Source organism: Gymnoscopelus microlampas (assembly GCF_963454915.1).
Source record: "Gymnoscopelus microlampas genome assembly, chromosome: 21".
NCBI lineage: Eukaryota > Metazoa > Chordata > Actinopteri > Myctophiformes > Myctophidae > Gymnoscopelus > Gymnoscopelus microlampas.
This window is the reverse complement of record NC_139958.1, coordinates 37,654,857-37,766,858: the sequence shown is the minus strand read 5'-3', so window position 1 is coordinate 37,766,858 and position 112,002 is coordinate 37,654,857. Positions and strand designations below refer to the sequence as shown.

The 112,002-nt window shown below is 41.0% G+C and overlaps 4 protein-coding genes across 5 annotated transcripts; 3 read left to right on the top strand and 1 right to left on the bottom strand.

The window, feature by feature from the left end:
* The first annotated feature begins 2,427 nt into the window (after window positions 1–2,427).
* LOC311038290 (uncharacterized protein) lies at window positions 2,428–7,540 on the top strand. Of its 2 annotated transcripts, none has more exons than XM_084047714.1 (3): window positions 2,428–3,676; window positions 5,104–5,162; window positions 5,537–7,540. In XM_084047714.1, exon 3 carries the CDS (start codon window positions 5,574–5,576, stop codon window positions 6,768–6,770), a length of 1,197 nt encoding a protein of 398 aa, XP_083903840.1. In that variant the 5' UTR covers window positions 2,428–3,676; window positions 5,104–5,162; window positions 5,537–5,573; the 3' UTR covers window positions 6,771–7,540. The 2 variants fall into 2 exon arrangements, with proteins under 2 accessions (XP_083903840.1, XP_083903839.1); XM_084047713.1 differs by having other exon boundaries at window positions 2,429–3,676; window positions 5,104–5,182.
* Window positions 7,541–10,786: 3,246 nt separating this feature from the next.
* On the top strand, window positions 10,787–17,376 carry LOC311037398 (phospholipase A and acyltransferase 4-like). Its single transcript, XM_084046534.1, has 4 exons — window positions 10,787–10,972; window positions 11,145–11,244; window positions 13,153–13,409; window positions 16,972–17,376. Exons 1-4 carry the CDS (start codon window positions 10,958–10,960, stop codon window positions 16,999–17,001), a joined length of 402 nt encoding a protein of 133 aa, XP_083902660.1. The 5' UTR covers window positions 10,787–10,957; the 3' UTR covers window positions 17,002–17,376.
* Window positions 17,377–19,564: 2,188 nt separating this feature from the next.
* Window positions 19,565–91,515, bottom strand: pitpnm2 (phosphatidylinositol transfer protein, membrane-associated 2). Its single transcript, XM_084047712.1, has 28 exons — window positions 91,397–91,515; window positions 90,122–90,373; window positions 82,536–82,645; window positions 78,116–78,406; window positions 68,613–68,827; window positions 67,349–67,470; window positions 64,911–65,144; window positions 59,281–59,625; window positions 57,427–57,522; window positions 56,932–57,036; window positions 55,567–55,631; window positions 54,399–54,489; window positions 52,906–53,059; window positions 51,873–52,062; window positions 50,477–50,596; window positions 45,773–45,993; window positions 38,161–38,336; window positions 36,622–36,792; window positions 34,539–34,676; window positions 32,518–32,700; window positions 30,278–30,426; window positions 28,978–29,094; window positions 28,672–28,788; window positions 27,713–27,861; window positions 25,916–26,065; window positions 25,244–25,427; window positions 24,332–24,460; window positions 19,565–23,564 (listed from the first exon to the last, which is right to left on the bottom strand). The coding sequence occupies exons 4-28, from the start codon at window positions 78,191–78,193 to the stop codon at window positions 23,169–23,171; spliced, it is 4,095 nt and encodes a 1,364-aa protein (XP_083903838.1). The 5' UTR covers window positions 78,194–78,406; window positions 82,536–82,645; window positions 90,122–90,373; window positions 91,397–91,515; the 3' UTR covers window positions 19,565–23,168.
* A 14,089-nt stretch (window positions 91,516–105,604) lies between these two features.
* LOC311037951 (P2Y purinoceptor 1-like) lies at window positions 105,605–106,600 on the top strand (the record flags this gene model as incomplete). The annotated part of the gene is made up of 1 exon (XM_084047246.1): window positions 105,605–106,600. The coding sequence occupies one exon, from the start codon at window positions 105,605–105,607 to the stop codon at window positions 106,598–106,600; it is 996 nt and encodes a 331-aa protein (XP_083903372.1).
* Window positions 106,601–112,002: the final 5,402 nt, after the last annotated feature.

Below are 112,002 nucleotides of genomic sequence, written 5' to 3'. Positions count from 1 at the left end.
TATCATGCAGAATGTCCCTTTTCATACATTTCAAATGTATAAAAACCTTTTCAAAATAGCAGATCTACAAGCTCACAATGCGTCGCATCGTGATGCATTGTGAGCTTGTAGATCAGCTATTTTAAAATGGCCAAAATGTATATAGGGCTGAAGTGGGTAATGTATGTTTTGTAATCAAAATCTACAAAGTAACTAAAGCTTTCAAATAATTGTAGTGGAATAAAAGTATAATATTTGGCTCTGAGATGTAGAGGAGTAAAAGTACAGAATATTAGAAATACTCCAGTAAAGTAAACAAATACCTCAAAATTGTACTTAAGTACAGTACTTGAGTAAATTTACACCACTGCCCCCTGAGCCTCTGCCACTGAGTATTATTGAAACACTGTCCCAGCACCAGTATCAATCAGGTAATTGGAAAGATTTGTACCTATTTGTATTTAGAATAAGATTTGTTGAATCATCTACATTCACTGGCACTTTATGCTGTGTCTGTATGGCTGACACTACTGGACCAACCTAAGCGACAGTTATTTACCACTGCAAAGCACATATTGGAGTGTGTACTGGTAGTTTGGTGGGCTAAGATGTGTGTTAAGGCAACGCGTCATGATGCAACGTGTTGTGAGCTTGTAGATCAGCTATTTTCACTATTTTTGAAATAGGGCTTAAGTGGTTAATTCATAATGTAGCCTATTTTTGTAAGTTTGGGTCAAGGGGAGACCCCAAATGTATCTTGCTAAAACGGTTTGGGAACCCCTGCAATAGACAACATTCAGCCACTAGATGTCACGCTTGGGCTGCCTTCCAATCATTAGGGGAAGAGAATACCATTCCAAACAAAAACATGGATAATGGCTTGCCTCACAAGACAATAAGCCAGGGCTGCCACCCTCCTTGATTCTGCAGGAGTCAACCACATCTCCTTGAGGACTGTTCCCTTGATTTCTCCTTGATTTGGTACCAAACTCGCAACATTTACCAGAACACAGGAACATTACCTATATCCCATAATAATAAATATAACTAAATATACTGTTTAATCGACTGTACTATGTTAGCTGGCATCAACACTGACAATGATATTTGACTCAAAAAATGAGTCCAATACAGAATTTCAATACAAGGCATAATTCTAGCTTTGGAATTATGACAAGCTGACCAAGATACCATGGCATTGATGTTGATGTAGGCCTACAGCCTCAGTGGCCAATGGGGCATCCTTATGTATGTGAGTTTGTTCAGATGCTGCTAAATGTTTTCAGATCATTTATCAGCTTCAATTTCATAGTGTTCCAGGTCCAGTTTCACTTGTTTATCCTGTATCCTGTATGAGTTCTCTCCCCTGACTGGATAACATTGGTACAGTATACCACCTTGAAAATGTATTTTCTGTTTACGAAAAAAGGCGGAGAGAATATAGGAGACCCCTATACTGAAATAAACATGCTATGATTACCGGAATAACGGAATATGGCTATTTAGCACTGATTATAAATGATGAATGAATAAATAAGTAAACAAACACTATGTATTTTCGATGAATTGAGTAAAAAAAGACCCCAATGGAAACAAGCCATAGTGAAATATTGAAACAATGGCCGCTGAAGAAGCGGTAAAAACGTGAAACACGTCCGCAGCACTTGCTGGGGAAGCGAAAATGTTCAACAAGAAAACAAAAAGAGAAAAAGAAAGAAAAAACACATATGGTTACATCCTATTCTTAATATACAAACAAACCATGCACAGAGAGTTTCATAAGGTTTTCCAGGAGCTGAAGCTGGATGAAGTCAAGTTTCAGGCATATTTTCAGCTGCTGAATCTTCGTCAATTCAGCCACAATTCAGCTCTCTCTGATTGCTCCACATCTCCAGAAGATGTACATCAATTGTAAGATGTACAAAGATGTACATCAATTGATGTGTACATCAATTTCAGGACACCTGTCAGTCCAGAAGAGAGGCTGTCCATCTTTCTCAGGTAAGCTATTCATGTAAGAAAGTAACCTAATCTTACTTACTTCTGACTGGTGTGTAGGATAAACCCCTATCAACAAGGGTGCATTACTGAACGGGACTACTGGGCCGAGGCCCAGGGGCCCCAGGGCCAGGAGCTCAGGGGCCCCAAGAGCTCAGGGGCGGATCCCGAATCTACAGGCCCCTGGACCTGAGACCGATCACCCCCCCCCCCAAGCACCCTGATTAAAAACGGTAACTCCATCTGCAAAATACTTAAGCCAATAAAACTATTAACTAGCAGACAGTCACAATTAAAGAATACTAAACAGAAAATGTAACAAATATATAATGCACATTTCCATGTAAATGACTTGTGTCACAGCTTGCTGTAAAAGAAGGGTGTGGAAAGCAGACTCTTTTGTAATCTCAGTGGTGATTTGATTTGATTTGATTGATTTCATTGCAACCAACAAACAAGGTTAAAAAGACAATCAAGGATCAACGTTAGGCGCCTACGCATACAACTATTGTGACACTGCATTCAATAAAAGTCCTGTCATGCCCTTCATTAATCACTCATCATGTACTGGTATGTGGGGCATACCTTAGACTTTCTCAACAACATAGAAACCTGTTCACCTGAATGGAAACCACAATTATTTAAGGTACCGTGCAAAACAAAAAAATTGCATCACTGGTAGAACTTGATCTCCTCCTGTCGTAACACTGTCCTTTGACAAGCCAATCTCTATAAACCTGGCATCCCACTTTTAGTGCATGCCATTATAGGCAAAAACAGAGTCACATACAAAAGAAGAAATCAAGATAAATGAATATAACATTTTTGACTATCACTGACAATGAACCTGCTTTTACTACAGATACATATGACTTAGACAACAATAAGATAAGAGTGGTATAGAATACTGATCAAAAGTGAGTAACAAAAAAACAAACAAAAGAAAAGGAGATAAAAATGAGACATTAAAGAAGTCTCATTAGTACAGACAGTGCTTCCATCGCAAAAGGGCCACTTAGCTGCAAAGGTGAGTCTACAGTATTATAGAGATTGCTGGCTTTTCAGGGTTACTTGAGAAGTTACAGAAGGAGATCAAGTTCTACCAGCTAAACCATTGGTTTGGTTTGGTTTGGCAAGGTACGGTAAATAGTTGTGGTTTACATTAAGGTGATCGTGTATTCTCTGTTGATGAGAAAGTCCAAGGCATGCAAATGTTACAAGACACACTACAAGCTACACTTGTTGATTTATATTCTCACGGAAACGTCAAGGATGAAATGCCAATGGAACACTAGAACAAGGAAACTTGTGAGACAAAAAAGTACATGAGTGATGACAGAGAGGATGGTTGTGTTCCCATAGCTACCAGGCAAACAGCTGCACACTTTTACTTATATTTCTGAGAAATGGCATGATCTGCTGTGATGCGCGCGCACGCGCGCACGCACGCACGCACGCACGCACGCACGCACGCACACACACACACACACACACACACACACACACACACACACACACACACACACACACACACACACACACACACACACACACACACACACACACACACACACACACACACACACACACACACACACACACACACACACATTTTCTCTCTTCCTCTTTAAGAGGCTGCACAGAGAAGCACAGCTCACAATCTGTCCTGTTGTTTGGTAGCAGCAACAAACTCAACACGGTAAGTCACATACAGGACTTCTAATCCATTCTAACTTCTAATCCACTGCTTTAGTGGCTTTTTATTTTTAAGGACCTCCAGAGAGTTAAGGAGGTCCATTTGACTCCTCCAGAAACCCTGAATTGTGAAAACTGTACTGCAAGACGTTGATATAAAAAAATAATGACTTTCGAAAGCAAGTACTCCCTGAACTTTAACTCAAGTCACAATGTGACTGAGCAACTTTCACTTGTAGTGGAGTAATAGGCTTAGGTATAATAGGCTGCTATTTGTCACCAGGTGTATGTACTGTATGCTTTGAGTCAAGTAATGAGTGTGTTATTTGTGCACCAGTGATTATGTTGTGTATTTCGTGCACCTGTGATTATGTTTGTACTTTGTGCACCAGTGATTAATGGTCCAAAGAACATTTTGCATCCAACTTTATTGTATGGGTGATATTTGCTCAGCCTCAAAAGAGTTCTCGTTTAAAGGTGCTGTAGGTGTGTGATATGCTTTTATGTTTTTCTTTTCTTTTCTATTTTGTTAAAAAGTTAAAGCTCTGTACCTATAGCCTTCCTTTTAATATAAGAGCCTCTCAGTCCATAGACATTTTTAAATCACTACTAAAGACCTACTTCTTTTCTCTGGCTTTTGAACATACTTAAATAACTACACCACAACTATGGTCCCTACCTCACTATCTTGTTATGCTTTTTAATTAGCGCTTGTATTTTGTATTTTTATATTGTATTTTTGCACCGTATGTTTTGTAACATTGTTGTTTGATGTATTGTATAGCACTTTGGTTGGCCTCGGTCATTGTAATGTGCTCTATAAATAAAATTTGAGTTGAGTTGTACCTAGCTCTAGATATTTAGAACAAAATAATATATTTCTAATAGTCAATAACAATATCTTAAGTGTCCTGTGCTTCCATATGGAAGCGAATAGATGCCATAATTCAAATGAAATGGCAAATTCAAAAATTCTATTGAAATAAGAGAAATTCTATTTAATCTTCAGGATGTCAAGGGATTTTTGTGACGTTATTGAAATGAAAATGTAATAGAATTTTTAATGAATCTCCCAAGCATGCTCATTCTATGACAGATTTCAATTGATAAATAATAGATCATTTGATTTTTTATTTTAAAAAATGCCCTGCTAAATAGTGGACAATATTAAAATCAAAAGGCTAATTTAAAAAATGTAAATTAAATAAGAGAACTGCTTTTTAATCTTTAATCTTAATTAAATTTAATCTTTAATCTGATTACTCTTATTTCAATTGAATTTTTTCGAATTTGCCATTTCATTTGAATTATGGCATCTATTCACTTACTGCTTCTAATGTGACGCTGCCAGCGTGATCTACCCGGAAATACATATTTGGTTGTGGTGATGTCATGGTGATTTGATCTATTGTATCTCGTCTCTGACTCAAGGTGTGAATTAAAAACAACCTGAATTGGAGGTGAAAGCCACATTTGACTGCAACACTGAGGTACTTCCCCTTTGTAACAGGTACAGCTTGGCTTATTATTATGGCATGCATTCATGTAATACTGAATTATTTATCAAGAGATCCTGGGTCTCTGTAGTTAGTTGGTACACAAAACAACAACAGGAGAGCTACATGAGAGGCCTGTATTGTTGCATCAAACCTCTTATGCATGGTTACATGTTCCCTGTGTCCATTGTTTTTTTTTTACAGACTATGGTTGTGAACTTGCAGATCTGCTATTTTTGCAATCAAAATAAATTAAAAAGTGAAAGTGAAAAGACGATAGACGATCACAAAAAAACTATTTCAAGTGGTTGTACTCAGACTTTTCAACCCCACCGTATTATATTTAACTTTTCTTTTCTCCTACCAAGGTGTTCTTCCTCTTTGCTTGGGCGACACGTGAACTAAATGGGGAACGTGGTCTCTGACAGCTTGGACAGCATCCCGGTCGTGGGGCACGTCAAAGGTGTCTTTCACAATATCGCCGGAGATCATGAAGGGGCGAAGAAAGCCTACATGGCCTCCAGCAGGAGTACGGTGCTCCTGGCTAGTGCAGTGGTGGCCGGCCCGGCAGGGGCCACTATAGCGGGGGTGTTGACAGACTCGCTGGTGTCCGCCGTGACCAACGAAGCGGTTGGATTCATCAAAAATGTTGAGCGAGTCGGTGAGGCGAACGGTCTGGGAGAAGCACTCGTTGGGGTGGGGAAAATGGGGTTGGGCATGGGGTTGGACGCTTCCAGTGGCACGGCGGCTGGGGGAACGACCCGGTCAGTCGGAAAACAGGCAACAAAACAAGTGCTGAAATCTACCTCGAAAACGGTAGCAAAACAAGTTGTGAATAAGGTTGCGGTAAACCAAATGGTGAAATCTGTCACTGACTCAGCTCTGGATCATTCTCGTAAAAGGTCCAAACAGTTCAGTGACACAGAATCAGAATTAAAATCATACCAGCACACTTTCAAAATCAGAATCATACCAACAGATATTCAGACAGATTCAGCTATAAGGCGTAGACCTAACAGTGGCAACACTTCTAGTCAGGCAGGTTCAGGTAAAAGAGAAAGGTATACATCTCCCAGTCAGTCAGACAGTGCATCCTCTCATCTATCATCTGCACAATCATCAGATACAACCACAAGTGAATACAGGGAGAGCGAAAGTGATGATGAGGACTCGTCATCTGAGGAGTCTGATGATGATGAAACAGGTTCAACAGATGTAAAAAAGGGATACATCTATTATTTCCTTTGCGCAAGTGGTAGAGAATACAAAGTTGGCATGACCAAGCGGGAAGTCAAATACAGGCTTAAAGAACACAGCAGAAACGAAAATGTACACCAAAGACCAAAACAAGACAAAATCATTACAGTCTATGCCTGTGATGATGCGAGGCAAGCTGAGACAAGTATCTTGAAGAACGAGACGGCTGCCAAATCAAGAAAAAAGAATGATGGGCATAATCGGACTGAATATTTCCAAAAGTGTATTAAAAGTGTTATCGAAGAGGTTGTTAAAGAAGTCAACTCAAAGAAAGAATTGGAAATATCAGAATACATTTTAACTCATGATAAAAAAAAAAAAAAGATTATAATACGGAAACTATAAAGTGGAACTACATAGTCAGGATGCAAACTAGAGAGGTGCGCTCACACTCGTGTGGCCAGACTATATCACAAATCACCAAGGGCATTTTTTGTTGCACTGGCACATTCGTCTGGTCCCAGGCTACGCTCACACAACACAAATCTCCACCAGGAGGCATGCCATGCATGTATTCTATAGTGATGTATGTACCACCATGTTACCATCATGACATTTTTGTTGACGATTAATTGTCATACCATGAATTGTGATTAATGATTTAATTGTGTTTTTGAACATTGAACATGGGAACAAATTACATTTCTGTAATGGAAATGGAAATGAAATAATGATCAAATATGACATTTACTTTTAATTTCATCCAGTTGAGTTATAAAAGTTAATGGAAAACTATTCTAACAATTATGCAAAAGATTATTGTGATTACCTTAAATATTATGAGATATGTTAATATCAGGTGATATGTTATAATTGTGTAAGTCTTACTACTAATGTGAATTAGTAGTAAGTGAATCATGCAAAAGTAAATTGTGATATTTCTACAGCCATGATATACTGTAGCACAGTATGTGATTACCAGTTCTACATTGTCTACTGCCTCCCTCTTCACATTTGTATTAGCATGCATCCGAATATATATGCTTTATTCTACTGATATCACTATTGATTTAAGGTGGTAGTACATAATAAAAATAGCTTATTCTGCTATAATTACTGTAAATGTTTAGATGTTCATTACTGTCCCAAATAAAAAAAATTAAAAAATGAAGAATTATGTTCCTAATGGTTTAAAAATAAACTTTATAGGAGGCAGTTGTCTTGTTTGGCTACATTTACAATATAATACATAGTTTAAGATATCTCTACTCTTTGCATAGTCTGATCAAAATCAAGTGTGATTAAAGCATCACTACCAACACACATTTTTTCCAGTAACAAACTGTTATTGTAATGGGGCAGTATAGCAAACTAATTGTGCATTTTAAGAAAGAAGCATGAAACATTCAGCATATCATCTACATACCCCAAGGTTTGATTTCAGACGTGGAAGCACTTTCAGATTGACCTCTGGTGACGTTGAGCGGTCATTGACCTCAGAATTGCATTTTTGCCACTTTTTGCCCCATTATTCTCCATTATAATAATAATATATATGCCTGTTAAAATGACAGTTTTGTTCTAAGAAATGAAAAATGAAACCTAATAGTCACTCTACAGAAATGGCGATTATTACTATTATGATAGTTCTGTTATGATAGTTCTGTGACATTGTTATGACATTAAAAAACATCTAGGAGAGAGGAGAGAGAGAGCAGCAGTAAAATAAAGAAAAACAACATAGGAAAGAAAGTGCTAATGCATTCAAAATGCAATATAGGTACAATACTATTCAAAGGTGCTATTCATCTCATGTTGGTTTTGGTTTTGGGGGCAGTATATGGTGAGCGTTCAGGGTTCTAGTGGGCAGATAAGCTCATATATGGAAGGTATTGTGCATTTTATTAAAGAAGCATGACACTTCCTACAGTGTTTCTATATATCATGAAGTTTGTTTTCAAGCATTTCTGAATTGACCTCTGAAACTTGTCCGAGGCTGTACACATTTCGGGCTGTCAAACCATGTTGGAAACCCCATAGGGCCCATGTTAAACCCAGAAATGTTGTTTCCTGTAAACCTTTATGATTAGAATGTCATCTATAGGCTTAGCAGATGAGTTTAAGCTTGATTCCTAAAAGTTGCATATTGGGCAATTTAAGTAATAGCATAATCAGCAAATGAATTGCTTAATGAGCAAATTACCTGGAAATGGCTAACATTTTGCGTCCAGTGACTTATGAGTCAAAGTCCATGTTTGTGATGTCCAGAAATTAATCTATCACCATGGTGAAATCATGCAACCTTTCCTCATTTGCACAATTTGCAATTTGTAATAATTAGGCCCTAAAGCCAATTTAGAAAGGTGCTCTTTTGAATGTCCAGAAATTAATCTCTCACCTGGATCCTGTGCTCACAACCCTTGTTCACCTTGAAAAATCACTATTTCATGACATGTATAATCCATTTGAGTGACTGGAAGTGCGATATAAGTCTGTCATCATGCGGGGTAGCAGTGGCTCATGAGGTATAGAGCGGCCGTCTTGGAATCTGAAGGTTCCAGGTTCCATCCCTGGCTCCTCCTGTCTTTGAGCAAGACACTGAACCCCTCCCTGCTCCCAATGAGCAGGTAGCGATATTGTATGTTTAATCTATCATCGATGTGTGAATGTATGGTTGAATGTGAAGTACATTGTAAAGTGCTTTGAAGAGTCAGGAAGACTAGTGTAGTACAGTATATTGAAATAGCATAGTTCTAGCAATATCTAAGATGAACACCCATAAGGACTCACATGGCCTGACTTGAACCACACAAAGAACAGATCTAGAAACACACATCCCCCACAGGATGCCACACACTGGATGCTCCTATGGTCAATGAATAACAGTGATCTAGGGCAACACATGGTTTTGTACTTACATACATGTATCCATACATAATATCATATACCAGTATACTAATATACCAGTACCCATATTGTAATGCACCTACACTACAATGTAACCATGCACATTATTAATGAAGGCCTACTCTGGTCAGCCTGATAACTGATACTAGAGAGATTCTAGATTAGGCGCAGGAACCTTAAAGCCTTTTCACAGGGAATAAAGGACACATTCCATGGGGTGTCCATGGGGTCCAGCTCTCATGGACCTTCTGACCTTTGTTGACCACTACATTGTCTTATCTAACTTATGTACAATGGACTCACACACACCCACCTAAAGCACACACACATTTACACACCGTTTTAGTATTTGTAAGACACGCACCTACGTGCACAATGAAGTGCATCCTTGCATGCCCATACACACACATAGGATACACACTGTTTGGACATCTAGCTCTCAACACACACGCCTCGTGCACAATTCTATAGAAAACAGGGTATAAATATCAATGCTGTGTTAACTCTGTCTCTTTCCTGCCGAAGCTGCCATGTGATGTTACCTCCTTATTTTCCTTAATAAAGTAACCAAGTAGAAGCCATGCCTGGACTCTTTCATTCATCTCAATAGGGGCAAATAGTCTCACAGATTAAATGCACTTTACCACACTAGTAAGGTGCTATTTAAATGGAGTCCATTTACTATCATCCATCCCGGCATAATGCCCACTGGCACTCTGATGTCATTCCTTGGTTGCAGTGGAACATTGATGAACATTTCTGGGATAAAAGATCAAGACGCCAATATACACTGTGCTTATCGGATGCTTGTGGTTGTCCTCCTCCAAGAACCTGTTAGGATGTAAAACTATGCCTAACCTCCTGTGGTTACGTTTATGAATAAGGTTAGGTTTAGGCATAGTTAACGGAAGTTACGTTTAGGAATACCAGGTGAATACCGCCGGATTTGCCCCGGGGCAACTGTGTTTTGGGGCGAGTGTTTGCTATTTGTCTGTAGTGGGCAACTGCACATGCGTCCGCAATAACACTATCAGGATCAGATTATTAGATATTATCAGATATTAAAAGTATATTGGGTTTAGTATCAAAGAAGTTTTACTCTGGGAATTGAGTACGTGAGGAACCCAATTGAAACAAGCCAGTAGGCTTTTCAATCCTATTTAGTTTGAACTTGTATTGTGAACTGTACTTCCATGTGCTCTTTTCTATGCAAACGTCTAAATAAAGTATTCAATCAATGGGAAGGTTGATTGAATATATCAATATATATACTTGTATCTCAAAACACACACACACACACACACACACACACACACACACACACACACACACACACACACACACACACACACACACACACACACACACACACACACACACACACACACACACACACACACACACACACACACACACACACACACACACACACACACACACACACACACACACACCCACACCTAGGTGTGCCGGCTATGCCAGGTGTGGGCATAGCCGGCAAAAAGGTTGGGAAACACTGCTCTAGACCAAAGGTCGTAACAGTAATGGAAAGTAGTATCTGATTATAATATGGGAAGTGAAAGCAGCTAGGTGAAGGATAATAAAAAGCCTGACCACAGAGCTGAGAGTGAGTAATCCAAAAAGACATCACATCACTTGTCTGAAAGAAACAAAACTACTGTACCATGTCTACAACTCAGGTTAGTGAACTGACAATATCTCATATAATTGGTCAAACTGGGACATTTTTGTGTTATCCTTTTGACATAACCTTTTACTGTACTACCTGTACTGTTAACAAACTTGTTAATAAAGTATTGAATCAATCAATCAGAACCTTCCATTTTGTTTTCCATACACTTTATTTTCCAGGAAAAGCCAAAGGCAGGAGACATGATACACGTATTCCGAGGACGCTACTGGCACTGGGCTATTTACGTTGGAAATGGCGATGTCGTTCATGTGCAAGTTGGTGAGTCTGTCATGTACACTGTCAGGGCAGTCTTCCTCAACTCAAATACTGATGAAAGTCAATGCTGGACAGAAAATAACATTTATTTGAGATCCAGGAGTTTAGTGGTTGCCCAAAAGGGCAGCTACACTATAGCGGCACACACTCGAGCCATATGTCAAATTGACCGGTTTCATTGGGAATCGTGTGCGTGTAATTTGCTAAGAGACAAGTTGTATAGTTGAATTGATATTAATTCATTCTCCCCTTTGACTTATAATGGGAAAATGCAAAGACTCCCATTCAAGTATTTTTCTCTCGGAAACCATAAGGGCTACAGTTACAACACTTGGAGGGGAGGTTCATAGTCCAGTGCCCAAATTATGAAAAAAATAATTACACCAATTACACCATGTTGGCGCTATAACAGCCCACTTTACGTTTCGGCCTATAACTCTTGAACCGTAGGTCGTAGAATCAAAATGTATTTTCCCCTGGATACCATGGGTCATGACGCTACTGACGCAAAATGGCGGCAAGATTTTCCGCCATTTTGAATTTTCTTCAAAACACACTTTTTGCTCCTCCTCCTACAGATTTTGTCCTGATCTCACAAACATCAGTACACATAATATCTGGACCCATGCCATAAACATATATAAGAAAAAAATGTATAGTCTAAACCGTTCGTCTGTAATAAGGATAATTCCTTTAACGGGTCCGTTCATGAAAGTCCTTGCGGTCTTGTTTCCAATGAGGGCCTGTGAGCAATTAGGGGTTAAGAGTCTTGCTCAGGGACAAATTTAATTTCATCCACACATTTGTTGGTCTGGCTTGGAATCGTACCTGGGGCAATCAGGGCCTCTGGCTCCCTACGCGGGCTCACTAACCACTCAGCTATGGCCGCCCCCAATAGGCTTCCAAAGTTAGTGGGAGGGGCCTATTTACAAAAAATGCCAAAAGTCACGAAAGAAACATCCAATCAAACCCAAATTTGAATAACAAGTCGAGGGTCTCGTACTTAACGAATCAAGTCATTTCACTTTGACCCATAGGGGGCACCACAAATGTGCAAAATGTAACCATTTGATGCAAAAACATGATTTTTGGGGGGAACAAGCCTCTCAAAATGAAATACAGGTGATCTCAGGAGTGACGTGACACATTGACAATGCAATTGGCTTGCAAATTTTGTAGGAGGGGCCTATTTAAAAAAATCAAGACGCCATATATCACGAACGCAGGATCCGATCAGCATCAAATTTTAATCGCACGTCGCGCAGCCTCCAATGCCGCTCCACCCAGTGTTTTCCTTGGGTCCAGGCGGCCACAACCCGTGACTCGCGTAGGTGCAACCACACTTGCAATTTCCCAGAATTGCGCCTTTCTAGTTGTTATTAGTTTTTAGTTTTTTTAAGATATTTTTAGGGGCTTTTATGCCTTTATTTGACAGGACAGTAGGCTGACAGGAAACGGGGAGAGAGATGGGGGGGGGGGGGGGGTGACTCACAGCTAAGGTCATCGGGATCGGGAGTTGAACCCACGACACGCTGTCAAGCCGGATTACCATTGTACGTGGTATGCGCCTGGACCGTTAGGCCAGCGTGCGCCCTGGTTGTTATTTGTTGTTCTGCACAAAGGCATTTTGTAATTCAATTGTATTCTTTAATCTGGGCCATAAATTGAATTTTGACCTTCAGGCAGTACTGCTTGTCAACAAGTCGTGTCAAACGAGGCACAGGATTTAAATGTCTCAATAAAAGAACAGGGAGGGAGATAGAACATTGTAATCACAAGAAAAAAAGTTTCTTAGTACAGCTTTAACTAATGGCACTCAATGGTATTTTAAAAGTTTTTGTTTCAAAACATGTTGCAGAATTCAAACACAAATGTCTCTGTAACCCCTTGTCTCTTTATCTGTACTTATAGAGGATGGAAAAAGCAGCAAAGGGTTAGCTGACAGCAGCAGGGCTGTGGTAAAGAAAAAGAAGCTTATGGACGTGGTCGGGGATGACCAGTGGCAAGTCAACAATTACTGGGACAAAAAACATAAGCCACGACCAGTCGATGTCATAGTCAAAGAGGCCCTTGCACAGGTGGGGAAGAAGGTTGACTACAGTCTTCTCACTAAGAATTGTGAGCACTTCACCACTAAGCTGCGCTATGGTGAGGCACACTCTTGGCAGGTAGGTGTCATTTCAGCTTCTTCCATAAAAACTCAGTGAACTTCCATACCTAAACTACTGTGTGGAGGAATGGAGGAACACATACGGGGCTCTATTTTCGGCCTAAGTTCCTATACCCGCCATTTGGGGATTTAGCATTGCGCAAGGGGCGTTCCCGCGCAAAAGTTGCTATCTTGGGCAGGGGTCATGAACATGTCCGTGTATGGACAAACATGTCCGTGGCAAGACTTGTCTATGTCTGTGGCACTTTCTTTTTTTTTCTCCTTTTTTTTAATGAAAAATACTGTTGATAATTTTTCATTATAATGTAAAAATATATCCTATATATTCACAATCTAATATAAAACAAAATTTTGAATAATTTTGGTGACTCTTTAGTGTCGGGATACTCATTAACATGTTGCAGGAGATTTGTTGTAAGTGGTACCCGTACATGATTGCATCAGGACAACAAGACAGCAAGAAGTAATGTTTGCTAATAGCTGCCGTAATTCCCTGAAAATGTCAAAATGTGCATTCAATCCTTCGTGGGATTGTATTTTTTTGACGTGTCAGACAATGAGTCAGACAAAGTCAACGGTATGCGAGTGACCACAGTGAAAAATGTATGAAAAAGGAAAAGAGCAAAAACAGATGACATGTCATCTGTTGAGAGGGAGCACCAAGGCAAAGGAGGGCAGAACTGGACAAGTAAAGCTGATTTTCGTCAGTTGAGATAGTGTTTCAAAGCGTCCAATAATAACAATAACAACTATAACAACATCATAATAACCCTTGATTCACAGCCTCACTATCAGACCTCCCCCTCACCTCTGATCAAAATTAGGCACCTTTGCATCAAACTATTGTGACACTGCATTCCTTTCAATCTCAAGTCTTTTCCCATTGTTGGCACACCTTAGACTTTCACGTCAACATAGACTATGTTGAACCTGTTCACCTTCATGGAATCCACAACTATTGAAGCTACCTTGACAAACTAGTTAAGTTGGTAGAACTTCCCGTCTCTTCCTGTTCTCAAGAAACACGGTCCTCTGAAAAGCCACCTATAAAAATAACCATATACGCACCCACTCACCTTTGCAGCTAAGTGGCCGTTTTGCTCCTGCACTGTAAGATGGAAGCACTGCCTGTACTGGTAATACCCAATTATGGAAATCCCAAACATGGAATGTACTGTACTTGGACCATGCCACATTTAATGCCCGTTTCAGGACTGCCCCCTAGCTGCCAGTATACAGAGGATGACTTCACAGTCTCCAGGTTTTCTAAAGTATAGCTAATCACTTTAACCCTGCCATTTAGCCATTATAGGCAAAAAAAAGAAAAGAAAATAGCTGATCTTCAAGCTCACAAAATGCCCTGATGGCTTGTGAGCTTGTAGATTGGCCTTTCCCACACAATAAGATTGTATTTTTATTAGATTGTTTTGATAAGTGGCTCGTTTTGAAATGTGTAGAAGAATAGGGTAGACACTATGTGTTCCTGGTTAGATAGATATATTTATGAATATTATGTATGTGCTTATCATGTTGTGTGTGTATGTACCGTATGTATGTGTATATGTGTGTAAGCATGGTATAGGTCAGACATGGGCAACGTACGGCCCGGGGGCCGGACCTGGCCCTTTGACCATCTTAATACGGCCCACCAAGTCCTCAAAGAAAAACAAAATGACCCCCACCAAAAATGTACATTCTAAAAGGCTGCCGTATGTTAATTGTTTTTAGAAATGATTATTTAGCTACACCAATTAATAGCCATTTGAGTACTATACCTACCTGCATTCCTCCATCCGTACAGTATGTACTCAAATGTTTTATGTTCATAATGTTCCAATGAATCAGTTGACCTTGAGTCCATATTTATAACATAATGCAATGTGTTTGATCAGTGACCTATGGAGTGGTGCATATCAGATAAGATGCTTTATAGGCTCATTTAAAAGTTGACGGCATTGACGTGGATTGTTTTATGCAAGTCATCTTTTTATTGTAAGGCCAGAGTACACCTGAGTGATACAGTACAGCTGTTCAGTTACATTTTGTAACTGAAAATTATTGTTTTGAAAGCAAGTACCTTATTATAAAAAGGCATGTCTACCAAATCCATGCAGTTTTAACATAATTCAGCACTATGGGTTTCACGTTTCAATTCAATTGTACAATGTGTGGCCCCTCACTCACTTCATGGAAGTCAGTATGGGAAAAGAAATCTTGCCCACCCCTGGTGTAGGTGTATGTGCTTAGGTGTGTATGTACAGTATGTGTATGTATATCTGTGTGTAGAACTAGAACCTATACTGCGGTCAGAAAGCTACAGATTATGGTGAAGCATTGTAACAAATTGTAATTAGTCAAACTCATTTAATTTCCTTTTGCTCTCTGTTCTAAGACAGTGTCTCGCTTAGATTTATCCTTTGTTTTCAGTTCCGTTAAATCAATGTTTGAAACTGTGTTATTTTGTTTTGTTTTGAACCTTTTCAAATAGGATAGCCAAAATAAATAAGCCTCTGCTTCAGCCTACGCCTTTTCGGGCCACTAACGAACTACAGTAGTAGAAACTGAATGCATCAATATTCTGTTAAATAGATCGAAATAACTACAGTAACTAACTAAGAGTAGGCCTATAATGTGCATGCTACACTTCCCTCATTTGCACACAATATAGAAAGAAACTGATAATGTTGTGATACATTTAATTTAATGCTACAAACAGTGCTGCACACTAGAGCTCTTCACAGGTCTAAAATGATGGACCTGAACCCTAGCTAATGAACCCATTACATTTGTTACATATATTACAGAACTGATCCTGACCGTTTGGTCTTGTTGGTACAGTATGGTACTGCTATCCCTGTTGGTATGGACCTGACAAACCTAATAATTACAATTGCTATTAAAATGCTGCTCTAGTCTAGATGCCAGTTATAAGCTACTCCATAATTGAATCTAGTAGCTATGTGGGAGCCCACAATAAGGGACAATGCCATTAAAGGTTTTCACCTCAATTAAAGAAATTCATGGTTGCTCACCTTGTGTACGCTCTCAAATCACTGAAACTCAGTTAGCAGCCTGGCACTCATGCACAGCTAAACTTGTTCCCTCCTTACTTACGCCACAATAATCTAATCATAGGTCAGCCTAAATCATCAGAGGAGTTACACAACACTTCATGCATTTCTCTCCTGATCAGTGCTGAGTGCAGATCTTCCCGGATCCACTTATCCTACCCATAATGATAAACAGACCCAGTTCTGAACCAACCCAGACCCAAATGACCATAATAAAACATGGACTCAAAACATCCGGGTCTCGGACATTGTCAGTTATTTTCGGTTCAGGTACACCCATGAAGACCTCTAATACATACAGTACTCACTATCAGTCCTATGGAGCTATAGTATAGTGAGTGTGTGTCTATGTTGTTGATAGTACTAGACCACCATATTTGTTTTCATACTTTGTTATTGTAATTTCATTTTACTGCTATCCCACATTACAATACATTTCTACCAACTACATAAAGATCTTGTTTTTGTTTGTGTGTCAACTTCCTGCAGGGAGACATGGAATGGCTGTTGGCATGCTAACATTGGATAAAGGCAAAGTTGTGGAAGAGGCTACCGAACAGCTCGAGGCTCAGGATGCCATCTGCCAAAAGAAGTCAACTTCATCGCGATGCATTTGTTTATCCTGTACCTTCTCTCGGAATACCAAGAATTATCTCCCCTCCTGATTGGATAAAATTGGTATCCAAACCTGAAAATGCCTCTTCTGTTTTCTAAAGAGGTGGAGAGCAGGGGAGACCGCGTCACTGAACAAACACTCCATACTGTACTGTAGCTATGATTACTATCTGAATATAGAGCCGCTGTATTTAACACTTATTTTAACAAAATCATATCACTTACCCTACCTTTGAAGTTTTCATACTATATACTGCATGCACTAGATGTGAACAGTTTCTCATGTAATCTTCTTTGTTCACACCATTACTACTACTACTGTACTACTACTAATCGTTGATGATCATCATAATCGTCAATAAAGAGGTTGTCAAAGTCTCTTTGTCCTCCTTAACTGAAATTGTTGTGCTGTACATGGGGAATGAATGAGACAGACTTTGGGGGGAGGTGTTCCAGGTCTTTTTTTAAAGTTTGAGTCCAGCACTTTATCAGCGTGCACCATTTATTGAAATATCCAGGCCCGCACAGCATCGACTGACTTCATCTGAGCATGGCCATAAATAACACATGTGAAGGACTCCATCTCCTGTTGGTGCTCTTTTATCACCAGCCACAATGTGCAAATCTCACAAAAAAAGCCTTCTGGTAGTTGGGGTTCTTTTGCGGTTTCTTCAAGGGGTTCACTTTCCCTTGCCTTTGATAGTGCTAGTACACATCCCCATAAATAACATACAGTACTGTAGTATCCCTGCAGGGGGCTGCAGTACTCAGGGCTCAGAGAGTAATGTTGGACATTATTGTTAGTTTGCAATGCATGCCAATGGTTTGATTTAATTTAGCACAATTAAAAGACAATACAAAAGGATTGTATATTGTATTCTAATGTATTTATTTCACAGTAAAGACAATGATAGAGCAAGCTGTTGCCCAGACTGGGAATACTTTAGATAACCAGCCTGAACAGAACATGAAGCAAAGAAGAAACTAATGAACATTAGTACACAGTAAAAATCCTCAGTGTTCATTAACTCTGAGAGTTAAACGGGTCCATTTGGTTACATTTGTACACTCTCAGAGTTACAAATGGATAAATCAACACTGAGGATTTTACTGGCGTTTGTTTCAATAACACACAGTGATTTTCTAATGGTATATGATTGAACTTTTTTTTTTAAATCCGACCACTTACATGAATAAAAACAGAAAACGGAAACAAGAGATACGGATAACTACTTTTAGTCAGACCCATTAAATAAGTATCGTCTTAAACACACTGCATACCGTATATCCAAAATATATGAATTATTGCCACCATATACAGTTTTACATGTTAATTTATGTTACAGATCTATTACAATAATTGTGTTTGTAGCTACTTTTGTAATGTTATATACTCGAATTGTATGTACTGAGTATATTACTAGGTGTACCAAATCCTTTATTGTATACTGTAGTTGGAAATTGCCAGGCAGCCATGTGGTGAAATATATAATTTGCTGTGCAGTACATCCCTATTATATTCTCAGATTAACGTAGTAAAAAACAAGATTGTACTCAATAATATTATTGTGAGAAATACTACTAATAGTAATACTGGACTGGGCAAGGTAAAACAGTAGAGAAGATAAAATGGAGGCCTGTGAGTGTATCATTTCTGTTATTTCTGTCATTTCTGTTTCATTGATATTAAGGGAAATGTAATTAATAGCATGGTTTTGCTGAAATTAATGTATCCATTTGTAACTCTGAGATGTACAAATGTAATCAAATCATTTGATTACATTTGTAAATTTCAGAGTAAAATTAACACTCAGGATTACACATTGTAGTATTTCATAAAACATTTATGGCATGGTGATTAAAACCACTTGAACCCATACTTAGTAGACTGGAGTCCCCCAGGTGTCAATACTAGACCTCCTCCATTTTTCCCACTACAATATCTCTTAGCTGAAAATAACCCATGTACAAGGTCTTGTAGATCTGCAATTTTAGCCGAATGCTCAGTCCGAGATTAGGGACGCTAGGGTTCATGCGGTTAACATAATTGTTTTATATTTGTAAAGAAAGACAAGTCAAGTAGGTCCAATCTGTGTGGATGATGACGCAAGCAACAGCTTGTTGAAAGATAGCAGCTTTTGTTTGGGTGGGGGCTTCACTTCCCTGTGCACTCCATTAGGCCTACTGATTGAAAATGTGCCAACGGTAATTGGTCAAAGGCTTTTGTAAAATACTCCCAATTTGAAAAATAGTTTAGTCTGCGATATAAAATGTGTATAGTTGAACACTTTGTAACGAAACTGCAGAATAGGTCAACAGTGGCTAGAATATAAATCCATTTTAAAAGGTGACATTCTCCTAACTATACTGTAGGTACAGTAGTGTGTGTGTGTGTGTGTGTGTGTGTGTGTGTGTGTGTGTGTGTGTGTGTGTGTGTGTGTGTGTGTGTGTGTGTGTTTTTTTCATACTTGGAATTCCCTGTGGCTGTACACAGCAGAGAACACCCCTGCAGTGATCTCTACTTATGGAGGTTATGCCTCACTATGATTGGGACAATAATATTGCACTGGTTAGAACTGACTGGTAGAATCATAAAAAGAAAATAACAAAAATATTCAGTTGGTCCTAGAACATTCAAACAAAATGACTGACAAATTGACAAAATGCTACATATTTCGAATGTAATTCACCTGAAAATTCCACCTTTACCTTTTATGATTTGTATTATGCAAATAAATAACCATTGAAGTACTACATACGCACATATAATACATATACAGTATGTACATTGACACATCCATGGCTCATCAACAGTCCGGACAACTAGAGGTCCAAACAGGCATACATTCAACTCATCGACAGCCAGTAGTCCTAAAGCTGGCAACAGGGATGTATCCAAAAGCCTGATTTATAGGCTACTTCGTCGTATGACGGAAATAGCAGAAAATAGTCAATCTAGAGGCTCACAACGCCTCTAGATTGGCAGTTTTCTCAGCATGATACCGTCCTACGACGAAGTATAAAACCACGGTTACAACTACAGTCGCTAGGATAATGCCAACTACAGCATAACATCTATGGTATAGCTACGGTGATAAGTTCTTTACAACTGTACTACTTGCAAGCATAATTGTGGCATAGTCTAAGAGTTACAGCGACATGCTTCACCTATAATGCTCTGAATTCATAAATGGACATCGATATACTTTGTTGAACTGACATACAGTACATTCATTGTTGATGCGGACAACGGATTAAAAATATTACAGTCATCAGATCATATTAGCGGCACATTTAAAATTGAGTAAAAAAAACAAAAGATCTATCCATTTGTTTCAGAAAATCATGCTCTCGTTACAAATGGCCATGGCTTCTCCCAAGACTAGCCTACTATAAGGAAAGGTTGGATATGACCGAAACACTGGCTTCTCAACCTGAAGCTGTCCACGTTTGTTTAGTTTTGGCACGTTACTTAGATGTCATGTTGTCCTGACAAATCGTACAGAAAGAAGTGTGTATACCAGCACTTATGCCTGGAAATAAATAAAAGGTTAGGCATGCTCTACAAACGTCACATAACATGTAGAAACATGAGATGGTAACTATTTTCGACCGTAAAACTAGTGCAAAACAACAATGAGGCTACACAGTTGAATAAATACAAGTATTTGAGAATGATTTCGGCTTTTGTGTTTGGGTTTGCAGATAGGTAATGTTAATTACACACAGGAGCACAAACTTAGGCACTCTCTCCTACTGTACAATGTACCTGCTCATAGCTCATAAAAACATGGCCATAAAATAGCAGTAGGTAGACTATAATACATTGTGAAGTACAAGCAGCAGCTGTAGCCTAGTAAAACCACTGATAAGCCTGATTTATACTTCGTTGAAGACGACAGTGTATAAATTAAGCAACAGGTCGCTAATGACCGATGGTGGCTTCACCAGATAGGCTACACATCTGATTTTGAAGTATAGGAATATGAGGTGTAGGCTACTGTACAACTCTCTCATCTCCCTTTCCACACACCCATGTATTAAAATGTACAACAAAATGCAAGCAGACACGTTTGCTCCCGTCAGGATTCCACATAGTGAAGAAGAGAAAACCAGTTACAGTTTTTCTCCTCGCTGGCCTTCGCCACAAAGAGAAAAAGGGGGAATTTCTGCGACCTTTCCCGCCAATATTCACGGATATACTTCGCCTGCTTCACCCCCACTTCTTGGTCGGTTTGTTTTTACAGTTTGGACAACTTCCTGCCAAGTAGACCCCACACAGGCCTTGTGTGGCCTTTCCCAATGTATGGTCGTACGACATAAAATATTGTTTTATTAAAATCATATCATAAGTATAAGTTGAGCTTTACTGGGTGCTGTGCAATGTGAAAGTAAGAACAAAAATAAATAGCTTAAAAAAGCTAAAAGAAAACAGCAAGGGTGCACATCACGATGAAATGTCTCTTAGCAGCAACATTTTGTGGAGAGCAGAGAACACCACCAGCAGGGGGCTCGGAGGTACTGCAAGCAGATGACCAGATAAAGGGATTGTTGCTGTGGACTGTACAGAATTAAAAATGTCACCGTGTCACTGCATGCCCTCTTTTCTGCCTTAATTTCTGTCTGTGGATTACTGTAAATCTGTCATTGGATATTAAGGCCTTGAATGGCCCGTAGACCATGCTTAAATAACTGATAGTCCAGTGTCTTGTAAAGGGTGGAGCTGCAGCAAGGTTGCAACTTCATTTTGGACGCAACATTCTTAAAATAGAACACTAGTAAAATGTTCTCTGTGAAAGAGACGAGCACAGGGTACGTCTCTGTAACAGCCCCAGTCACAGCAGGATTCACAACTCTTTTCTTGTCTCCTTTCTCCTTTTGGGACACATGATGTCTCTCTTGTGAAAAGTGAAATGTTTTCTGCTACTTATTGCCAGGCAGTTGGAGGGTCACACACATAACTCATAACTCGGCTGAAATAGTCAGAGAAATAGAGTTGAAAATAGCTGGCCTAGCTGTTGCCATGGCTACCAAAATGACTGTCCTGACATTCATGTTTATGAGCGTGTCCGGCTACTTTGTCCTGAGCTTGTGTGTCTGTGAGTTTGGCCCGTAAAATGTGTTCACTGAGGGGTATCTGTGACAGGAGATTTGATTAAGGCTTACAATATTTCATTTATTTCGTCGTCTTTGTCTTCGTTTTTGGCCAGTGATGATGTACTGTGTTTCTATAAAAGTTTACTGTGTCGTTCGTGCTACAGAAGAATTGTCCATTGTTCAAAGGATCTTGGTTGTCTCTTCCATTACAATCAAACGTGTCCTTCGTGCTATATTCCAAAGCTGTCATGCTTCTTCTACATCTGTATTCTTCTCTCGTAGCCAGACGACCCGAGATCTCCACCAACTGATACGTGCGGAGACATCTAAATTCAATGTGGTGGATAGAACAGCTGGAAAAAACGTCTGCCAACAAACCTACGCACATTGCTTTGAAAACAAATATCACGGTCCCAATGTTAAGGGGCGCCCTAAACTTTGCATTGGTTCAGCGCTGTAGTTATTCTTCTTCTATTTCTGAATAGTTTCCACCCAGTTCTAGCCACTACATTGAGTTTAGATGTCCCCAGAAGTCTCCGATCGTCTGTCTACGTGAGCCATTCATGTACAGTATGCATCCCTGACCATTATCGGTTGTTTCTTTTGCTATGTTTCCTTTCTTAACCCATCCTCTTCCTCTGCCTCTCTTCAAGTAGTAATCCAGAGATCATTGTGGTCTAATTTCTATAGGTACCAGGGCTTTTCACATGGAAAGCGGCACTACACCTGCCTTCTAGCTTGGATCTGTGGGGATCCACTGCTCGCCTCATGTGAACAGATGCATTTCTTTGAAAAAAAACGTCAACATATTTCAACTCTTGACAAAGTGTGCGCAAGTCGAGCATGAACGCGACACGAACGTCCCGTCCCGTCCCCCCCACCACCTGAACGCTCACATCTCATTGAAAATGAATTACTAGCCGCGTCAGTCTTCCCGTGTGAAAAGCCCATATTAAGTCTACAGTATGTGAATTTTATTTGGGACTCAGTAACCCTCCGCTGCCCTCCTTTTGGCTCCCGCTACGGCCCCAGCACCCCGTCGCTATGCTCATGCTCCTCTGGGTCGCCGTCGCCGCGATCCCTCGCTCCCGCTCGATGTCGCATTGGCTCAGCGTGCGTTCCGTCCGTCCTCCGGGGTGGCAGGGAGAGCCGGTGGCGGCAGTGCCGCCGCCCGTCGCCACTCCTCCGCCGGGCTGAGAGGATATTGTGCGAAAGACGTGGTTGCGCTTTCGGAGGTAGTCTCCTCCGGCGGCTCCCAGTCCGAAGCTCCCCTTGCGGAGGATCATGCGGGCGCCGCTCGACTTGGCGGGGCGGGACCTCTGGCAGAGCTCCAGCTGGGACAGGTGGTTGGCGTAGCCGTCAGGGATGAACTGGGACCAGATTGAATTGATTCGGTCATTCAGAACATTTCACGGTTAATGCACTTAATTAGAGCAAAGCCACTAAAAGACATATATTCGATAGCCCAACAGGGGCATTAGCGCAAGCAACCAGAGGGGATTGTGAGGTGCAGTTCAGACGCACAGCATTTGCATGAAATACACTATTCAGTTCAGGGAAGCATTAGCGGGAACAATCTAATGGATGATGGACAAACAAACCTGTGAACATTTCAAAATAGGCTAAAATGACGTTCTCCTACTGTTTACTGTTTTCCTCCATTTGTACTTTACTGTGTTTCTTGTAGTGTACTATGTTATTGTTGCCTGTTTTTATGTAGGGGACTACGGATGGAAATTTGCATTCTTGCTTAATTTTTTCACCAGCACAAAGCATTCTTCCTGATACTGATTGTGACTGATGTTTTGTGTTTCTGTCTTAGCTTTTAATTGTCCACATACTGTATAATATTTTTTATTTATTTTTATTTTAATATTCACAATATGGAAACTTATTTTTTTTGTATTGACAGGTGGCTGCCGTATATTGACTATTGATCGCATTGACAGTATGGCATACAGCATAAAATATTTTTCAAACGTGTATGTCAGTTTCCAGATTTATCTGATTTCATGAACATGGGCTAAATTGGTCATAACCAATAACCATTATGAGAGTAAATGTAACCGTAGGAGTACCACAAATTACCACAAGGTGTAGTAGTACCCCATTTGAGGAACACTGCACTATAGCATACCTGACACTGATGCAGCATCTTTTTGGTGGGTCTTCCAACTATGTAGATGTGTGATGGTGGTAGGCCAATAGACGTGTACACAGAGATGTCCTTAGTGGAGCCATATGCAGCAAATATCTTCATATGGGCCTAAAAAAAAAGAACACATTTGGTTTAATAAATCATATATTGCTCTGAATAGTGGTGGACAGTAACAAAGTACATTTACCCGACTACTGTACTTTACTTCAGTATTAGTTTTTTGTTTAGTTGTATAAGACTTTATATTAAGGTTGGGTCTATAATGCGTTATAAACACATGTATAATGCATTATAATGCACTTACAGTATAAGGCATTATAACACTTGTTATAAATGTTTATAATTGTCTCCGCCAGGCCCAAAGGCATGGCGAGAGAGTATGTTTTGCACCCTGTCCGTCCGTCCGTCCGTCCGTCCGTCCGTCCGAGGCCACAATAACCTACCTGACCTGGCGGAGACCTGTGCTCCGAGGAGCACTTTTTCTAGTTATCCATTATTCAATACTTATAACAAAGTTAAACTAGAATTATGTAACAATATAATACTTCATAAACCTTGTTATAAGTTGTCATTCATGATGACATTTAAACGAGTGTTATAATGCCTTATAAGTGCATTATAATGCATTATAAATGTGATTATAATGCATTATAGACCCGACCTTGAAGTAAAGTGTTACCCAAATGGTAAGCTTTATTGCTTTTGACTCCTCTACATTTCGAGGAAGGGACCCCAGAGAACCAATCTTACAAAAATACATGAACACATGAATAAACCACTATTTCAGAAAATTGTGAAGATAGCAGTTCTGTTGATCTACTATTTTCACAGTTAAAATGTGTGATTTTGTATTGTCAATGCTTTGGAAATGACCTAGCCTTCCATACATACCTCACAGATGAGGGATTTGAGGAAGGAAGCCTTGTGTCTGAGTGGATCGTGGACCAGACGGTCACAGAAAGAGACGATCCCATGTGGAAAGTTGTGTTGAGACAGCCAGGCCACCACACGCTGCTTCTGCATGTCAGGCCGACCTGTCACATACACTATCAGATAGCCCAGGTCCTGCCAGTGTCTGCCAGGGAAGAAGAAAAACAAGCCGGATTTACGCTAACCTCAATGTGTGCCAATGTCACACTCAAAACGTGTCTGTAGATTGGTTATTTGTAGATTGGTTATTTTCAGTTGGTGACAATGTTGTATGATGGAAATGATGCATTACTCAAAGCCTAATACAAGACTCTAGGCGAGATGAATTGGCATTGATACACTATACATGGGGAAATATTTATCATACAAATGATACCTTTCTCGGTTTTTGGTAATAAAATTAAGATTTTGTACCAGATTAGAAAGCCCTTATATACTGTATTTCTCCATTTATGCTATAAGAGAGTAACATTTTTAGAAACCAATGTAATACAAATAAAATGAGCAAGAAGCAAATAATCTGTATCTGACATTTACCGCCATGGGCTGTGTGTGTACTGTATATTTATCTAGCAAAGTTACTCCTAACCCACAGTAGAGTAGACAGACAGTATAAAATGATATATGTGTTACCTGACGACATCCACAGCTCCTGCTCGGACCTTGGGGTCACTGCCCATTATAGATACACTGGCAGCAAAGGACCCATCAATACTGAAGACCACGAACTCTGTTCCCCGTGGCAACACGGTCAGAAAGCTGTCACCAAACGTATGGTCACCTCTGTGACAGAACAACAAAGGGAAGGAAAGGGACATGGATGATAAGTATAACTTTGAGAAAAAAATCAAAGTCCAATACAAGGAAGCAGTCTCTTTATTCATAGACTACTCACATCATTCATGGGCAACAGCACTGTATGTACTGTATACTAACGTTGCTGTGATGTGCAAAACTGTTTTTTTTAAATTACTATTTAAAAATATATATAAAATAGTGTAACACTCTTGTATGATGAAGTAGGGCATCAATTTACAAAAATAATCTACGTTGAAATACGGAGATACAATGTTTCTGCCCGACAGCGACGATATACTGTACAGCTTCAGGGACCGTATCCACAGAAAGCGTTTGATAACAGTGAATCACAGTTTTCCACATTGGTCCCGCCTCTCCCCGATTTGAAGTGGTCGTTCGGAATAAGTGACATTGTTGAGCGGCGCTCCTCTCCAAAGATGGAATTATTTTCTACTTGAGGCGCCCAGAGCTCTGGTAAAAAAAAACGCTGGACGCTGAGAGTGCTCGAACCAAACGCGATGCTCGGCGCTGGGAAGAGGAGCGTTACTAGAATGTCTTTACCCTAGAAATGCATGGCAGAAAGAAGCTTGAAGCTCAAAAAACACTGTCTCAGAACACACAGCCCCTAACACTGCCTAAGGAAGACTTGTATAGGTTGAAAAGTGTTCTTAATCAATTGATTCTCTTTCCGTTTTTGGGCCCCATCTCTCCTGTTTTTGCATTCAAGAGGTTTAGTGTAAAGAGAAAAAATAGACTAGTATAGACTCCTGGGGGACTCGGGTAAATGGTTTTAAAAACTCAATTATAAGTATAACACATTTACTTCTGACCTCACACTGAGAGACACCCTAAAGACATCCAATATGTCCTGATAACAGCATTCAGACTGCATAATAATAAAGTATCAGTCCACCTTATTTATTTTATTATACCTGTAACATAGCAACAGCTGCAGAGCTGTCAGAAACGACTTTGACAAATCCACTGAGCTTCGAGGAAATTCACTTACCGGTACATGTAACGTTTGATGACAACGAACCTAAAACTGATGACCAGCCTGTGTCTAAAAATAGCCAAGATAGGGGCTGAATCAGTGGTTTATCCCACTTATAAATGAAGACCTGGGTGCAGTCGAAAGGGAATCTACAGCACAGAACTCAGCCTCGTTCAGCCTCGTGCCTGGGACAGCAGCACACCAGTGCCAATAGGCTCTATGCACAGCAGTCATATTGTGAAGAAATTCACAGGTGTTACCAATGATACTAATGAAGGCTCTGTTCCATTTAGTGTAGCACAGTGGTTCTCAGACTAATTTCCACGACCACCATAACTCTGAGAGTGTACAAATGGAACCAAATGGACCCGTAAGGGTCTATTTGGTTCCATTTGTACACTCTCAGAGTTATACACCTGTAAGAGGCCATTTGGAACCCCCCCCATGGAACCATGAGCACCCTGACTCTGTTGGACAGAATGGAACAGAGCCTTCATTAGTATCATTGGTAACACCTGTGAATTTCTTCACAATATGGCTGCTGTGCATAGAGCCTACATCTCAGGGTATAGCATGATCGCGAGTGTATTATTGCTTAACAGGCATTTGTCATTATGAAAAACCATAACGAAGCCTACCTGACCACCATTTTCACGGGATATACGCCAATACCCAGTTTTTTATTCCCAGGAATGATGTAGGAGACGCGTCCACTGCTGTTGGTGAGCTCTGTGTCAAAGTACACCCACTCTCCAGATGGCGGTTGAGTCATGATATGGATGTCAATCTGGCACAAACAACAACAATACAAAAAAAAACTTTCAGTGAGATGAAAACAAACACACACACACACACACACACACACACACACACACACACACACACACACACACACACACACACACACACACACACACACACACACACACACACACACACACACACACACACACACACACACACTGCTTAGGGCTGTCCCCGCATAATCAATTAATCAGTCTTTTTAATGCTTTTTTCATGGCGGCCATATAGTAGCTGAATGGGTAGATAGACCATCTGGGAAACAGAAGGTCACCAGTTCACCTCCCGGCCCGGCTATGTGTCGAAGTGTCCCTGAGCAAGACACTTAACCCCTAACAGCTCCTCCCGAACGCTCATCATAACCATCTGAGCAGCCATCAGCTGGGTGTAGCTGAAACTGAATGTCCCCCCTTGTAGTAATGAAGGTTTCCCTCTCCCGTTTTCATGCTAAATGAATTATTTCTTCAGAAATGATGAGCACACCGTCTTGTAAATGACAGATTCCCTTAGTTCTGCCTAGTTCTGCCTAGTCTATAACTTTCAATAGTCAGTAGCCATTGTGAAATTAGAATGTTCAGTTGTCAACCTCACCGACCTGAAAAGGCTCGACTCAAACAAACATGAACAACACATTTGTTGATTAAATCAACTAATAGATTGGTCAACAAATTCTTATGAATATTAGTCAACCAAGAATTAAATTAGTTGAGGATAATTTCCTAATTCTATACTTTAACAATTACAAACATGTATCATCATAACATTGTTTAACCCATATCTTTCAGTATATCATTACCTTCTCCCCAGTCAGGGTGACCATATCGAGCGGACCGTACATAAAGCGTCCCGTCACCATTTGAACCCCGTCCTCGGTGAAGACAACATCATTCACTCTGTGGTTCGCCGTCACATTCTGATACACACAATCATGGAAAACGTCAATATTCTAATATAATACAGGCAAAACTGCACTAATTCCCACATAAGTTCAAATGCATGACCAATGAGAGAAGGTGACACGAATTACAGCACAGTGTCCAAATTCAGTTCAGATGATTATTCTGATCTGCCAATATAAATATCTTTATTTATGAGGCCTCACCCTGATCTTAACATGCGTCCTCTTGCGGATCCATTTCTCGCGGGGCTTGGATGGAGTGAATTCAGAAACCTCTCTCCCGTCCAGCTCCAGAATGCTGGAGCTCTCATGTCTCATCACCTAAAACAAAGACCATTTTAGACCTTGTAGAACTTAAAGAAATATTTCACCTTTTTCAACATTATCTCCGTATAATGGGTACTCACTAATGGGGCATGCCATTTCTCTTTACATGATCAGGGTCTCAAAAGTGGACTGTGGATAGTTTGGATGACATCATATTTCAGTGAGCCAACTCTCCAGGAGGAGAAAGGTTGTAGTTCTTCTATTAGCTTGGAATCCCCACCAATGATATCATTGGTAAGCAGGTTTCTTAACTGTCCACAGCCCACCTCTGAGACACAGATTGAGTATAGACAGAAATATTACCATCTTATAAATGAGCATTAGTTAGGAGAGGACTAATTATATGACGATTCGGTTGAAAAAAGGTGAAACGTGCATTATTGTGTCAGTAAGTTCAAAGTTTATGACAACTACACAGTAAAATCCTCAGGGTTCATTTAACCATGTGTACCATCTCAGAGTTAAATGATCTCAGGATTTCACAGTGTACAGTATTTAATGTATATGGTCTCGTGAGAAAAGTGAGACCATGTAATGTAACTTAGCTGCGCTCCATTGGCTCCCTGTCCATTTCAGAATAGATTTTAAGGTCCGCTTATTTGTTTTCAAATCTTTACATGGGCTGGCACCTCCTTATCTCGCTGAACTTGTGGAACCATACGCCCCAGTCAGGGCTCTGAGGTCTGCTGACAAATTGCCCCTGGAGGTTCCCAAAACTAGACTAAAAACCAGGGGTGACCGTGCCTTTGCAGCTGCTGCCCCCAGGCTCTGGAACAGCCTATCCCTTCCCATTAGAAGTGCTCAGTCTATTAGGGTTTTTAAATCTCTCCTTAAGACTTTTCTCTAGCTTTTAATGTTGCTTGAGTCCATGTCTTTTATCTTGTTTCATATGTTTTTATTTTTGCATGTCCTCTGTCCTGTGACTATGTCGTTGCTCAGGTCTGTTCTGTTGATGCCTTCTATGCACAGCACTTGTGCTATATAAATAAGTTGATTTTTTTCAAGTACTGTACTTCTACTCCACTACATCTCAAAGGCATAAAAAAATATTTTTTACTCCACTACAATTATTTGAAAACTTTAGTTACTAGTTAAGAATGTGAGTATTCTTTCCTCCACCACTGATTGTTGGCCATCAGTCATGGGTGGGGTTTTCAACGTGGAATGACGGGGTCACCTGTCTGAGTATGAAGGAGACGACGTCAGTGGACTCCCAGTAAGACGCGTGGAAGAGGTGAGGCAGAGCCACGGTGGGGAAGGCTGTGAGGGCGTCAGGGCAGTACAGGGCAAAGTCCATCCTCTTACTGCCCCACCAGCACGATGCGACTACAACACAGAGTGGAGGGTAGGTTTGTTAGTGGTTGATCAATCTATAGCCCCTACGTTTAATTTAGATTTCATTTCCCCAGTTGCGTTGCGACAAGTTGTGTGCTTGTAGAGCGGCTATTTTCGCATAATGTTCAGCCCAGAATAGGGAAGCTAGGGTTCATGTGGTTAAAAAGGAAGTACAAAAGTAATGGACTTTTGGTTACACTTGTACACTCTCTGAGTTACAGATGGGTATAATTTACATTGAGGATTTGACTGTGTACTGTAGCTCAGGTTTGAGAAAGGCTGAAAGAGGTACAGAAAATAAACACAGTTTCAGAGGTTTCTTCACTACAAACTGTATAATGTGTTTTCTAATGTATTTAAAGCAGCACTAGGAGCACTATTCATACCAATAGAGAGAAGGTAGTTCTAAAGAGGTTTATTAGCAGCTTCCACACTGGGAAACAAAAACACAAACATACAGTATAAGGACTTTGTTCAAGTTGAAGAGTCGTCTACTGAAGCAGAGGAGAGGAGGAGGACAAGGGAGGTCGTTGATAGTAACGTGGGAAGTGTGCTGAGTCAGACTCATTACAGATAGGAGGAAACTAGAAAGGCGCGCTCAGTGAGGCGCTTATCTCCGCCAGGCTGGGTGGAACTCCATAATTGGGCAAGACATGACTTGGGGTACTCTGATCTGATCCCATAGCCGAGAGAGGGACAGTCAGTGGGTTAGAAGGCTACAGATTCACACGTACGTACGCGCGCGCGCGCACGTTGAAGGATTTGAAAAATATTCAGGAATTGAGTTCCTTGACCTGCTGGCAGCGTGCCCAAGAAATTTGACGCTGATGCTGACAGACACACAGAGACAGAGGGGAGAACGTAATCTCCCCCTATCTTCGGCCTGGCGGAGATAATAGGGAAGGTGAGGAAAGTGTACGCGGCTACTACAGTAGCGTCTTTCCTTTACTGTACATCCTCTCTACTACCAGGTTCCAGGGGTACCTTGCTCTATGCACTCCAGCGCCCCTGGTGGTGGCGGCGGGGGAGCAGCAGCGTCGGTGTCAGTGACGACAGAGGAGATATCAGTGTGGTCAACGGCTAGGTCAGAGCCCTGCTCAGACTCCACGCCATTCGCCCTCAGGATCACAGTGCGGCGGACTTTCTTAAGCGACTGAGGGGATGGGCTCCCGAAGCCAAGTTTATTGTAGTTTATTGCCAGCTGAGACAACAGGCTGACCCCTTTAGACGGGCTACCTTCACGTGTGAGTGCCGGGGAGGGCCGTCGGCGATGGGGGAAATGAAAATATGACAGTTATGAACACCAAACATCAATTTGTGTGACACAATAGTTGTGGATAACATGCGTTGATGTCAGTTGCTGAAGGTATTCTTGTTTCATACAACCAAGAGCCTGATTTATACTTATTCAATCAAGAGAGAGAACCCATTTATCAGCTTCAATTATATAGTGTACCAGTTCCACATTTTTTAGGTTTCATCACTTCCAGTTTCACTTCCTGTATCCTGAGCTCTCTCTCCTGACTGGATAGAATTTGTGAGCCGAAAATATTTTCTGCTTACTAAAGCGCCAGAGACACAGGGGAGACCCCCAATTACTGAACAAACACTATATCACAATGATTGAAATATCACTTACAGCAGTGGTTCTCAAAGTGGGGTCCGGGGACCCCCAGGGGTCCTTGAGGGAGTTCCAGGAGGTCCCCAGCTAAATGATAGATAGTTATGAACCAAATGGACCCTTATGGGTCTGCAACTCTGTTAAATTAACATAGATTTTACAATATAAAATTGGGGTCCCAGAGATAGAGATGCCATTAAATGGGGGTCCGTAGCCTAATGCATGTCAAAATGGGGGGTCCTTAAAATTTAAATGCTTGAAAATCACTGCTAGAGCCGTAAACATCTTCTCTTATGGGGGTCCTTGGCATATCTTTTCAAATGGGGGTGCACGGGCTAATAAGTGTTAATTTGGGGGTCCTGGACATGAACCACTTGAGAACCACTGACTGACTTACAGCACGATATATATATGAACGACAACCTCACACAATAAGCGGACGGAGGAAAAGAGACACTCACTGTTGGTGATGCTGGAGGCGGTGTACTGAGTGTAGGTGTAGGAGTCGGCCATGCCCGACACCTGGCTGGCGATGCTGGCCTCGCTGGCCCTGCGGAGGCCCCTGAGGAGAGGGACCCCCGGCAGTGGCGAGGACGGGGACTGGCCCTCCACGAACACGCCACAGTGCGAGTGGAGCACGTCCGCTGCGGAGGTAATAATCAACAGTGGCGGAGAAAGTACAGAATTGTATTATTGATTTATTATCAATACTGCAATGTATAAATACTCTGTTACGTATACGTAAGTATAAGTCCGGAATAAAAATGTACTTGAGTAAAAGTAAAAAAGTATTGGTATCAAAATGTACCAAAAGACTGGCCTCCCTAGACTGGTGGGGGGGGGTGTAGTGCCCAGGATCACTTAGCAAATTGGCACCGGGTGTAAAAAGGGTTACAAAATCGTGGAATAAAAATTATGAGAAAAAAAAAAAAAAGTACCAAAAGTAGAAAGTACTCATTTTGCAGAATGTCCCGTTTCACAAGTTTTAAAATGCATAAAAAATCTTTTGAAAATAGCAGATCTACAAGCTTGCATTGTGAGCTTGTAGATCGTCTATTTTCAAATGGCCCGAAATGTACAGCTGAAGTGGGTAATGTACGTTTTGTAATAATCTACAAAGTAACTAGTAACTCAAGTTTTAAAAAAATGTTTTGGGAGTAAAAGAATAATATTTGCATCTGAGATGTATAGTAGAAGTAAAAGTATTGAAAATTGGAAATACTCCAGTAAAGTAAAAATACCTCAGAATACAGTACTTGAGTAAATGTACTTTACACCACTGATAAAATCAACAGATGCAGGGGACAGTGTTGCCGAACGTTACTTTCAAAATGTGACATGGTACACGTTACTTAACTTTCAATGTAAAGTATGACAAAAATATCATTCTCTGTGCCGACTAATGCATTGAAGCTCTTCACTTAATTATGATTATTACCATTATTACCAATTACATTATTAATGCTATTAGCAGCTACACAGTAAACTCCCCAGTGATAATTTATCCAATTATAACCCTGAGAGTGTACAAAATGTCACCAAATGGACCCGTGGGGGTAGATTTGGTTACAGTTGTACGCTCTCGGAGTTAAAGCTTATTATTATTATTATTATATTATAATTTTTATTATGAGCTGCAATCCGGAACTTATTTGAATTTTTGTAACCTTATCTTAATCAATCTATATGGTAGAGTATGTTAATACAAAACAACTGGTACATCTGCAGTGGGTGACATTGAGACATTTGACCCTATGGTGCCGGGGTAGGACACCCACTGGTTGCCAATTAGTACTGCCTGAAGCTCATAAGGTATAGTAAATATGGACAAGTGGGGGGATTGCACCTTGGAAGAGCGGCAGAAATGTGGTCTCTCTTGCGGGAGGGAGACCCGGGGTTCGAATCCGCGGGTTAGGACATAAGAGTTATGGATTGCAGCTTTAAAATCCGTGGTTCTCAAAGAGGGGTCCTGGGACCGCCAGGGGGTCCATGAGGGGGTGACAGGGAGGTCCCCAGACAAATTAGTTAATATAGCATCAAAAAACATTTAAACCCTTAATACTGTACATCGGCTGTTTGAAAATAGCCGATTTTTTTTATAACAAAAATGTGAATATTTTTTATACTTTTTAACAACACAAATCTTGTATGGGGGGTCCTTGGCACAAAATATTTTCAGATGGGGGTCCGTGGCCAAATACATCAAGAGTCACTGAACTTCAGTACAGTATGTCCTACATGTATAAAAGACCTTGCGGACATCAGTCCACATGCCTTTTTTGGCGTCTATGAACTGGCCAATCACCACTAAAGACCCTCTATCTATCTACCTTTGCCGAAAATAACGAAAAATAGCTCCCAAATAATTTGGGGTTCCTTGATATGAAACCGTTTGAGAACCAGTGTTTTAAAAAGGAACACTGAGGTGTTTGACTGACACACGAGAAGCAGACAACGTTAAAACAAATGGGTGGGTACACACTCTCTGCGGGGGGCTGCAGCGCCTGCCAGTTGAGGACGGGGACAGGGATGGAGGTCTCACTGACACCACCCTCCTGGCAGCGGTGGGGGGCTACACCCCCACAGTCCAGCAGGTGGGGGTTACTCTGCATGGTCTCCACTATAGGAGGAGGGTGGATGGCGGCAGGGAGAGACAGACAGACATGGAAGACACAAGTAGGTGTGCAACAGTTAATCCAATGAATCCATTTCATTGATCATTTGAAAAATAAATCTAATAAAATAATTGATTTTGGAGGTAAAATGTTTTTTGTTTTTTTCATTCTCATTATATGGTGGAAAAAAATAGCAAAAGAATAATAGATCTGATGTGACAGATTGTTTGCTATTTTTGCAACACAGCGTTGTACAACAAAGTATAAAACTGGGCTTAGATGTTAATTAGACTAAAACTATTTAGTTTGTTCTGAAGGGGAATTAGATTTTTTTGTGTCAATTGGTTGCAAAAACAAAACAAAAACATTATTATTACTCGATTGATCTAAAAAAGGAATCAGTAAAAGAATTGCTAAGAAACGAATCCATCGTTGCAGCCCTAGACAAAAGACATGAGCCGACTAACATACAGTACTGGACAATATAGGAATTTGAAGTGATTTAGCAAGACTGGCAACAATTACAACATATAGACTACATAGATGCATACAGTAGTACAAAGAATCTGAACACATGAATAAAGAACAGCTCTGTATCCGTGTGTGTGTGTGTGTGTGTGTGTGTGTGTGTGTGTGTGTGTGTGTGGGTGGGTGGGTGGGTGGGTGTGTGTGTGTGTGTGTGTGTGTGTGTGTGTGTGTGTGTGTGCTTGAACATGTCTTGATTGTCAGGCAGTGCACGCTGCATGTTTAAAAAGCTGCAATCCATACAACTACAGTTAGTTTTATGTCCTACTCGGATGTCATACAATATACAATATTGTATTGCATGGTTGTTGTTTTCTTTTGGCTAAGAAATAAAAACACAAAAGAAGCAGCAGCCAGCAATGAGTCCCTACTAAAAGCAGTGGGAACTGGACACATCAAATTGACCACAAAGGGCGAGGGAAATCCTACAGTGAGAGACTTTCAGATTTTTTTTACTTGATGGCATGGTTTTTCCAGGCCTAAATGAAGACATTGATTTCAGGCCATTCCTCTAATCTTAGTGAAACGGACGTGAGTTACAACTGTAATCGGACAGCTTTTTTCCGTCTACTCGGACAGCTTTGTTCCCCCCAGAATAGGTATGCTGGGGTTCAAGTGGTTAAACACTAGCCTGGCATGGCCAGACTAATATCACTGCGTAGATATTAGTCTGGAATCTCTGTGTGGAACCTGCATTTCCGAGGGGCAAATTAAAAAAATGCCTCTGGTGATAAACCCACCGCACATTTGCATACTGGGCTCTGATTGGTCCCTCACAACTTTGGAGGGAGAGAAATAAAATCTCTATTGAGAGGGGCCAGACCTAATCTGCCAAGGGCAATTTCTTTTTGCAATATGGCAGATTTGTCTGGAAACAGGCTAGTTAAACACTGAAACTCTTCATATTTTCCAAATGGAAGCTCCTACCCTGATAACTTGACAGCACAGCTGCTGTGCAAACAGATTCTGCCTTGATGAAGGCCGCTTGGCCGAAACGCGTCGGCAACTATTCTCCTCTAGATTCTTTTATCTATTTTCTCTACCATAACAATAAGTGGCCTTTGGCACTACATCATTTACACAAAAGAAGTTGTTGGGTGGGAACAAGATGACAGTATTGCCTACACACAGTGCACTTTTGGTGTACCCAAAATCAACACCAGGTCAATTGGCTGTGTGTGTGTGTGTGTGTGTGTGTGTGTGTGTGTGTGTGTGTGTGTGTGCGCGCGTGCGTGCGTGCGTGCGTGCGTGCGTGCGTGCGTGTGTACTACTGTGTGTGTACTACTGTGTGTGTGTGTACTGTGTGCATGTGTGCGTGCGTTCATTAATTTAGAACAAAGACTGAGCACTAGAACCTTAGAACAAAAGAGAAAAAAACACACTGGTCTGAATGAACCCGTAAAAGACACCACGGAGTCACTGTACCTAGAAGAGCAGAGTTTCCGTCCCCTAGAGGGAAGCGCTGGTAACGCGGCACACTGAAGGGAGGCAGGACGTGGAACCTCTTCTCCAGGAGGGGCTCCAGGCGAGAGGCCGAGGGGTCCGCCGGATGGAACAGGTTGTACACCTGCTGACATGCTGGTCGTAGTGCAGGAACTGGGGGAGAGAGACATTACAACACACATTTAATGATCAAACGTTGCTGTCCGGCAGAAACCAGCTAACTCCATTTTTCCGCTTTGGCATTTTTTTCCATAAATCAGTGCTATTGAACACCCTTTACGTCTGTGTGTTGGTATAATATTGAACCAATGAAAAGTATTTAAAAGCGCTTCTGCCAAAACCAGCTAACTCCATTGGATCCTCAAACTTTCTGCTAAACCAGCTAACTCCACTAAAGGGGTGTGGAGTTAGCTGGTTTTGCTGACTCCAGGCTCCACCCCTTTTTTACCTCATTACCCACATTGTGAGCCTGGAGGTCCATTCAGCTGTTCTTATCAATGATAAACAAAAGCTCCTAACTCGACTTTTTGTTTTGTTTTCTCATTTCGTGATTTTTTTTTTGTTAGCTGGTTTCTGCCAAACAGCAGAAATATGATCAAGCCACCTTCCTCAAGAGGTCTCATGCAGCCGACACCAGGGGTTCCCAAATCTTTTAGCTTGAGACCCAGTAGAGAAATTTGATGTCTCTCTGGGAACCAAACTAGTGAAAATAGCCAATCTGCTATTTTCACTATACTTCTTAAAAGATTTCTTCTTTTTTTATTCGTGAATTTCTTAGATTTTTGAAAACGTATGAAATTCTCTGAAAATCTTTTGAAATATATATATTTTTTGTATGACCAATGACCAATAAAAATGGGTCCGCGACCCAAACATGGGTCCCGACCCAGTTTTTAGGAAACACTTGCCCAGCACAAAGTGTTGTGTGACAGGTCACCAAACAGAAATAATGCATTTTCAACTGAAAAAGGTGTTACAAATATATACAAACTAACAACACGTTGTGATGCAACGTTTTGTTAGCTCTGCTCATTTTGGCACGTGACACTGTTATACGACAAAGTATATACTGTATCTGGCTTTTTGTGTCTATTTTTGATATACATCTCTATATCTCTGCATTTGAACGTTATGTTTTTTCGTCAATTAATACACTACAAGTCATAGTACAGTGTCACAAAAAAGTAGCAAAAATAGCCAATCTACAAGCTCTGCTATATTTGCTACTTTTGAAAACATTGTGAAAGTGGTTAAGTCTGTCTGTGGGTTTTATAAATATCTAACCAATGTAAACTATTTACTTGTGACTAAATAATAACTTCATTAAATCCATTGGAAAGTCCTTTTCCCCCATTTTCTGAAAAGTAACAGTTTTGGAGATACAGTACAAGGGTTTCTATCGACAGAGGCGATTGTGCAAACCGGTGATTATTTCTTGTTATGTGCATGGAGGAGGAAAGAAAACAAGGATAAAAAAAGAAATATGTATGAGAATAGTGAGCAAGAAAGCCCCTTCCTCACCATCCAGAGACGGCACCACAGTCTTCCTCAGCGCCAGCACCAGTCCCAGAGGAGAGCCGAACAGGAAGAAGTCGCACACCTCAAAGTCCAGCCTCCCCAGAGAGCCCGCCTCCAGCATGGTGCTGTTGCTGGACCGCCGAGAGCCCTGCTCTGTGAGCAGCACACTGGAATGGAGGCTGCAGGGGGGGGAGGTGTATGGGGGGAACAAAGCATGTTACAGCAGTGGTTCTCAAACCTTTTTCACGTCAAGGACCCCCAAATTGATCACTATTTGGCCGTGGACCCCCCCCCCCCCCATGGCCCCATCTGAAAATATGTTGTGCCAGGCACCCTCAGAAGCAAAGATTTTGTGTTAATAATGTTCTCTCATGTTCAAGATCTTTTGAAAAATAGCAGATCTACAAGCTCATAGCGCGGCACTCGGTGCCGTGCTATGAGCTTGTATATCTGCTATTTTTGAATAGCCAACGTGTAAAAGGTTAAAGTGGTTGAAATGTGATGCCGGTGTTTGTGTGTGTGTGTGTGTGTGTGTGTGTGTGTGTGTGTGTGTGTGTGTGTGTGTGTGTGTGTGTGTGTGTGTGTGTGTGTGTGTGTGTGTGTGTGTGTGTGTGTGTGTGTTTTAGGACCAAATGTCCCCACAAGTACAGTTACATTTGAGAAACACAGCAGACAATTGTGAGGAGAACCATTTTCCTGGTCCCCACAAGAAAAAACATTTTGTTTTATGGTTGAAAACCATAGAAGAGAGATACGTTTACAATTCGAAAAAGATTCCGGTTGGGGTTAGGTTTAGACATTCAGATATTATGTTATTTTTATCAGAGTTAAGCCTGATTTAGACTTTGATTTAGGCCTTTTTGCACGTTGGTGTTGTGCACCAAAAAAAAACAGCTGATCTACAAGCTCACAATGCGTTGCGCGTTTCTGAGCTGGTACAAATGGACAAATCAGATCACACCGAAGACTAGTTGCAAAGAAGGCACGCCCATCTTTTCGGTGTGATGACAATGTTTAAAGGTTGTGTGCGTGCATGAAAAGACACAGGGCAATGGGAGGGAATGGCTATGATAAAGGATGCTGATCACTAATGCTAATTGGGTCATTTATGTTTGTACAGGGGCGGACTGGGAACACTAATCGATTTGGGAGGGTCCGAATGACAAGCGAAACAAGTTTGGAACCAATTTTTGTCTCGATCGATCAGGCCACAAAAGACTGTAAATTAATATAAGGACAAGCTGCACTGGCCCGGACAGCTGGCGTCGCGGTCCGGGCACCTAGGCTCCAAAGTAGCCTGACAGCGTGTCACGGGTTTGAGTCCCGAACCCGACGACCTTTGCTGCATGTCACTCCCCATCTCTCTCCCCATTTCTTGTCAAGCTACTATCCTATCAATACAGGCATATAAAAGTCCAAAAATATATCTTAAAAGAAAAAAAGACAAGCTGCACAATAATAACCACTTAAACCCCCGCATCCGTATTGTGGGGAAAATTGCAGATCGACAAGCTCACACCATGTCGATCAGCTATTTTCAGCTAAAGCTTTCCCCCACACTAACAGAAAACAGAAAAGACACTAGTATAGAGCCATAATACGGGACTCCACTCAACCATATGGGGTCTAAGTGGTTAAGCTGAAGAAGCACAACCATGATACTGAAGACTAAAGAAATTAGTCATATGACTGGGGAGGAAAAAAAGTATGACATCCTGCAAGCCAGCTGGTGGCAAATTGCACACGGGAGGGTGTGAACCCAGTGAAGCGTCCGGACCTGTAGCAGCACAGTTTACATTCCCACAGGAGATTCATCCATGGAGAAGGATTTCTGTTTTGATAGTGACTCAGGTGTTCCCTCCCACACGGGCGCTGTGTTTTATTTTTTATGTACACGGGATAGAAGAACAACCCAAAAGGACAAAGAAATGCAGGCCGGTGGCGAGGGGTCAACAGCGAACAAGACGACCTTCCAACCCACGGCTTTATGAAGATAGATGTAGAGACAATCTGCTTCTCCTCTCAATAATGAAGTGCCCCTCTTGTCCCAGGGTCTGTCATCATCTGTGGCCTTCAGTGGTGTAAATGCCTTTGGCTTAACCCATTAAGGAGGCCACCTGAGGCCGATTCTAAAAATGTTCTCTAAATCCTATTTTCTTTTCTTTCTTTTTTTTATCTCAAGATATTTTCTTACAGGGACCCCCAGAAGCAAAGATTTGAGTACAAATGTTCGCTTTAAAAAATGTATATTCAAAGATTTGCAAACATTTTCACAATCTTTCAAAAATAGCAGATCTACAAGCTCATAGGGCTTGTATATCTATTTTTCAATAGCCAAAGAAATCGAAAATGACACGTTCCTCGATCTTAATGGGTTAAAAGACGACCTGCTCAGGTGCTTTAGACGAATCAAATTAAGACATTTCTATCTCTGAGGAAAAAATTGACAGAGATCCTCCTACCATTCTTTTCACAGAAGTGTACAGTAGATGCAATCCTGGATGCATGGATGAAATTTGAGCAAAAGATTTGAGCTCAAATTTCACCCACGCATCCAGAAAATGCGTTTTTTTTTTCTTCCATTAAGATTGATTTTGTAACACGCTTGTGGGGAGTGTATGATGTACTGTACACACCCAGGCACAGCAATTGTAGCAGATAATGGATCTCTGACGGAGAACATTTCAGTATTTGTTGATTTGATGGAGTTTATACAGTTTCTTGTGACCACAGACATCGATTGAATCTCTTTATACAAATGTACCATTTGAATGGGGCCTAAAGACTGAAGAGTTTTCCTTCAATCAGCACACAGAACGGTACTTCTGTTCGGTTCTGATTTCTACCACCAGGTGTCAGGCACGAGCATTAGGGCACAAATGGCATTGGCTCTCAGTTTTGCTTCTCTGTGCTGTGCATGGTATCTTCAAACAAGAAATCGGCGTGACGGTCCAGGCACCCAAGACTGCAATGCCAGCCTGACAGTGTGTAGCGGGTTCGACTCCCGTTCCCGACGACCTTTGCTGTGTGTCACCCCGCATCTCTCCCCCCATTTCCTGTCAGCCTACTTTCCCTCTCTAAATAAAGGCATAAAAAGCCCCAAAAAAACATCTTTAAAAAAAAGAAAGAAATCATCTTCAATCACCAACGCGACCTGCTCCTTCACTTCATTTCCAACTGGAAGATGTACACTAAAAGACATTTTCTCTCCTCTGGAAAGCATCTTTTTTTTTGCCCTTCACTTCGACAGCATAGTGGAGAGACACAGGAAACAGGGGAGAGAGCTGTGGAGTGACACGCCGCTGGTCTCTGGAATTGAACCCGGGACACGCTGGCTGCCATGCACCAAAGCCCACCACCCGGCCATCGGCGCTCCATCAGATACAAATATTTATGAGACTGTGTTGATTCCATATCAAACAGACTTTGTTCTGCAAGCACGGACAGCAATTCTGTGTTACAAGACAATCCTTCAATCCCATATTTCACTCAAGAGAAGTCTGCCTACAGCTAGACAAACATGTTCAACAAGGACGGCATAAACACGAACAGTTTGTGCAGACACATTTGCGACTTTGAAATTGTATCACAAGCAGACTGTTTTAACTGCACCAGATCCAGAGTATCTGAGCCTAGATTTGATCGTATAATCCAGCATTCATGCCTTGGCAGGGATGAATGGATTCTGAATCCATCATTCGAAAACACTGGCACATCATAGAATCTGAACCCAGCACTCAACAAATGTTTAACCGCTTTAGACCTGGCATCCCTTCCTATTTTGGACACGTCATTATTGGCGAATCTTTCAAAAATATTCAAAGAAATAGCTAGAATAGAAAACAGCTGGACATAGCTGAATCAGAAGGTCCCCGGATCGCCCCTGGCTGGCCCAGTCTACAGTATGTGTCAAGTGTCCCTGAGCAAGACACTTAACTATTATTCATAGTTGTGGGTTGCTTTTTTTTCCCAATCTATAGTATGCTCACAACGAGACGCGTTGTGATTTTGCAGATCTGATATTTTCACTACTTTTGAAAGTATAAAATGGTGCTTAATCGTACACAACCTCCTATTGTCAACAAGAGACCATGCATCCAATCTGAGAAACCAGCTGGTGGGAGCTGACCTTCCATCACTGACCCAGACAACATTTCTTGCAGACTGTTCCTCACAGCAATTTACAGTGTGTTGTACAGTTAAGGCACACAATGTCATTTCACGCACAAAGCCACTGCTTTCAATCGCCTGCTGTACCAACAGGGAAACCTTTCAATATCAAGACAGTCATAACATGCAGCACCAATAACGTGATCTACTGCATTGGTTCTTGGGGGGGGGTACCAGGGGGTCCCCAGCAAAATTAGTTAATGAAGCGTCACAATCATTTGAACCCCTTTATCCATATTTTATACTTTGGCTATTTTTGAAAAATCGTGAAAATGTGTGCAAATCTTAGAATATATTTTTCTTCAAGGGAACATTTGTAACTGAAAACCTTGACATGAAAAAGTTTGAGAACCATTGATCTACTGCATATTCAAATGCCCCTGCGGCCTGGGCCTACATCAGAAAAACCAATAGAGCTGAGAGAATTTCTGAGCACAGATCCACAATTTGTATTCATGATATTTAGAAGCCCAGCGGCAGTGCATTTCACACAAGTAGAGTACAACATTTCTTCTCTCAGACACGATTTGGGCATTTAGCAGACGTTCGTATCCAGAGCGACTTACAAATGCGAGACGGGAATGAGCAGAGTAAAGCATGAGCTGAGCTCTAGTCAATAAACAACAAGGTAAATAGTCCCATAAATAGAGAGTAGAGAGAACAGTGGAGTGCCTCAAAAAGAGTAGGATACCAGGCAAACAATGAACATAGCATCTGTCTAAATCACATTGGACATCAAACTGTCGTTGAGGTGATAAACTCATGATGCTACTCTAAATGCTAAATCTCTGTCCGAGTGTGTGTGTGTGTGTGTGTGTGTGTGTGTGTGTGTGTGTGTGTGTGTGTGTGTGTGTGTGTGTGTGTGTGTGTGTGTGTGTGTGTGTGTGTGCATGTGTCTGCAGTTCACGTACTGTATCTCGTCGCAATGCAACGCATTGTGAGCCTGTAGATCGGCTATTTTCAAACATTTTAGTACTTTTACTTTTGGTACTTCAAGTATATTTTGATGCCAATAGGCTCGGAGCCATATTAGGAATGAATTGAGCCCCTTCCTTACTTCCTTCACAGGTGTTACCAATGATACTAATTAAGGCTCTGTTCCATTTAGTGTGGCATAGTGGTTGTCTTATTTTCAAGGACCCCCATAACTCTGAGAGTGTACAAATGGAACCAAATTACACACCCACCATAAGGGGCCATTTGGGAACCAAAATGGAGTGTTTCTAGTGAGCCAACATGCACAATATCAGCACCCTGACCAGAATGGAACAGAGCCTTCATTAGTATCATTGGTAACACCTGTGAAGGAAGTAAGAAGAGGCCCAATTTCTTTCCAATATGGCTGCTGTGCATACAGCCTATACTTTTGATACTTTTACTCAAGTAACATTTTGAACACATGCCTTTTACTTATAACAGAGTATTTTTATGTTGTGGTATTGCTGCTTTTACTTAAGTAAAATATCTGAATACTTCTTCCATCACTGCGTGGGAGTGCCGTGCCCGGCCTTGAGTCGGTTGGATACGCGGTTGTCCACAACCACCGATTCTGCTATGTCCGTGCTGAGTTTATTATCATTAGACAGTCTGCGCTAATGTGTGAAGTTTGATGTTACTGTATTATACATATTGCAATATTATGGCCAATGTATTGTATGCATCCAATCCAAGGGAGCTTATTAGGACTAGGTGACGTGTCAGGTGACCAGTGGCGTAGAAAGTACTCAAATGTTTTACTTAAGTAAAAGTATTAATACTGCATGGTAGAAATACTATGTCAAGTAAAAGTCCGGAATTCAAAACTGTGCTTGAGTAAAACTATAAAAGTATTATTGGCATCAAAATGTACTTAAAGCACCAAAACTAAAAGGTACTCATTATGCAGAATGTCCCATTTCAAGTTTTCAAATGTATACAAATCTTTTGAAAATAGCAGATCTATACAAGCTCACAATGCTGTGTACATCTACAAAAAAAAGAGGGATCAAGGGAACACCCTTCACTATCAAAACAGATAACCTTCTCCATGGATGAATGTCCTGTGGGAACATAAACTGTGCTGCTACAGGTCAGGACGCTCCACTGAGTTCACACCCTCCCGTGTGCAATTTGCCACCAGCTGGCTTGGAGGATTGTCATGTATTTTATTTCCCAGCAGTGGTGGAAAAAATGCTCAATTTTTTTACTTAAGTAAAAGTATCAATACTGCAATGCAGAAATACTCTGTTAGGGCGCGGTCCCATCGCACTTTTATTTTACCTATGGGGCGGAATCTGCCAATGCTTTGTCAATGCAAATACGTGGATTCATGGTCTTACGCATCTTTCACTCGAATCCACACATTTGCATTGACAAAGCATTGGCAGATTCCGCCCCATAGGTAAAATAAAAGTGCAGTGGGAGCACGCCCTTACAAGTAAAAAGTCCGGAATTCAAAATGTAGGCTACTTGAGTACAAAAATATTGGTATCAAAATTAGAAAGTACTTACTATACAGAATGGCCCATTTCACATCTTTTTGAAAATAGCAGATCTACAAGCTCACAATACGTCGCATCGGAACTTGTTCGCATCGCAACAAGCTTGTAGAGCGGCTATTTTCAAATGGCCGAAAAGTGGTGGTTAATGTGGTTAATGTATGTTTTGTAATGATAATCAAAATCTACAAAGTAACTAGTAACTAAAGTTTTCAAATAATTGTAGTGGAGTAAAAGTACAACATTTGCCTCCGAGATGTAGTGGAGTAGAAGTAAAAGTACTGGATATTTGAAATACTCCAGTAAAGCAAAAATACTTCAAAAGTCGATCGATGGAGGCAAAATCGTTTTCAGACTTTATTATTTTGTTTGGCTTGTCATTCAGACCCTTTGGTGTCAAAAAGCATTTCAGTTTCTTATACCCGTCGCAATACGGGCACAAAAACGCAGTGCCATTGTCATTGCTAGTTTCCAACCGACGCAGTTGTCATTTTCCCGCCCAGCACCCACGTTTTATAATTACCAATTGTGCGTGGGTTCGTATTGGTCTTACAGTGAGGTGTGGTCTGGCGCATTGTTGGCGCATTACTCAGTTAGCCAGAGAGTGATAGCGCCTTAGACCAGCTCAGTCTAAAGTGTAGCGCTGTCTCCCAGTGCAGTATTTCCCTGCAATGTAGGAGCGCATTGTAGATTTAGATAATAGACGGGTTCTCTGCAAGCGTGTGTGTGTCTGTGTATCTGTCTATGTCTGTCTATCTGACTGTGTATGCGTGTAGTGTGTGTGTGTGTGTGTGTGTGTGTGTGTGTGTGTGTGTGTGTGTGTCTGCGTATCTGTCTACCTGTCTTGCTATCTGACTGTGGATGCGTGTAGTGTGTGTGTGTGTGTGTGTGTGTGTGTGTGTGTGTGTGTGTGTGTGTGTGTGTGTGTGTGTGTGTGTGTGTATCTGTGTGTGTTTTTTCCATCAGACCTGGACAGGAAAGCCTGGTGCTGTTTGATGGTGTCTAGTTCGTACGTGGAGGAGTCGCTGCGTTTGCGTGGAAGCTGTTTCCTGGTGTCTTCAGCACCACAGCTGCTATGAGGAATGTCAATGTTGCTGCGGCTCAGATGCCGGCTTCCCTCCAGGGAAGGAGAGGAGGGGGAGGAGGAGACACTGTTTATAACAATGCCCGGGGAGAGAAGCTCCGACTCCTGGGAGAGACATGAGGAAAGGAGAGAGACAGTCAAAGATTAATAATCTATCCTTTTTTGGGCATGTCATTGTGTATGTGAAATTCTTTAAAACAAACTTTTTGAGTGGTGAAAATAGCTGATCTACAAGCTCACAACGCACTGCGATGTAAAGCATCGTGAGCTTGTAGATCAGCTATTTTCATTTTTTTTTTATTGCGACAAAATATTAAATAGGACTTTAGTGTTTAATAGATTTGTCGAAATGTAAATATACTGTATATCTTTTTTATATAAATTATAAAAAACTTGCTTCTTGATTATTTGATTAATCAATAAAGTAATCCATAGAAAAATTGCAAGGAAATAATATAGTTTCAGGCTTGCAGCCCTAATAGAGAGAAAGCCTTTCCAGGTACACAAGGGTACAATTCTTTGGTGTTGGTTCCTCAACAGCAAAAAAACAACAATAACAGAGATGTGTTAGAAATAATTATAGCACAATAATAATGTCACTTGACCTCACACAAATTGCAAAAAAAGGAAAACTGTATGTGTCTTTAATATATCCTGAATGAGTGGACAAAAGTTGTAGGGGAAATCCTGAAATTCAGTGACAATATTCAATTTTAAAAAACGAACACCGTTTGCAGTTTACATTCAGCAGGTTTATTGGCAAGGACCTGATCAGTTTTGATGAGAAGTTTAAGAGTGAGGGATGCCTGTAAACCAGGCAATGGAGGGACTCCATTCAGCAAAGACGTAGTGACAGTTTACTGTAAGTGGTTAAATGTCTGAAAAATACACATTAACGTGAATCCAACATACACTCTATGAAGTCTATGAATCCATTTATGAAATCTATTAAAACACTGCAACACAATTTTATACAATATGTAGTGGGGGGGGGGGTCACTGCTTCATCTCTCTCTCTCAGCTATGGGGTCCTTGGCCTGAAAAACGTTAAAGACCCCTGCCCTAGTGCCCTAGTCTGTGGAGCAATGCCATTGGGGAGCATGGGTATCCATTGATCCAGCACAGTGAGTTCATGGCGCTGCGATATTGAAGTCTAAGGATGGAATAAACCCATGCTGAGCACACCTTTAAGAGAAAGGATCAAGCTGCCATTCCTGGCATGAAGTCTTCTGTAAGGATCCATGAAGTACAAATTCAAGTCGTCTCTTCCAGAGACTAGTCATAGAATCAGTGTTGATTTTGACAGCAAATTTGATTTAGTTTTAGTCATAGTCTTTTGAATACCAGTAAGACTCCCTAATCGGGAGATAAGCGACCGTAGGTCACATGTATACAGAAGAGGGCTGTAACGGCGATTGGTTCCTAGTTGTGTGGGCAATGTATAGTTTTGTTTGTTGGTCTAAGAAATGTGGTGGCAGGCATGTTGATGACATGAGTGTAGACATACTGTGTAGTGTGTAGCAATTTGCGTGTTTTTAGGGGCAAAACTTTAGGAGTAGTGGGCAAAAATGTGTTGTGAAAAGCGGCCTGAAGGTGGCGCTAGAAGAGGGCCATGTGAGAAATTAGGGGTGGGGTGTCCGCGTTGCCTTGGCGGACGAATAGGTACCGGCCGCGGCTCTCCCGGACGCTCCTAGCCCGAGTTACGGCATTTTATGTGAGCTGCAGTGGCAGGGGGTCCTCCACTGGGGGCGCCACCACTTTTGCATCCGTTCTGGAGCACCAGGAGTGGGTGGTCCCCGGGAATGCCCCGTGAGCAGCCCCGTTGGGGTGGTCATTTGGTAATTTGTCCACATGTGCTCATTTTTTACACTTGGGGGTCCCTGGAGCTCCGGGGGTCCTTGGAGGGTGTAGTTTGGCAGGTAAGGAGTGTGTGTGCAAAATCTGGCATGGATCGGGGCAACGGGTGCGGAGATATGAGCAGGGCAAAAGTGTGACGTGTGTGACGGAGTGACGGGACGTGTGTGACGCACGGACACCTGGAGCAGGTTTCTATAGTAAATGCGACCTACGGTCGCAAAAATTCTAAAAAAATCTAGTTTGAGTCACCATAGGTTAGTTTTTATTTTGTTTTTATGTCGTTTGCGTAAGTGAAAAAAGGTAGTCGACAGACATTTTTCGTCATACTTTTAGTCGACGAAATCAACACTGCATAGAATCCACTTCAAAAGGAACTCAACAATCTGGCTCCCCCCTACCTCTCTGGCCTCCTTCACCCTCATGTGTCCCCCCCGCTCCCTCAGGTCTAGCAACGACGCCAACCGTTTGGTGGTCCCCAGGACCAAACACCGAACCTGGGGCGACAGGGCTTTTTCTGTTGCTGTCCCCTCCCTGTGGAATGTACCCCCCAACCATATTAAAGAAGCCCCCACCCTCCCATCTTTCAAATCTGCCCTCAAAACCCTACTCTTTAATATTGCTGAAAATTTGCATTAGGCAACTGGCAGAAACTGATTTCTTCTTATGCATGCAGTAAAATATGCTTATCCCCAGATAAGCATACAAAAATGTATTATTTTCACCAAATGCATTCCCAGATTGGGCCTTAAAGCAATAGGACACTTGGTAGAGTTTTGGGTTGTGTGGTTACCTTGTCATGATGTAACTAGTCAAAACTAGTCACTAGTCGAAACAGCTCTCAAAGTCACTCTTTTAGTGAAAGCAAACCAAGCTGATTCTGACAATATAACACAAAACCCAGAACAGAGTTTGTTTCAAAGAAAAATTAAGTGCCCTACTGCTTTATAACAGCAGATAACGTAGTTGATGGCAGCCAAGTATGCCTTGGATGGTGGAGCACTTCTTCAACGCATGTTCAGGGCCCTATGGATCCAAATGAAGACGCCACAAGAAGGAGCATGGCAAGGCTGCAGTTGTGTTTGATGAGTATTAAAGTAACAATACAAAGGACATGACACACAACAGAGGGTCCAAAGGGACGATTGGCGCCACTGTGACATTCACAGCCGACATGCTTGTCACAATGCAGACGGAACAGTTCCTGCCTAGCAGGCAGAACAGGCAGCAATTTCTATCTATGCTAAGTGGAGAGCTGAGTGTTCGACAACCAACAGTGTTGTGTTAATGGGGGGATGACACAGAACTCTCCGCTACCCTGCTAGCCAATACCTCCCATGACGTGTCCCTTTTGTCCTGTGTCAAATAGGAACACAACAAACGTCGCATTTGGAACACCAAGGCTACAAAACACCTTCTCGGCCCCAGAACAAGACATACATCTTGTTTTTACATGCAGTTCTACATAATCATCTCCATGGGATCAGTAAGGGAGCTCCTCTCAAGAAATTCACAGAAAGCGACATAATGTATTACGAGAGCAGCGCCGGCAAGTAAAGAGCTGTGAAACCACCAACAATGCTGTCTTCTTAACCCATTAAGACTTGAGGACGATTCTATAAATGCCTTCTAAACCAGTAGTTCTCAAACTTTTACCCCAAAATGATATGTATTTGGCCATGGACCCCTCCATCTGAAAATGTTTTGTGCCAGGGACAAGATTTGTGTTAAAAAAAAATTCAAACAATTTCAAGATAAAAAAAATTCAAAAATAGCGGTTGTACAAGCTCGCAGCGCGGCACAAAGTGACATGCTGCAAGCTTGTATATCTGCTATTTTTGAGAACCACTAGTGTTCTAAACCAATGTTCTAAATCCTAAGAGTTTTCAGAAAAACGTATGTTGCTATATACTGTAGCTAAAATCTAAAATGACACCGATGCTTTCCTGGTTTTAACAGGTTAATAGAGGGATTCCTTTGTCCTGAGTCAGATAGGAACACAAAGAACGTCACAGTTGAAACACTGTCCAAGTCTACAACACAACTTCTCAGCCCCAGACCTACATCTTGTTTTTTACATGCAGTTCTACATACTGTAATCATCTCCATGGGAAAAGTAAGGGAGCTTCTCTCAAGAAATTCAAAGAAAGCGACATACTGTATTAGGAGAGCAGCCCCAGGGTGTTATGTGCACATTCAGCTTCTACAGTGGCAGAAGCAGGAGAGAGGGGCTACGTGTGCGCGTGTGTGTGCGTGCGTGCGTGCATGTGTGTGTGTGTGTGTGTAAATATCATAAGATTATAGTCGACTAAATCTACAATTGATTTAGTCAACTAAAATGTATTTTGGCGATGCCTTGATGGCGTCGTAATGGCTGATTTTACACTTGGTTGCATGCTGAAAATAGCCTATTTTTCTGCTATTTTCAGAGCGCAACACCCGAGCGCAATCAAACATAAAATTACTTGTCTTTTAGTTCAACTGGATCTCTTCTCCGCTCGTCCCTCACTAACATTTTAGTCTAGTTTTTATTTGTTGACGAAATTGTCAATATATTCAGTCTTAGTTTTAGTCATCGTAGCTTGCTTTTTATTTCGTTTTTATTTAGTTTGTCAATGAAAAAAGGTTTTTTTTTTTTGTTTTTAGTCGACGAAATCAACACTGGTGTGTGTGTGTGTGTGTGTGTGTGTGTGTGTGTGTGTGTGTGTGTGTGTGTGTGTGTGTGTGTTGATACCTGCACACTGATGGTACTTCCCCTCCGGCTGCTGTTCTGGCTCTCTGACACGGTCACAGCGCTGCTGCACAGAGCGTCGAAGGCCAGGATGCCCCCCACACAGTCTCCAATAACACACACCTGCAAGAGAGAAAGAAAAGCGTGTTCGTACTGGACCAGTGTGCATTGACAACATCCACATGGTAGACAATGCTCTTACGTCATACTTGGATGGGTGGGAATGAAACTCCCCTGTGGTGTAAAAAGTAACCATGAGTACATTTACTCTCAAGTACAGCACTTGAATGCAATTTTGAGGGTTACGTTAATTAATGCATTGGTTCTGAAAGTGAGGTCCGGCCGGGGACCCCCAGGGTTCCTTGGGAAGTCCCCAGCAAAATGTATTAATGTTTTTTTTTTTAACACAAATCTTCTCTTCTGGACACGAAAACGTTTGAGAACCATGGCACCCCCAAAATGACTTTTTTCAATCGATTTGTCACCCCATGGAGACTTAAATTCATGGATATTTTTTTGTTTTTGTCGCATTCCTAAGCCAAAAATGTTATGACCGGCAGCGGTTCCGGTAGGAGACACAAAGAATCCCCTTTGTGTCTCCTACCAGAACTGCTGCCTACCGGTCCACTGGTCATCAAATTATTGGCTTAGGAATGCGACAAAAACAAAAAAAATATCCATGAATTCAAGTCTCCTTGGGGTGACTAACCGAAAAATGATTTGTTTTGGGTGAACTATCCCTTTAATGGGCCTTCACACGGAGCGTGGCAACGGCACCGCAGGTCTCTAACCCATTATTTCCACTGGGTTGCACAGCACCAAAAGGACTGTTTGCTGCTCTGTCGAGCAAAGTGGCACGGGCACCACAGAGAGCTCTGTGGAGCTCTGTTGGTGTGCTCAGCGTGAGTTGAGGTCAACGTTCGACATTGCTAAACTTTGACTGCTGCACACCCTGACGAATAATAAACGCACGGCCAATAGAAAGATGGAATCTTGGCCACGGTTTTGTGGAATCTGAATCAACTAAACATAATGAAATCTTGAAGCTATTAGAATACGGTAAAATAGGGACAGTTCACCCCCAAAATGACTTTTTTTCTATCGATTAGTCACCCCATGGAGATTTGAATACATGGATATTTTTTTGTTTTTGTCGCATTTCTAAGTCAATAATTTGATGACCGGCAACGGTTCCGGTAGGAGACACAAACAGTCTCCTATGTGTCTCCTATCGGTCCGCTGGTCATCTCCATGAATTCAAGTCTCCATGAGGTGACTAATCAATAGAAAAACTTTTTTTTTTGGGGTGAACTATCCCTTCTAAGTGCAGTATTTGTTTAAATGTACTTCATAACTTCCCACCGCTGGAAAGCCCCTCTTACAGTAATTCCACACTGACCTGACCAGAAAAAGAAGATCCTTCCATAGACTTCATGAAGTCACCGTAGACCTGATTGGCTCGCATGATGACGGTTGCCACGGCGTCCTGGTACTGCGGTGCGGAGGTGGCCAATAGGGGAAGGGCAGCGAGTGGAATGTGGTCCTGGCTGTTGGACAGGCAGCCCTCGTCGTAACTGTAAGGACTCAGGCTGGACGGGAGAACGGACACGATGGTTAGTTGGGTGTCTCAGTGTGTGTGCACTTGTATTACTGTTCTTGTGAGGGCCAAATGAAAGCCACACAATTAAAGCAGAATTTGAGAAATAGACATGGTGGGGACAATTTTACTGGTCCTCACAATATAAATAGTTTGTTTTATGGTTAAAAACAGTGAGAGAGACACAGAGAGAGAGAGAGAGAATGTATGTTGAAGTCCCTGCACTGGTCGCCTGTTAGTTTAAGAATCAATTTCATAAGATCCTTTCATTGGTTTTTAAATCACTAAAATGGCAATGAAACATTCTATTTATCTGAGATGCATATAGGTACAGCACAGTATGTACTTTGTGTGCCCGGCAAGACCCTTAGAACCTCTGACAGTGGTCTCTGAACTGTTCCAAACGCTAGAAGAAAAGGGCATAGAAGTAGCGTTTAAGAGCAGCGTGGAGTCCCTCAGGGTCTTTTTCCGTATTTGCTCTACATTAAATATCTTCTCTGAAAATAGCCGATGTACAAGCTATTTTCTGGGAACGTTTTCCCCCAGAATGCAGATGCTGTGGTTTGAAAGCGAGCCTTTAATTACAAATACTCTTTTTAATCACTATTTTCTGTGAAGCAAATTGAGTTGCTTTTAATGCATGAACTGTGCGTTATAAATAAGGTTTGATTGACTGATTGACATTTTTTTCCCTTCATTTTTAAACTATGCATCATCCATGTATTTGATTAGGCAAATGACAGTTGATGATACAAAGCCTGTGGTGAACATGGTCTCTGTCGGGCGGAAACCTCATATATTATGTCCAAAAAAATAATGTGCGACTGTTGCTCACTTGGATACTAGCGAAAATGCATCAGCGCACACAGCAGGACAGGGAACCAGACGGATGGCGATGCGACCCAGCGCTGTGGGATAGTGGAGTCTCATCACCGTCTCAAACGCCCCGCTCAGCGTGTTCACATCTCCTTGCTTGCTGGTCTGTTCGCCTGCAAAAAAACACAACAGAGTTGTGGGATTCTAGAAAAGAACGAGATCATTATCATGATTAGGATGTGTGTATCGTGTTTTCCAGCCGTTTGTTTCTGTCTCATCCATAACATGGACGATGTTATCATTCTGTTTAGGCCATGACTTTAGAATGCCTAAACACTGATTTCTTAGATACAGTAATTTCCCCCCAATGTTTCTCCCTTTCTCCCAATTTGGTCATTAGGCTCTTTGCACAGCAGCCATATTGGAAGATGGTTCCTTGGGGGGGGTTCAAAATGGCCCCTTACAGGTGTGTAACTCTGAGTGTACAAATGGTCTCAGAATTATGGGGGTGCTTGAAATGAAAGCATCTGAGAACCACTATGCTACACTAAATGGCACAGAACATTCATTAGAATCATTAGTAAGGATGCGGTCAAAGGTTTTTCCAACATGGCTGCTGTGCATAGAGCCCATTTCCTGAATTCCTCGATCCCCACACAGACGCGTAAATATATTCTGCATCTGGGTTACGAAAAGACTCGCCCCCACCTGCCTCTGATTGGCCAGAGCTCGTTGCCTAGTCAACAACTTCCGTGACGCACGCAGAACTGCCTCTCACATGCCTGAAATAACTCCCAATACCACATGTTTCCGTGGCGTGCACCGTTAAGCATTAGACTAGTAACCCCAGCACCACAGGATTTAATCCCATTCCCAGTGCTGCTTTATTTATATTATCTAAAATGTGTCGCAAATTATTGTATTACGATTACGGTTAGGTTTAGGCCCACTCGGTGAGAACAGACTACAGCAGTAGTTCTAGGCAAAAAAAAACGTTACAGCGACGGGGCGGCGCGCCGTCTCCGGCAGACTTGAGCAACGAGAGGCACCGCCAAATGAGCGAATCGCCGTGCCGAACTTTACAAATTCCGCCAGAGCCGACTCAGCGGCGTTCGAGTTATGTACCGATAGGGACACAATTGTAAATTATCGCCCCTCCCCCCCAGGCAGTGCGAGCGCCGAGCATTATTTTCCAGCATAGAGGAAAACCGGCCAGTGCTGTCCTCCTGGAATGTGACACGTGACTGGCAGTTCACGCGTGCGTCACAGAAAGGGGGGCGTTCCGTAGGCCAATCAGCGGCAGGCAAGGGCAGGTCTTTTCATAACCGAGATGCAGAATGTATACGCCACACAGACTTGCGTCGTGGCGCGTCATGAGGCATTGTGAGCTTGTAGGCTATTTCCAACAGCTAGTCTCCGCCACGGTGGGCAAGGATCTTTGCCCCCCCCCCCTCCCCCTCCCCCCCAAACAGTGATTTCTACACAAAGTTCTTGTCTGAAATCCGTGTGTACCAGAGCCTGTGTCCAGAATGTTGCCTCCATGCAGGACCAGAATGAGTACATGAATCTTAGAGGACTGAGGACACTGTTGGGACGAACCATCCTGCAGGTTGAAAGGGGACAGAAAACAGGGTAGAAGTGGAGACAGGGAGGGAAGGGGAAGAGACAACAACAGAGTGCAGAGTGAGTGTGTGGTGAGGGTGAACAAGGAACAGAACATGAGAGAGAGACACAAATGAACTACATGCAGGGAGGGGGGGGGGGCGTGATCTAATTCTGTGGAGAGTAGTACAGTGGCATAATGCATGCTTCCCAGTGTCCTCTACTAATGCACTGGTTCTCAACGTGGAGCCGAGGGACCCTCAGGGTTCATTCCAGGGGGTCCCCAGCTAAATGGCTGATAGTTAGGAATTACGTAAATGGACCCTTACGGGTCTGTAACTCAGAGAGTGCACTAATGGAACCAAATGGACCACTGAGGATTGAAGTCCTAGAGATAAAAAAAAAAAAAACTAAAAACCATGTTAACAAAAATGGGGGTCCGTTGACTGGTGCATATCAAACCCGGGGACCTTGAAATTGAAAAGGTTTTTATGTCGCCCACAGCACCGATACACATCCAAAATCATGTGTTACATCATGTGCTTTATCTGAATGTTAAACAGAGTCATTCACAGTTTTATCTCCAACAAAAAGGTATTTAAAATATTGTTTTGTGCTCATATTAGCGTTAAGTATTAAGTTGGTTTTTAGTTATCATACCATACATTCCATAGGGCTGGACCACACATCGACAAATTACATTATCAACTTGCGACGGGCATTGTCCCCCTTGAGTAAAAGATGATCCATTTCTTAAAATAAATAAAATATTTAAGGTGTTTTTCATTTTATATTTTTGTTATAGAGGATAATTATAATATATTAAGGCATATGAGGCTCATTAGCCAGGGATCCTTTTAATAGAACTACTGCTGAAACTGTCTAACTGACTTTTTTGTAAATGTCATTAGACCCTGGAGGATTTTACTGGGTAGAGTTGCGCCATAATTTCACCACATCATCAGAATTTAGTTAATTTAGGTTAAGGTTAATTTGAAGTGATCATCATTTATTGATACAGGCAATGATAGATATTAGTTTGACGTAGAGCTGAGTAATATTAGCAAAGAAATAATACCTCAATTTGTGTGTCCTGACTACTTGTGACTGTGTATTCCTCACCAGACTCTTGATACAGGGATTCTGTGAACACACATTTAGACACAGAGGAGAAAGTATTTAGACAGACTATGAAATTATGTTCATACATTCAGCAATTATCAAAGTCTAGTCACCGAAGCCCACACATCGCTTTTATAAGACAAGAACAAAACATCAATCAATGCCACATTGCAGACAAAGCATACAACATGTTCTAAAACATGCATGATAAAAATCACAGACACCCTGAATGGAGCCTGATATACAGTATACTTTGTCGTATGATGGCAAAAATAGCAGATCTACAAGCTCACGTTTGTAGATCAGCTATTTTTTAAATGTCTTGAAAAAGGACTAGAAAAAGTGCTCCTCGGAGCAAATGTCTCCGCCAGGTCAGGTAGGTTATTGTGGGCCAGCAATGTTGATGGAATATGAAGAATCGGACAGATTCGTCTTGATAACATGACTATAGAGATAATGTGTACCAATTTGCGTGACGTTTGGACAAAATCTGTAATATATAGTTTTGCAAAAATCGGCCTATTGGTGGTGCTATAATAGGGCAATGTTAAAAGGGTGGCATTTGTTCCTCAACCTAGTGCGAATGTATGTGCAAAGTTTCACCGCAATCGGACGCTTCGTTCATGATTTGAGGCATTTTGTTCAAAACGGGCCACTTCTGCAAACTTTAGATGTCAATCTTAGCCAATCAGGATGGAATATGAAAAATCTAACAGATCCGTCTTGATCACATGACTAATAGAGATCATGTGTAGCGTGAAATTTTGATAACATTGTTTTACATTCCTTTTGACATTTGTTTTGCACAAATCGACCTCCTGGTGGCACTTTAACAGGCCGAACTGAAAAATGGCATCCATATATATAGCCGGTACAACTTAAAGGCATCCAGGGAGTGTGTGTGCACAGTTTCGCTGCGATCGGCCCAACGGTACTGGAGATTAGCTGCTCACAGAAAGACGGACGGACGGACGCTCGCTCGCACGGACACACACACACGCACGCACGGACAGACAGACAGGGTGCAAAACATAGTCTCTGCCATGCCTTCGGCCTGGCGGAGACACCTATTTGAAGACTTGACATGCCCAAAATAGTTAAACCAGCATCTATTGAATTATCTATCTATTCAATTTAAGGGTCGATCAAATGCTATTTTCTTTCTTATTGACTGTGTGAATAAATATTACTATGGGTATGAGACAAATTATCACCCAGCACTCTGGCACAGTGTAATCAGCCTGATTACGACCTGCCTGGGGTTTAATCTACAGTGTATATATACATATGCACATATATATATACATGTATAATAACCTACCATTTCCTTCATCTACTTCTGTCGTCTCTATTTTGTCAATCAGATCATTGGAATTCCATTTAGCGATCTCTGTGGGAAATATCTCCTCGTTATCAGAGAAGTCTTCTGCAGGACAAAAAAAAAGAGCATGTAAAAGGCATGTAAAGTTTGAGTAATATATACTGCTGGCACCATTATTGTACAGAAACATTTTAACTGCAGTGTCATGCAATGACAATAACACTAAAATAAGTACTGTAAAATTGACACAATTTAACATTAACAGCTTTCCAATTAAGTAATGCAAGTTCACGTAATGAGAAGGAATTTGCAGTTGTGTCCTAAAAGAAATTGGGCTTTAGCTGTGAATTATGCAAAGGGAGTTAAGCGCATTGTGACCAAAGACTGGGCCAAGTTAATTAGAGCAAACAATGTATTATCTTTTTTAAATAGCCTACTTTGCACACGCTTTTAGGATTATAGTATGTACAACACAGAAACGGTCTTTGAGCGTACCATGTGCATCAAAAAACTCGTCGTCTGTGCTTTCATCGGAGTCCCGGGCAATGCTCTGCATTCTCCACTCTGAAATGCTCTGGTGAGATGGGCTGCCTGTACACATACAGTAGGAAATACTGGATCAAACTTCACGACAACATACAACAGACTTTACATAAGAGAATGAATTATCTTTCTCATAGGCTCTATGCACAGCAGCCATATTATCGCTTCCTTCACAGGTGTTACCAGTGATACTAATGAAGGCTCTGTTCCATTTAGTGTAGCACAGTAGTTCTCAGATTTTTGAATTTCAGATTTCCACGACCCCCATAACTCTGAGTTACACACCCGTAAAGGGCCATTTGGGAGTGTTTCCAGTGAGCTCAGCCAACATGCACAATATCAGCACCCTGACTCCGTCTGACCAGAATGGAACAGAGCCTTCATTAGTATCATTGGTAACACCTGTGAATGTCTTACAATATGGCTGCTGTGCATAGAGCCTATTGCCGCTGTCGGGGCAGAAACCTTGTATGTCCAAAACGGTTACTTTTCAGGAAAAAGGAGGAAAAAAGTGTTCCACTGGATCCAATGTAGTTATTATTTAGTAACGAGCTCTTTTAAATACTTTTCATTGGTTCAATATTAATATTTATAAAAACCCACATGCAGACTTAACCACTTTAACTTTTAACAAAAGCTTGTGCTACTTTTGCACGACACTGCTGTACGACAAAGTAGGATAAAAAAGTTGAAATATGGAGATACAAGGTTTCTGCCCAACCAATCTGGGAACCCATCGCCAAATAAAAAGGAAAAACAGCGCCCTCTGCTGTTTTTTACTGTTTCACTTGGCTCTGGGGGGAGCTAAATGGAGCACCCGTGCGCAAGGAAACCGGGGTTTTTGGTCTGCCCTCAGCGCTCCACTTCCGGTGGTGTGCTTATGTTTTCATTCCCACTAACAATATTTCTACACGGAACACTAACACCACTTCTCCCAGAGAACATGGATCGTTTTGGTTATAAGCCCACTTGTTTCTATGATGAAAGAGCAAGTTAAAATGTGAATATCTTTCCGTGGTTTTGTCTGCTCCGAGGACGCTATTAAATGAGTTTCGGTTTGTTTTCAGTGGGAAGCGAGAGCAGACAGTAAACCCCGCCCACTACATTTGATAGGGTAAAGCGCGGCCTGCTTCCTGATCTGAAGGCACGCCCACTTGTAGGCCAGTGCGTACACGTTATGACGAACCCCCCTGACAGATTCAGCAGAATCTGTTCTTGAGAGATTACTGCCCGACAGACACGTTATATTTTATCATACTTCATTTACATAAAGTCTCTGTCGGGTGGAAACCTCATATGTCCAAAACTGTTACTTTTCAGGATTCAGATTCAAAAACGGCAAAAGTAGCAGATCAACAAGCTCAAAACGTGTTGCTTTGCACCGCATTTCGAGCTTGCAGATCTGCTACTTTTGCTTTAGTCTTAGTGTGACGCTGTAGTATGATCAAGTATAAATTTACGAAAAAACACAAAAAGTTTAAATATGGAGATAAGTGGTTTCTGCCCAGAAAGCAACGATAAGGTACAGTAAGACGCGCGTTGGGTATAGTTAAAGGAATAGTTCACCCAAAAAATGACTAATTTTCTATCAATTACACACCCCATGAAGCATTGAATTCATGGAGATGTTTTTGATGCTAAAGTATCCGGTAAGAGACTCAAGGGAGCCTCTTTACACCCGGTCATTATTGGCTTAGGAATGCATCAAAAAAATCAATGAATTCCAGGCTTCATGTTGTGTGTAATTGATAGAAAATAAGTCATGTGTTGGGTGAACTACTCCTTTAAGATCCGTGACTCCCACACCTCTTTTAGAAGACCGGTTGGAGGATCTAGAAGAAATGGACCACTGCTTGGTGAGCTCCCCCCGCGTCTCGTCCGTACCCAGTGTTGCGTTCGCCTCGGGGATGACCCCCAGCAGCTGGCCCTCGGCCCCACCCTGGTCCTGGTCCTGGTGGCCCACGGAGGACCCCCCTCCTCCGTTGGTCTCGGCTCCCTCCTCCTCGGTGAGGCTGTACTGGGCCATCTTCCTGGCCAGGGCCAGCTGGGTCTCCAGCTCCAGCAGCCGGATGTCGTCGATGGTCAGGCCGTACCACTCGTCCTGCCAGCACCACGCCTGCCGGTGAGCTCGGACCATCACTTTGCGTAAGCCTGGGAGGGATGGAAAGGACCCCCACATTGATAAATATTTGGCCGCGGACCCCCATCTGAAAATATATTGTGCCAGCCAGGAACCCCCAGAAGCAAGGATTTGTGTTTAAAATGTTCACTAGTGTTCAAGATTTTAGAAAAATAGCAGATCTACAAGCTCATAGCGCAGCACAGAGTGCCACGCTATGAGCTTGTAGATCTGCTATTTTTGAATAGCCAACGTTAGGGGTTAAAATGGTTAAAATGCTATGTTAACTACTTTTGCTGGGGGACCCCCGTACTGCCCCCGTTACTCACCTGCTTTTAACCCGTTAAGACCCGAGGCCAATTCTACAAATGTCTTCTAAACCAGTGGTTCTCAAACTTTTTCATGTCAAGGACCCCCAAATTGATATTTTTTTGGCCACGGACCCCCCATCGGAAGATGTTTTGTGCCAGGGACCCCCAGAAGAGAAGATTTGTGTAAAAAAAATGTATATAAATTATGAAAAGAAATTAAAGCACTTTCAAGATATTCTTTTTTTTGTAAATAGCAGATGTACAAGCTTGCAGGGCGGCACGAAGTGACGTGCTGAGAGCTTGTGTATCTGCTATTTTTGAGAACTACTTTTCTAAACCACTGTTCTAAATCCTAAGAGTTTTCTGAAAAACTTATGTTACTATATATATATATATATATATATATATATATAGCCGGTACAACTTAAGGGAAATTGCTATTTTCAACGAACGCATGCAAAATCAATAATAAAGGTAAATGTATATCGGTTAAAGGGGTAAATTTATGAAATCGCTTAGAAGATGAACAAAAATGTTTTAGCTCAATAAACAAATTTAAAAAGATGTGCAGAATACAGATCTAACATAATATATAAATATAGAACATTGGTATGATGTGAAATATATTTCATATAACTATATATATTATATGCTATATTATTTTACTATGACATAAAATATACTTGAGAGATACTATAAATTATAATAAAAAACCAGAAGGTTGGTTTCTGTTACTAGTTTTCTTTTTTTTCTGTTTTGAAAATCCAAGTGATTTTTTTTGTGTTTTTTTGTTGTTTGTTTTGTTGTATTTTCTTACCTATAGTTATTGAAAGGTCAAAAGGGTAGGCACAATACTGTAAGCTAAGGCTTCAGCCTACACCTTTTTGGTCTATGTTTAACCCTAACCCAATGATAACAAATGAAGGCTTTGTATTAATTTGCTTTTAATGACAATAAAAATGAAAATAAAACTACTACTACCTTTAATAATTAAAAAAAGCCAATAAAACTGTCCGAGCTCTCCAGTGCTTTCCAGCTTATCGTTGCTGTAGATCGGCTATTTTCGGCTAATATTCCCCTCAGAATAGGGATGCTAGGGTTCAAGTGGTCGGTGTAAAAAAAAAAAGGTTCCTATCAAACAAAGATTTGGCAGCCCCCCTGTAGTAACTCTGAGGACCCCCTAGGGGTCCCGGACCCGCCGTTGGAGTCCCCTGGCTTAGATCATGCAAGTGTGGACAGGGCCTTGTTTAGTGGCCTCGCGGAAGACTGGCCATTGCGACGCCTTGTGTGAGTTTCCGTTTTCATTTCCGCCCTATAATGACATGCCCCAAAATTGGGATGACAGGGTTAAAGTGGTTAACCCATTAAGACCGGGAACGCAACGCGTGTCATTATTAGATTTCTTTGGCTATTCAAAAATGCTCACATTGCTGTGAGCTTGTAGGTCTGCTATTTTTGAAAAAATCGTGAACATTTGTGCAAATCTTGAAATCTATATATATTTTAAAGCGTTTTTTTTTTAAACTCAAATCTTTGCTTCTGGGGGATTCTACAAATTCTCTACAAATTCTACAAGTTTAAAAAATTCAAAAAAAATTACGTATGTTGCTATATATACATCTCAAAATATTTCGTTCCAGGGACTCCCAGAAGCAAAGATTTTAGTTAAAAATGTATAAATATATTCAAAGATTTGCACACATTTTCAAAAAAAAAAAAAAAAAAAAGCTGATCTACAAGCTCATAGCTACACTACTGTATGAGCTTGCATATCTGCTATTTTTGAATAGCCAAAGTGACACGGATGCGTTCCCGGTCTTAAAGGGTTAATGATTCCGAGCTCCTGTGTGTCTATTACAGTATGTGAGAGAATGGTCTGAGAGCAGTGAGAGAGTGTATAAACAGCACCCAGATTACTGTGATTAACCTGCCAGCCGAACACACGCAGCAAATTATCCTGTCTGCTGTTCTCTGTTATCTCAGAGAGCCAGTGTTCTCTCTTCTTTTCTCTCTGGTTCTACTCATTCAAAATTACACTTCTCTCTTGCGATATAATTGCTTAACCTCGTTTCTTCCGTTATTATATCGTGGACGCTCTTTCTGTCTCATTTTGCTCCCTGCTTCTCCTGCCGTCTTTCATTACTGGAAACAAATGGGAGAGTGCAATCGAAAGACGGTGATTCTGGTCAGAAGAGTCAAAACTACAATCAGTGAATGTTATGTCCTATTCTGCCAGAGAGAGATAACGGAAAGTGATTCGAACCCGAATATCTTGCATGAAACCCCCCTTGGCCAGGAAATAATATTGGTCTTATCAGCTTAAGGTATTACTACTTGTTAACCAGTTCCTAGCCGACACACCAGGGTTAAAATGGCTCAGTGGAAGAGTAGGGAGACCACGTCCACACCTAGAGTTCTCAAATTCTACCCCAACCCGACCGGGCCCGACCCGACATTTTCGGGCCGAGCCGGGCCTCAAAAGTATGCTAATTGGTCGGGCCGAGCCGAGCCTCGGGCTCCATGAAAAAAAATATATATATATATTTGTTTTTAATGATTTTTTAAAATAATAATAATAATAATAGATAAATACACATTCAGAACAGAAAAAAAAATCGTATTTTTTCCCCCCTCGGTTTTTTTCGGGCTTTCGGGCCTAACATGATGGTAATAGTCGGGTTCGGGCCGAGCCTCGGGCCGGCCCAGTCGGGCCCAGTTAGGGCCGAGCCTTAATTTTCGGGCCCGTTGAGAACTCTCCACGCCCTGCAGATGTACCTACCCGGGATTCAAACCCAGGTCCGCCATGCAAGGGCAGAAGCTAACAGAGATGAACTATTCTTTCACTCGTCAAGCTAGAACAACTCGCTTTGGGAAAGCAAGTTGGTTCGATTTGAGTTTCATGCAATGCCTCTTGTCAACTAGTAGTAGTGGTCCTGCCTGACCACACAATCTAAATGTCTCAATGGAAGAGTAGGGAAAGACCACCTCCAACCACTGCAGATGCACTAGTTATGTATATTGTGTTAACATACTTTTCCATATACATTGGTTAAAATAGCAATTAATTAACTAAAATAAGTTCCGGATTGCTGCTTTAAACTATAGTGTAAGGGCTCTCCACAGAGCGTATATCTCCATCAGGCTGAGTTGCCTGGGCTGTGGGGTGAAATAGCATTTATAGAACACACAGAGCAATTTTTCAACATTTGTGGCACCCTAGAAGTAAAAGTCGCCTTTGGCAGTGCGCTGCATAGACGCCTCTCAACGTGCGATTCCAATTTGGGGAGGATTGGATGTTTTGGAGGCCAATTACAGGCAAACAGTATAGTATAGTATATTTTTACTGTGTTTGGCACCCGACAGGGTTTTGATATTCCATACTATAATTCAATTCAATTTTATTAATTGAATAGAATTGAATTGAATTATAGTATGGAATATCAAAACCCTGTTTGATGCTCATTGTCACATGACTGAATACTTGTACCTAATTTGGTGAAAACATCATGTTGCTTTGCTTGTGGCGATGCATTGTTCAGAGGCAGTGGTAGACAGTGAATTTACTTGAGTACTGTACTTAACACATCGGGTGCCAAACACAGTAAAAACTGTGTTATCAGTCTTTTTGTTTTTTTTGTTTTTTCCACAAGGGGGGGGGGGGGGGGGGGGGCTAGCGCAGCTCTGGAATAACCCAAGGTGACTCTGAGAAGGAAGGGACAGATGGATCATCGTGCCAAAAAACATGGCTCTCCGTCCACTTCCGTTCTATCTCCTTGATAAAAACCTCTGTATCTCCTTAACTTTTTACATTGGGGAAAGTCATTTTCGATGGGCGATTACTCCGTAATGGAGACTCGTGTGAGAGAGTTATTGTTCCAAGCGTTAGCCAGCACCATCGATCGTCGTGCACGCATCCATTGTTTGCGTGTGGAGTCCACAGCTATAAACAGCACAGCGTTACAAGCGGTGAGATCTCTGGCACTCAACGTAATCTGTTTTAATAAAACGCTGGCACCCGTTGTGTTAAGTACAGATTTGAGTATTTGTACTTGAGTATCAGATTTTTTGATGGAGGTGGAGGCACTGCATGCTACACAAGTTACAGGTTAAACTGCAGGCTACACAGGTTACAGGTTAAACTGCATACACAGGTTACAGGTTAAACTGCATGCTACACAGGGACTAGGGAGTCACTCGTAACGTTGCCAAAGAAATTAGTGCTGAATTTTCAGATGTCATGAAAGCTGTGAAGAACTGCTCTCTACTTCACCATTCTGAGGTTCGGTGGATTTCACACGGAACAGTGTTCTCACGCATGTTGAAGGTATGTGTCTAGTCAGGAGTTTTTACTTCTCCAATTTCAATGACGATGTCTGGGTTGTGACCTGAAGAGAATGTTAAAGTTCTATGCAACTATGCCACAATGCACGTGCCATTCACGTTTCTGTATGACAGAATGGAAAGCGTTCTAAAAAATATGAATCGTATGGGGTCCCTGCTTCATCTCTCTGTCAGCTAAGGTTGACAGTTGAAGACCCCTGATCTACATAAAAGTGGAAATACGTCATCCAGGCGCGCAAACGTATCCATATATCCACCACTTTTTTGAGTTCTTGTTTCAACTCAAAACAAAACACGGTAATGGCAGCAGCAGGAGAAGAATGAGCTGAGTGTGATCAGCAGCTGAATCAGCCTGACAAACCTCCAAGAACACTCTGTGGCCTTATCTGAAGTCCATGTTATGAAAAGCGCACACACAGACAAAAAAACATACCAAACTGCATCGCTTACAAGGTTCTATAAATTCATTGTGAAAACATTACAGCAATGCATTGATATTGCATTGGTATTTTTAAAAGCAATTACTTTTGTACTTTTACTCGAGTAACATTTTGACTGAGCTACTTTTACTTGTAGTGGAGTAAATTTGACAATTTACAGTATCAATTTAGGGATCCTTTACGCGAAAACCTCTGAGCAACCGGCTGTCTCACAACAGTACCTACCCACATCATGGATGAAGCGTTCGATCTTGGACTGCATCCCCCAGTATCTGAACTCCACCTTGCAGAGCTTGTAGGCACACATGACGGGGGTCTGCCCATGGTTCCGGTTGATCTCCTCGATCCAGTCTTCCGTCAGCGGGCCTCGCTTGGTCTTGACGGACTGATACAGCTTGGGGTCTTCCTCCACCAGGTACTCATGTGGAGGGATGTAGTCTCTCACTATGTCTATGGGGTCTGTATGGAACACATTAATGATAATGCATTTATTCGTCTTTTCGAAACAAAGTTACTTTACAGAAAGTGTTGAAAACACGAAAAAAATACAAAAAAAATAAAAAACACATTATCAACGGAATAAACAATTTACCAATCAAAACCGGGAACGCATCTGTGTAACCACTTTAACCATTATTTTATACTTTGGCTATTCAAAAATAGCAGATATACTCATAATATGAGCTTGAAGATCTGCTATTTTTGAACAATCGTGAACATGTGTGCAAATCTTTGAATATATATATTTTTTAAAGCGAACATTTGTAACTCAAATTTGAGGGGTCCCTGGAACAACATATATTTCAGATGGGGGTCCGCAGCCAAATATATTTTATACATAATTTTGGGGGTGCTTGACATGAGAAAGTTTGAGAACCATTGATTATAGCAACATAAGCTTTTTTTTTAAACTGTTAGGATGTAGAAGACATTTGTAGAACCCCCAGAAGCAAAGATTTGAGTTAAAATGTTCGCTTTACAAAACATATATATTCAAAGATTTGCACACATTTTCAAGATTTTTCAAAAAATAGCCAAATGAATCTTAAAATGACACTGATGCTTTCCCGGTCTTAATGGGTTAAAGGCAAATAGTCCTAAGAGAAACACTTAAGAGAGCACTGACTGTGCTAGTCTCAGATCCTCAGGGAGGGCGTTCCAAAGCCTAGGGGCCCGTGCAGTAAAAGCCTGTTCACCCCGATAGGACTATTAATCTTCCCACAAAATACATGCCATGGAAGTGTTTGCTTCCCAGTTGTCACCTTTAACCACTTAAACACTATATCGTCGCTGTCGGGTGGAAACTTTGTATGTCCAAAACCATTCATTTTTTATTATTAGTTTATACATTTTTTATAGTGAAAATAGACGATCTACAAGCTGCTAGATCGGCTATATTCTCTCTTTTGTGCGACACCCTTGTATGAGGATAGGGCATTCATTTACGAAAAAACATACGAAATTGAAATAGGGGGATACAAGGTTTCAGTAACGATATACTGTATTTACTTTGTCATATTATGACGAATAGAGATTTTTGTCCTTTTTTTGTTTTCTTACAATTTCTGGAAATCTTTCACCAATTATGAGACCCAAAATAAGGATGCCAGGTTTAATGTAGTTAAGAGAGGACAGCAGAAGCATCTGCAATATCCAGATTAATTTATGCAAATCATATGAGTGAAGAGTACCAGCATGCCGCCATAGCATGCTGTAAACCTGCTGTGCATGTGGTCCATTGTGGCCTGCATGCCACAATGGGGACATAATGTCCTCTCAAGTAGTAACACCAAACAAAATGTGACTTAAGGGGAAATGCTTCTGGTCACCTTGAGAAAAATGCTCACTTTCATGGCTAATAAAGCTTTTTAGAGCCAAGGTTACAATCAGTGGTGGACTGTATCAGTGGTGGACATTACTTGAGTACAGTACTAAAGTACATTTTTGTTTTTAGGTTTTTGTTTTTTTGCAAGCTGATGACTTTCACTACACTGCAATTCAAACATAAGCCCTATTTCATAAAATAGTGAAAATAGCAAGCTCACAACGCGCTGCGGCGTGACACGAGCTTGTAGATCTGCTATTTTCTGAAAATGTCTGACATTTCTGATCATTTCTAAAAATGTATTTCATAATTTGTACTTTTGAATACTTGAGTATTTACTACTAGAGTATACTTTGTCCACCACTGGTTACAACAATTAAGAAAACATTCAGGTTGTGGTCAGAGTTAAGATGAGGCATTTAGGGAGTAGATTTTAGGGTTAGGGGTTGGGTTTTGTGTGTGTGTGTGTGTGTGTGTGTGTGTGTGTGTGTGTGTGTGTGTGTGTGTGTGTGTGTGTGTGTTACATAATCACACCAAGGACTCTTCCCCCCTGCAGGGAATGTCTGTGTTCACCTCATCAGCATCCCACATCATGCTGGGGCATCACACACACACTTTCTCTCTCTCTCACACACACTCTTTCTCTCTCTCTGACATACACACACACGTGCGCATGCATGTACGCACACATGCATGCACACAGGACAACAACAGAATGCAATTTTGTGTGCGTGTGTGTGTGTGTGTGTGTGTGTGTGTGTGTGTGTGTGTGTGTGTGTGTGTGTGTGTGTGTGTGTGTGTGTGTGTGTGTGTGTGTGTGTGTGTGTGAAACACTAACCTATTGTCCTCTGTCTCTTCTCTGCAGAAGACAGATTGAAGACGTCCACTTGACCCCCAGTGTCTGGTTTATAATAAGTCTCGATGTCTATAGAGAACTTCTCTACAAAGGGACACGTGTACCTGAGAGAAAGGGACAGAGAGGTCGTCAGGGATGTGTCCCTACCTTTTTTACTTAACCACTTGAATCATAGCGTCCCTATTCTGGACATGTCATAATAGGCGAACATTCGCTGAAAATCTACAAGCCCGAAAGAGCTGGAGATAGGGGGAGACCCCTTCTCCAGCTCCCTGTGACCCAAAACCAGTGAAACGCGTTGTGAGCTTGTAGATCGGCTATTTTCACTTGTGGTTTTGGAATTTCTTATTTTTTTAATGTATCAGAATTCTGGAAAGTGTGATTTTTGACTTTTGAAATAATAATTTAAAAAATCGGCCCCGACCCACTGTTTGGGAAACCAGTGATTACTATCTGAATACAGAGCTTTAACTTCTTTTACCCACAAAATATCACTTGCACCACCATCAATGACTAAATTAAATCTCACAAAGGTAAACAGCCTAAAAGCCAGTCCACACCAATGCAACTCCTTGCAACATGCAACTCCTTGCAACATGCAACTCCTTGCAACATGCAACTCCTTGCAACATGCATCTCCTTGCAAATGCAACTCCTTGCAACATGCAACTCCTTGCAACATGCAACTCCTTGCAACATGCATCTCCTTGCAAATGCAACTCCTTGCAACATGCAACTCCTTGCAACATGCAACTACTTGCAAATGCAACTCCTTGCAACATGCAACTACTTGCAACCATTATCCCCAATGGCAGTTGCAACCAGAAGTTGCATTGGTGTGGACTGGCCTTGAAACCGTTTTGTTGCAAGGAGTTGCGACTAGTTGCATTGGTGCGGTCTGGCCTTAAAGGGATAGTTCACCCACAAAATGAGTTTTTTTCTATCGATTAGTCACCCCATAGAGACTCCCCATGTTTTTGTCGCATTCCTAAGACAATAATTTGATGACCAGCGGACAGGTAGCCAGCGGTTCCGGTAGGAGATACAAAGGAGACCTCTTTGTGTCTCCTATACCGGAACCGCTGCCGGTCATCAAATTATTGGCTTAGGTATGCGACAAAAACAAACAATATCCATGTATTCAAGTCTCCATGGGGTGATTAATCGAGAGACAGAAAGTCATTTTGGGGGTGAACTACCCCTTTAAGAGGTAAAAAGCAGTACACAGAGCCAAGCTGTCTCTTACCGGGTGCGGGTATAGGGATAGGCGTTCCAGGATTCCTCCTCCACTCGCAGGGCAGCTTGGGGCAGGATGGCACAGAACCAGGAGGGGATGTGTTTGCCGATGTGGTACACCTTGTGGGTGTACTGACCCGACCCCCCGGGGCCGTCCTCGTAAGGCTTGTTCTCCAGGATCTCCACGCCGCTGCCCTCGCCACAGCTCTCCTCTCTGCTCTTCTTCTGCAAGGTTCAAAATAACAGTTTTTGAGGATTTTTTTACTTTACTGGAGTGTTTCCAATTGTCAATACTTTTACTCCACTACATCTCAGAGGCAAATATTGAACTTTTAACTCCACTACAAGTATTTGAAAACTTTAGTTACTAGTTACTTTGTAGATTTTTATTATAAAACATACATTAACCACTTACTGTAAGCCCTATGCATACTTAGGCTATTTGAAAACAGCCGATCTACAAACTCACAACGCGTCGCAAAGCGACGGGTTGTGAACGTGTAGATCAGCTGTTCTAAAAAGCATTTTTATACGTTTGGAAACTTGTGAAATGGGACATTTCTGCAAAATGAGTACTTTAACTTTCAGTACTTGAGTATATTACTCTTACACAAGTAAATTATCAGAGTGTTTCTACATTGTGATATTGGTACTTTTACTTGACAACAAAATGTGAGTACTTCTTCTGCTTTTATGATTCAAATCTGAGTCTTGAGCCCACATGAGAAATTTCCACTTATGAGCTTCAGGCAGTACTGCTTGTCAACCAGTAGGTGTCCTACCTGACACCAGGGTCTAAATGTCTCAACGGAAGAGTATAGGAAGACCACACAGATTGGTTAAAATTATGTTTTACTTATAAGCTCCGGATTGTAGCTTTAAAATACTTTTGGGGAACAGTCACCCGAAGAAGCAGAGGAAGTGGTTCTCAACCTGTGGGTTGGGACCCATAAACTGGTTACATAAATTAACATGAATGTTCAGTCTGAGTTACGGACAAAAAAAAGTACCAATGTGTTGCTTTCCCTCTCTGTCATGTGTGTTACTTGCACTTCGGATTTCATGTGATTCACTAATAGTCAGAGTGTAATAGTCATAGACAGATCCATACATTCCGTCTTCCAAACTAAATGTTTCAAAATCAGGGCCGGCAGATGGCTTAGCCCCACAGAGCCTGTATAAGCCAAAACTGTCTGAGGAGCCTGCTGCTCCTTACACTAAGCCAGGGATTACAACTCAGTTTATAAACACAACCGTCTCTATGGTATTTACTTGAGATGTAGCAATCAACGGTATGACAAGGACATGACCATTGCCTGAAGCCTTGATTAATACTTTGTTGTACGACATTATCGCTGACCAAAAACAGCAGAGCCCAGGCTCGCAGCGATATATGCGCACGCACGTGCACGCACACACACACACACACACACACACACACGTATTTAGTATTCCTATTAAAAGGCAGGGCAAGTGATCTTTTTTGGTTAAAACTTTTTGAGAAAAAATTCAAGCTTTATATTCAGATAGTCATAATCATTGCGGTAGAGAGTGTTTGTTCAGCAACAAGGGACTCCCCGTCTCTCCAGCTCTTTAATAAACAGAAAACCCATTCTCAGGCGGGTTGCCAATTTCAGCCAATCAGGAAAGAGAACCCATTTATCAGCTTCAATTTTATAGCGTTCCAGTTTCAATTTTGCCTGCTCACTACGACCTGAAAATGTATTTTCTGTTTACTAAAGAGCCGAAGAGACCGGGGAACCCCTGTTACTGAACACTCTATAGCAATGACTACTATCAGACCATAGCCCTATTTAACACTTATTTTAGCAAAAATATCACTTACTGCACCTTTACGTGATCATTCATGTATTTTGCTATATTTATGCTTCGTGGTTAGTAACTAGGTAAAGTTAGATTAATGCACATTATGGGTCATTAACTCATTAACAGTCATAGTGGAATGGTCAAGACTGCCCCTGCTCAAGAAGCTTTATCTGCTCAATACTTTGGGGAGGTAGCAGGACTGCAGGAGGCACTGATTGTGACAGCAAATTTTGATTTAGTTTTAGTCATAGTCTTTTCTTTGATAAAATTCTGTTTAGTTTTAGTCATATTTTATTTTATGAGCTTGTAGATCAGCTATTTTCGGTGTGTGACACCCGCGCGCACCCATGATGACTTGTGTTAGTTCAACTGGATCTCTTCTCCACTCGTCTCTCCCTAACATTTTTGTCTAGTTTTTATTTGCTGACGAAATTGTCAATATATTTAGTCATACAGATGTGCCACTTCAAAACTTCACATGTCCTGCCATCGCCAAGACAGTACATTTTCAGGGGATTCCCAGGGCAATAAGAGGGACAAAGAAGGGCATTTAAAATGCTGAATTATTTTGATGATCACTGCTTTTATGATGCTAATTAATTTGAGCAACTGGTCAAATCACCTTTCGCCTCATAATGAGTCTGACACCTTATTCAACACACATTCTTTTGTTCTCATGTATATGGATGTCTGTTGAAGGGAAAAACGGGGGTGTGTAGTGACAACTTCTTTTCAGGGGCAAAACAGTGCATTTTAAGGGCAGAAAAGGGAGGAAAAAAATGCATTTTCAGGGCACTATCAGGGAAAGAACAGTAACGTGTGAAGTTTTGAAGTGGCACATCTGTAGCTTTAGTCATTTTGATTTAGTTTTTGTCAGTGAAAAAAGGTAGTCAACGAACATTTTTCGTCATAGTTTTAGTCGCCAAAATCAACACTGCTGGTAATGAAGGCTGGAAGAGGCAAATAGCTTGAAAATGAACGCAATCTAGCAGACAATGTCATTTAGGAAAGGAGCTAAGGGCTTAAATCATCTCCCCTGATCTCTGCATGCCTTCTCTGAGACACAGGGCTGGATTTCAGCAGAATTAGATCGGTAACAAATCATCTCCAATTCAATGTACTGTACCATACACCTCTTATCCACTTAGAGGAGCATGAAACCCTACAGGCTGATTATGTAGTTTGGTTTTCCAGTTCAGGTTAAAATGGCAAGGTAAAACCATGGCAGGCATAGACTGATTCAAGAGGTGATGAAGGTGCTGTAAGGTGATGAGCTTATGAACATTCTGAGCATAGGAGCTTTAAGAGATCCAGAGCTCTCTAGAACACTGTTTCCCAAACAGTGTTCATATGTGGGTCGCGGACACATTATCCTCTGTTTTTTGTTTTTAATTAATATTATTTAAAAAAATGTTCCCCCAAAAAATCTAAATTAAGTTAAAAACAAAAATACATTTAAGAATAGTGAAAATAGCATATCTAATGTACAAGCTCACAACACATCGGATGTGAGCTTGTAGAGCGGCTATTTTCCCTGTTTGGGTCCCGGGGAGAAATGAAATGTCTCTATTAGTCTCGAGCTAAAAGGTTTGGGAACCACTGCTTCAGAATACATGACCAAAATGACAGCTCATCAGTTACAAACAACACCATTCATTGTTTTTCCCCCAACAGTCTGGGACAACATCACCTCTAGAAATACTCGAGGCCACATTTGACACCGACAGTGACAACATGCCACCCTGGGAACAGCAGTATTAGTACACCTCTCAATAACCATAGGAACATAACTTTCACCCGATTCTGGTTTGCTTTCAACCCAGATCTCCCTGCTACACTGTCAGGAAACGTCATAGTTCAATCCTTAGTGTTAATTTCAACTCTGAAGAGTGTACAAATGTAACCAAATGGACCCTCATGGGCCCATTTGGGTTCCGCTGTACACACTTCGGAGTTAAAAGGGATAATTCAGCCCAAAAAACATTTTTTTTCTATCCATTAGTCACCCCATGGAGACTTGAATTCATGATTTGTTTTTGTTTTTGTCGCAAGACAATAATTTGATGACTAGCTGACCGGTAGGCAGCGGTTCCGGTAGGAGACACAAAGGAGGCTCTTTGTGTCTCTCCGGGAACCGCTGCCGGTCATCAAATTATTGGCTTAGGAATGCGACAAAAACAAAAACATATCCATGAATTCAAGTCTCCATGGGGTGACTAATCGATAGAAAACAACTCATTTTGAACTATCCCTTTAAGAACAGACACAGGATTAGTACTGAGGATGTAGAATCTGCATAGCTGCTGCTGCTGGTGTCTCATGAGCAATAACACGCGCGCGCGTGCGTGTACGTGTACACACACACACACACACACACACACACTTTCTTTGTGGCAGGGTGAAAGTACTTCATGCTACTTAAAGGAGCACTCATTTTCAGCCTTGTCTTCATATAATTGGTCCTCACTAATGCTCATTATATGATGATAGCATTTCTGTCTAGTGCCTACTTGCTCTGTGTCTCAGAGGAGGGCTGGGGACAGTTCACCGCCTACCAATGACATAATCGCTATAGGCATATTTGATAAATGCAAACAAGATTTTTTTTTGTCCCTTCAAATTGACACAAAAACAATTTGAAGGCTTTTGTTGTTGTTTTGTTATTTTGGGAGAATTTTCCAGCCTTTATTTGGTAGCGACAGGAAATGGCAGGAGACGGGGAAGGACATGCAGCAAAGGGCCTCAGGTGGGATTCTGCAGCTTGTATATCTGCTTTGAAGTCTAAAATGACAGATGCTTTCCCGGTTTTAATGGGTTAAGTAAAAATATCTTGATGATTGATGATACAGTATAATGAGATACATACAATTTAGGCATCAATTGGCCCTAGTATGTAAGTTGACTGCCCTATTACACTGTAAAAATCCACAATGTTAATTTCACTCAAAAGAAATCGACACATACTGTAGGTCCAAACACTCCATATTTGACTGTGAACTGTCATGGATATCTGATACTGTACATGACCTGACTCCGTGAAGAGGTGCTTACTCGAGTGGTCTGCCTGAACTTGCTCCCTGGCTTGCTTTATTTTCACTACCGCAGCAAGAAGACAAGAGTGTAATGGATAGCGGACAAAGAATGATGCGTGGCTGGTTGTGAGCTCGTTCGAGAGGTTTACACACGCGCACGCACACGCACACACACACACACACACACACACACACACACACACACACACACACACACACACACCCCCCCCCCCCCCCCCCCCCCCCCATGTGGGCGATGTATATGTGAGGTGTCTGCAACACTGACGTTAAGCTCAGGTCCTTCACAGTTGTTCCTCATGCTGTCAGCGTCACTGAAGGTTGGTATGCGTTTGTTTGTTTATTCCCACCACCACCCCAGCACCGCCAGTGGGCTCTGCTTTCCCTAAGGGTTCTGTATAATTCTGTAAAATAATAATCTCCCTGCTCTTAAATGGTTGTCTTCTAAATGTGCTGAGCAGGGAGAAATATATAGCCGAGCCTGAACACCAAGATCAAATATCACATTCACAATATAATGTTTACATTTTATAAATAAAATGTTTTCGGTCTAATTGTGGCTTATCGGACGGAAATGAGAGAAAGTACACAAGCATGAAACGTACACAAGTTAAGTAAGAGAGTAAAGGATGAGAGAAACAAATGGTCCAAGAACAAATAGAGGGTATCACTGTACACGTCGGGGACAGCATCATGGGCCTGACTTTGCCGAGGGTCTCATTTCTGCGAGGCTGAACTGAACCCTGAATAATTAATGACTCAGCAAGGTGACCATATACTGTAGAGCAGCAGGTCACACTGTGCTGTACACTACCTTCCATCCTCTGGTCTCTGCTGTCCTATTGTAGCAAACATTAGCTGCCACCACATCATCCTTCACTGGATTCACTGGATGGACAGAATTTTAGGGGTGCGTCAGTTAATCAAACTAATAGGTTTAATCGATTATTAAAAAAATGGATTTTAATAAAATACGTATAATATATGTATATTTTTATTATTGGTTGCAGAAAGCATATTTTATATGTTTTTTTGTAAATAAATGCCCTACTTCGCCACTACAGTGTCACACAAAAGTAGGAAAAATAGCCGATTTACAAGCTCAAAGCATTTTAAGCATGTAGATCGGTTATTATCGGTTATTAGAATTCTGAAAAGTAACGGTTTTGAACAGCAACAAAATTATTTTTCTTTTTTTTAATACAATAGCGACAATAGCTGATCTACAATCCCAAAATGCATCGCAATGTGATGTGGCGTGGGCTTGCAGGTCAGCTATTTTTGCTATGCGCTGTACAACAAAGCATGTGGGGCTTAAGTGGTGAAAGCCTATTGACTGTGGAGGAAAAGCCAAACCATATACCACAGCCAACAGTCATTGCTCTTCCTTGACATTAATGGTCCTGGCAAATCTTTGATGCGTGCTTCAAATCATTGTGCTGTCGGGAAATTAATCCTCTCCCACACAACCGTAAGCCAGATTATACAACGGGTAGTTCCGGCCAAGCATTCTGATGAGTTGGAATAGGCTCTCCAGCTGTGCTCAAAACACAATGAAGGAAACCTAGCCGTGTTCAAATTAAATAATACATCACTATAAAATATTAGTCTGCCAATGATTAGAAATAAAGCCAACTGTTCACCCTTGGTATGACTAATGGCATCGTCCATCAGCTGTGCTGGTGACGCGGCGCTAACGCTACCAGTTTAGAAATGCATGAGAAGTTACAACAAGATTAAGCTAAAAAAGGAAGTTTGATGTTTTTATACAGTACTGTATGTGTTGTATCTATTCAGTTTAGGGAAATCCTATGATCTCTAGAAAGCATTAGCTGAAGTTGGCTACAGTCTCATTCAAGACCTCATGTATTTCAGATATAACACAAGCAAAACGTTTCTATTTTGAGAGCGAATTGCCCCAAAATATTTAAAATATATATACATATTATATTATTTAGTTTTTTTGGCAGGGAGGAGTGGGACGGAGGTAAAAAAAGAATTGGCTACTCTAAATTAAAAAGAAAAAAACATTGTATAATTCCATTATTACACTGGGTGTGCTTTACCATCATTATTGACACTGTCATGTACAGCAGTGTTTCCCAAACAGTGGGCCAGGACCCATTTTCTAATTAATGAATCAATCATTTAACCGATAGTGTCAATTGATTGCACAATGTGTGCTTTATTTGTGGTCAATAATGACAGTACAAAGTGCTAGTCTACTTGTGTTTGGTCAGTGTGTAGTTGATCCCGTGCAAATCATGGATGAACCAGAATGTTGCCTTTAACCTCCACTGACTGTATGCCGATTTAACCCTTCATGCAGTCGACGCCTGACCATTACAACCGTACAGTTAACACTTTTATGAATCTCTGAACCAGACTTTCTTCCGGCCAACAGTGAAATCTTTGTAGCTTTTGGCCCGGCGATGATAACACTTTCAACTTGTTTTGAGGTGGAATTGAGGTCACAGTTTGTGAGTCATCTTTTGATAGTTTTTCTAACTGGGGCAGAGCGTTCTTTGTTCCGCTGTCTTTGAATCTTGGATGCAAGTTGTTGCTCTCCACATTTCAACATTTCGTTTTTTCTTAGTACAATGAAATAACATTGTTGTACAAGAGTGTAGCACATACAGTAAGTAGGGAAAACTCATAACGTGTAAAAAATGGCACCCGTTGTGAGCTTTTAGATTAAGATTTTCTATTTTCGCAGTTTACATCTGGCTTTGAGTGTTATAAATATTTACCTAATGAAAAGTATTAAAGGGATAATTCACTGTGATTTTTAAATAACTTTTTTCCTTAGTTTTTTTTATAATTTTTGGGGAAGAAAGAATTATAAAATAATAATAAACTAAAATAAATGAAAAGAGTAATTGAAAAAACACGGCCCCCTCATGCAAAAGAAGGACAATATCAGTCACCAGAAACAAGGATGTGTGTTTTCAATTAATCTAAAATGGTTAAAATGGAGTTTGAAGTTACAATAGGTTTATATATAGGAAGGGGTTGTGTCTGATAAAATGAATATCAAATATCTAAAAACTGAATCAAGCAACTTAAAAACTGTCTGAAAACTGCACATAAAAGCCTGAGTAGACGTTAAAATGACTCCAAACATGTTTGAAAGTGGGCCCGGACCGCTAGTCAAGTGGTCCGGGCACCTAGGCTCTAATGTAGCCTGACAGCGCGCCGTGGGTTCGAGTCCCAATCCCGACGGGCTTTGCTGCATGTCACTCCCCATCTCTCTCTCCATTTCCTGTCTGACTTCACTTCACTATCAATAAAGGCAACAAAAAAAAGCCATGTTTGAAAGTGAAATATCCCTTTAACAAGAGCTTGTGATGATAAATAATAACTACATTGGATCATTAGAATACAGGTTCTTCTTTCCATTTTGTAATAGAGTCTTTGGCAAAGGTTTCAACCCAACAGCGACAAAATGATGTTGTCTCATAAACCTGTAATTAGTCTTAAATGATTGCATAAACCTGTGTTGTGACAACGTACAGTTCTTAATTACCGTTTAGAGATTCATTTCCTAACATCCTTCCTCTAACTGGAAAACTATCATTATTTTATCACAAATACTTGAATAAATACCACACTGAGTAAAGATTAGTGCATTTGATTAATGAATTAAAACATGCCACAGTACAGTACACGTGTAGAAATATAGTGTACAAATAGATATAAACAATTAACAAAACTGGTAACAATATTGTCATAACAAATGCAGAAGAATGATTTCTCTCTCTCTCTCTCTCTCTCTCTCGCTTTGTCTCTCTCTCAAATACATAATTATACAGTACATATCAGAATATACAGTATTGCTATGCTACAGGTGATGTCACTGGTGGTTACTATGGCAGCAGTCTACTGTGATGCATAGAAGGAGGTGGGGTCCAGCACTATGCATTTGTGATGGTGTGTGTGCGTGTGCGTGTGTGTGTGCTTGCGTGTGTGTCGCATGCATGTGTACGACTACGTGCGGTCATTTGTTTATGTCACCATAAATGATATGATCATATATGAGCTCTCTCTCCTCCATTGGATAAAATTGGTATCCTGACCTGAAAATGTATTCTCTGGAGATTCAGGGAGACCCTGTTACTGAACAAACACTATAGCAATGAGTACTATCAGAACATAGAGCTATTTAACACTTAATTTAAGACATAAATATCACTGTACCTATAATAAATAAATAAAATCAAACACACGACTCAGTAGGTTTGCTCAGGATATGGAAAAAAATATTCTGGATACATTGTTAGTGCGTGTGTGTGCATGTGAGTGTGAGTGTGAGTGTGCGTGTGTGTGTGTGAGAACAAAGAGAAACACAACCCAGAAGACATATGGTGCAGCAGGTGTTGCAGAGGAACTTGCGTTACCCTCTTGACCCTCTCCTGTTCAACAACACTATGACGTCTCTGACGCCTGTGAGTGACCTCGCCACCCTCATCAACCCGAATTCACCCTACCAGGTTAACCACTTAAAACACCTGTGTAAGTCATTGACCGGGGTTCCCCTGGGCTCTATAATAGGGCCCTTCCTTTTTTCAGCCCCTTCACTAAATCTTTTCGTGGAAAATAGCTGTCATTAAAAGCATCAATCAATCAATCAACTCACCTGGATCATGTAGAGCTGAGCGATCCGATACTCGTCCACACTCATCGGCATGGGGATGTGGTACTCCTTGATTAACATGGTTGTGCTTGACGGGGTAGGTTGTGTGTGTGTGTGTGTGTGTGTGTGTGTGTGTGTGTGTGTGTGTGTGTGTGTGTGTGTGTGTGTGTGTGTGTGTGTGTGTGTGTGTGTGTGTGTGTGTGCGCGGTTACAGTATATGAGGAGAGCGGACCTCGTGGAGGTGCACTACCCAAGCACCATGTGCAAACAGCTTGACGTCATTGTCACTCGGGCCTGTCGAGGAGAAGAAAGAAGCACAGTGCAAAAAAAATTGATGATACTCCGAATATAATATCAATTCAGGGTATAGATATTTACAGCATAAGGATACATACAAATGGAAAATCTACTGGCCACAGCAAGCCAACAATACCACAGTCCACTGTTCTTGATGCTTTACAAATCTGTTAACATTCTCCGTGACTGAAACGAGTGTTGTGATTGGTCGAAAATTATCGTTTCCGGGGGAAATGCGTACGACGGAAGTCCCGCCCCTATAGGCGCTCTCTGCATTAGGTCGTGACGAGGCTTTTCTCTTCGCAGATGAGTAAGGCTGAGAAGGGCTCACGGTGTGTGTGGTTAAATGAGTGTTAAATTGCTCTACTGTATATTCAGATACTAATCACTGCGATAGAGTCTTCCTCTTCTTGTTTTGGCTATAATTCAGGGGTCGCCACATCATCTATTTCCGTTCTGTGCATCTTCCTCGGTCAGTCCCAGTCCCAGCCACCTGCATGTCCTCTCTCACTGCATCCATAAAACCACCTCTTTGGCCTTCCTCTTACTCCTCTTTGCCTGGCAGCTCCATCTTCAGTATTGCTTTTGCTTTATCACCCAAACCTTTCCAACCCGGGCTGTCCCTCTAATGTCGTCCATTCCTGATCTCGTCCCTCCATGTCACTTCCTAATGAATGAATCGTAGCGCCCTCAGTCCTGCCACCGCCAGCTCCACCTCCTGTCTTTTCATCAGTGCCACCATTTCCCAGCCGTACAGCGTAAGCCAGTCTCACTGCTGTCTTATAGGCCTATATACGCCTTCCCTTTCACTCTGGCTGGTACCCTTTCAGTGACAAATCACTCCTCCTGACAATTTGTTCTCCATCCGTTCCACCCTGGCCGCACTCTCTTCATCTCTCCCCTCTCCACTCCCCATTACTTTGGGATACAATTGAACCCGAGTATTTAAACTCCTTCACCTTCACCACCTCATACGCGCATACATGCATACAAACATACTGTCATACTGCTGCTGCATAAAATCCCTCTTCTCTCCGGTGCATACACCTCCTCCCTTCCAGAGAGACAAGAAAAGGGCTCAGGGCCGATCCTTTGGCGTAAACCCAACTCCACCTTGAACCCATCCGTCACCACTGTCAACGCTGTTCTCATAATATGAGGCTATGTTATATCCTGCACCATTCTGACATACTCTTCTGCCATTTATGACCTGAGGCCAATTCTACAAATGCCAAAGAAGTGGATTCTCAAACTTTTTCGTGCCAAGGACCCACACATTTATATGTATTTGGCCGAGGACCCCCGCATCTGATTTTTTTTTGTGCCAGGGACCCCCCCAGAAGAGAAGATTTGTGTAAAAAGAAAATGAATCTGAATTTTTCAAACAATTTCAAGATTTTTCTAAAATGTTTGCAGCTTGTACATCTGCTTGTATATCTGCTATTTTTGAGAACCCCTGTTCTAAACCAGTGGTTCTCAATCCGTGACCCCCAGGGGTGTCCCCACATGATTTTGGGGGGGGTCCCCAGATGACAGTGAAGTGACAATGTAAGGACTTTTAAGACATCTTTATACAAAAAAACTAAAAGAAGATGACCATTACTGTATAAAAAGTAATCAACAAACAAACCGGTCAAACATTGGCCAAATTGTTAGATAATATAAGAAAGAGCCTCACAACGCCAGGCGTTGTGAGCTTGTAGATCTGCTATTTTCACAATATTTATCTGTGGAACCGAGTCAAAAAGGTTGAGAACCCCTGTTCTAAACCACTGTTCTAAATCCTAAGAGTTTTAGGTTAAAACAAAAGACGTGACGTGTTGTTTTCCACTTTCTTATTTATTTTGAAAGTATAAAGTCATTAAATTATGTCAGTCAATTCTTTGCATATTTGTCATATCTGCACTGTGGAATTTCTGTTTACGAAGCCTGAACGCCAAACAGAGATCACATTTTTATCTAATGTTCAATGCCAAAAAACGCAATTAAAATCATCTATCCCAATTATTTGAGTGACAATTAATCGTCAAGTAAATAAAATGTCATGATGATGACAGGCAGCCCTAGACAGACACACGTAGGGCAGTCACCTGTTGCCTTTCCTCTATTAAAACAATATTTTCACCAGAAGACAGAAAGTGCCTTGGATTTATTTTCCTTGTTAGTCTGCAGTCTGCACCACACTGGGGAAACAAAGCAGCACTTCTTGGACACTTGTGTTTATATTCTCTGCCACTCCTGACTTCATTATGCAATACCTCGCCTCTCTCTCAGCAACAATGGTGGGAAGTAACTAGTACATTTACTCAAGTACTGTGCTTAAGTACAATTTTTACTTTACTGGAGTATTTCCAATTTTCAATACTTTTACTTCTACTCCACTACATCTCAAGGGGCAAATATTGTGCTTTTACTCCACTGCAATTATTTGAACTTTAGTTACTAGTTACTTTGCAGATATAAAATATTATATTCTAAAACATACATTAACCACTTTAGCCGTATTTTATACCTAGGCTATTTGAAAATAGCCGATCTACAAGCTTGTAGATCTGCTATTTTCAAACATTTTAGTACTTTTACTTTTGGTCCTTTAAGTATATTTTGTTGCCAAAGGTTTTGTACTTTTACTCAAGTAACATTTTGAACACAGGTCTTTTACTTGTAACAAGAGTATGTTTATATTGTGGTCTTACTTTTACTTAAGTGGAAATATCCGTGTACTTCTTCCACCATTGCTCAGCACCCTAAATGCTTTCTCTAGGTCCACAAAGACACAGTGTAAGTCCTCCTGACCTTCTCTATACTGTACTTCATCAGCTATCAAAAAATAGCAGATATACAAGCTCATAGCTTGTGCTTGTAGATCTGCTATTTTTGAAAAAACTTTATCTTGTCAAAGACCCCCCAAAATTATATGTTGTTCCAGCCTCCAGGGACCCCCCAGAAGCAAAGATTGTGGTTAAAAATGTTGTTTGAAAATATATATATATATTCAAAGAATTGCACAAATGTTCAAGATCTTTCAAAAAATAGCAGATCTATAAGCTCGTAGCGCAGCACAAAGACACAGTGTAACTCCTCCTGACCCTCTCTATACTGTACTTCTCCATCAGCACTCTCAAGTGCATCTCTGTAGTGCTGTTTCTTGGCATAAACCCATCCATACTGCTGCTCGCTATAAATGTCACCTCTCCTCTTAGCTATAGCCTCTACTACTCTTTCTCATACTGTAACTTCATGCTGTGGCTCATCATCAGCTATGATAGAAATACTCTGCTACAAGTAAAAGTCTGGAATTCTACATTTACTTGAGGAAAAGTACAAGGATATTGGTAGCAAAATGTACTTAAAGTACCAAAAGTAAAATTGCTAAAATGTCTGAAAATAGCTGATCTACAAGCTCGCAATGCGTTGCGAGCTTGTAGATATGCTATTTTCAAATAGCATAGGTGGTGTAAAATAGGGCTAAAGTGGTTATTAATGTATGTTTTATAATGTAATCATGTATATCTGTAAAGTAACTTGTAACAAAAGTTTTCAAATAATTGTAGTGGAGTAAAAGTACAATATTTGCCTCTGAGATGAGTAGAAGTGAAAGTATAGACAATTGTAAATACTCCAGTAAAGTAAAAGTACCTCAAAATGGTACTGAAGTACAGTACTTGAGTAAATGTACTTGGTTACTTTACACCACTGCTATAGAGTGCTAATAGAGTGCTATACAATAGAGTGCTGTTAGAGTGTTCGTTCAATAACAAGTGGGGTTTCCCCGTCTCTACAGCTCTTTAGCAAACAGAAAATACATGTACAGGTCAGGATAACAACTTCATCCAATCAGGAGAGAGAACTCACACATGGATAAAGGACAAAACAAAGTGAAATTGGAAGTGATGAAACAAATAAATGAGCACACACAATTAGAACTGGAACACAAGCTGCTAAATTGTCTTTGTGGCGTTCTCTCTCCTGGTTGGATGGAATGTGTGATAATAGAGCTTCAGCTTTTAAACAATAAGCTTTTTCTAATAACCAAATAAATATATATACATAACTTTAAAGCATCCAAACCAACACCACCACAGTCCACTGTTTTGTCTTCTTAATTTACATATCATTTACTTACTAGTAAGCTACTTCCCATGTGTGTCCTGGTGCGTGGCTCGCCATCCCTGCTCCAGATATATTACAAGGTAATCCAGTGACCCAGTGACATCCCCATAATGCTCAGGCAACCTAAATCCCAACAGAGAGAGAGAGGGGGAGAGAGAGAGAGAGAGAGGGTGAGAGAGGGTGAGAGAGAGAGAGAGAGAGAGAGAGACGGCTCTTTGTCTGTAGCCGTAGAAAAAGCAGGTCCCTTCATTTCGTCGAGTGCAGGAACTATGCCGAGTGTGCCGGCAGTGGTGTTAAGTAACTAAGTACATTTACTTAAGTACTGTACATAAGTAAAACTTTTAGGTATTTGTACTTTACTTGAGTATTTCCAATTTTCATTACTTTTACTTCTACTCCACTACAGCAAATGTTATACTTTTACTCCACTACAATCATTTGAAAACGTTAGTTAGTAGTTACTTTGTAGATTTAGATTGTTATTACAAAACATACATTAACCACTTCAGCCCTATATACATTTCGGCCATTTGAAAATAGCCGATCTATAAGCTCACAATGCGTCGCGATGTAGAGCTTGTACTGTAGATCGGCTATTTTCAAAGGATTTTTATACATTTGAAAACTGAAATGGGACATTATGCATAATGAGTACTTTTACTTCTGGTACTTTAAGTACATTTCGATGCCAATACTTTTGTACTTTTGCTCAAGTAACAAAGGCTGTTCCTGAGAGTGAGAGACTGTGCACAGGGAGCAGTGATCGACGGCCACGCCTCTGCCAGCAGATACACCCCTCTAGAGACCTACAAGTCTACAGGGGCCCCGCGCCGGTGTGTCTCACTCCCCTCTCAGTGAAGAGAGAGCGTTAAAAGGGGAAGGAGACCCTAGTCAAATGTTCTAGTTTGCTTTCCGGGTTCAGGTTCAAAACTACAGCAGGGTAAAAAAAAAACATGGCAGTCTGACCTGACACTGCACACTGAGACGTGAGCAATGCAGCTGCAGCTAATACAATTAATAAAGGGTGTGTTACATTTAGGTGTGTCACTGTGCGTTCTAACACACCCATTATTAATTTGATTAGCTGCAGCTGCTTTGCTCACTAGCCTACCACACTGTAGTTTTTTAACATGAACTGGAAAACAAACTAGAATCAGCCTAGGGTTTCATGCCCCTTGAACCACTTATTTGTCAAAGATGTTAGATCTACAACAGCTTGTTGATCTGCAATCTTTGAATAATATTTTTTACATTTAAGAAATATATAATAATATAATGTTCACCTATAGTGCCATTCCCAAAATAGGGAGAGCAGGTTGAAAGTGGTTAAGTGGAATGTTCAGCCCCGCTCTCAGAAAAAAACTGCTGGCTATAGCCATCCAATGTCAACATGCCTTTATCCACATAAGCCGGTTTCTTGTCCATTTCCTCCAGCAAAGGCGTCCTCAGCTGCCCACCGGTGTAATGTGTAATGTTGACCTCAGTGGACACAGACTGTAGTACTGTACAGTACTGTATGTGTGCACCTGCCACAGCACCACAGTAAACAGCAGACTCCACTCACACACACACATGAGCAGCCAATGCCATAGACCAGTTGAGGAGTCACATGACCTCGCCCGTTTAATCTTGGAGGGATTAGCGAGATGCATATTACTGAGGCCGTCTTGTGTCGTGCGTGAGAGGGGAACAGTGTGTGTGTGTGTGTGTGTGTGTGTGTGTGTGTGTGTGTGTGTGTGGGGGGGGGGGGGGGTCTGTTTGTCTGTGCAGGTCTATGCTACCTATTGACATTTGGTTTGGTCTTAGGGGTTTGTGCCGCGTTAGTTCACCTGCCTCAAAGTGACCTTCTGCTGTACCAGTGATAAGACACACAGTGGTTGGTTTACAGCAGCGGTGGGTCAGGGCCCACTGGAGGGTCGTGAGGATAGGGTTAGTGGTACCCCCGAATAATTGCCAAAACAGTAAAAATGTTCGGATAATATGACAATAATAGTCATGGTATGTTTTCTTTAAAACCTTGAAAGAAATTAGGTTTCTTTGTGGTACCGATAAATAGGAACTTATGTTATAGTTCCATTGGTCCAAGCCGGAACAGTTGATTGATTGATTATTAAAATAATACAAAACAAAAATGTATGCGGCCCACCCATCTGATGTGATTTGATGGATGGGGTGCAAACGCTTTCAAGATTTTCCAGTGGGCCTCGACCCAGAAAAGGTTGAGAACCACTGGTTTAGAGTCACCTGACAATCTCTGTATAACAACATGATTATAGAAGGAGACTTACAGAGAAAGCATGACTTAACCCCATGAACCCTAGCATCTCTATTCTAAGAGGAGCATTCTGCGAAAATTGCCGATCTTGTAGATCGGCTATTTTCGGCAAAGATATCTAGAGCAAAAACAGGAGAGGGGCCTAGTAAATATAGCCCTTGGGAATACTGTCATCTAAGTATAAGCCGGGTTTAAGCGGTATCATGCTGCTAGCTTGCAAATAAAGCCACGTGTCTTTCTTTATCCACAACATATCACGTCTGTTCTGTGCTTTAATCTAAGATCTCTGACAAGCTACATTACATAACCAAGCTATATGACCACTTAACATAAGCCACAAACCCATAAACACCAAGCCTTTTATACAGCCTGATGAAGTGTCTAGAAAAAGAGACATAAAACCCCCATTAAGCAAAGAGTGAAACAGACAGATCCATGCATGGACATATTGGACAACCATGCATTTCTCCATCCTGGTGAATCAGCACATCAAAGCCATTTCTGAAAGGAAAGTGTGTGCCACGACTTGGACCAGCGATATTACATGACTTAACAGTTTATCATCTACCTTCAGGGCCATGCTAATTAAACCTGTCTGTCTGTCTGTCTAACCGTCTGTCCGGCACACAAGCTATCAATCAAGAGAGGACAAGGAAGAAAACAGAAATCGTTATTTAAATTCTATCAGAGTGAGTCAAATTGTACATATGTACACTATGTACACACTGTATATGATATATGTCATTTCTACACATTACTACTGTACACTGTCGTGTGTGTGTGTGTGTGTGTGTGTGTGTGTGTGTGTGTGTGTGTGTGTGTGTGTGTGTGTGTGTGTGTGTGTGTGTGTGTGTGTGTGTGTGTGTGTAATACAGTGCGTTGTCTGTATTGTGTTTCAACTGTAACATATTGTGTTGCATACCCAGTAGCAACACACACACACACACACGTTACGGTTCAGTCACCACTAATGAGCCGAGCACTACTAGCCTGAACATAGACACATTCTGCAGCATGGGCTCTGAGCTGCCTGGCACATCTCATGTACTGCAGTGGTTCTCAAACTTTTTCGCGTCAAGGACCCCCAAATTGATATGTATGTGGCTGCGGACCCCCATCCGAAAAGAGTTTGTGCCAGGGACCCCCAGAGGAGAAGATTTGTGTTATTCAAAATCATCCAAATATTTGATATTTTTCAAAAATGTCCAAAAATGGCAGATGTACAACAGGACCACTGGGGGCCACTTTGAGAACCAATGATGTACTGCACTTCAATTACATCTTTCACTCGAGCCAGTCTGGGCAATGCTTTCTCTTGTCTGGGCCTACGCCGATACCCAGCCTGTTCACCAGCGTCTAGACACTGCTTCTAAACCGTCTATGAATTGTATTATTCATTTGAATGTCAGCTTCATTCTCATACTGTATGACTGCATTATTTGATTCATTGTACTGTAAGTTCACATTGTTATGGGTACGTCTGAATGGGCTGTTATGTGTCCTAGTATAGACAGTAAACAGGCTGATAGAAAGAATGTACACCTGCGTAGTGTTCATGGGAGGGACGAATGCAGATCCAAAACCCTGTATCGGGTCCATTTGGTTCTATTTCTATTCCCTGGGTTAGATTTGTATCCTCTTAGAATTCTGTATTCAGCCACTATTACTCTCTTGTCAGTTTCAGGAAACATTCCGAGGCAAGCAGACACTGAACCGTTGAATTGAAGCTTGATTTCTATATTATTTCTTAATAAATTAATTAATTAATTAGTAGAAATGTATAAAGACTAGGGCTGGGCCAGCCCTAACTCAAACCCAAAAGCACAGTCTGGTTGAGTTCTGCTTATGGTAAACCATCCCGGTCGCGTGAATTCACATTATCATGTGTCTTCTGTAGACCGGTCTTCACGCAACAGGGATGGTTTACCAGGCTAGACTTCTGCCTCAAGGCCAAAGAATAAACATCGACCACACTAGGAGAGATATCAGCTGATGGCTGAGTCAATACCTGTGCAATAGCAATAGAAAATAGACATACAAGAAGATTCACTGATGACTGAATACTGCACAGTGGGCTGTTCTCACATCTTGCAACGGTACCTCTTGCATTACATGTGTATATTTTTCAACTACATAAGCCAGATTTCTGCTTATGTGTAAAGGTCTATTGTGGACTATAGTGGTACTCACACATTTTCATGCCAAGGACCCCCGAATTGATACGTGTTACGCCACGAAAATATTTTGAGCCAGAATTAGAAAGCTATAATCTGACCTGCCATCCTTATACAGTACAATTCGCTCACTGGATTACCTTGGCTTCTACAGTAGCTGGGGAAATTAAAGTTGTCAAGAGTTGACAAGTGGCCAACTCTGGCACTGCAAGTTTGGACCCAAAACATAAACGACCAAAACGGGCTCAACCAATGGCCTCGACTTGCGGGCTTGCGCATGGAGGTCGTTCATAACGCAGACGGATAAAGGACAATAATGCACAAGCTTATGGGCCCAACGTGTCATCAAACCCACTGGCCCAAACCCAGGAAGTATGCGCTGGATGAGCAGGTTTCATTGAGATGAGTGAGCGGGGATTTGCGTTCCTTCTCCAGATTTATGCATCCCTATTTATATCCTATTTATATTTGAAAATAGCCGACCTACAGACAGTACAAGCTCACAAATGCTGGGTTTCCAGTTTCCCCATATCAGCCCAGCACTAGCCTGGCATTGGCCAGACTGATAACATGGATCCACTCTCACATTCCTCCCTGGAATCAGTCTGGACTTCGGCCCATAGTGAGCAAGTATGAGAAATCAGAAAATGATCGGGCCAATCAGTGACTGCGTTTCAACTGCTGTCCGTACAACAGTGAAAAGCATCAAAATTGTTTTCTGATTTCTCATACTCGCTCCCTATGGGCCGAAGTCCAGACTGATACCAGGGAGGAACGTGAGAGTGAATCCACGTGATCAGTCTGGCCAATGCCAGGCTAGCCCAGCACCACATCACACATTATGGCCTCGCACAGACTTGTATATGGAAACGACGGCACAAGTAGCAGTAGGCAGTGCGGTGTGGTGTGGTGTTGTCTGGTGTGGGGACTTGCCAGAGGAAACCCAGCAGCATCGTTACATTGCACATTTGCAACATGTTGTGAGCTTGTAAGATATGCTATTTTCTCTATTTGTGAAATAGGGTTGAAATTAAACTGTTCCTCACCCCTGTTGACCCCCAGAAACCCTCTCAAGGACCCCTTTGAGGACCACTGGTCAAGACCATTTAATAAACAGCTACTTGATAACACACTATAGACACTATAAACCTTTTGTTTTCCCAGGATGTCATGCACTAAAACACAGATGTAGTAGTAATCTGTTTTTTTTGGTTGTTGCTGTAGCCAACACTGTAGTCATTGTTTTGTTTAACTGGTTTTCATACCCTTTCTGTGCAAACGAAGATCCTTGCCAGGCCTCTGGTCAATTTTCTTTTTTACCATGGCAGGATATACACTGATTACAGTACTACAATATTCTTCAGATCTTAAGTATAATGAATCAGATGCAGCCACACGCCAGAGCAACACACACGTTCATAACACCAAAACAGGCAAGTACAACAACATACACTCTGATCACGTACTGTATCAAGTACAAGTTGTTCCTCAAAGTACTATATGCTATACACTCTGATCATATGCTGTGCCTCCTCGTATAGTTCAAACATACCTGTTGATCTGACATTGTACTTTATTCTGCACATTTATTCAGTCCAGAGAAAACGACAGAAGCAGTAATAGGTCATCACATACAACTATCAACATCAAGATGGCACAATTCAAACTGTCTTTAGATGCACAGTCAAATCCTCAGTGTCGATTTATCCATCTGTAACTCAGAGAGAATACAAATGTCCATTTGGTTACATTTGTATATTCTCAGAGTTAGATTAGCATTGGGGATTTACTATGTATTCCGGGTGATTTCCCCACTGTCACCGGCGTACAGTGGTCAGGAACCTCCGCTCCTGACTGATCGTGCCGCACATGACAACCGCCCAACCCCACCACCACCATTAAAAACATGTTGCACACCACCGATCTCGCCTCATCGGATGGACAGCAAACGGAGCGGCCCCCCCAAGCCTCGTTGGATTAGTGTGCGTGCAAACACCATTAGTGGTGAACTTATCAATTATAGAATCGCAGGCACCCAAAAACGCACGGTATTCATCCCAAACGGCAAATATGTATTTGCCCATGCCACAAGGCAGTAAAAGCCATGCATTGCATCATGTATCCCACCCCACCTACTGTGGTAACAGACGCCTACCTCTAAAACCAGAATAATTATGGTATCTTCTTCCGCAAACACATCTCTCCTCCATTTGCGGTTATCCCATTCAATCCGGGAAAGATTTCTTTAGCTATTAAAAAAATAGCAGATATACAAGCTCATAGCGTGGCACCGAGTGCTATGAGCTTGTAGATCTGCTATTTTTTGAAAAATCTTGAAAATGTGTGCAAATCTAAAATACTTTGTTCCAGGGACCTCCAGAAGCAAAGATTTTTACAAATGTTTGCTTTAATATATATATATATATATATATATATATATATATATATATATATATATATATATATATATATATATATATATATATATATATATATATATATATATATATATATATATATATATATATATATATATTTATTTATTTATTTATTTTTATTTTTATTTTTTTTATTTTTTTTCGATTTGCACAACATTAAAAAAAAAAAAAAAAGTAGCAGATCTACAAGCTTGTATATCTGCTATTTTTGAATAGCCAAAGTAAAAAACAATGGTTGTAGCTCATGACTCAGATGCGTTCCCGGATTGAATGGGTTAAACTGCTCTGGGGTGCAAGTCAAATACCTCCTGTAACAGCCAGGCATCCTTCCTCCACGTCGCTCCCATCATCTCATCCACCTGTGCTTTTAACCACTTAAAAACCCTATACACTTTGTTGCATAACAGCAAAAATAACTAACCTACAAAGCTTGAAGACTTAGTTGGTAGATCGTCTGTATTTGTGGGAATATTATTCGCCTTATTTTCGTTTGTCTGCTCCTGCCCGGATGTTTGTCTATGTTTGCCTGTTATGTCATGCTCGAGAATAGGGATGCTACAGGGTTCATGTGGTTAAACCGGTGCAGACATGGGGAGAGAGAGAGGAGAGCGAGAGAGTGAGAGCCACGCTGTGCTGTGCATTCCCATGCTAAAGGCTATACAGAACAGAGACAGTATATTATTCACACGCAAAACAAGGCAGAATCATTTACCTTACAGTAGGAAACACCTAAACCCAGCTACACCAAGCGTTCCGCTGAGTTTGAGGCTGCTGAGCGGGCCATTCATTCCACGTCTTGATCCCAAAACACAAACGACATGTAGCAGTTCAGGCGTTGTATTAGCAGCCACATTGCTACTGACCAGGGTGCTCTGCTGTGAAGCTGCTGTCAGTGTGCTGTCTGCAAATCTGGCTCAAAACAACCGCAAAACGCAGATGAAAACGCTGATGTTTTAAATCCTCACTGTGGAATCAGAGGAGCAGGTATCAGGTCTCTCTCTCTCTCCCTCTCTCTCCCACTGCCTCATCCACCCACCGCTCAGTTTTTCTCCCTTCCCTCTCTCTCTCTCTCTCTATCTCTCCGTCACTGCCCTCCTCAGGACCGGGTAAGCTCTGTTACCATGGAGATGCATGAGGCTGCCGCCCGATTGGTGGCTTTTGTTGTGATGCAGGAAGTCCGACGGGCACAGCCTACTAGTTAATAAATGCAACTATAGGCTCTGTAATGATTCCCTCTCTCCTTCTCCTCTAGCAAATCCTGCTCTTCCATGCTTTTTCCCATCCATTTCATTCCTTTTTTTCCACAAACGCCATAGTGACTAAGAATGGTTACAAGATTCAAGATTATTTATTGATATATCCTATCATACAAGTGCATGCTCCTATATAATGCAGCAAGAGGGGAAATATTAATAAAACCAATAAAAAAGCAAATGTTGTATATGACTAACAGACACACCATTATTCTCACAGTACACAAACAGACCAGGTCCACCAGCATAGATAATATCAAGGCTCATTCAATGAGGTTGATCAGACTCATATGACGTATACAGCACTTTGAATGTCCACAACCTCTTATAAGTGCTTTCCATAGGTCAATAATAACAGCTTTCCGATTGAGGAAGAATTATGGAAGAATTACACCTTATATTGTGATCATGTTGTTCAAAAGGTGATAACTAAGGCTCTCTCCATGCTTTTAAATAATAATAAAAGTCTGCACAACAGCATTGCTCCTAAAATATGACCCTTGCGGGTCCATTTGGTTCCATTTGTACACTCTCAGAGTTATGGGGGTCCTTGAAATTAAAAAGTTTGAGAACCAATGATCTAGGAATAAATAAAAATAGTTAAAGTGCAGCTCCAAGTTAGTAATAATAATGTTAAGTGTACAGTAAGAATATCAAAAAGTAGTGCAACATCAATTCAAAATATTACTGTAAATTAAATGGTAAATTACATGGTATCGGAATGGCATACTCACTGCTACCCGCATTTTAGTGTCGGCAGCTTTTCCGTACTGCTATCGGTATCGGAACAACTCTAGTCGAAACAACAAAGTATAACTCAGGCTTATGTGTTTATCTCCATGGTGTCTGAGAGTCTTTCCTGGTGTAGGCATTACTCACCTGAACTATCCACAGAATTTGAATGAACCATCTGTGTCGTGCCGCCGTGAGGCCTCGGCTCTTTGACTATCAAATCAGTGAATGAACAATGTGCTTGTGCTCTTGATGAATAACACAAATGTGTTTTACAAATAGACCTATTTTTTTTCCCACATGGATTCCACTCTTGAGGTACACACACGCCATCTGTGAATGAGTGTGTGTGTGTGTGTGTGTGTGTGTGTGTGTGTGTGTGTGTGTGTGTGTGTGTGTGTGTGTGTGTGTGTGTGTGTGTGTGTGTGTGAGAGAGAGAGAATGGGATGCACAGTGTAAGGGGCGCCATATAAATGCACCATTTACCCTCTCTGCCTACAGATACATCTGGGGAAATCTAAATTCAATATATTGGCAAGAACAGCAGCAAGAACCTCCGCTAAACAAACCTATGCCCACTGCTTTGAAAGCCAATCCTAATACATAGACAGATTATCAGAGAAATTCAGGTGCCAGAGACGGCGCAGCAGTAAAAGTTACAGATACAGGCCATAGAAGTACAGTAGGTACAGATGAGCAACATCACAATAAAGACACCCTCAAACAAATGATTAACGGTAGGGTAAGTGATATTTTTTGGTTAAAACAAAAAGTATTTTGTTAAAAGGTTAAAATACTATATTCTGATAGTAATCATTGCTATAGAGTGTTTGTTCAGTAACAGGAGTCTCCCCGTCTCTCCAGCTCTTTCATAAACAGAAAATACATTTTTCGGTAGGTGTCAAAATCTCAGCCAATCAGGAGAAAGTACCCATTTTTAAGCTTAATTTGTATAGTGTTCCAGTTTAAATTTTGTCTGCTCATTTCTTAGTGTCATCACTTCCAATTTCACTTGTTTAATCTGTATCCTGATTGAGTTCTCTGTCCTGGTTGGATAAAATTGGAAATGAAACTGAAACGAAAATGCATTTTCTGTTTAATAAAGAGGTGGAGAGATAAGGAGACTAATTTACTGAACAAACACTCTATAGCAATGAGTACTATCAGAATATAGAGATATTTAACACTTATTTTAACTTACCCTACCTTTAATAAAAGTATACAGACGTGCAGTACACACACACCCTATAGGCCTATAGTATACAATCATCCCGCCTGGTGCACAACGATAAAGAGACTAGCAAGGTAAGCCTGGTTATGACGTCAGTATTAAATATACAATATATAATCCTAAATGAATAATCTTAAATCCTTCCGTATACCCCCCTCTCTCTCTCTCTCTCTCTCTCTCTCTCTCAGAGCTGCAGAGACGGACACACATCCTCACAATGAAATGGCTTGCTGATAGGTACTCCACCCAGAACACACACACACACACACACACACGTTTATATTACTATACTTGTGAGGACATCAACACTTTAGGACAGCCATGTTATGAATGCCATTTGAAAATAATAATTGCCATTTTAACCGTAAAGCCCAAAGCCAAAAAACAGCAGATCTACAAGCCCACAACGCGTTGCGCTGCGACGCGTTGTGAGCTTATAGATCGGCTGTTTTCCGGTGCATGACACGGGCGCGCAACTAAGTATAAATCATGCTCTAATTCCAATCCCTAAACCTAACCTCTAAGACACCTAAATGTCTTATCCTGACCTGAATGTTTTTCTAATTGTAAACGTATCTCTAAAAAACGTTTTGTTTAACTATAAAACAACCATTTGTCTTGTGAGGACCAGGAAAACGGTCCTCACAATGTATATTTCTCCAAATTCTACTATACTTGGTCCTCGCAAGTATAGTAATACAAACACACACACACACACCTTCCCTATCGGATGATCAGCAGAAGCCAGCTAACAGAATCAGCCTGCGTTCTATCTATTACATTACACTAAACACCTCCGTTCCACTGGGCTCCCGCCTGCATATGAATGTCACTCGCTCCTCCTGTATGAATGATGCTACATCTACACCTTATCAGAGTTCCACACCAGACCCATTTCCACACACACAGTGGTGGAAAAAGTACTCACATTTTTTACTTAAGTTAAAGTATCAATACTGCAATGTAGAAATACCAGTCCGGAATTCAAAATGTAATTGAGGCAAAAGGACAAAAGTATTGGTATCAAAATGTACTTAAAAGTACCAAAAGTAGAAAGTACTCATTATGCAGAATGTCCCATTTCACAAGTTTTCAAATGTATAAATTGTATAAAAGATCATTTGAAAATAGCAGATCTACAAGCTCATGTATGTTTTGAAATAATAACCAAAATCTACAAAGTGACTAGTAACTAAAGTTTTCAAATAATTGTAGTGGAGTAAAAAGTATAATATTTGCCTCTGAGATGTAGTGGAGTAGAAGTAAAAGTACAGAGAATTGGAAATACTCAAGTAAAGTAAAAAATACCTCAAAATTGTACTTGAGTACAGTACTTGAGTAAATGTAATTAGTTACTTTCCACCACTGGATATTAGCTACAGTAACACGTTTAGTCAACATGTTTCATTGGTTCCAGCTCCCCCAACCAATCCCTGCATTAACCACTTAAGCCCTGTTTTAAAATATTGTCACATTTTTGTACATTTTGAAATGTTAAATACGTCGCATCATGAGGCATTTTGAGTTTGTAGATTGACTATATGACGTTTTAAAAGCATTTAAATATGTCTATAAGGACATGCAACAAAAGGGGATGCATGGGTTTAAAGTGTCCTTTGTACCTGTTCAGCCCACATTATTTAGGTGACAGAGCCACAATACACATGAAATAAATGTGACATAATTAGACTGCTGGTGTAGTGGAAAGTGGTGGTCACGCTTAATAGTTGAATTGATTAAAGATAAGATCTATTGACTTCAATGTTGTTGTTATCATCATCGTTGAGTTATGAGCACATTTCTTAAGATTCTTTAGTCCAGCACAATTTTACGATGAAAAATAAGTAATCAGGTATAACACAAGGTAAACATAAATCGTATTTAGATAAAAGTATCCTTGAATTTATGTCAGATTTGGTAACATACAGTACTGAAGTGTTTGCCACATACCCAGAGTCCATTTTCAGAGCCACAATTCCATTCTTCTTCCTGCAATTGAGAAATGTACGATTACGACAAACGATTATCATCTACAAAGCAAAGAATGGATTGTTAAATCAATTCCATGTTTGACCCCCCCAAAAAAAAGATAGAAGAGAGGCCACCCTCTGCTGTCTGTTATGAAACAGCTTTGAAATGATCGACCAACTTCCTTCCTTTATTCAGTTAAAGGAGACAGTTATATGAACAGCCCCTAAGCCTGTGAACAACTTGCAAAGCGGCTTTTCTACTTCTCTTGGGGAGGATGCAAGATGTGGAGAAAAAAAAAAGACGCAGAAAGGATGTGGTTAAACAGACGCAATCATGATGTCACAATAACAAAAGAAAGAAGTGAGGGATGATGGGGGGGGCACACACACACACACACACACACACACACACACACACACACACACACACACACACACACACAGTCAATAAGTGCGAACGTGCCCCTGAAGTGAGAACTGACTGATGATGAGCAAAGACAGTCTATTTTTAGACCTGGCACGTGTGCGTGTGCGTGTGTGTGTGTGTGTGTGGGGGTGTGGGGGGGGGGGGGGGGGGGTTGCTGGCATTTGGGCTGGTGAGGGATATTATTTGTGACATGTCTCCTTGGTTCTGTTAAGTGACGCCAATAAATGACCCCCTAAGAGAGGCGGGGGTTCTCAGCGAATCATCAAACACTGTCTGTTCATCTGTTCATGCTTTGTAGCTCTCGGTTTACGTCACACACAAAAACACACATTCGACACGGTGAAGTCTCCACTGTTTGAGTGTACAAATGGAACCAAATGGACCCTTACGGGTCCATTTGTACACTCAAACAGTGTTTGCGTTTACCAACGCTCAGAGTTGCACAAACAGATAAATTATAATAATGGATTAATACATTCATTCATTTTACTGTGATGGAGCAACAGTGAAAGGAGGCATTTCTACGTTTTATCCTGACATGACTTGGTTCATTTGAAGTTTCTAGCCGTAAGAAAGGGCGGGCGCAGCTTTACTTTCACTGTTTTGTGTGGGAAATATACTACTGCCATGAAAGATGAAAGGAATCACTCAGAAGGTTTCTAGGCCCAAATCCAAGGCATAAACCAGACTGTAAAATCGCTAATCTTGTTGTCGTGTTAGCATCTCAGCTTTTGGTGCTATAGGCCTGGATGAGATCATACTTTAATGTTTATTTTGCAGTGTTGGCATAACTCACTTGGTGAAGCACAGAGATGGCCCTGTTCCCTTTTGGTTATGTAAATGTACTGTGCATGCAAACAAATGTGAATGTTTGTTTAACATTATGGAAATGCACGTCTAAAATCGACCAAAACACTGATGTGGAACAAAACCGCTTCTAAGTAGACAGTACAGGAGTACAAGAACGATACCACCAAACAACCTTTTATTTAATCGCTTAAGCGTTGTTTTATAAAGAAGCATTTTCATAACTAATGACAATAGGCATTCAAGCTTGTAGATCAGCCATTTACGCTATTTTTGAAATGCATGACTATACGAGATGCCCAAAATAGGGACGCCAGCTTGAAAGTCAACTGTGGTGTTGGCTTTCCACAAAATACATTGTATCCTATCCTTTATTATTGCAATATTATGTCTACAAGGTTTGTCTGTGAAGATGCAGTTGTCTGCCATTTCATATGGAACATATTGGTTTGTATTCCATCTTGGTTTCTAACAACCGATCAACCCATTTTTTAAATCCTCTTTCAAACTGGTCACTCAGAGCATACATACAGTTGCATGCGCAATAAAAAGAGGGTGTGAGGGCAAGAATGATTGTGAACGTTATCGTTTGAGAAAGAGACAATAGACCACTAACACCACTGAGGTTGGCAGCGGTGTTAATCAAGACAAGGGATGGAGCTCCGCTAACCATCCAATATCATTACTGTCTGGCCTGCTTCCAGGCCTCTGAAGCTGGGTAATATACAGTTGGCCCTAGCCTTGCATAGCATTGGGGGACACAGGCTGCACAGTGGCATCTGGTCCCTTTACCCATCATCATTTGTCACTAACCACTTTCAACCTGGCCTTCCCATTTTATACGGTAGAATAATAAACTAATAATTAGACCTATTTCATCCCACGCGGGAAATTCTGTTTTCAGCTTCACCCAGCTGAGCAAGCACGGGGGGGGGGGGGTTAAGTTTCTTGCTCAGGGACACCTTTTACACATTGCCAGGGCCAAGAATTGAACCCGAGACCTTTTGCTTCCAAAGGCGGGCTCTCTATCCATTCAACGTCAAAGATTTGTGAAAATGACGTGTCCTCTCAGAGAGAGGCGAGACACACACTGTGTATTCTTATGTGCGCGTGCGCGCGCGCATGCGTGTGCGTGTGCGTGTGTGTGTGTGTGTGAATTTTTGATGAGGAAGTGATGCCTCACTGCTAGTGAACAAAGCCCTGGGATTGTTAATTATTGTGAGTGCTCAAACTAAGCGGCACAAACATGGTCCACCGTGACGGCTTTACATTCTCACAGCAATTACCTGACCTTATTCTCCCATGGGAATATCACTCTGTTAATTGGTGCTGGGAGAATCGATGCGCGTTCACACCTTTGGCATCAGCTATTCCGGGGCTAACGTTCAGCAAATATAGCAGATCTTTTTGCTGAATATATTTAATATAGTAGAACGAAAACATACTATACATATAATTTGTCTCCCAACTTAGTTGTTATGCCGACGGGTTATATGCACAACAGCCATATTGGAAAGAAATTGGGCCCCTTCCTTACTTAATGACGGCTCTGTTTCATTTAGTGTAGCACAGTGGTAATTTCAAGGGCCCGCAAACTCTTAGAGTGTATAAATGGAAACAAATGGACCCATAAGGGGCCATTTGGAACCCCTCAAGGAACCATGTCCATGAGGGTCCCTGGACCCCAATTTGAGACCCACTGGTGTAGCAGAGTGTTTCCAGTGAGCCAACATGCACAATATCAGCACGCTGACTCTGTTTGACCAGAAAGGAACTCAACTGAATTAGCATCATTGGTAAAACCTGTGAAGAAAGTAAGGAAGCTGCCCAATTTCTTTCCAATATAGCCAATTCCCCCCCAACCATTCCACCTCCCTCCTTCAAATGACTGGGCAGGGTATACAATTAACTAGTCACAGGCTTCCCAGGTACTGTAAGTATAAATCTAATATCTATCCACAATATGGCACAAGGGCAAGGCCATAATTTAGAGACCATGGTTGTCATTTTAAGATAATCAATTGTTTACCATCAAGAGATATTTGATGGAATACTAGTCCATCTATTCCATCCAACCAATCCTAAAACAGTATTATGTGAACAGTATCATCATATATTGAATGAAAAATGCAAATATCAAAAGTGCATTTTTGGTTCCTACAGTGAATGAAAAAGGGAAAGAAAATGAAGCTCAGTTTATACTTTGCTGTACGACAGTGTATAAAACAGGCTTTAAGAATGAAAGACAGAGTGTGCCGCAGTTGATTTGCAGAGCAGCAGTGAAGACGGTATTCTGCTGTGAGAGAGAAGGAGAGGAGGAGAATGGTAAGATGCATTCAATTCATTCATTCATGTCTGACATCATCACACAAGAGTCGACGGTTGTATTTCTGCCCATTACTGTAGAGGGGCTATTTTCGGCACAGCATATAAATCAGGCTGCCTTTGGTCACGAGCAGCGGACTGGAATCCCTCTGTTTACCCTGCTAAAAATAGATTCCACTCACCCTGGTGACGTGGCATCACCATCAGAGCCCCCCCAACCCTACTCACACGGCAAGGATCGAGTCACGCTGTTATTGGTATGCAGCAGTTGGTGTGTCCCCCCCCCCCCACACACACACACACACATCCGTTTGGATGGAGAGATTGAAGGGAGGGTGAGTAGTGGAAGGAGGAGAGAAGACAGCGGGTGGGAAGCCAGTAAAGAGAGATGTGAGAGGAACATGAGAGCACACAGGAAAGACAGCATGACTGACAGGTAAAGACAGAGAGGGGGATGGAGGGAGGCAGGGTTTGTTTTAATGGAGGGTATGGGGGGATCCATGCCTCTGCGTTTAATATCCCCACTTTGGTCATTCATTTTAATGGTCAATGTGGTTTTATCCATGCTTCTGGTCAGACTGGATTAAGTGCATACATTTTCTTTTGGATAATCAAACAATTAAATGGCTATTTGCCCAAATTGTCGTTTTTGTGTTTTTTTATAGGATGGATGGATGGATGGATGGATGGATGGATGGATAGATGGATGGATGGACTGATGGAAAAGACAGGGGGAGGGTAGAGAGAGCATATGGTTGGAAACAAGCTAGTGGGACAGAGAGAACAAGTGAAGGGGGGGGGGGGGGGTGGCGATCAATACAGTGACTCATTCTTTCTGCACAGGCTGCTTCCTAACAGCATTCATTAAAAGCAAACCTAATCATTTTGGCCTGATAATCTGATCGGCGGGGCTTCCATCTTCATTCAGCTCCATGTGATACACATGACAATCAAACAGACTCACCCTGAAAGGAGAGGGAATAGGTCCCTTTCATACCAAGATGGCTCAGAAACAAACCTTTTTCCATTTCAAGGACCCCCCACAATTTCATATGCATTTAGGCTACAGACACCCATTTGATAAAATATGTTTTAACCCATTAAGACCTGAGGCTGATTCTACAAATGCCTTCTAAAATCAGTTGTTCTCACACTTTCAAGATGTTTAAAAAATGATCACAAATAGCAGATGTACAAGCTTGCAGCGCGGCACGAAGTGCTGTTGAGTTTGTACATCTGCTATTTTTGAATAGCCAATACTAAAATCTAAAATGATTTCCCGGTTTTAATGGGTTTATTCCAATCTACACTGTAACCTCCTCAGTGTGAACCAAATCCATCTGGGTCTATTTGGTTCCATTTGTACACTCTCAGAGTTACACCCCTGGTGGTCCCCAGACCCAACGTTGAGAAACAATGGCTTAGATTCTTAGAAGATAATAGGCCATGCTCCATTGGGAGACCATCTTGTAAAGTAAAACCTCTTAATCAAAACCCCTTGAAATTAGGGGTGCATTCGAACTAATCGATTATAAAGAATTGTCGTTAATCGATAACATGCAACACGTTTTGAGCTTGTACTACTAAGGCTATTTTCAAATATTCAAAGATATTTAAAAGCATAGTACAGTATGAAACCTTACCCTTAACAATACTTTTTTTAATATACATCATTTCCTACTATACCAGCAGTTATCAGCCACTGGAGTAGTGTGGTGGTGTTTACCTGCAGAAACACATTGCCCTCTAGCTGTACAGTATTTTGGTGTTTTCACTTTTGGTAGACTAAAAACATCACCGTCTAATGAAACGAACAGTGAAAACACCAAAATACAGTGAGAGGGCAATGTGTTTCTGCAGGTAAACACCACCTCACAACTCCGAGTGTCTGATGAATGCCGTTATAGAGGGAATTGGTAAACATATTGTTTTGTTATGGCAAAGTTACATACTATGGCTTTAAACCTTTAAGCCTTGAAAACAGGAAGGGGCCTAGTACAGAGCCGTTGGGAATCCGGTCAATGTCCAGGCCCGGGGGCCAATTATGGCACAAGGGCAGATTTTATATGGTCCACAGCTTCATTCCTGAAATGTTTAGTGTTCACATTGGATTTTGAGTGTTCTGAAATTAACTGGGCAGATAGGACCACAATAGAAAGCTTAGGCTTTCTATTTTCATGCCTTTTGTGTTTTATCCTTTTGACAGAAACAATTATATGGCAATCAATTACCAATCAATCAATTCATGCATTAAGCATTTGGATCGTTTGAAACCAATAAAAGGCTGTAGCAGCAATTATATCTGCATGAAATATTCTGTTCAGTGGGTGTGTCACTAATACAATCATGTTTTCATATCCACTCCAATAGGCTACTTTTCTCCATCTACAGCCACAATTTGATTAGCTTGGCAAATCATAGATACAAATTCATGAACAATGACATATTAGCCTACAGCACTTATTCTCTTCAAGCTTACGCAATAATTATTTTCAAGACATCTCATTACTTATTAAGTGCAGCTCCAAAAGAATAGCCTATGCCTGTAGCTAGTACTATGCTGGTCTCGCAAGACTTTACTTCAGAGAATGCAAGTGACAAAGGCAGAGCCTTATATTAGAGAGTTCCGCCACTGAGGGGGCAGAAACGGCGTCGGTCACGTGGTTCGGTAACCGTCTTCCATGCCGACATCTCGCCACTCCGACTAGTGGCTTCCGCGTGCGGTTAGGGTTAGGGTGAGGGTTAGGTATAGGGTTCGTTAAAGGACAACTTTGGTTTTTTACAACCAAGGTTTATATTTTAGCTTGTAATTAAAGTAAATAAATGATGAGTGTAATTTTTTTTTCATTTACTGCTTTCTATAGTTTTAGCATTTTTTGCAATATTTTTTACAGTGGGCGGGGGCATTCTGTCCGGTGGCTAAATATGCCTTTTTTACACAATAAAAAAGGTCCGGCTGTCTGAGATGGCCAGATGTGAGTTATTGGGGGCTAGAAGAGCTACTGTAAATAATAATAAAGAAAACGCCGGGTTAATGTGTTAAAAAAATACATATTTAGCCACCGGACAGAATGCCCCCGCCCACTGTGAAAACACTGTAAAAAAGATTGTGAAAATTGCTAAAACTATAGAAAGCAGTAAATTTGAAATTTTTAACACTCATCTTTTATTTACTTTAATTACAATCTAAAACATAAACATTGGTTGTAAAAAACCAAAGTTGTCCTTTAACGTCGGAAAGGCGACATGTCGGAAAGCCGCCATGTAACCCGTGGTTCATGCAAACTGGAAATAGTTACAAATGCCCATAGATTCCAATGCATTCCGTAAACTTCCGGTTTAGGGCTTTGTCACTATTCGCCAAAAGAAGGATATGTGGAAGACCTGGCCCGAAGAAGTGGACGGAGGTGACGTAACTCTCCTTCTATGGCTCTGGACAAAGTATTCTTCTTTTAGCTACAGTGACGTCATGTCCTAGTATGTGCGAATAGGGGGAGGGAATCACGTGAGTGTGTTGAAGGTGCAAACAAAGGTGCTTTTCGATTAATTGAATACACAGGACCCCAATGGAAACCAGCCACAGTGCTTTCTTGGGTTTAATCCTTTTAACATCCTTTTGTATCCAACTGTACTTTCTGTGCTTTTTTTGCAAACTGTTAATAAAGTATTCAATCAATCAAAAGAGTATTGGTCAAATACTCGGATGTGTGTCTCAAAGACTATAGCACTGTACCTCTCATTTAAAAAAGTTGGGTTGTGTGTGAGAATAACATTTTCACAATTTACTACTCATTCTTTATAGGTTATTATGCGACACAATCCATCCACCACTCTCACTCACCTGCGAAAATGCATCACATGTAACTCCTTCAGGGTGAGTTTCCACAGCATGCAGTATGCTGTCAAGGATGTGATTACACATCCACCAGGCCCGATCCATTTGCAAGAAAGACAGCGTCCAATATTTGGCATGTTTGGTGTTGCAGCGACGAGCTAGGGTTCAATAAAAAGGGGAAAGTCGATGAGTGTAAGCATTTGAACGGCTGTTCTGCTTCCAGTGGTGTAAACTAACTAAGTACATTTACTCAAGTACTGTATTTAAGTACTTTTGAGGTATTTTATACATAGGCTATTTGAAAATAGCAGATCTACAAGCTCACAACAAGTCGCTGTAGATCTGCTATTTTTAAACATTTTTTGGTATTTTAAGTACATTTCGATGCCAATACTTTTGTACTTTTACTCAAGTAACATTTTTAACACAGGCCTTTTACTTGTAACAGAGTATTTCTATATTGTGGTATTTCTACTTTTACTTACTACTAATATCTGACTACTTCTTCCACCACTGACGATATCATACTGCTTCTTTCATCAAAGAATGCTGCTGTTCAGTTTAGTTATTGTTTACTATTGGTTCCCATAGCTTTTGACTTAACGACGAAAATAGCCGAGCTACAATAGAGCTACAAGCTCACTGTTTAGGCAGTATATAGAGTCGTCTACCAACCAGTGCAGAGCACAGGCCATCTCGTCGCAGTCAGTCAAGCCACGGCAAACAGCGCCCCCCAATGGAGTACATTTACACTGCACTACATTTATGCCCACTGAGCATTTTTTGGTCTATTAGACGTCTAAAATACGTCTAGGGGTAGGCTAAAACAGGGTTATAAATGGTCTACTGGTGAAAGTTTTTTAGCGGTCTAGGCTTAGCCTAGACGTTGATTAGCTGTTTTTTAAACGTTTATTTATAGACCGTCTATATTATAGACGTTGAAATGACGTCTATAATATAGACGGTCTATAAATAAACGTTTAAAAAACAGCTAATCAACGTCTAGGCTAAGCCTAGACCGCTAAAAAACTTTCACCAGTAGACCAATTATAACCCTGTTTTAGACGGAGGTCTAATAGACGACTATGGCTCAGTGGGTGTTGGCAGAGGTTGCATGACAGAAAGATGTAAGGAAATTGGGCCTCTTCCTTCACAGTTGTTACCAATGATATGATACTAATGAAGGCTCTGTTCCATTTTGTGTAGCACAGTGGTTATCACATTTTTAAATTTCAAGGACCCCCATAACTCTGAGTGTACAAATGGAACACTCTCAGAGTTACACACCCGTAAGGGCCCATCTGGAACCCCCTTCAAGGAACCCTGAGGGTCCCTGGACCCCAATTTGAGACCCACTGGTGTAGCAGAGTTTCCAGTGAGCCAACATGAACATGCACACTATCAATACTCTGACTCTGTTTGACCAGAATGGAACAGAGCATTTATTGGTAAAACCTGTGAATGTCTTTACAATATGGCTTCTGTGCATAGAGCCTGCACAGAGCACAGAACAATGCTGGCGGTTATCAAAAGGGTTGGTTTATTGATTAAGAGCAGGGGAGCCAATATAGTTTTTTTAGTAGCAGGCTACTTTTGGAAAGTGGTGTTTTTTGATTCTGAGTTCCAGGAAGTAAAACATAATGTCTATATCTCTATAAGGCATCCATTTGTTTCTGTTGGAATTAGCCTGCACATTGCCCAGTTAGCATGATAAGCTAATTAATGAGGAAATGGAAAAAAATAACTTTGCTTCTAGTTCACTTAGAAAGGTGATACAAGAGTCAAATCTGTTTGTGATGTCCACAGTCCAGAAATCCACCTGTTACCTAGGTGCAATCATGCAACCAATCTTAATTAGTACAATTTGCATAAATGCAAATAATTTTCACTTTTAGTCAACTTCAAGTCTATGTGTACGTCCAGCAGTAGGCCTATGTATGTCCAGCAGTTATCTTACCATAACACACACACACACGGGCTGGATTAACACCCCTGGGCACTGAAGCTTGACTGTTCCACACAGATACATATTATCTGTAATAAAATAAAAAATAGCTGACCTACAAGCCTGTAGAATAGATAGGCTATTTTCACAATGTTTGCCTCTTTCTTAGGTAATATTTGACACATTTTCCAATTTGGTATTAAAAAGGCCTTACAAGTCCTTAATTGTCAACCACTGACATTAGATATAGACCTTTGTGAATATAAATACATCTTGATTCCATTCACCTGTTTGCTGTTTGATTCGCATAGCTGCACGTGCCTCCACTCGCACCTGATTTTAATTTGGGAGAAAACAATTGGTCTGCTTACTCTGCTACGTTCTTTATATAACTCAAAATGAAAGACGGTGAATTTCTTGTTTTAAACGTATACAGCACATTAAAATATGTATCTGAAAACATTGGATGTGAGAAACAAGCAACGCGATTACACAAAAGTGCTGCAGCATTATTTGCTCCCCTCTCTGTCCCTCAGCTGCACTCTGGTGTCTGATCAGTGCAGTCCAGCGATCCCATAGCTTGGAGGGAACGGGACCGTTGGCTGACACTGTGATTGGTTACATCAAAAGACACCCTTGTTGTTTCTGAGTTAAACTTTAAACTTTGCAAAAACGTTAGCAATAAAGCCATTTCATGATGATTTTATTTCCGATTGGATAATCATATCATGATCAAGAGAATGGGTGATATTTTAGCGGAGCTAAGTGAAGTTTGCCGCTGTAAGAGTGAAGTTTGCTGCTGTGCATGTCAGTGTCATCTTGTTTTGATAAGGTGTAGTTAACAGTTGTGCTTGTGGGTAGATATGAAAATGCAGATAACAGCTTCTTCTTTGTGACCACATTCTCTGCTCTCATGAGAGCAGAGGATGTGGTCACAAAGATCATTAATCACTTGCCACTGCAGACAGGACAGTGCTCGAGGTAGTCGAGGACTTCAAGGACTTTTACTTTTACTTGTACTTTAAGTATTTCTAAAAGCATGTACTTTTGAATACTTAAGTATATTTAAAAGCAATTACTTTTTTACTTGAGTAACATTTTGACTGAGCTACTTTTACTTGAAGTGGAGTAAATTTGACCAGGAGTATCTGTACTCTTACTCAAGTACTAGGGTTGAGTACTTTGTCCACCTCTGGTGGAAAGTAACTTAGTACTCAAGTACTTTACTTGACCCATTAAGACCTGAGGCCGATTCTTATCAAATGCCTTTAAATCAATATTACTCTAACCTTTTCGTGCCAAGGCCCCATCTGACAATGTTTTGTGCCAGGGGACCCCCAGTAAAGAAAATGTGTATTAAAAAATGCCAAATTATAATATACTTTCAAGATTTTTCTAAAATCACGAAGAAGGACACGACTGTGTCCTTGTATATCTATTTTTGAATAGCTAACGCTAAAATCTAAAATGACAGATGCTTCCCCGGTTTTAATGAGTTAAGTACAGTTTTGAGGTACATTTACTTTACTGTCAAGCATTTCCTGCTTAATGAAATGTGAAGACTTGTTAAGAACAGGAAATGTGTTAAAACGTCACCTGTTTCTTCCATGACTCAAAACACCACAGCCTCTGCAGCAAACAGCATCAACTTCTGTTCACCAGGAGACATAATGAGGAACAATTCATGTCAAAAAGTTAGCTTTGACTTTTCATATCAATTCTTACCTTGTGTTTATATTGCTGTGTTCATCGTTGGTCTGATTGCAAATGGCTGGGGATTGAAATCCTTGCTACACAATTGGAAGAAACTGCGGTTCATCAACATTTTTCTATTCAACCTTGGAATAGCAGATATTTTTTATTTGCTCACACTCCCTTTTCTGGTTGTCTACCATGCTTTGGGTTCTGAATGGATCTTTGGAGAAGTGTTCTGCAAGATAACAAGATTCTGCTTCAACTTGAACTTGTATGGCAGCATTGGTTTCCTTACGTGTATAAGTGTTTTTCGTTACCTGGTTATTGTCCATCCTGTAAGAGTAATGGGAAGGATAACTCAGACCCACTCCGTGATTATAACGGTAATAGTCTGGGTCTTGGTGTGCGTTCAGATTGTTCCAGACATGTTCTTCACTAAAACATTTGGAAACCAAACAGCGAAATGTTATGAAACTACTTCTGAGTTTTATGCCGAAGACTACCTGATGTACAGTCTTGGATGGACACTGACTGGGTTCTGCATTCCATCGCTCATCATACTGGGCTGCTATGGACACGTGATTGTAGTTCTCTGCACAAGAAAAAGAATTGACACGGTAGAAAAACAGAAATGTCTGAGACTGCTGTTCATTTTGATTGTACTTTTCTCAGTATGTTACGGCCCCTATCATGTACTTAAGAACCTCAACCTGAAGGCAAGGATTTTGGCAAAAGAACGTCTGTGTCAGGAGTGGTTTAATGGAGTCTACATTGTTCATCAGATAAGTCGTGGACTTGTTGCTCTGAACAGTGCCATCAACCCCCTGATTTACATCGACGGAAACAAAGAGCTTTGCAAACGGCTCGAGCAACTCTTCAGACGGGTCCGGCAGGGTGTCATGGGGACACCCATCGGCCCCCACCAGGGAAATTCCACCGGGATGAACTCATCACAGGTCACTCATGAATGAAGTTGGACTCTTTTAGAGACCATTTGAATTCTGATGTTTTTATAATATTATGTGCATTAAGTGAGAACAGTTCCACATAGCATTGGCAAAAGTGAAGGATGACCAAAAACAATAAATAAGAAAATACTTTCTGCATTTCATTTTGGATTATTTTGAGCTTGGTGGATTATTGTGTACATACTATACAGTACACAGTATATTGGCGTAATGTATGTAGAAAACATCATTAAACTTGGGAAATGTGTTGAGCCTGTAGATCGGCTGTTTTTGCTATTTTTGAAAACATTGTTGATGTTGTTTTTTAAATTGTTTTAACATTATTTTGAAAGTTTGCCCAAAATAGGGACACCAGGGTTAATGTGGTTAAAGGACATATAATGACACGTACGTTTTATCAATTTATGTTAAACAATATGAAAGCCTATGCGTGGTTTGTATTTTCTTCTACAGAAAATAGTGTCAGGATAACTAATGACAAAATAAATAAACGTTCTTCTTCAGACTGGGAAGAGCGTTTACAGTAGTTCAAAACGTCACAGATTTATTTTATGCAATAAAGCATCTGTCTCATTGGAGCTCTCAGTGTACGAGCGCTTAGTTATTTTCTCTTTTAATGAAAACAATAAAATATCTTGGAAATGTACAAATGTGGTCTTGTGCGTCTGATTCCTTTCCACCAACAAAGGTAGATGCATTTATGTCACTAAGGCCAATTCAATAGCAATAAAAGAATACAAATAAATGAAATAAAAAGCGATGTAGAAATTGTGAGATTGTTTTGGCTTGTTAGTGAACAATCATAACCTTGCACTTTATACAGTACAGCATGCTTTCTTTAACACACTATTAATACAGAAAAACACTCAAATAAAAGTCAACAGTTCTGCAGAGAGGGAGGAGGAAAGAAAGCATTCTTGCAGTTTTAGGTGGGCGTTGTTGATGTGGTTATCAGTAGCCTATGTCTAGATGACTATCAATGTAGATGTGTGATGCTGTGGTATTTCTCTATCCACAAGTTTCCTAGGGCGTTGTGGGCATCACTTCCTGTCGATTTGATACCATCAAATCGACAGGAAGTGATGCCCACAATGCCCTAGGAAACTTGTGGATAAGTGTATTTAACTATCGTGGGTGTCTAATATGATGCTAGGGGGAATTTACACTGACCCAAGCACCCACACTGTGTCACTTGACCAAGTGGCCGTGTTGAAGGAGTTGGCATGAGAATGATGCGAAGCGAAGCCTGCAGAGCTAGTTCAGGCAGACTCAAGGCAGCACGGCTGCTGCCTCTCTGCTGCGCGTTGCCTCGCTGTCTGTCTGTCTGCCTTTGCCCTATGAAGTTTTGTAATCCCACCGCCTCCCCAGCATCCACCTGTAGGCTCTGTTTCTATATTCCCCTTTGAGGTCTTAATTCATTTCCTGTAATTCTATTTGGCATATCACTTAATTATACAATGTTCATGCTTACAGGGAATGAATAGAGACAGAGCCCTGACGCCAAACTAAGCTTCAGATATCTATGCTCAAATCTTTGCTCAATAAAAATACTTTTATTCAATCCAACAGTTGTCTGATTGAAATATATATTGACTAGACAGAAAAGCTTGGACGGCAGGGGAGTATGTCTGAATTACCTCTCTGTCAATGTATCAATGATGCTTTACGTATTCATGGCAGGATTGTATCTTATCCTGATACATGTTTGACAAGGTAGCATGAGGTCACTTTCAATTCACACCATTTAGAAATGTGAGTGAAGAAGTGATTCAAATATAAAACGTACAAACTTTCAATAAATCCATGTGATATTATATCACATATAAATCACATAAATATGAACAATGTAACACAAACATTGGTGAGACTCAGTATAGCCATATTTATTGACAGCTAATTGCAGAACAGAGATTTGTTGGTTGTGCACTTGAGATGTATCAGAAAATGGTACAAAATGAGACCCATCAGTGGTAATATGATATATTTGTATAATTAAATTAGTTTTATTTCTTTAATAGTTCAACAAATTTTGTTTAAATTTTACTTATGTAGTCAAATGATAATCACCTACTATACTAAGCTAAATTGCTATACTAAATACTAATATCTAAAATGTAATTTCTGACTTTGTCACAATTGTTTCCACATCATGGTAATTCAGTTCTATGGTGAATGTAAAATAATAGGTTATGCATGCTTGACATTGTGAAATGTTGGTGTTAAATAGATCTACATTTTCTTATAGTAAAAGTTTACTTAAAGCTAAAAACATTCCTGACAAGCACAATAACTGATATGTTGGTACAGTTAACTAAATTGTATCTTTCTATAGGTCAAAGGGAGTTGCATTTAGAAAGCATGGAATACATCATACTAGCTTTAATATAGCATTTAATATAGCCTCAAATACGATAATTATGATACACTATAACCCTAACGACTGACCCCTAGGAGGGAAGCTAGCACACTAGGTGGTCCACACATAGTTCGCTATTGTTATTGCATAAGGCCAGAACAGCAGAACCACTTTTGCAGGACAGTACTGTTTACTGACCAGCAAAAGTGTTTCTGCTGTCCTGCAAATGAACTGTTTGACCTGGTCACCTTAGGTGTAACACTACACCCTAGGTGTTGTTTTACCTTGTGTTACCTTAGCGCTAGGTATACTCTTAGTTGGTTGTTTTAGAAGAGAATGCACTTAAGACTTCTGGTGATTAGTAGTTTTCTTGCCTACCTATGTTGAATGCACTTATTGTAAGTCGCTTTGGATAAAAGCGTCTGCTAAATGACATTATGCTAAATGACTGTAATGTAATGTAATGTTAATTGATAAGGATTTAATGACTGGCTGGTTTGTTTGTGCCCATAATGGCCATAACACCTGCACCACCCAAGTCATTTTCAATATCACCATGTTATACCATGTTATAGCACCATGTTTAGACAGTTCAGCCGAAATCATAAAAAAATGGATCATGTTGTAGGAGTGTGTGTTTGGACATTTGTGCCTTGTCTTGCACTCCCTTCCAACAGTCTGCAGATGTAACCATCATCACAACTTGACAAGACCTCTCCACTCTCACACCCTAGGCTGATTTTGTAGTTTGTTTTCCACTTCAGGTGAAAAACTCCAGCAGGGTAAAAACATGGCAGGCTGCCATCACTACGACACAGTGATGTTAGAAACACAGCTGCAGCTAATCAAATGAATAGTGGGTGTGTTAGATTTTAGATGAGTCAGTCTATCATGCTTGCACAGTGGCATTCCCTTGGCTCTGGACACGCCTATGTAAATCTAACACACTCATTATTAATGTGTTTGGTGCAGCTGTGTTGCTTACTAGTCTGCCATGTTTTCAATCTGTTGTAGTTTAACCTGAACTGGAAAACAAAAACAAAAAAATCTGCCGTATTGGTGTCGTGTGCAAAACGACAGTATCAATAATATGTTGTGTAGTCTCTCTGGCAGTGGTAGTAACTAAGTACATTTACTCAAGTACTGTACTTAAGTACAATTTTAAGGTACTTTTACTTTACTGGAGTATTTCCAATTGTCTATTATTTTACTTCTACTCCACTACATCTCAGAGGCAAATATTGTACCTTTACTCCACTTATTTGAAAACGAGTTACTAGTTTCTTTGCAGATATAAATGATTACATTATAAAACATGCATTAACCACTTTAGCCCTATTTTTTACCTAGGCTAATTGAAAATAGCCGATCTAGAAGCTCACAACGCGTCTCATCGCGACGCGTTGTGAGCTTGTAAATCTAAATATTTTAGTACTCTTGGTACTTTAAGTACATTTTGATACCAGTACTTTTGTACTTTTACTCAAGTACATTTTGTAATTCCAGACTTTTATTAGTAACAGAGCACTTCTACATTGCAGTATTGATACTTTTACTTAAGTAAAACATTTGAGTACTTTTTCTACCACTGCTCTCTGGGCCTTACAACAAAGAACTAGTCCACTAGGGGGAGCTGAGGCATGAGGAGAGACTTCAGCACCATGGACAGCGCACAACCCTATGGTTGGCTGGATTGAAACTTCAGCATCATGGAGAGCGTAGCATTATTTCATCTCACGTGATCACATGCGGGAGCAGCAGTAGGTGACAAGATGAAAGGAAGGTAAATTCAACACAGCTGGTATGCATCATGCATATTCAATGGTGGGAAAAGTACTCAAATGTTTTACTTATGTAAAATTATCAATACTGCAATGTAGAAAGACTCTGTTGCAAGTAAAAGTCCGGAATTAAAAATGTACTTTAGTAAAAGTACAAAAGTCTTGGTATCAAAATGTACTTAAAGTACCAAAAGTAGAAAGTACTCATTATGCAGAATGTCCCATTTCACAAGTTTTCAAAATGTATAAAAATCCTTTGAAAATAGCAGATCTACAAGCTCGCAACGCATTGTGAGCTTGTATATCTGCTATTTCCAAATGGCCGAAATATATATAGGGCTGAAGTGGCTTTGTGATAATAATCCAAATCTACAAAGTAACTAAAGCTTTAAAATAATTGTAGTGGAGTAAAAAGTACAATATTTGCCTCTGAAATATAGTGAAAAGTAAAAATTCCTCAAAATTGTACTTAAGGAGGAGTTCACCCAAAAAATCTCTTATTTTCTATCAATTGCACACCCTATGAAGCCATGAATCCATGGATTCTTTTTTGTTTTTGTTGCATTCCTAAGCTAATAATTTGATTCCCGTCTCCTACCGGCTAATGTATCCGGTAGGAGACACAAAGTAGATTATTTGTGTCTCCTACCGGAAATACACACGGTCATCAAATTATTGTCTTAGGAATGCCACAAAAACAAAAATAAATCCATGAAATCAAGGCTTCATGGGGTGTGTAATTGATAGAAAATAAGTCATTTTTTGGGTGAACTCCTCCTTTAAGTACAGTACTTGAGTACATGTACTTAGTTACTTCACACCGCATATTACTCTGATTGGACAACAGACCAATGTGTAACAGCCACATACCGCACATTCAAACCTTCTCTGAAATGTTCTTTTCTAGTTTCTTCTTTTTAATTCTACAACTCTATAGGCCAATAGCCAGTAGCCATTGTGAAATGAACATAAGAATGTTCAGTTGTCAACCTCACCAACCTGAAAAGACTGGTCTGTGCACGATTGTATGCAGCAAACACAATTTTACAGATTACTTGATTCATTATTATGGAGGAGACTGGCCATAACTGTGTCATCTGCAAAGTTATCAAACTGGCTCCGACAGCACTCAACCACTTTTTCAGCACTTTAGAAAAAACTATAACTAACTGAAAATGTATTGTGTTTACAAAACAAAGTTTTAGTCTTTGTAAAAAACAAACAAAAAAACAAGCATTAAAAACTAAACTAAACGAGCAAACTTACTT

Excerpts from the sequence above, each read along its gene's own strand:
- LOC311038290 (XM_084047714.1), top strand. The coding sequence starts at position 5,574 with ATGGGGAACGTGGTCTCTGACAGCTTGGACAGCATCCCGGTCGTGGGG.
- LOC311037398 (XM_084046534.1), top strand. Across the intron at positions 11,245-13,152 it reads TGTCGTTCATGTGCAAGTTG|AGGATGGAAAAAGCAGCAAA; the intron begins GTGAGTCTGTCA and ends CTGTACTTATAG. Across the intron at positions 13,410-16,971 it reads GTGAGGCACACTCTTGGCAG|GGAGACATGGAATGGCTGTT; the intron begins GTAGGTGTCATT and ends AACTTCCTGCAG.
- pitpnm2 (XM_084047712.1), bottom strand. The coding sequence starts at position 78,193 with ATGTTAATCAAGGAGTACCACATCCCCATGCCGATGAGTGTGGACGAG. Across the intron at positions 50,597-51,872 it reads GATCTTCTTTTTCTGGTCAG|GTGTGTGTTATTGGAGACTG; the intron begins GTCAGTGTGGAA and ends TCTCTCTTGCAG. Across the intron at positions 27,862-28,671 it reads TCACCCTGACTGGGGAGAAG|ATTGACATCCATATCATGAC; the intron begins GTAATGATATAC and ends TGTTTGTGCCAG.